The following is a 144,179-nucleotide window of genomic DNA, read 5'->3' as shown; positions in this document are numbered from 1 at the left end:
ATCCACTCATTCTTCAATATGTAAGACATATTTTAACTTTACAGAAACATAGTCACTGGATGTTGTCATCAGTGATGTCATCAGTGATGTCATTTGAGATGTCATCAGTGATGTCATCAGTGATGTCACTGACCATGTCATGAATGATGTAATATGTGACATCATCAGCAGTGGATTGCGGGTGCGCAATATATAGTTAGTGCAACTAACTATATATGGAATTTCAATGGTTTTGTGTGAGTAAAATAAGGTTTTTTAAATGCTAATTCCTAACTATATATGGTCTATAACCTATGGTTTTTTCAGTGAATATATATATATATATATATATATAAAAAAAATATATATTACCTACTGGCGGTCGCCAGTAGGTATATATAGTTAGGATTTTTTCTCTATGGGTTTTTTGAAAATTCTATGTCCAATAACTTTGGCGTTTGTGGACGGAATCGGCTGAAATTTTCAGGAAAATGGCACATTTTGTTTCTGAGCAGCCCTTGAAAATTTGGGGGGGGTTCGTCCAGTGGGGGCCGAGAAAAAAGGGGGGTCCCAAAACGTGTTTTTAACATTGAGTTTTCCATAGGGCGGTTGGCCTCACTTTTAGCCCGAACGGCTGAATGGATTTGCACGAAACTTGGCAAAATTGTAGGGACTGGTAGCCCGATGTGCCTTTTGTAGGTCTCAATATATGTGCTCCAGTGGATTTTGAGAAATTAACGTTTAAAAAAAGATATATATCTGTAACAGCGGACCGGTTAGCGCTCTGGTTCGCGGACTTTTCGCGCAACGGAGCTTTGTGAAGCGAAGCTGATTGGTTCTCCGGCGTCTGTCAACATTCCAAACAGTCCGTAGCGGCCGCCATCTTGTCTCTCGGTAGGATCGAGAGACAAGAGGAGGTCAAAACAAAGGGGGAAATAACTATAAGGGGGCATAGTAGATCCTCGCTGACCCCCTAGGTTTGATGTGGAGGTTTTAAAAGGGCCCCGCGAGGCAAAAAAAAAACAAAATAATAATAATCGAACGGCTGAATGGATTTGCACGAAACTTGGCAAAATATTAGGGACTGGTAGCCCGATGTGCCTTTGCTAGGTCTCAATATATGTGCTCCAGTGGATTTTGAGAAATTAACGTTGAAAAAAAGATATATATCTGTAACAGCGCTCCGCTTCGCGTACTTTTCGCGTTACGGAGCTTTGCGAAGCTGATTGGTTCTCCGGCGTCTGTCAACATTCCAAACAGTCCGTAGCGGCCGCCATCTTGTCCCTCGGTAGGATTGAGAGACAAGAGGAGGCCAAAGCGAAGGGGGAAATGACCATAAGGGGGCATAGTAGATCCTTCCTGACCTCTTAGGTTTGATGTACCATTTTGCCAAGTTTGGTGTAATTCCGTTCAGCCATTCAGGCTGTAGACGTATGTAAATGTCCTATGGAAAATTGCATGGGGAAAACACATTTGAAAGTGTTGAAATTTAGAACCAATTAAAATGTTACTTTGGTTTTGTATTTGTGTGTGATGAAAGTTAATTGGTTATGTATATATGTCAAATGAGAGGAAACCACAGCCATTTTGTGATACTACTGTCTGAGGTACATTTGTGAGGAATTTTTGGTGGTGAATTTCTGGTGTTTGATTTACACAGTACTAACACTTCTGCTACTTTTAAAAAGGTGAGTTGTTAATTTGTATGGGGAACTATGTTGTACACTTGAAGATAATTTGAAAAATGTTTTCTGTTATTTATTTGCAGTCCTTCTGTTATACTAAATACTTGATAAAGTTAGTTTTATATTATGTATTACTAAAGACGATAAATGAAAGTGATTATTTTTTTCTGCAATTTACAGCAAGCAATTTCAAAATAAAATGGCTCACAATGAAGAGACCGTGGCAATTTCTTTTGAATTGTCCAACACATTGATTGAAATTGAGAGCACCAATAATGAAATATTGTCACAAGGAGGACATGACTTGTATGATTCCATTAGATTGATTGAAATGGACAGCACCAAGAATGAAATATTGTCACAAGGAGATGACTTGAATGATTCCACTACATTGATTGAAATTGAGAGCACCAATAATGAAATATTGTCACAAGGAGGAGATGGCTTGTATGATTCCATTAGATTGATTGAAATGGACAGCACCAATAATGAAATATTGTCACAAGGAGGAGATGACTTGAATGATTCCACTACATTGATTGAAATTGAGAGCACCAATAATGAAATATTGTCACGAGGAGATGACTTGAATGATTCCACTACATTGATTGAAATTGACAGCACCAATAATGAAATATTGTCAGAAGGAGGAGATGACTTGAATGATTTTTTTGATCAATCTCTTGATGGCGAATTTATCGAGTGTTTGGAGACCATAGAGTTACAAGAATCATCATTGGAGACTTTTAATGAGGACATTGCTGATGAGGACATGTTACTAGTTCTTTCAAATTTAGAAAATTCTGAAGAATAAATTTATATTTAGAAATCAAAAATTGTTTGAGACATTATTCATTTTTATTTTTAATTTATGAGGTTGTAGCGAAGTGATTGTAGTATAAAATGAGACTTATAGTATAGAGTGCAACATTTTTATGTTACATGGTAAGTTTACTCATATTTACTTCCCTTCTGCCACTATATTATCTCCAATGTGTATTTGACATGTCTTCTTCATCTCCGGCCTCCTTTCTCTCACTGTGTGTCTCCGATGCATCTTATAGCTGCTATTTTGTGTAATTACAGAAGAGAGTAAAATAAAATAGTTCGGAACGTGAAAAGGGGGCAAAGTAGAGTACTCCTCACCCCCTAGGCCTTTTTAGGCGGTCCCAAAAGGATCAGTTTCTGCTTTCCTGAGAGATTATGGTATGAGTTCCATATACCACAATAACTTGCATTACAACATGCAAGATATCTATCTCCTATTACCAACTTTTGGAGATATTCGCGCTAAGCGCGAATATCTCCAAAAAGTAACACCTGCCCTGAGCAGTTCTTAGCCATGTTATCCAATGGGAGGTGGATAACATGGCTAAGAGTATTAGCTCGGTAATGCATGAATATCGCTGAGTTTTTAGCGATATTCATGCATTGCGGCCGTTTATTATCGCATTTGCGATAAACCTTGATAATAGTAAGGTTTATCTTTGATAATTTCTGACGATGCTTAGTGGTAAAAAATTGGTTGGTAAGCATCGTTAGCGATAAATATCGCTTAACTTTGGTAATATGCCCCAACGTCTGTTAACGTTCGATTCGAAGGAAATGAGGAAGTGTTGAAAAACATTGTCTGCGCCATCTTGCCTTTTTTGAAATGCCACACTTTTGTCGTGCACGGCAGCCATTTTAGATGTCTTGACCAGACCCACTCTCTGCACGCTGTCGATTCGTAGCATGGCTCCTCACCCTCGTAAGCATCTCCCCCAGGCACTGGTCACCACCGCTCTCTGTCTTATGCATGGGCAATAAACCTTCCCCCATCTGCGCTGCTCTTCCCTGAGAATCACACTCTGTGCCCGCCCGACACCTCCCTTTCGCCCTATTCACTACCGCACCCTCTGACACTCCTCTTCCTCTGTGTCCGATTGTCCAGGCTATCAGCTAGCCCTGCAGATGTAGTTTATGGCTCCAGCTGTAAAGATTCACCCCTCTTCAAAGGAGTTATAGTAGATCAAGGCCCACACCCGATGAGATCCGTCACACCACACGTGTTCCTACTATCTGAAAACCATCCTGTATTGTGATTGGTGAGGGGACCGAGCCTGAAGCGGAAGATTCTAGGAATGACTCTTTGTACATCAAAGTTTTTACAATTATGTGTCACATTAAAAATATATAGCACTCCAACAAAGTAGTAGGAATATAAAACTTTAATAACATATAAATATATACAACAAAACAAAAACAGTAAAAACATTTAAACAACGAAGAGACCGTGGCAATTTCTTTTGAATTCCTGATGAGGACATGTTACTAGTTCTTTCAAATTATGAAAATTCAGAAGATGTTGCCTGGGGGTGGGTCGTCAGTAGCAGTCTGTTGTGCGAATAGTTCCAAGGCAGCAGAACGCGCTGAAATCTAGATGGCACGAAAGTGATGTCTAGTAAGTTGCCGCCCAGCAAATAACGGCGTGGGGCGCCGCGGGGGTGAGTGAGTCCAGTAGGCACCACAGCTATTCTTACCGGCATTGCAGAATTACTGCTGGGGACAATGCCTGTGCTGTAGCAGGGTCACAGCAGAAACAAAAAGGATTCTGTTGAAGATGTTGTTGGTTTTCAATTTGAAAACAGTTCTGGTGTCAACTGCTATGCTAATGTAGTGGTTAATGTTTTGTTTTCTCTAGAAAATGTAAAAGAGGGGGAGGCAGTCCAAAGTTCCGTTAAAAGGGCAAAGGAAAGGATCGGTGGTTTGAACTATCAGTCAAAAAGGGGAGGGGGTGCAATAATTTTTCCTACCGGGTCACACTGTGCTTTCACCGGAAGTGAGGTCTGCAGGATTGTAGTAATTCAAAGTGAGGCTGGCGCCAGCATGGGAGCGCCGACGTCCCGCGGATACAGTTTCGTCACTCCACGGGCGATCATGGCAGTCATTCCCCATCGGGGGTCGGAGACTGCCGCGGCTCCTCTAGAATCTTCAAGGTCGTGGAGGACTACGGTGGTGGAGTCAACCAGTGACCGGGCCATTTCTTTATGTTGGGCCCGCTCTTGCCAGGTCGACCGCCATTTTGAGAGTTCGGCAGCTACCGGCGATCGCGGGGTCACATGAGCGGACGGGCTCCACCCTGCCGGGCGAGACGTTGCAGCATGGCCACAGTGGAAGAACCGTTATCTAGGTCGTTCCGAAACTGTGCAGCACTGTAGTTGTTAGGATGCCACCGCCTGGAGCGCTGAGGGTGCAGCTGGGAAGCCTCCACCTGGGGAGGCGGGAGAGGCCTGTTCGCACCGTCTCTCCCTCCCAGTGCACCCCACGGCGTCTCGCTTGAGATTTGTTATGGCCGGACCAGGCGATGAGGACGAGGGGGGGGTCGGAGGCATGTGCAAGACATCCCCCTCCAGTGTTGTCGCAGCCATTATAAAAGAAAGAAGTGTCCCGTCCGTCTTCGGGCCGGGCTTCCGGTGGATGTCGGCCGGACGCCCCTGGCTCTGGCCCCATGAACGGGTTTCTTGGTTTATCGGCTGCAGCCGGATCCCGTCGGCCTCGGCCCCCCGACTGTTGGTGGTCGGACCGGAAGAGCATGTGGCGGGACTACCTGCAACTCTCAAGGGCCACCGCGGCCGGACTGGGAGAGAGAGGGGAGGGTCGAGGAGACATTCCCCCCCCCTGCAACTGTTCAGCGTTGTAAAGGCAATCCCCTGGCCGGGTCCCGCTGGTCTCGGCCTCTCCTCCGGCTACACCCTACGTTAGGATCTCCTGGCCGAGGCGTGGCAGCAGGACCTGCCTTATATGGGCTGCTCCCGGCTGGGCGTAGCCGGAACCCTGCCCCACCTTGGAAGTTTCCAGAGTGGGGGTGGATGTTCTACTGATTTGCATTTTGCCTAGTCTATCGATTTTTTTGGCGTGGCAGGCGGTGGGACAGCGAGGGGTGATTTGGTTTCTCTTACTGTTTTTCTGGTCTCTCACCACTGGCATATTTTAACGTTTTCTTGTTTCTAGGACATTAATAGGTTTTATCATTACGTTATGTTATCGTTTCTTTGTTCGTTGTTTAATAAAAGTTCATGTTCATCAGTGGCCTACTGATTTTCGTTTTCCTATTTTTTTCTTTCCAGGTTGTTTCATGGTAAAGTTTCTGTTAACAGGATACAGTGATCACTTCGTTATTATTGCATATGTCCTTTTCACTAGGGGTGCTCTCTGGTCGGGCCAGATGACGTATCTCTAGTAAATGGTCCGGGTGAAAAAGGTGCATCAATCAGTGGGGAGTAGATAGGCATGACAGATTACAACGGGGGAGAAAGGTCCGCATTACATACCCTTTCACTACTTGCAAAGATTTTCCTACGTTTATTTGCAAACAGGGAATACCTCCAAAAAGAACTAATTCCCAAACAGTCAATGTTCGGACAATCAATCAATCAATGAGGAATGAAATAGGTACGACGTGTTAAAGGCTTGCGTTACCTACCCTTCACTATCTGCAAAGGGAGATAGAATATTCCTATTCTTCCTCGTTTGCAGGTAGAGAAGATCGTTAAGAGAATTAACTTCGAACAATTCAATGCTCGATTGAAACAATCAACAAGGGGTACTGTGAACACAAATGAACGCCGCTTATATACATACGCATTGCTATTTTCAACAGGTTGTTCCTAATGTTTCTATTTTAGCGAGGTCAAAAGAGATCCCATTAGTGGCCTACTGATTTTGCTCGATTCCTTTTGTTTTTTTACACGATTTTTCGCTATCTGCAAAGAGTAAACAGAGTATTGCGACTCTGTGCTTGTTTGTAAATAGAGAATGAACCAAAGAGAACAATCAATCAAATGGAGAGAGAAGCAGGCACGACGGATTACAAAGGGGGAAAGGGCTGCGTTAACTACCCTTCACTATCTGCAAAGAGAGAGTACTCCTAATAGAAATGAGGGGTGGGGGGCAGCAATCAAAGCAGATCAGTGTGCATAAACACGAAAAAAAAAATTCTTACCACGTACTTGACATTCGACAGCTTATGATATTTGCTATTAAAAAACCATTGAAATTCACTGAAAAAACCATAGGTTATAGACCATATATAGTTAGGAATTAGCATTTACAAAACCTTGAAAATTCACTGAAAAAACCATAGGTTATAGACCATATATAGTTAGGAATTAGCATTTAAAAAACCTTATTTTACTCACACAAAACCATTGAAATTCCATATATAGTTAGTTGCACTAACTATATATTGCGCACCCGCAATCCACTGCTGATGATGTCACATATTACATCATTCATGACATGGTCAGTGACATCACTGATGACATCACTGATGACATCTCAAATGACATCACTGATGACATCACTGATGACATCTCATTTGACATCAATGACCACATCACTGATGATATCATTCATGTGACAATACAATGCATCTCCTCACATTTTAATATAACCTCTGTTTCACCCAGTGTTAAAAACAGAGTATAATTTTTGAAACCATTGACACACCAATACTAGTTACTACATACGTACTCACTGATTCCTACGTCTACACACACATTCACTCATTCACCCATACAATCATTCATACATACAATCACTCATGTTTACAACACAATCATATGCACTCATACACCTATACAGACACTCACACTCTGCCACTCATCCATGGAGTTACTCACACACCTAGTCAGTCCTGTAAAGAATCAATCACACTTCCATTTTCTACTCTATACAGTTAAACATAGAGCACCTTACGTTTTCAACCATATACTAACACATACTTACTCTCTTATACAATCATTGATACAAGTACACATTGATCTGTACAGAGTCACACACCTCCCAGCCAGCCACACACACACTCAGTCTCCCATGCAAATACTTGGGCAATCAATCAATAACCCATATAGTTACTCATATAGCTACTGATCAACACATGCAGCAGTTTACAGAACAACAGACATAATGATGCACAAATTAAGACAGTTTAGTCACTAACCCATGCACTCAGTGAGACACATTTAATCACTCACTCATACATTCAGTCATGCACCTACTAAATCCTTCGTCCAGACACTTATACATCCACTCATTCTTCAATATGTAAGACATATTTTAACTTTACAGAAACATAGTCACTGGATGTTGTCATCAGTGATGTCATCAGTGATGTCATTTGAGATGTCATCAGTGATGTCATCAGTGATGTCACTGACCATGTCATGAATGATGTAATATGTGACATCATCAGCAGTGGATTGCGGGTGCGCAATATATAGTTAGTGCAACTAACTATATATGGAATTTCAATGGTTTTGTGTGAGTAAAATAAGGTTTTTTAAATGCTAATTCCTAACTATATATGGTCTATAACCTATGGTTTTTTCAGTGAATATATATATATATCCAATTACCACTCCAGTGCTTCGATCCACCCCAAAAAGAAAAATACGGACTTCAGAATAAAGAAAGAATAACTTCCTCACTGCTGGCTGCAGTGACTTTTATTTAACCAGGTGCGAAATGTTGTCAGGCAGGATGACGTGTTTCAGCTAACGTGTAGCCTTGCTCACATACCTTGACTGCTCAAACAACTACATTTAAATACATTGGTGTAAGTGATCACGTGCTAGTTGAAACTACACATACAATAAAAAGTGAAGACATACTGCGTATATAAAACTATATATATATAAAACTGCAACAATCCTCCAAACAACCACTCCAGGACAAATGAAGGAGACGGACCACAAGGAACCAGGCAGGAAGGTATTTAATGTTTCCCCCTCTGCTGCGACGCGTTTCGAGCACAGCCGTGCTCTTGCTCACACAAAGTTTAGCAGCAATGTGGTATTTTTTATATTCTTACAAACTGCCCGCCCACAGTGCACATGATCATCTGATATTTTTAAGCATAGACATAAAAGACATACTAGTGCAATTTGCCTCTTGTTTTCTCAGTGCAGTGAATAAAAATATTATTGTTCACTCGTCATACATTATTATAAATATGTAAACATAGACTTTCGTAATCGGCTTGAATGCCTCATTGCAATAACTCCATATTAGATTAAAAAATCCTTGTGCAAAAATCCGCAATAAATCGACCAATACACGACATTCCAAATTGTATAAACACCTTAAAATATGTACATATTTGCTTGTTACTAAAAAAAAAACATAAATATAATTTATATCGTAAAACCATAAATATATACATTTCTGTAAAATTGTATAAGCAAATCCTCATAGCTTTCTGACTCTTCATATGAGTCTATACATATTTCAAAAGTGCAATATATCCGAAAACCATAATCCCTTGGAGTTACAGCCTATTCTATAAATTGAGAGTCATTATCACTGCATGAATGCAATACGCTACACACTGTTAGAACATAATGGAGGCTGCTTAAACTGCGTGTGAATTATAAAGTGCTTAAAGTGTGGTGCAATACTAAATCCTAAAAAATACCCAATAAATAATCTTTCTATTAAAATTCATTTAGCGGTGTAGGAGGATAGTTATTTTATTTACATTGTTCTGTATATTCAATTATTCATTCTTTTCGATTTGATTTTACTGGAAACACTTGATTTTATTGTGCTCAATCCTGGCTCTAATCTATACTTTTACTGGAGTTCTATTAACAATGATGCAGATCTTCTGTATTATTTAACCCATTGAGATTCTTACTGTCTAACTCAAATATCATTTGAGTTTCTAATCTTCTCAACAGTTTTTCCCTGTCTCCCCCTCTGCGCAGTGGTTCTACTGCATTAATCACAAAATAGGATAGACAGTTTAAATCATTGTTATGTGTTGTTCTAAAATGTCTCGCCACCGGATATGCTGCGTCATTATTGACGATTGCCCTGAGATGCTGCAATATTCTGACATGCACCTGCAGCTTCGTGCTACTCACGTAGCGAAGGCCAGAGGTGCATGCCAGAACATATACAGCATACTCAGTGCGGCATCCGTAACTTCCTTTGATGGCTACACTCCTATCTGAAAATGGGGTAGTATAATGAGTCGTATTTACGCCAAATCTGCATGCTCTACATGATGAACATTTGTAGAACCCCATCCTCTGTATGAACCTTGTTCCGTCTGTTCTAATTTCTGGGCTCGATCTAACTAATTCATTCCTCATAGATCTTGCTCGCCTGAAAGTGATTGATGGTGACTCTGGTAATCTACTAGCAAATACACCGTCAGTTAAGACGATAGGCCAATTCTTTTTGACGATGGCTTTAATTTTCCTTCTTGCTTGCTAAATGTGGTCATAAGCCAAGGACTTTCATTGCCATTGCTAACCACTATCTCTTTCGGGGTCAATAGTGAATCCCGTGAGCGTTCCTCAGTTTTAGCCCAAGCTCTGGAAAGGGTAGTTTTGGAATACCTTCTATCACTAAATCTGTCCATCATTTCCTTTGCACAGCTCTTATAATTTTCTTGGCTGCTACAAATGCATTTCAGTCTTAGTAGCTCACCTACAGGAATACTTTCGATTAGATGACGGGGATGACTACTGCTGGCATGCAAGATGTTGTTGCCAGCAGTCTTCTTTCTGAATAAAGTTGTTTCTAAATTATTGTCAGTGACTGTAACACGCACATCCAAAAATTCAACAGTAGATACACTAATATTTGATGTAAAATGTAGATTGCATGAATTTACATTTAAACTTTCTACAAACTCTTCTGCACTTTTTACATCCCCCTCCCATATTGCAAAAACGTCATCAATGAAGCGAAGCCAATATTTCACTTTGTTTCTGTTATGAGTGCCCTTTAGCACCTGTTTCTCCCACCAGCCTACGTGCAAGCACGCGTAGCTGGGGGAGAAACAGGATCCCATTGCTACTCCTCGCTCCTGCTTCCAATATTCTTTATTGAACAAGAAATAGTTTTTGTTCAGACACCAAGTGGTCAATTCACTGATCATCTTATTGTGACTATAATATTCACATGATTTGGTACCTAAGAAATAATTGACCGCACGTAGGCCTGCCTCATGTTCAATACTTGTGTAAAGCGATTCAATGTCTATATATATATATATATATGTATATATATATATATATATAGCCACACCATCCAACCAATTTGGTCGAGAAAAAACGGCAAGCACTCCGGTGTAAAGATGTTTCAAAGTCTATTTATTTTCCAAACCCCCTTCACCCCCGACAGACGCGTTTCGCAAGTAAGCTTCGTCAGTGTCAGTTTGTGCAAACATACTATTGCCATTTTAAACCCACCGCACTTATTCATTTCATCAACATAGAATATGGTAAAATCTATGGAGGTGGCGGCCATCTTGTAGTGTAGTATTACAAAGATTCTTCATTGGTTACAACAGCAAAAATAAAGTGCTCTAGTGCAGTATTAAAATCGTTGACAACAACAAACATTACATAATTATTATGCACACTCTGTTCCTATATATATTTTTCATAATACTGTATCAATTACTATCTGTACATTTTTAGATTATGTGTATCTGGATTAACGTGACTCATTATGTAGGGGTGATGGAGCAAGGATTCGCACGTTACGCGCCTTGCTTGAATTCATGAACCTCAAATAATGTAACAAAGTAATCCAACCTGTTTGTCTTACTAATTTCCCCGTTATTCTGACATTTTGGGTGTCCCAGTGAAGCTTGCCTATGTGTTTACTAACATTAATATGCTTGCCACTGAAAATGGCCGCTGCTTGGCGGGGTTTCTTCTGCGCATGCGTTAGTCACACTCACGTGACGTGACGTACTCGCAGTTCTGGTGGGAAATGTTTGCTCATGCGCAATACAGCTAAAATGGCCGCTTTGTCTCCTCATATGCTCTGTGCTTGCAAAGCTGCTTTTGCAAAGTTGTTTGTTCCGCATTTACCCTAACGCTATAGATATTATAAAGTAAGGGGTATAGAGTAGCTATTCATGGTATACAGTGTATTCATTTATTTCTGTGTTTTAATTGGTTTTCGCTTACTTTTCATGTACCACGTTCTTGAGGGTTTGAGAGACACTCATGAATCCATCTTGAAAATCTCTACTGCGCATGTCACCCTGGCAGAGGGAAGACAACCTTGAACAGTGGAACTCAGCCAGCTGGCAGCCACAGTCAAGATGCTCCTGAGAAAGTGACCTGCGACCCAGCAGGATGGAGCCGGACTGTACTGCAAAAGTTACATTTGTATAAATGTCATTGTATTCTGTAGAGTATCTCATGGGAACCCCAAATTCAAATAGGCGGTTCCAGAGTATGTAAATGTGAGCTTGTAGAAGTGAAATATGATTGGTGTGTTGACCTATCCTACTTGGGGACCAATCGAAATTGGGGATTCTGACACTTGCAACATTTTAAAGGGTGGTACACTGACCCGAAAACAGTATAACTAGCCTAGGTTTAGCTAGAGAAATTGTCCGACTTGTCCGAATAGCTGACCTGTCACTGACCCAACGCACTCAATAGGTGACTTGATACAGAGGGCTGCGGAGCACTCTGTCCGAAATTTCCATAGACTCAAGGGTTTTGTTAAAGAAACCTTAAATGCTGGCGGAGCACTTTGCTGGAGAAATCGATAACCCAATCAGGGTTCTGGCCGATAGCTGCAGAGAGGGTGGAGCGCAGGCGTTTCTTCCAAACTGCGGGTGCTGGTCTTATCCTGGTGGTCCTGTCCTGATCCTAATCTGGGTTTCCTGTCCTGTTCTGGGGTGTCCATTCTGCACCTGCTGTCCTGCTGATGACGGGTTTCCTTTGGGGTCCCTCCTGTTCTTAACTGACCTGTGGCCAGGGTTGGTCTTCACACCATTCTAGGTAAATATAGTGCTGAAACTCTATACTGCACCTTCTATTTTTCTGTCTTTTGCTTCAATAAAGACATATCTTTGCATATATTGACTTTCCATGCTTTTTTCGCAAACCACTGAATGAAAAGCTCATACGTTATTGTCGTTATTCTAGTATGTTCCATTTTCTACCCATCCCTTGAGTACACTTCCTTTCCAGGTCATAATATACTGATGTTCTTTGTTTCACCCATCTTTTAGTTAATTCAAGTAGTTGTACTAGTTTATCAGTACGGTCCATTTTCACCTTACCTGTAGTTCCTCTTTATCGGGAAATATTTTACTGTGAAGTTTCTAGTATGATCTTTATTCTTCCCCGTCCTTTAGTCTGAAAATTTGCCTAGCAGTTTCCTCATTCTCATCCTCACTGTTGACTCATAAATGATCAGCTTAATATATTTCTTTTTTGGATACGTGCTCTTTGTAATTCTGGTTATCGATTGCTTGCTCGTTGTAAATCTGATGTTTTCTGAGCTTGATGAATTTTAGATAAAGGTTTTCAAACTTCCTGAGTTTGTGGTTATTATAGTACAAATAGAATATATAAAGTATAAGTATTTTGGTATCTGCCTTTTTCTTCACAGCTAGCTCCCTGATTCATCGTGGTCATTAGGTACCCATGACGGTGGATTGGTAAGTCGGGTACAATAGAAATATATAGGAAGGAACTGGGTTACTGGTAGTAGAGTGTATGGTCACCCGATTAATAAAATGGTGAATTTAAATATATGGGTGACCTGCGCGCTCTATCCGTATTTTTCTGGTAGCCAGAGGATGGTTAGGGACTAGTTAAGATATGGTTAAGGACTAGTTAAAGTTGGGTAGATAGGTAGATAGGTTGGATGCTGCTAAAAAGTTATTGCTGCTAATTGTGAAAAATGTTGCTGCTAAACGTATTTGCAAATGTTTTTTTTGCTTTGAAAAATTATGAAATCTTTTAAATTGTTTTTCTTGCTGTTATATTGATACATCTACTAACCCAGTCGTTAATAAATCGTTATATGTTGTTTGGAATCCCCAGGGAATTGAATAGCGAGTGAAGAGACTCCACTGCGCTTTGAGGTCACTGGCTAGAGGAAAATTGGTGCAGGTTAGGCAGAACTGGAAGCACTAATTAGGGTTTTTCTGAAATGTATGTTTGAATAAATGATAGCATCGAGTTCGCTAAATGAAACTTCGGTTGTGATATAACCTAGTAAGGGTCACCCAAGAAAGGAGTAGTAGGTTCATCGGAGTTTGAGTGATAGCAAAGGGGTTCGCTGGTGAAACTTTAGACTTAGTATATATCCCGAAAAGAAGTGGATGAGTCAAAGAAGTAGCAGGTCTTTAATGCTTGAGTGAAGGGTAGGCAGAAGAGTTTGACTCGTAGTAATTGAAAAGTAAATGGAAGTAGTTTACTTGCAGTGAAAGTATCTTTCCTTTCTAGACACTCGAGTACAGTGGCGAATGTTTCTATGTTATAAATTAAATAACGCACTTGCACTTTGAGAAAGAAATAAAAGTTTCTGTTACCTTGTAAAGGAGGGAGTCAGTAGCGGAGCTGCTCTGACGTCATTCTGTGCTGCGCTGGTATTGGTCGAAACAGCGGGTGTGTAGCGAAGCTAGTATTGTAAAGGAGGGGTGAGTGCCGAAGCATGAGAACCTGTCTCGCGAAAGGCCGCGCACCCATTGGTCGAGATTATTTGAAACTGTGCATTTGATTGGTTGTCCGAAAATAAAAGCCGCATTTGGATTGGGAGTGATTTGTAAACAAAGTCGCTCGCAGAAATCGTATGTGGCACACGTATAGACCAGTGACTAGGCCTGATCCACGACATTTAGGGTTTGAAAACGATCAGTGGAAAGGGCATAACACTAGCATTATGTACGGAAATAAGAGAAAATTGTCCCTTGTAAATAAAGTGAATAATTTTTTCAAAAGGGACAAACCTATCAAAACTAGAGAAGGTGTTATCATACCGCCACCTAATACCCCCGCATCTTTCATGATGTTTGATAAAGGGTACCACTCGTGTGTATGGTTGGAAAATTGGGCGGAGTACACAAAGGACGACGGAATTTTGGCTTTTCCGTTGGAAGGTACTTTTAATGGCAGAATCCTTTTTAATTTGAGAACACGAATGAATGATTTACATCCCAGACCTAGATTAACGCAGTACGAAGCATTAGAGGAATGGGAGATCGAGGCTTTTGAGAGAGATAAGCCCCGAATGGATAACGGGTTAACAAAATTGTATCCGAAATTAAAGCAAGAGACCCGAGATAAAAAGATGAAACAGTGGAGACAGAATATGATTGTAAAAGGACTGTATCCAATGATGGCAATGGGTGGTCCTGCGGGAGAGAAAAAGACAGAAAAGACCAAGCATTGGGTGTCCAGTGGGGATTCAGATGATGATTTATTGGATGACATGTTTATGAAAAATCTGCCTCCTTATAATGAAGGGCCCAGATCGTCTAGTGTAGGGGATACTTCCCAACGACCCCCGTGTCAGGAAGGGAATAGATCTGTAAACGCAAGAGACAGCTGTCAAATACCTCCTTATAATGAAGGCCTAGGACCCATAGGTGCCAGAGACACCTGTCTAAGACCTCCATTTAGTGGAGAAACAAGATATTCAGGAGAAAGAGACTTTTGTCCAAGACCTCCTTATGAGGAAGGACCGAGATCCTTAAACACAGGAAGCCTGTTCCCAAAACCTAATTATGGTGAAGGACCAAGTATGACGCATCCAACTGCCCCAACATTGAGTCCGCAAATAGTACCTGAAATAAGCCTGGAAAGAATGCTGCAGGAAAAAGAGCAAGAGGCTCTAGCCAAACAAAGAACCGAAATAATTCAGAAACTCTCCCAGCTAAATACAAGCCCCGAAGTCTTGACAATCCCAGTAACTATTGGACCAGTTGTTCCTTTGTATGGGGATAGACAAGGGAGTCCAAAGGCCCCAATTATTACCCCAACTGTAGTGCAGCCAAGAAAAGAGCCCTTAATTGTAGATGATCAGACGAGTGAGTGTGAATCTGAAGCTTCTTTAATGGATTTGCCGATTAGGAACTCAGGAAGGAGTTTGCAGAAGAGACATAATCCTTTCAATACGAGAGAGATTCAAATGGAATCGACTTCAGGTACCAAGAGTGTCACACTGGTGACTCCTGAAGAGATTGAGAGATGGAGTCGAGAATTAGAGAGACAAACTCCTCAGACCAAACCATTAGATATTTACAAATTGAGAATTGAAATGCAAGAACTGACGGCCGTAAATGTGGGGTTAGATAGATTAAATACCTATTCAGAGGAAGAGCTGCGGTTTATCTGCAAGAGTCTTACCCGTAATACCAAAGTGCTCCATGAGAAATTAACAGACACTGCAGCTAGTATGGGAATAGATATTTCGAAATCAAAGCCATTACAAAAACCCTATAGAGCTGATTTCTCAGACAAAGATCTGGAAAATATGAATGTGTCGGGAAAAAAGGTGCAGATCAAAGAATTGTTGACCGTGTTGCAAAAATGGGGAGAAGTAGAAAAGTGGAAAGCCAGGTGGGCAAAGAAAAAGGAAGAGGTTAGGTCCAAACAGACGACTTCTGAGTTTGTTTTAAAAGAAGCAGACAAGCCAGAACAGTTATACCCCATGCGAGAAGTGCCAGGTGGGAAGTATGTGCACGTTCCATGGTCCCGACAGGATATTGTGTCCTTTACAAATGATTTCCCTAAATTTCGAGAGAAGCCTGTAGATTGGTACCGACAGGTTGAGAGGTTCGTGAAAGTACAAAAATGCCTGTGGAAAGATCTGGATGGGTTTTTTGACATAGTTGTTCCAGTAGATTTGTGGACAGATTGTAAAATTGCCATTGGTTGGCCTAGTGAGGAATACCCGAGGGATCCTATTTCAGGAGCACCTTCTGATGAGGTAATGAAAAAATACCAGCAAGTAATGTTACACTTGAAGGGAAAAGTGCCTGCAAAGGAAACTGATTGGACCAGAATAGATAGAACTACACAGGAAAGAGATGAGACTGTGCATTCCTTTTATGAAAGACTGTTACAGGTGTTTAAAACATACAGCGGTATAGATAACATCGAGATGAAGGATATGACCCACTTCATTTACAGGTTTGTAAATGGTTTAAGACCTGAAATTTGCCAGTGGATCAAAGACAATAAAATCTGTTGGCAGTCAAAGAAGATTGATGAGGTCTTACGGTACGCAAAGTACTGTGAAGATGAGATGGCTGATAAGCGAAAGGCTCTGAAAGAAAAGGTCATGTGGGCACAAGTAAAACTAGCGGAACAGCAGGAAAAGCAATTGGGTAAAATGAATAAGAATTCCCAAAATTAAGGTTCTGGGGGTGGAGGGAAGCCCAGAGTAAAAATGAGTCGAGAGGAAGCCAAAAAGAAATTCCCCTGTCACCAGTGCGGAGAAATAGGGCACTGGAGAGACGAGTGTTCAAACGCACAGAATAATAACCCTCAAAACCCTGATTTAAATCCACAGACGCAGAATGAAAAACCAAGAAAGACCCAGCAACAGGTAAAGGCGAGTCAGTTGCCTCGTGCACCTAAACCGAATTATAAGGGAAAGACACCGCAAGGTGAAGACATAGAAATTTGGGGAGGAAGGGAGGATAGAAATGCAGCAACTTCACAATTTCTGTTGAATGACACTTTCCTCTGCGATGAACCTTACTGACGGGGCCTGAGGGGGGAGGACGAGGAGTGCGTACTTGGCGCCTCCTTGCCGGTAGACCAGTCAGGGCCATACATTGAAGAAAAGGTTGAAGGCAATGATGTCACCTTTCTGTTGGACACTGGTGCTACCCGTTGTACTGTGAGAACAGCAGACGTTCCAAACCTACCCCTCTCGGGAGAAGCAATCCAAGTAGTGGGTGTGTCTAATCAATTGATTAGTACCCCAGTTACTGAGCCCATGGAGATTACAATAGGGAATTTTAAAGAAATGCATAGATTTGTTGTCTGTGATACCAGTTCTGTAAATTTATTAGGACGCGATTTATTGTGTAAAATGAACTGCACTATCTTTTGCACACCAAAAGGCGTCGAAATTCAAACCCCAGACGAAGATGGAATATACAAATTAATGTTAATCAGACCTGACTCAGAAATTAAACGACTGACTATACAAGACTTACCTGAAGAACTCCAACAGACGGTGAAACCAGAAGTATGGGATTTTACTGGAAAAGATATAGGGCTAATGGCAAATGTTGATCCAATTAAAATAGCCATGAAAGAAAATGCAGTTTACCCCAATACCAAGCCTTACAAAATGAGTACAGAAGTGAGAGCAGGAGTTGCCATTGAGATAAAAAGATTGCTAGAAGCGAACATCATACAAGAAGTGATGAGTAGCCCATGTAACTCACCCATAATTGGAATCAAGAAACCTAGTGGTAAGTACAGAGTAGTGCAGGACCTGAGAAAGGTAAACAAAATTGTTGTTCCATGCTGCCCTATTGTTCCGAACCCAGCAGTGATTCTTTATCAGATTCCCTGGAATGCTGAGTGGTTCACCGTGATTGACCTATGTCACGCATTCTTTTCGATCCCATTGCATCCAGAGAGCAAATTTCTTTTCTCATTTGCCTTCGACAGTCACGTGTTCGTTTGGAATCGCGTCCCTCAGGGGTACACAGAAAGCCCCTCAATATTTTATCAGATTCTGAAAAAGTGCCTTGAATCTGTAGTCTTACCCGGAAATTCAGTTTTGGTGCAATATATAGACGACCTCTTGGTGGCGTCTAAAAATCAGAAAGACTGTGTTGTTGACACCATTGCCTTACTGAACCATCTAGGTGAAGGAGGACATAAAGTATCACCTGACAAACTACAGTTCTGTACCAAATCAGTAAAATATCTGGGGCACCAGATAGAGAAAGGTATCAGGAAAGTTACTTCAGAAAGAATTAGGATAATTCGAAACATGCAGTTACCCAATACTCAGAAAGAAGTCAGAATGTTCCTTGGAGTCGTAGGTTATTGCAGGCAATGGATTGTGGGATTTGCAGTCCTAGCAAAACCATTAATCAAAATGACAAAGAAAGGAGCAAAAGACCCAGTTGAATGGGACGAGGAAAGCCTGACAGCATTTACAAAATTACGAGAATGTCTGTGTACAGCTCCAGCATTGGGAATGCCGGATTATTCGAAGGAATTTGCACTGTTTTGTGATACACGAGATAATTGTGCACTGTCAGTCCTAACCCAAGAGCATGGTCTGACTAGACGTCCAGTAGCATATTTTTCTGCTACCTTGGATCCAGTGGCTGCTGGATTGCCCGGATGTCTGAAAGCAGTAGCTGCAACTTGCATGAGTCTAGAACAGAGTGAATCCATCGTTATGGGACATCCTGTAACTGTGTATGTTCCACATGCAGTTGTAATTTTACTGACCAGAACTAAAACTCAGTATCTTACCCCTAGTCGGCTGACTAAATATGAAAGAATTCTTGTAGGTGCTGCGAATGTGGTCATTACGTAGGTGTAACATATTAAATCCAGCTACCCTATTACCAAACTCACTAATTGCAGAAGCAGAGGGAGAGGTCGAGCATGACTGCATTGACCTGACTGAGTTCAGTACTAAACCACGCCCAGATATCAAGGAAATGCCCCTGCCTGTAGAAGATTATGAGCTGTTTGTAGATGGCTCATGTCTGAGACACGAACTTGTAGGCCTAAGTGCTGCTTATGCTGTAGTCACGGTATCACGCACTATAGAAGCATCTTGTCTATTTGGAGTAAAGTCTGCACAAGTAGCCGAATTGGTTGCATTGGCAAGAGCCTGTAAAATTGGGAAAAATAAAAGAGTAACCGTATATACTGACAGTCAGTGCTTTTTCCCTGTCCCCACCACGTTCTGATCTTGTGATTTGGTCTATGCAGTAATATCTGAGTAAATCCCTGTTGCTTTTGTGAAATTGAGCAAAATGACGGGCTACCGGATAGGTCTTATCGTTGTTCGCGATAGCCCACATGTGTTCCAGGATTCTCAGCTTCGTGGGTTTGATGGTACTGCCTATGTACCGTTTGTTACATGGGCACTCCAGACAGTATACTGTAAACTCTGAGTTACAGTTCAGATGTTTCGTGATCACCCTGTTAGGTTCATCACCTCCAGATCTTCCTGGGTATTCTTTTACTTTCTTGCTATACTTGCAAGCTTTGCAGCGCAAGCACGGGAAAAAGCCTGTGATCCTATTGGTAAATGTAAATGTAAATGTAGCCGTACTTGTAAAGCGCACTGATACTCCTGAGTGTCCTGGCGCTGTACTCATACCGCTAGGGAACCCTTCCTGGTTTTTCCCCGTGAAATGTCCACTCCTGGGCATCCCCAGGGTGCAACCAGGCATCCCTAGCGCTGTAGGGGGCCATTGTGGAGACTAAGCAAGCTATTGCCCAGAGTTGCAGCGTGGGACCCATGCTTAGAGTAGGCACCGAGGCGAGAAATCAGGTCCGAGGAATTATGAGCCCAAGATCCGCCGAGACCAGCCAAGGCAGGAATTGAACCCTGGTCCCGGGCCAGACCTCTGCATCAGGGTCTGCCGCTCTAACCATTGAGCCACACTTCTCCACCGCCGGGGTTATAGTTGAAGGGGAGAAGTGACTGTGAATCAGGTGGTCTGATACTGACTGGCATCTTCGATAGGTAATCATGGGTCTATCAGAAAGATGTCTTTCCAAAAAAAAATAACAAAATAAAATATATATATATATATATATATATATATATATATATATATATATATATATATATATATATATATATATATATATATATATATATATATATATATATTTGCCACACGTTTTGTTCGCAGAGCAGGACACAGGTAAGGGCGGTCAAGGCGCTGGGGGCGAACACCTCCATTGAGTGCTGCCACTTTGCCCGAATAAAACCAGCACCTTGAACCCTGATGCCTGGTCGGCGTGCTTCTTTCCATCAGGTTAAGAAGGAGTGTGTTTATATATATATATATATATATATATATATATATGTGTGTAATTCAGTCTTGTATTGTCATGATAATACTTGTGCTTTCAATATTGCCAGCACTGCTAGAATTTTGCCCTCACACAGAGAATGGGATAGCTTTCTTCTGGAGAACTTTAAAATAAAGCAACATATACCCAGAGACTGAGAAGCAAACGTGCAAAGATTTCAAGAGAAGGAGGCAGAAAATTGCTGGGCTTTCTTTACCACTGGTGGCACCCGGTGCAACAATCAGTTTTGGCACCCCCCCATGATCTCCTCCTCGGATCCCTGACTACCACAGGGCAAAGTGCCATTTAACTCCCAATAGCTCTTCTCTCACTTACATTTCATTTGTTTGGTTATTATTTTTTGGTCCTCAAAAGTAAAACGCATATATCCGTAATCAGTGCAGCAGTCAAATTTGCCATATCGCAAGAACAGCAATAATGTCAGCGGATGTGTTGCGGAACAGGGAGGAGGCGGCCAAAACATTGTTTGTCCATAACCCGCTGGGGGTTCTACAATTCCAAGACAGGCTGCAAGCGTTGAGGCAAATCCTACCATAAGGGACATGTACAGGAAGTTGGAGAAATTGATGAAAAGAGAACAGGCGAAGTGGTGGGAAAATAAATCCTTGAGCTGATATCTGCAAGTAGGCCGAGTTCTGAGGGGGCTATGCATAACTCTGGCACCCAGCTATGAAACTCCGGATCCGGCCATGTTGACGGAATGGGCGGAAACAAATCTAGAGTCCTACAGTAAACTTATGGCCATTCTGGTAAAATATGCGGAGAGTGACGCATTAAAATTCAAGCAGAAATAGAACAGCTGGAAATAGAGATTACCAGAACAGAGAAAAATGACCAAATGGATAAAATGAGTGCAGACATAATGACTAGGCTGGGCAAAGATGAGGACATTATTAAAAAACGCAAAGCCTTCAAATTCGAGAGCGATCGGATTGATTATCTCAATGGGCAAATATTTACTTTTGCTAAAAAAATATGAGAATGTAAAGGCGCAACCAAGGAAAACTCGCCAAGACCTTACAGAAGAAACTGATGTGAGCTCTGCAGCAGAAAGTGATCGAGATAATGAGACAGCTGGGGCCCAAACAGCTGGGTTTACAAAACTTTCCTTGGCACAAGAAGTGAGCTGTCTGTGCCAAGACCGCCGGGACACCTTAAGACCCCGAATTCCAGCAAGTGGCAGGATGGGCAACAAAGCGCCAATCGCAAACGTAACGAAAGGCGGAAATGCCACAAAAGAAAAATCAGACAATGAGAAAAGACCACAAAGAGGCTGCTGGAAAACAAAATCGCAATCAAGCACAAGCTTGTGCCCCAGCTCAATAATTAACCTCACGGACGTAAAACTCACCAAGAATGATGAGACAATCCTAGGCTTAGGATTAACGTGTTGCCCACCTTGTAATTTCAACTACGCTGACACCAGGATGGATGCATACAGATTTGTGAGGAAATTAAAACTGAATACATTTTTTCTACTGCAACCAAATAGAAAAAACCAAACAGAAACACCAAGTAGTTCTTCAGTGTTAGATGCAGGAGACCGGACGGATTTTGATGAAATCTGGTCATTACAGAGGGAATCAGAAACAGCAATAGATATCTCTATGACATCTTCAAGGGAAGATCAAGGAATATGCAGAACTCCCTTTAAACCCAAATCCGTTTTCCAGCCAGTGATGACCCATGACAATCTGGATGTATATCAGGAATTAATTACTAGGGATTTGAAGAAACTGTATATTGCCACGAATAGGAAACATGCCGCAATCAATAAGAAGAATCAAAGTTATAAGAACTTAATCAAAAAACTTGAATCTAACAAAAATATAGTTGTTAGACAGGCAGATAAAGGCGGAAACATTGTCTTGTGGCCTCGCCAAATGTACATAAGTGAACCAGAAACACAACTACAGGATTCCTTATGTTACAGAAAAAGCAATCTGTTAGCCATAAAAACTGCGTGGCTGGATCAAAACTCAAAATTGATGGCATGGAGGAGTGGCAATCTCATTTCCAATGAAGAATTTTGTTTCCTCAAAAAAGAGCATCCTGTTATACCTACATTTTACCTGATACCCAAAATTCACAAAAATGTGGACATGCCTCCCGGTGGTCCAATCATTTCAGCTATCAACAGTTCCACTGAGAACATTTCGAAATATATAGACTATTTTCTGCAGGACTGGGTTAAGGAATTGTGTTCCTATGTACAACATATCTCTGATTTTATTCGTAAATTGAATAATGTTGTTTGGAATCCTGATTGCCTTTTAATAACATTAGATTATCTTCACAATATACCTCTATAAAACATTGCGATGGTGTGAAAGCAGTACAGCATTATTTAAACAAACATGCAATGAATTTTTCATCACACAATAAAATGCTGATATCAATGATACAGATCTGTCTAGAACAGAACTACTTCCTGTTCCATAATCAGGTATATCAACAAATCAGGGGGGTGGCTATGAGGGCCTGCTTTTCCCCCAGTTTTGCATGTTTACACATGGGAATGTGGGAGGAGCAGGTCCTCATGGTTAAATACCAAGCCACTATGCGAGATCATGCACCCATTTACCTGAGATAAATAGACGATCTATTCATGATCTGGCAGGGATCTAAAGAGGATGCACAACGGTATGTGGAGAGATTAAATAACAACAATTTAAATCTAAAATTTACCTCCACCATTGATGCCAAGTCAGTCTGCTTTCTTGACACAGAGGTTTATGTGGAAAATACAGGTCTGGCTACAAGATTACATAGAAAGCCAACTGCAGGAAACACCGTACTGCATGTGGTCAGTCAACATCCATACCACCTAATAAGCAGCATTCCCTTTGGGGAGATGCTGAGCATTAGGAGGGTATGTAGTTCAGATCTGGAATGCCAGAGGGCTCAAGAAGAAAGTAAAATAAGTTTCTTGGCTAGGGGATACTCGGAGGAGGTCCTCAGAAGAGCAATAGACCGTTCGAGAGCAGTATCAAGAGATCAAGCTTTAACCTCTAAACTTAAATCAGTGAGGATAGCCACGAACGAGTCTGCAACACAGCCAAGAGTTATTTTAACATACAACAAACAACATAAAGAGATCAGAAAGATTTTCTATAAAAATTGGAACCTAGTGGCAGGGGATCCTGTGATAGGGGGGTTAGTAACTAAAAAACCAGAGCTAACCTTTAGGAAATCTCCATCAATGGCAGACAAGCTAGTCAGCAACTGCCCAGAGGTATCAGTACCTAGCACTTGGATGGCATTGAGTAAGGGGTTTAAGATTTTTTTTTGGTTGCAAGGCAGAAAACACAGAGGGTCTGCCAAATTAATTATAAGGCTACACTGTCAGACCGAGTTGTCAAAATCTTGGGGTGAGTAAATCACATTGAGCCAGTGTTCTAGAAAGAGTTGAAAAAACGTGTATAGGAAAGAACACGTTTTTTCACCTCTTTCTAGAACACTGGCTCAATGTGATTTACTCACCCCGAGATTTTGACAACTCGGTCTGACAGTGTAGCCATAAAATTAATTTGGCAGACCCTCTGTGTTTTCTGTGTTATACACTTAGAATGTAGCTGGGGATAATAACCAGGTACGGGTCTATAAACCATATATCCCTCGGACCCTCCTTAAAATGTTTTGTTGTTGAATATTGCTTGCAAGGCATGCAGACATGGCTGCAACAAAACCCTTTACTTGGTTCCATTCAAAGATACACCTGTACCCATAAGGAAGAGACTTACCTGCAATTATGCAGTCTATGTGCTGCAGTGTCGGTGTGGGTTGCGGTATGTAGGGAGTACCCGACTGCCCGCCCACAAACGGATACTGCAGCACATTAGGGCCATCACTGGAAAAGACCAAGCATATCCTGTGGCCCGTCACTTCGAAAATGTACACGGTAGTGATCCTAAACACTTGCAATATTTTTTTAATTGATACCATAATGCCATTAAAACGAGGAAATAGGGAAGCACAACTACGCCTCCTAGAAACCAGATACATATTGGAACTCGACAGTAAGAACCCAGGAGGTCTCAATGCTAGTGAAGATCTTTTTACTTGTATATAGTTTCCAATTCAATAAGCTTTTATAATGAAATCAGATCTGTGTTTGTATATAAAATCAGCGTTTCCCCATTTCAGCATTATGACATAGGTTTGTGGCCTGTCGAGGAAAGTAGAAAACAATGAATAATAAGATAACATCTGTAAAGTAGCTGATCTTTTACCCCACTTTTAATATTTGCACATATTTCACTTTAAAGCTGAATTTTGCACGTACATAGCACTGTGTTCTGACACAATAAAATGAAGTATATAGTTTACATAGTGATTGAATTGATGAATCCAACAAAAGAGAGAAACCCACTTGGGTAGCATTTGCACTTTATTCTGTGTTGAGAAATTTCCAAGACAGAGAAAAACTAAAATGAATTTATACTATTAAGTATGTAATCATTTTTTGAAGCATAACTTGCACATATTTATTATTACTGTTTACTGATTTCATAATGGTTACACATTGATTTTAGATACTGTGTCTTTTATTTAAATCGAAATTGTACCATTGTAGAAGTATGCCTTCAGTTTCTATGGATTCTTTGTATTCAGTGTGGCCATTAATCCCCGGACTTTTTTTTAACTATAAGTACCCTCTCCAGTGTCTAGCAACATATCATGTGATCAAGCCTCTGGACAGAGGTGAAATGCGTCATGGCGGACATGCTGGGTGATCTATTGCACTAATAAAGCACTGAATTTTGGCACCAGAGACGGGTTGGATACGCGCTGGCGTTTGGCGAGTACTTCTTTAATATATATATATATATATATATATATATATATATATATATGTAACTTCAACCGGTCACTGTGCAACAAAGCCTCATGCACGCTCACCAGTACGCAGACAACGATAAAAACGTCCAAGCCAGTCTTCAGGTTATGACTCTTTAATCATATATAAAGTGCAGGGGTGCAAAAATCGTCGAACAGACGCGTTTCGGGCGTGAACGCCCTTGCTCACTGTTAGCGGGGGATTGGACTCATATACACTTAAATAGCACATAGTGAATTTGAAAAAGAGCGCCCAATGCAAAATAAGGTACATCAACATAGATGAAGGACTAAAGTCAAAACTCCATACAATATAAACACCATCTGTGGGGGCCATTTTGGAATGGAAAAACATATCACATATATAACTATACAAATATAGATTCATACTATGTATGGTTCAGCATTTGCTGTAAATCATTTTATAGAGTACAAATACTTGTGATGAACACATGTGGTCAAAATAGATTTTGCCTTTATACTTAAGGTGCAAAAATGCTGTATTTTCATTAAATTATAAATACTTCATATATAGCTATTGAATAAATATCTGTGCAACTACATGGTGGTAATTAACCTGATCAAAAAATGGATCGTAAAAAACACATGCACTCCTAATTTTTTTGAGAAATGCCATAGTAGGTAATTTGTGGTCACATGTATCCAAATACAGATTCTAAGAAAAACAGCCCCAATGATAATGGAGTGTAACATGACCAACAAAAATATGGTAAATGCGCGAGATATACAAATCAAAATATATCATAAGAACATATTTGTACACACATATATCGTGCTGATGTATAGTCCATTGTTTATGAAAATCATAAACAAATCAAAAAAATATAATATACAGTGAAGGAGTGAGTTTGGTGAACGTGACCAAAAATAAAAATAAAAAATAAAAAATAAAATCAAAATTCACATTGAATAACAATGGTGACATTAAAATCTTAGTCTTAAGATGTTACTTCACATCTTAATTTGCAGCAATATCAGACAAAGTGGAATAGACATTTGATGAACTTGATAACGCATGGCCGCTGCCACCGGCCTATGTACATTTTGTGTTACTTGATTCTCTGCGGGATAAGGTAAAAGTTGGAAATATGACGAAGGGTCATGTAGTTTACAAAGATCACAAAATTAGTTGATTGTTAGTTCACATGAAATGACAAATAATAATTAACGACCTAATGCCCACAATAGCAGGGAGACATATATATATATATGTGTGTAATTCAGTCTTGTATTGTCATGATAATACTTGTGCTTTCAATATTGTCAGCACTGCTAGAATTTTGCCCTCACACAGAGGATGGGAACTCCTTAGTAGTTTATTTTTGGAGAACTTTAAAATAATGCAACTGGGGGGAGGTAGATGTCAAAGCTGTCATCCCTATCCCCTGGTCGGACCACTCCCTGGTGCCCTTTGTGGTGCGAATCCCGGCCAGTAGAGCATCGGAAAAGATATCCCTCAACTATCTTAGCCGCAAGTGGACTAAATTTTCGCTAGTAACATTTAATGTGGCACTTACATCGGGAGGGGGGCCGGGGGGGGGAGGATGTGGAAACAGCCAGTAACAATTTGACCAAACGCATTTTGGAGGCACTGGACTGCACGGCCCCACTCTGCCGGAAGAAGGCGGGCTGCCGTACTCAGAGAACGGCCCCGAGGTACAACGACGAGGTGCGGGCAGCAAAGGCAGAGTGCAAACGCTCAGAGAGGCAGTGGCGGGTAGCCTTTAGGGCCCAGGTTAAACAAGAATACTTAGTAAAGAGGCGCATTTACCATGGGAAGATTAGGAAGGCTAAAGCAACCTACTATGCTGATAAAATCAGGGAGGCAGAGAACTCCGCGAAAGAATTATTCCTGATTTACAAGACTCTTTCGGCTGGAAAGTCCGCCATTGCACCCGGGGACTGCTCGGTGGATTCTTGCAATCGTATCGCGGATTTCTTCGCGGAAAAAGTCTCTAAAATATACTCCTCCTTCCCTAGCCAGATCATGGCAGGATCCGAGTTCGTTGAATCTCCCAGGGAAATCGAGGGTTTACCTGTGCTGGCCAATTTCATTACTCCTCCTCCAGAAATACTGATACAGATCTGTAGGTTGGTAAAATCGGGCTCTCCCAGGGACCCGATATCCCCTAAACGCTTGGCCGACAGCCTACCGCTTTTGGAGCCCTACATTAGGCATCTATTAGTTGTCTCTTTCAGGACCCATACTGTTCCCAAAGACCGGAAACAGGCGGTAGTGCTCCCCTTGCAAAAGAAGCCAAACATTAGCTTCGAAAAACTGGAACATTTTCGCCCAATCTCCCTGTTACCCTACATGGCCAAAGTGGTGGAGAAGGCCGTGAATATGCAGTTAATGGAGTTTGTGGAGGAGGCAAGTCTCCTTCACGATACCCAGTTTGGATTCCGACCCGACACTCTATGGAGTCGGCCCTAGTTAGGGCAGTTGAGACCGTGAGGCAGGAGGTGGATGAGGGCAAAACAATGGCCTTGATCCTGTTAGATCTCAGCGCAGCATTCGACACTGTAGCCCATCCCACCTTGCTACAGTGTCTGAACAAAGGTGGGATCTCTGGTGCTGCGCTGAAGTGGATCCAGTCTTTTCTGACTGATAGAGGCTTTCAGGTCAGGCAGGGAGACTACTATTCGAGAGTGGTTAATCTGGGTCAGGGCGTGCCCCAGGGGTCGTCCCAGAGCCCGACTCTTTTTAACCTGTATGTCTCCCCAGTGGGTACCATAGTAGAGAGCCATGGGCTCCGCATAGTGTCGTATGCCGACGACACGCAGCTGGCCATCTCCCTATCGTGCGCGCCCGGTCTTGCTGCAGAGAGATTTAGAGTCTGTATGCAGGAGTTGGCAGCCTGGATGTCTGCCAACTGCCTTAAATTAAACGGCAGCAAGACGGAGGTGCTCGTGGTGGGGGGAGGTCCATCGGTGTGGTCGTCGGCGTGGTGGCCACCCTGTCTGGGGATGACACCTACACCGTGTCAAGAAGCCAAATATCTTGGGGTTTGGCTGGATGCTGACCTCACATTCGGACCCCAGATCAGCCGAGCCGTGGGGTTATGCTTCGGTGTCCTAAAAAGCCTGCGGAAGATCCTGGATTTGCTTCCGGTGGAGGCCCGTAGGACGCTGGTGCATGCCCTGGTAACGGCGCGACTGGACTACGGCAATCTGCTATATCTGGGGGCGACGAGAAAGAACATTGGTCGTCTCCAGGTGTTGCAGAATGCCGCGCCCACCTGGTCTTGAGATTACCATGAAGGTCGGCATCGGGGAGAGCGCTCCAGGCACTTCATTGGCTCCCTGTGAGAAGCAGGATTGAGTATAAGGCATTATGTATATGCCACCGCATTTTGTACGGCAAGGCGCCTATACCACTGCGGGACCTGATTTCTCGCTATGAGCCAGCTTGTGCCCTGCGCTCCACAGGTGCAGGGCTAGTGAAAGTCCCCAAAGTAAGAAGGGCTCGGATGGGGGGCAGGTCCTTCCGGTATCTGGCAGCCAAAGGCTGGAACGGTCTGCCGTCGGAGCTGCGCCAGGAACCATCCGAATCCAGATTCAGGGGGAAACTTAAAACCCATCTCTTTATCCGCTAGACTTGCACTGCTTCCGGCCACTTGACTCTGTCACTTCCACTTGTCACAGCGCGGGGACACGCCGGTGCGCGTAACCAGGCGCTCTACGAATCTCCCTATTATTATTATTATATACCCAGAGACTGAGATGCAAACTTGCAAATGGGCAACTTAGTCCGGAAGCAAAGATTTCAAGAGAAGGAGGCAGAAAATGGCTGGGCTTTCTTTACCACTGGTGGCCCAGTTTTGGCACCCCCCCCCCCCCCCTGATCTCCTCCTCGGATCCCTGCCTACCACTGGGCAAAGTGCCATTTAACTCCCAATAGCTCTTCTCTCACTTACATTTCATTTGTTTTAAGGCACTGGTAAAGGATGCCTTTACTAATACCCAAACCAACCATTTTTACCAGCATTATGAATAAATAATGAAAGACTGGGGAAGAATGTCCTAAACTATTATATGCAATTTGCCTGTAGCTCATTGATCAATAACAAAAAGGAGCCTAGAGGGAAAAGGGATCCAGGGTTGCCCTCCACTCATAAACTATCAATACACCAATAACCCTGTACCTTGGGCAAACACACATGTAAATCTATGTATCTATGTATGTATACTTCTTTTTCAGCATGAAATATTTACTATCTATTTTCTCTGCTGCACCAAGACCCTCTTTCTTATTCAATCCTACATGTGAATATTTACTATTTTTTGCCCTTTCTAAAATGAAAAAACTTTTTCAATCGACAGACAAAACAGAACTAAATGCATGTCTGAAAAACAGTTATTGAGTACATCAATAGTGGTGAAAAAATGTATAAGGGACAAAATGACCCCTCATGGGCGCACCATCATCGGGTAACTGGTAGGTACTCACCAGATAAAGCCTCTTTTCTCATCATAGGCGGTCATTCATTGTCCCAGAAAAGAAAAAGAAAGTGTCCAAAATAAAAAAGAATTGTGTGAAGTGTAGTAGAGAGATAAACAATCCCCCTCTACTTGAGGAGGAGATATTCATGCTGAAAAAGAAGTATACATACATAGATACTTAGATTTACATGTGTGTTTAACCAAGGTACAGGGTTATTGTTGTATTGATTGTAGCTCATTGATGACAGTTCGTAAGAGTCACTGTTCTATATTAGGGATGTATCTTATGTACTGCGATAACACAAAGATTTCTGTGACAATAACAATAGTGGACTCGGCTATCAATTCAAAATTCAAAATACAAATTTGTGATCTGCAATGTACGTGTTATTTGCAGCAGGCATAATAACCCTCTAGTCTGCTTTATGCCACTAGACACAACTCCGATCTCTCTCTCTAGCTAACAAGAACATTAATTACACAACATTGACATTTTTATTGCTGCCTGAAAGCTGGATGCACAAGGAACTCTACAGGATGCAGATTCCTAGTCTTGTATTCCAGTGACAGACTCATACAGGACCAGGAATCCAGTCCGGGCTTGCAATCTTGCCCCAGATCAGAGCAGTGCCAGACAGCAGAGCGGAGTGGAGTGGAGAGGAGTGGAGTGAAGCAGAGCCTGCCTGTGGAGCCAGCTACAGCACCAAGAGACGCCGTGAAAACCGAGAAAGGCAACACGGTGAGCCCGTGATCCTGCAACCTCACTCCTGCCCCCCCCCGCCCTCCACCTGGGAAATTGGCAGAGGTGCGGGAAGCAGCGGGAGCCGCGAAAACGGGAGCGAAAATCAGAGCCGCAAAAACCGGCAGAAAAACCGAGGCGAGGCCGGCGGAGCAGGTGGTACCAGTGGGATCCCGAGGCCTGGGATAACTCAGCAATTTCACGTCCCTTGGGCCCTCCCCCAGCCTCATACAGCCTCCTCACAGCCACCTACAGTCACCTACCGCACACAGTGGCAGTGCCGCCCGACTACCTGTTGCTGTCGCTGTTGACCTGCCCTGCTGCTTCTGCTGTGGTGGTCGGTAGCCCCGTGGCAAACCCACTGCAGGGAGCAGAGACAGTGGGCAGAGAAACACCAGAGAAACAGAGACACAGTAGCTGCAGGAGCAGCAAGAGCAGCAAGCAGCAAGTCCCCAAGTCCCCAACAAAGAAGGAGCTGGCCACCCTAGGGCTGCAAGACAAGCAAGGACAAGCAAGCACCAGGATCGGACTATAGGATTATCACTCCCATCTGCATTTTACTCCCTCTCATTTTCCGTGCCGTTCAACACCAGGGGCACAGGGGCACAAGGAGCCACAAGGGGCCATCAAGCTACAAAAATGACAAAATTACAAACTGCAAAGCCTCACAGACACAAAAGAGGGGAGGCTACGGAATTGAGAGGTGAGCCAGATACTTTCTTCTCCTCCTCCCTCTCTTACTCCTACTCCCTTCCCGCTCGACCAACATAACTGACACAACTTTTAAGATTGAGAGCTCACATCTTCAGACTAGCACACCCACTGCAGTAGTTCCCCATATTGCCCAGTACTGTACACCTTATCCTTTAGGTTGTTGATCAGAGCAGAGCCGGACCGAGTTCGTGACTCAGACAGACCGGCGCCCGCGGAGGAGCCACGCACGCAGCCCTCTATGCACTACTAACCACGCGAAATCTCCCCCCCCCCTTCCTTCCCTTCTGCCCCTCTGTCGCGAGGGTGACGGAGATGGAGACGTAGCACGGGAGCACGGGAAGACCGTGGGGGGAGAGCCATGAGCTGCGCGATGTGACTGGCGATCACAAACCTTTCACGCCGAATCACCGCCCCGTACCGAGCAGCTCCGTGGCAAGGCGGGAAGCAATGAGGGGGAGTCGCGGCAACAAGAGAAGCATTGAGGCGCCGCCAGAACCGCCCAGGCTGTAACAGGCTGAATCAGGCTGAATCAGGGTAAGAGAGGGAGAAGTAGGGCGGTGAGGGGCTCCCGCCCACCGCACCCTGGTCACTGCTCACTGTTCTTGGCTCTCCCCGCCCCCCACTCACCTATAAGGCGAGGAAGGCTGCCCAACAGACCAGGCAACCAACAACCAGGGAGGCGGGCAGCCCCCAACAACCCCCAACCATCAACTATCTTTTGTGATCTACTCATCAAAATAAAGATCTTTTAAAACTCAAAGAGAAAAAGAAAGTCAAAGGTGGCCCACCGAAGGCAATACAGAGGATCCAATAGTTATTCCAACTTTGCCTAAACTGCTTAAAATTCTGCTTAAATCTCGGCCAGCAGCCCCCAACCGTCTCCAGCAATCAACCCAAAATTGTCGGAATTGCAATCAGTATCACTGTTAAAAATCCCCAATCCATTGCCAACTGGGAGGAGGCGCAAAGTTGAAATACACTTCAACACTCAGGAAGCCATCAGGGGAAAGCCAGCAAAGGAAGTAAAGGACGAATCACCCGAGACCCGAGACCCGACAATTCTCCTAATCTGATCCACCTACCCCACCACACAGGGTGCCAAGCCGATAATGAGGTCTGGTAGGGTGAGGCGAGTCACAACTTCCACTAGCAATACCAGAAAAGGGAAAACAAGGAACCCTAAGGTTCCAAACGAGCCGTTGGAAATTAACACCCACTCCGGCCACCCCGACCACCTCGACTGGACGGGAGAACGCATCCCGCGCGGCCATCGCCGCTAACTCAGGAACGCCGGGTATCCTGTTAGTAGACTTAGTTCAAGATTCAAGAGAGGTAGGAAAAGAGACTATCTGGAAGAAATCTGCGCCCCAGGGGAAAAAATTACTTCAACCTAAAATATATTCCAAATTTTCCTTTATTAAAGACGCAGGTGCGCTACTCAACACCCGCAACCAATTGAATCTCCCCTCCCCGCTGCATCCTCAGCTACCAGAAGGGGCATCCGGTTACCTTTCAGCCTCATTGGCGACACTCGATACAGATACCGGCATGTTCACCCTATTAACTGAACTAGGGGAGAGAAGAAACAACTACTTAAAAACACCGACCAAATCAAACATAGAGTCCTTAAAAGGCGCAACGGAACCATTGACATTCACTACACCCCCCCCATAACTAACTTCGAAAAAACAACAGAGGGCGCCCCAAAAGAGGCGCTGCCAGGCGACGAAACTACGCATTCTTCAGCTCTACTAGCTTTACCCGCTCTACCAGCTCCCCAGTCTAACCAAGTAAATGAAATGGAATTACCAGCAGATCCAGCTGGGCTGCCATTAGAGCCTAAAATCATAGTACTTCATCGCCAGCATAAAAGCCCCTCCCCCCGAGTTATGGGATTTCCTGTTTCTTCTCCTGCAGTTTCAGATGTGTTTCATTTTACAGGTCACCGACCCCTCCATCTGAAGATAAAACTAACACAACGGAAGCCAGAGAGTCAATTTCACTACAACAATTGAAATCCTATCCCTCCAACTCTACTGATTGCAACCAAGAACCCAACAAATCCAATAAACATAATTACGAACAGGAGCGTAAAGACCACCAGAAAGACACTGCCTTTACACTGTCGACAGAGAATCACTTACCCAATCGAAAAAGGTTCAAATTACAAACTCTCAAAGTCCACTACGGAGGAACCTCACCCCGAAGCACCCCTACTTAAGCACCTCCCTATAACGACCAACATGGAGGGCGACCCAGACGACATGATTGCAGGAAGCACCCATCTTGCTTCCCTCACAAAGGAAGAATGGGAAAATCTTGTCACTACCTACACATCCGAGGAAAAGAAGGAGGTGGCCCCACAAGGACTGGGAACTCCCTCAAAAAAGGCCGATGCAAACACTCCGCCAAGGAATATGGACTTCACTTCTAAACACCATGCAACTTTCCAGTAAAGCTCTGGAATATCACTCAGACAAAATGGATATCCAGTTTAACATCCTCAACTGCCTTGCGCTACACGTTACCAGCATTGACAGCAAGCTTTCAGACATGAATAATTTTATTGAAAGGGCCCAACGGGACGCAACTATCCTTCCACCAAGCTGAACCTGCCATCTAATCATGGAAAAAATCGCCACGTTACCCACAGTGATGAGTGACCTCCTCACCGACCTGAAATCCATTGGCTCTAGTATGAAGCCCGAGTTCGATAGCGCGAACATCAGCATTAGAGGACCAGTAGCCAATAGCCAAACCGTCTCCGAAACAAGGATACATAAAGGGCCGCAAGATTCAGTCACTCAAGATCTCAATCCACCTACCACCTGTAACTCTCTTAGCCTCAGCAAAGGTCAAGGGGAAAGTCCAAAGGACGAGGCATCACACCCTATGGTCCAAACTCCCTACGAGGCTGGCCAATATCCGGAAACCGGAACGAAAACTTCCCACACAGCATCCAACTCATTTCCTTTAAAACCCCTAAGGAATGTTGAGGTAAAGTATCCGGAATCAGCTGCAGCAACCATCAGCCACCCAACTACGTATGAAGCTACAACTTTAGAAGGCAAAGCTGAGCAGAAAAAAGGACAATCCTCCAAGAAGCGAAGTAAACAAAGGAGGAAAGGGAGGTACAAGAACTCACCTATCAAATCATACTTTCAGATTGTACCAAACACCCAGAATGTGCTTCTGCGGGAGACAAAAGAATCCTGCACGCCGAAAAACCAACAGCCGGACCAAGGCCCAACTACCACCCAGACATCAGGAAGCCAAGCACGAGTTGGAGTCGATTCCCCTAAGGACCTCAATCAAAACCTAATAAATCCTCAGGATAAAGCGACTTGCAGCAAAATATCTAGCTCAAACGGAAGTGATGACACAAAAAGGAATAGACCTCCACCAGTATGTGATACTACTCAACATCAATACACAACTGCGCAACTAAATTCAGTAGCAATAACTGAAGCAAACCGAACCACCATCACCGATATAGATCGTCAACTTCATCACAGGGAGCGAACTTACGGAATCGAAAATAAAACAGAAAAAACCCAAACGAATGTCCAGACTGAAGAACTAGGCTACACACTCCTAGGCAGCAGCAACCTAGCTAACCAAGGTCAACAAGCAACCCCACAAATAACTCTGTTCGTCCCAGAATACAAGTCCAAAGGCAGAAGGGACATCTTAAATCGTGGTAACATCCTCCAAATTCTAAAAGGAATCAGAAGCTTGACCGGGATTAAAACCCACGACCTGCTGTCTGTAGAATTTGAAACTTTCAAGCATCTCTCGGACCAAGAGGCTACTAAGACCGAATGGGCAAGTTCGGAGCTAGTAGAAAGAATTCTCAGTGAAGATGCACAACTAGAGGCATGGGGGATTCGAGTGTATCAGCATCGACCAGTCGGGTACCCGACCCCACTGCTCCAATACCAACTTGACTCCAATAAGAGACCATTAAGTAGTTCGACTGAACGAAATCAAAGCAACACATTTCTCAAGGGGGCCCGCAGCACCTCGGTCACAGGCCCGATGGTCCCAGCCTCACAGCTAGGAGGGGCAGGAGGCTAGAGGAAACCCATCCCCCAACCGACTGGTCTTGGATATCCAAAACAATAAATTTCAGAACTGATAATCCATGACCGAACCTTGAACAGGGAAACAAGGAAAGAAACCTAAAACTCTGCTCATGGAACATCAACAGCCTCGGGACGAAAATCAACAACCCCTTACTACTGTTATATTTTCAAAATTTTCATCTAGTTCTACAGGAAACCTGGCAGGAGGACCCCTCACATCTCCAAGGCTACAAAACCTACCACCTCCCTGCAGCTCGACAATCGAACTATGGCCACCACAAAGGAGGACTAACCGCCTACGCCTCGATTGCAGCCATAACCGCAGGGAAAGAATACACAACAAAAAACATTACATCCCTTGAAATAATGGCAATCCAATTCGAAATGCGGGGCCAAAGTAACCAGCAACACATAACTCTGGTAAACATTTATATCCACCCCGAGGGCAAGAGGACCGGTGCAAAGCAGTAACGGAGGACGAAAGCTCGAACTATATCCTTAAAGGAGACTTCAACATGTTCCTAGGAAAGGTAACAGGAGACCGCAACCTAGACGACGATAAACATCGAGCATGGGGTATCGTCTCCCAGGATAACTACAAGTGGGGCAAACCAACAAAAATCTCAAAAAGATCTGCACAGAGAACTGGAAAGTCTCTCAATGGTAGCACTAAATGACCGTATGTCAGGGGACGGACCTCAAGCCTCAACTTTCCACAGAAACGCGGTCAACACCGCAATCGACAATACCTTCGTCGCCCTCCCACTTCTTGGCTTAGTAAAAGATTTCAGGCTTGGGGTGTCCGATTACAGTGACCATCAGCCCCAAGAACTCACTCTAGGTATCCAGGGCACTGCCACAACATACGCAACCTCCGAACCCTGTCGGACCACGAGATACCAACATGGGAGAATCCGTTGTAAAATACGCGGCCCGGAAAAGCTATCAGCTGCTGCAAAAACAACCTGGGAAGAAATCAAACTCACCGAAGGAAGCACCGTCCACGCATGGGACATTTTTACCAAAGCTCTGGGCCAACCTACCCCACCTGTTGTCACCCAACCAGTACAAAAAGTGCCTCAGCCAGAACAAAGCATCTGGGCAGGAACAAGCCAGTGCACCCACTTGTCATCAAGCGAGCATGCCGAATTAAGACAACTAAAGGGCGACATAAACAGAGCAATTCGCTCTATTCCCCAAAACAGCGCAACTGCCGGCACCATAAATGCACTAAGAAAACTACGAACACGGTAAAAGAAAATCATCTGGCGCGCAAAAAAGGAATACAAAGAATCACTCTGGGCTAAACTACTTCATGACTCCAAAAATAAACAACAGCGCCAGATTCTGGCAAACGGTCAAGAGCATCGAAAATCCATCGGCACCCAGGATCAACTCATACATACCGGAGGACGTTTGGACAACCTGTTATGTTATGTTATGTTATGTTATGATTTTATTTATATAGCGCACGGCTACTCAACAAGAGTGTCCCGGCGCTTTCAGAGGGCGGCTCAGCAGTTAAAAAAACATAACAGAGAACAGACAAAAAAAACAAAAAGTGAGGTGAAAAGAAAAATAGCCTAAAGATTAAAAAGCCAGGTCTTCGGGTTTTTCCTGAACAGGAGCAGGCTCGGAATGCTGCATAGAGCAAGGGGCAAAGAGTTCCACAACTGGGGGGCCTTAAAGCTGAAAGAACGACCCCCGATGCGAGCCTTCCTCACACGGGGCACCACGGCAAGGAACAAAGATTCCGACCGCAAGGAGCGGGCCGGACGGTAGAAGGCCAGTCTGCGCTGCAGATACTTAGCACCGGAGCCAGAAAGTGCCTTATGCACCAACGTCAGCGTTTTAAACATTATGCGCTTTCGGATAGGGAGCCAGTGAAGTGACTGTAGCACCCCCGATGTTCTTGCCCGCCTAGGAAGGCCGTAGATGGCGCGAGCCGCAGAGTTCTGCGCCACCTGCAGCCTTTGGATCAGATACTCTGGAAGCCCTAAATAGAGAGCATTAGCGTAGTCCAGTCTAGATCCTATAAGAGCTTGGACAATGATCTTCCTATGCTCCTCTGTGAGCAGGGGTAGGAACTTCCGGAGCATCTTAAGGATGCCAAAGCAGGTGCCCGTCAGACCAAGAATGTGCGATCTGAACGTGAGGTCATTATCGACCTTGACACCAAGATTTTTGGCAGCCACAGACGGCTGGGCGGGGGGGCACATGTCAGCCGGCCACCAATCACGCCATTCCGGTTCCGACGCGCACCCAAAAAGCAGAACCTCTGATTTACTAGAGTTGGCCTTAAGACCATTCTGCTGAAACCAGCCAAAGACCCTCTTCAGACAACCCTGAATGCTCTCCCCGTCGAATGATTGATCTTTCCTGCAGGTGAAGAGAAGCTGCGTGTCGTCCGCATAGGACAAGATCTGGGCCCCCGAGGCCTCCACGAGTTCCGCCAGAGGGGTCATAAAGATGTTAAAAAGGGTCGGGCTCAACACAGAGTCCTGTGGGACCCCGACTCCCAGTGGCGGCATCTCAGCGGAGCTCGAAGTAGCCCAGACCGTTTGTCGACGGTCCTCCAAAAATGAGGTGAACCATTGGAACACCGTCCCCCTCAGACCGATGTCATAGAGTCTGGAGAGTAAAGCCTCATGGGGGACGGTGTCAAAGGCCGCCGACAAGTCCAACATGACAAGCACAGCCTTCCCCCCTGCATCCAGAGTCTCGCGGATGACCTCTGACACCTCGAGGAGTGCCGTCTCTGTACTCAGATTAGGCCGAAAGCCGGATTGCGAGGGATGCAGGAGATCATTGGACTCGAGGAAACCCGAGAGCACACCATGCACGTGCTTCTCCGTGAGCTTCGCAAGAGCCGGCAGAAGAGAGATTGGCCGATAATTGGCCAGAACCCCGGGATCCAATCCCGGCTTTTTGAGGAGGGGGATCACCATCGCCCTTTTCCAGGACAGAGGGAGCCGCCCTTCTCTCAAAGATGAATTCAGGAGAGGATTCACCAGGGGGTTGAACAGCGGCGCCATCCTGGCCAAAAATTTGGCCGGGCAGGGATCGAGTGGCGACCCAGACTTGAGCGTGGCCAACAGTGCAAGGGAAGCATCTGGGGAGACCGACGGAAACTCCACCAGAAATACATCTGGCGTAGCCGATGGAATACGTCCCCCCCCAATGCCGCCAACCCCATCCGCAGACTCCACAGAAAAGGAGGCCTGGATCATTCTGATTTTATCAGTGAAAAACCTAGCCAGGTCACTGACCCAGGTCTCAGATGGAACAGCTTGCTGAAGATTCGACCTGGGGGCAGTGAACTCCCTAACCACGGTAAAAATCTCCTTGCAGGAGTTGGCGGCCGCCTCGATCCTCCTGGCGAAATACTCTTTTTTTGCGCACAGAATGTTATGATGGTACGCTTTAACCGCCAACCGATAGGTGCGTCTGGCCTCCGCGTCGTACTGAGAGCGCCACGCCCTCTCCGCAACCTTGCACAAGCTGCGTTCAGTACGCAGCGCCCCGGTATACCACGGCGCAGACTGTCGCTCACCCCCTGATCGAAGAGCTCTTGCAGGGGCCAGGTCATCCAACCTCTCTAGCAGCCATGCTTGCAGAGTCTCCGTGTCCCGGTCCAAGTCACCCACGATAGGACAGGGATGGTCAGCAAATACCTGCTCAAGCAGATCCGGCGTGACTCTATGTAACCCCCTCGAAGCGGGTCCAGAATGGATCGGAGCGCTGCCAGATGGCAGATCACTCCCTTGAATGGAAAATCTGGCCAGTCTATGATCTGACCAAAGTACAGGGAGGAGTTCTATATTCACCAGGGGAACAGAGGAGAACACCTGATCTAATGTATGCCCTTGCTCATGAGTCGAGCCCGACAACGAAGGAGCGAGACCCAAAGGAGTGATAATGTCAAACAATTTATTTGAATTCGCGTCTCCCACAGTGTCCAGATGAAAATTAAAATCACCCGCCAGCAGGCAATGCTGAGCAGACAAGGCCAGTCTGGGTAGAATCTCCTGGAGATCCTCAAAGAAAGAGCCCGCCGACCCAGGAGGCCTATAAACCAGCAGGCCCTTCAAGGCTTGGTGAGGGGACAGCCTGATGGCAAAGGCAAGGGACTCAGAACCTGCTATCGTCTCCGTAGGGAGGATAGATCACGGGGCGCTTTTCTTGACCACCACCGCCACTCCACCACCTCTTCCCTTGGCTCTATCCTGACGGAAGATGTTGTAATCCGGAGGGATAGCCGCCAAGATGTCCGGGTTGGACGATTCCCCCAACCAGGTTTCGGTCAGAAGTAGGCATAAAGGTTTCTCCCTGACCAAAAGGTCGTAAATGTCGAGGGCATGTCTACCTAATGAACGAGTGTTCAGCAAAAGGCACAGATGGTTCACCTGCCCCTCGACAGACCGCTGGACGGGGGAAGGTCCAAAGGTAGGGGACCAGCCGCAAGCAGGGCAGCGATGCTTACCCCTATGTCGGCCAGGAAACACCGATCGGCACGCGCAAGAATAGGATTGCAGGGAGCGTAGAATCATTGACGAGTAGTGAATCATACTGCTCGCCAGGCCTATCTGCAACACTACTTTAACGCAGGCCCCCAAAGCAACTTGCAAAAACCAGCTGAGTTCTATGCTGATCTATCTCGGCCCCCCCTTTATAGGAATAATCTACCACCTAGTTCCACCCTAAAAACGATTGAGGACAGAATACAGCACAGCCACCAAGAGGGTGCCCCCGGGCCAAACGGCTTGCCTCCATTGTTATACAAATAAGATCGAAAGTATTGGTCTGGCACATTACTAAAGCTCTTTGGCAGCATTACTACAACAGAAACAATCCCAGAATTGTGGAAAGGCTCAATCCTCACGCCTATCTATAAAAAAGGCTGTAAAAGTGATCCAAAAAACGACAGGCTCATCGCCCTCATTGACATCGAGGCCAAGTACTAAGCGGGACTTATTCTAGCCGACCTCCGGGAATGGGCAAGGGAAAAGGCCCTAATTCCAATTAACCAAACAGGCTTCCAGGAAAACCTGGGATCCACCACAAACATCCTGGCTCTTTCCCTTTAAGCCGATTCCACAAAAGCCGCAAGAAAACCATTATTTGTCTGTTTCATCGATTACAAAGCTGCCTTTGACAGCATAGATCGAGGAAAGCTATGGTCAAAGCTAGTACGATGGGAAATACCTCCCCACCTCCTGAATCAACTCATCCTACTACATTCCGATACATGGGTCCAAATAAAACTGGGGAGTGGTACAATCGTATCCAGGCGGATCCCAACCTCCAGAGGCTTAAAGCAGGGCTGCGTTTTGGCTCCTACTCTATTTAACCTCTTCGCTGCTGATCTTTCAACTGACCTAGATAATTGTAACCATCATGCACCAAACCTGGGAGGCCTCCCTCTCTCAAATTTACAGTACGCCGATGACCTGATCTTAATCAGCCAAACCCCAGTCAGCTTACAACACCTGCTCCATACTACGAACAACCACGCCTTAAAAAACGGGTTAGAAATCAACTTACAAAAGTCAAAAATAATGGTGCTAAACCAGCGCAACCCAAAAAAGCGACTGAAATGGCAGCTGGGCGAGAGAGAACTGGAAGTCGTCCACGACTATAAATATCTAGGAATTATCTTTGATAAGAATGGGACAGATGACCAACAAAAAGAGGTGATTCAGAGACGAGGAACCATCTTATCACCCTGAAAAATCTTAAAAGCAAAATAGCAGGACCAAACCTGCTCCCGCTGCTTGAAGTGCTTCGCGCAAAGCTGCTGCCCACGCTCACATACGGCAGCGAAGCCTTGCGAGGGTTGGACGAAGAAACCCTCAACAAAACGGTTGCTAAAGCTTTAAGAAAAATCTTCAAGCTCCCTAAATACACCTCCCCAGCCCAACTACGTCTCGAATTAGGAATAGTAAACCAGAGAATAAGCAGGAAGGCCGCGTATGTAAAAAGCTGGTATAAAATAAAGAGTGCAGAGGTGGGCTCGCTGAACTCATTCCTATGGAAGGAAATATCAAGGAAACATACCTCACCGGCCAAAGACTACCTCCAATCAGGGATCAGCCTGCTAGCCCAGGAGAATATTTGGGAGTCAGGACTCCCATTCAAGAACGTAAAAGACCTGGTGAATAAGTCAGTTCAGTTCAAAACACTTTATTCGGTTTACTAGTGCAAAACCATAAAAATTCATAAACAAAATACATTACAGACTTTCCGATAAAATACATAATACAAGATACACCAAATAAAATACATATTAATTCATAACATTTGGCTCCAACTATTTCACAATAAGGATAGCATCAATCTGGGGGTTACTAATTCAATTCTAGGTGTCCAAACATTTCCTGTACTTCATTGCACTTTTTAAGAAACCGGTCACATGAGGTATACAATCAGGTTTTAGCAGTTGTAAATAAAATAATGCAGGACGAATTTGTACAAAATTCAGCCTTTTTAAAATAGGTTTTAGATAAAAAGCCCTTGGGAATTCATAGTATTTACAATAAAACGTGAAGTGCAGCAAGTCCTGTGGAGACAAATTGTCGCAGCCACAGGGTGCCAACACCTTTCCTTTATGACACACACGTGGGACTGCTAATAACAAATGAAACAAATTAAACCTAAACCTGATTAATAAAAAACGCTCATAGGCTGGTAGTGGCCAAAGTAAGTAAGGTTCCACTTCAGGCGAGGTTTTGAGCTCAAGTGTAGACGCACATTGGGCTTCAACAGATCCTTTTCCTCCCTTTCCAATGTTTTGCGTATGGCGAAGGATTGTTTGATGTACGCTATGTCTTTACTAGTGATTCCTTCTGGTTTTAAAAACAAATCGACGCGACCCTCCCTACTAAAACTAGTTTTAAGATAATTCATCCAAGGAATTTTGGTCATACAATCTAGGCTTAAGGTCTCTTTTAGGAGGCTATGGGTGAGACCAAGGTGTTTATTAAGCCAACATTGTATCCAAAAAGTGAGGGGTCGCAGGGACAGGATATCACTAGTAAAAGGTGTGCCCGTCTCTTCATGCACAGACATGTTCGGGGTCCCCTGAGGTACACACAAAAGCTGCTTAAGGAATTTATTTTCGACCACCTGGAGACACTCTAAGTTGCAGTATCCCCATAGATCACTCCCATAGCTGGCTATTGAGATACTCTTTGCACGGTAGACCTTCAGCATAGCCGCCACTGGTCTGTTGCCCATTCTTGCGGCAAAACTGAAAAGCGCAGCATTAGCCCTAGTAACTTCTCCTCTTTTCTTTTTCAAGAGTGTGGCCCAATTTAGCTGATGATCTAGGAGAACACCCAGATAGGAGAAGGATGTACATGTAGGCACCTTGATACCATCAACCTTAAAGGTATACTGTTTTTTTGCTTTTTCCCCACCTGCATTACATAGGATTTTGAGTTGTTTATGGACAGGTCTCGCCTGGCCATTAACCCGTGAAAGGCTTCAAGTAAGGTTTGTAGCCCTTTCGGAGTGCGGGCTAAGAGAACAGCGTTGTCCACGTATAGCAGGACGGGCAGTCCTCGTCGTCCCACATAGGGATAGTCAGCCCCTGTCTCAACCAATAGTTCTTCAAGGTAATTTATATAAAGATTAAAAAGAAAGGGGGCCAGTATGCACCCCTGCCTGACCCCCCTACTAGTTCTAAAATGTCTTGTCACCTTAAGATCTATGGTGTATCTTACATTTGCCTTAGTATCTTTATGTAGATCTTTTAGGAAGCTCACCAGATATTGCTCAACCCCCATGGCCTCCATGGACTGCCACAACTTTCCTCGGTTGACGCAGTCAAATGCCGAGGAAAGGTCCATGAAGGCCATGTAGATGGTCCCCGGGCGTGAAAGGGTGTACTTACCCAAGATCAGATAGAGATTTAGGCATTGGGCCATAGTTGAATGCCCTGTACGGAACCCATACTGAATATCAGATATAATCTCTTTCTCCTCCGCCCATGTAGTCAAACTCTTTAATATAACACCCCCTAAGACTTTAACAATAGAATCAATCAGGGAGATGGGCCTATAGTTTAAAGTACAGTTTCGATCATTCTTCCTAAATACGGGTACTATAGTTGATACTCCCAGGAGGGTGGGCAGCCCTTTTTCGCTGCGGCATTTCCCACCGCTGTGAAAATAGGAGCCCAAAAAAGAGGGTCAGATTTAAATAGATCGGGGGAATACAATCAGGACCTGGTGCCTTCTTATTTGAAAGGGTATTAATTCCCTCCATCAATTCCATTTCTGAAAACACCATAACGTCCGGCCCCATCTTCTCTTTTGACTGGGTTAGTTGGATAACTGTATCCTGAAAGATTATGGAAAAGTGGGAAACCCACTCTTTCTCCGTGATGTTAGACCCTACTTCTTTCGCCCCTGATGTTAATAACGGTGAACTGTTAATTGTGGATCAAAATCTTGAGCTGCTTGCTAGGGTCGAAGGGTCTAGGAGCTCCCTCCAGAGTGCACTTTTCAGCTCCATTTTCCTTTTAGCCAGGATTTTTTTATAATTTAGCCGAGATGTGCTAATCACGGATCTATTCTGGGGAGTTAATTTAAGGGCCATCTTTAAGTCTCTAGCTGCTTTAGAACAGTTATGGCAAAACCATTCAGGTTCTCCAGATCGAGTTTTCCCACCCGGAGCATGCAACATCTCTCCTACCTTGGAGGCAATACTATCAAAGGCTTTAAGGACTCCTACATCCGAGGGTTCATCACTAAGGCAGCTTTGAAATTTGGCTGCGCACTCTTTCTTAAGTCTACCAAGGAAGAGAGACGGTATAACCTGATTCCACTTAATGCGCCGCCCTCCACTAATGGGTTGCAACATGTTACCTCCGAAGACTTTATCCTTTTTTTTCAAAAAATTCCCTTCTAGTGACACACAGACTGGGTTATGATCGCTGTGTGCGCTTGGTATTACACAAAAGCCCATAACGAGGGTTATAATAGTTCTAGAAACAAGAATAAAATCTATAAAGGTTCCATGACTTCTACCTTTGAAAGTGGGTTCCATTTGTGTATTTAACGGTGGAGCAATACTCATAGTAAACATCAGGTCATGCTCATCTAACATGAGGTTCAATGCATTTCCCCGTTTTGTGTGCTCAAAGTGTAACCCCGCTATCGTGGGGCAACCCATGGTCGCTAAAGTATTTAACATGCGGTCGCCGCAAGGGTGCACATTAAAGTCACCTGCAAGTAGCAGGTTCTTTCTAGTTGGACCACGACACCGATTAATAAAATTGTGCAGTTCGGTGATCCTACATCCCTCGCCCTTGTTACTTACGTTATAGAAATTTACCACACACAGGCTGCTGTCGTCTTTCCCCAATATAATAGCCTGAATGTTTCTATTACCGGAGGAAAAGACCCTTATGCTACTTCTTATAGCCAGGGCGGTGAAAATAACCAAACCTCCTGATGCACGGACGCTGTTTGAGCTTATTGCTGATACATAAAATGATCTATACCCCTCCAAAAATATATTGCAGTTTGTAGCCCATGTCTCTTGGAGACAAATGATGGAGTATTGGCTTACAAACTGCACCCATAAGGGGTCAGAGACATTTCCCGACAGTCCCGCAATGTTCCATTAGAGGACATTGTATTCTGGATTAGCCTCTTTTATCACGGGAATGGGCTTTCGGGGTGGATCAGGCTTTGTTGAACCAAGAATGTTTTCCTCACGTGAGCCTTGTTCTACTACTAGATCCATAATATCTGGGCTCATCTCTAGATTGTCAGGAACTTTCCCAGAACTATCTGGTAGTGGGGGGTGTACGGGCAAAGGGTTAAATCCGTTAGGGGGGGAATATGTAGTAGAATTACCACAAAGTTAGTCGCAGTCATTAAGGCCCGAGAGGACTTTATATCTGTTTGAAACCTCCGGACACGGGAAGTATCCTGATCCGCCCCTCAAATGAGCTCCAATGGGCCTCGGGGTTATTATATCCCACCCCTCTGGTTCTCTATAGTAAGGTATCTTATTAACATACCTCCTATTCCTGTTGTTAAGGCCACCCAGCGGCCCCGACCTATAGAAATACCCGAGAGGTAGAATTTCTAGGCCCTTTCCTCCCTGTGGAGTGCCTCCCTCTGCTTCCCTTAATATCCTTTCCACTGGTCCGGGCTATTGAAGTTTATCACTATACAATCTCCATCCCTGGATTTTCTGGAGCGTTCCGACCATGCTACTCTCCGGCCATGATTATGTTATGCCCTACCGTTTGACCTTCTACTGTATTACGGGAACAATTACTAGTGGGGTACTTTGTGGTGGTAGATCTAGTATGGTGCGGCTACCCTCATCTTGGGCTAACTTGTTATTTTGTGCAATTCCCTTAGTCCGTGGAGATGGTTGTGTTCCCTCTCCCTGATAGGTCACTTGGGACCCCGTAAGACTGCTACTTCCCTCCACAACCTGGGCTCTGTCCTTTGTGTCCACAGGTCTAAGATCCCCATTAGTCAAAGACCCTCTCTCTATAGACGTAACAGGTTGTCTGGCGTTGGGTATAGGTGGTTGGTTGGAATCAGTCCGCTTACTTGTGTATGTAGATTGTCCCCCACTTCTCTTGCTATCTATTAGCGAGTGTAACAATTGTGTGTTGTCTAGTGTGGCTTGTTGTAACTTGCCCAAGTTTTCATAGATTATTTTTAATCTCTCAATTAGGGGGAGCATTAGGGACTTTACAATCTGTTCCACCTGCCCGATTAATCCTCCATCTCCCTGTACGGTCATTGGCAATCGTTTCGGTAGCTGATGAGGGTCAGAATTAGATGAAAGGGAAATACTATTGAATATATCAGAGACGGGGACTTGTGTAGGATTACAGGGGGCTGGTCGATTACCCGCTTTATTCACGATTTTAGCAATTTTAGAGCGTTTACCTATCTGTCCGCCCCCTTACCACTTCCTTTTCCTTGTTTGTTTGGTGCTTATGGTGACCTTATCTACAGTGGGACGTGCATCAGTCTTCGTGGGGTGTGTATTAGAATGCCCGCTTTCCTCATGAGTGGTATTACCGTCCTGTGAGCTATTCCCCAAGCTGATGATACTTTGTCTGTTAGGCCCTATACTAGTCTCTGGGTCAACAAGACACTGACTTACTCGTTTTTCTGGGGTAATACAGTTTTCAATTGTGCCTAGTGAGGAGCGTTTAGAACTAAGGGATTCTATTGAAAGCCGTTTTTCGGTGATTGCTATCTCCCGTTCGAGGACAGCTGCTGCCCTAGTGATAAAGTTATCCAACAGTCCGGTAATGCTTCCCCCGATGGGATTTGACATTGGTTTTACCCCTTTACATAGTCGCGTGGACATGATTATAAAGAGGGAATTGTCCTTAATTAAACAAATGAGGGAAGCTTAAAGTGCACAAAAAGTCTTGGTCACCTGATTTTATAGTCCAATTGATGTTCCAAGGCTTAGGGGGATGGCCCAGCCCGGCCTCCTCCGGCCTCTGACGGCCTTGGACGGTCCCGCCCTTGTCCCGGGCTTCTCCCGGCGCATCCCGTGCGCGATCCCGCGACGCGGGGAGATGACCTCGTATTTATGCGCCTCCTGGCGCTGGATTCCCGTTGGCTGCTTCCGGCCGCTAAGGCTCCCGGGACTTGTAGTCCCTGTCACGGTCCCCCCCCACTGCGGCCGCGCTCTGATGGAAAAGAGCTGCAGCGGCAGGGGAAGACCGGTTGCGATGGTGTGGGGTAGCGGGCGTGGATGGCAGGCAGGTGGCAACAGGCGGGCTGCTGACAGTGGCCCCGACAGTCCCAGGTACGCTGTAAGGTGCACAGATTTGTATTAGGCCCCCAAGTCAACAAAGCTCGTCTCCACGGCAAATGATAAAGAATGTCTAAATTAGAGGGCCCTGGTTCGTGATACAAAGCTATCCGAAATGCTCACCAACCGTACTTCGGTACCAGCTTTTCCGGGCCATTAAAGGAAGGCTTCTTGGCACTGAGGATGGAGATCCATCCTGTCAAACCACATTTGCCCCCCTAGAAACGTACATTCACATCTATACAATGCAGACTATGCGGTGAAACTAAAGAAGATATGCTGCATCTCCTATGCATATGTAAGTTCCTAGACCGGGAGAGGAGAGAACTGTTAAAACCGCATATAAATGAAATGCATATCCGGACGTGCAGACAGGCAGTGAAGGCGTGCTTTAGCGGGGCCAACGTTAAATTAACCTGCAGCTTCGTCCACTACATGAAAACAGCCCAAATAAAGCTTCTCGCCGCAGTCTGAGCACAGTTGCGCACATCCAAGCTCTCTTATCCGGCAACTCTCTTTGACTCCCACTACGCCCCGACCCTGAGGCAGTCATCCACGACCACACAATAGACTATTGGATTTACGGACACTGGCGTCACCCCCAGACGGGGACTCACCCTTATTTCTTCCTTAAATTTTATACCTTCATCGCAAACAAACTGTATGTATTTTAACCAGAAAATCGTTCGATTTTAATGAAATCCATCACGTTGTTTTTTAAGACACAATATGAAAATATGGCACATATGTGTATCCTTTTATACATTTTATATTGATCCGTGGACTGCTAAGATTTTAATTAATCAAGCAATAAACTTACTAACTTATCCTCTACAGGATGTGTTTTGAGATCGTACATGATTGCTAAGCACAGCCCCCCCCCCCGAGGTCAGTACCCAGTGCGGCCACCCCAGTCGCAATGCCCTAACACCAGCCCCGGAAATTTGGTAGATAAAAATCATGCTAGGCAGCATATTTTGGTTCCTCACAAATGAATGTATTGCATCGTTTACATCCCCAGAGATGGTCCAATCTGGACAAATAAAGACTATAAATTTAAAAATAGGCTCCAGGAACAATGATCCCTCTATTTCTTTTCCTCTGTGTGCGGCAGTGTAGGGTCTCTTTGTGCTGCAGCCATGGATCTGTGGGCCAGGAACCAGGCCGCGCTTGTGTGCAGGGCCAAATATCACTCCAAACTTTTGCTTTAAAAAACTGAAAAGACGGTGCATTTCCACACATACAACCCACGTTAAGGGGCTTAAGGCAGATTTGCAATTTGGATACACACGCCATGGCATGAATTGGTTACACAGGCAAGTACACTTTAGGTTTAGAAAAGCACAAGATTCCAACGGCTGAGGGCCCATAGACTGCCTGAAGTACATGCAGCTGAAAATGCCATTATAACGGAATGGTCAGAATGAAATTGGGGGAGAAGAAATTAGATGAGCGATGGGGAGAAGCTGCAAGCTGACAGGGCTAACTGACATACTTTAGTTAGACCCTTCCAGGACTTAGTGCAATCTCATAATATCACACATACCCAACAGTGGAGACATGCTCTACTGGTGCACCCAATACATGGAAAACTGGATCCATGACCTATCTACATACCACAGTCCCCAATTCTTCAATATCTACTCACCTGGAAAGAATATGGTGGGACAGATTCTGGCTTATATTCAACTGTAATTGCTAAGATCTTCTTGCAACCCACCCTCAAAAGCACTTAATATTTGGAGGGAAGTGCAATTACAGACACAATTCTTTGAGGGGGATTCAGAGGAGCCATTAGAAGAACGAGATTGAGGATTAAGGGAGGCCCGAAAGATAGTTATTTTAAGATACCACATCAATGGAAGTGGACCCCCAAAAGACTCTATGCCTTCTTCTAATCCAACCCTTTTTTCTCTCCTTTTCTCTTTCATGTATCTTGCTTCTCCTTTTGTCTCTCTCTCCTCCCATTGCTCCGCTTGTCCTCTTCTTTTTGCTCTTCTCTTCTTCTGTCCTCACCTCTCGTTTCCTTACTTGTTTTTTTCTCTTTTCCTACTTTTCCTTCCTTTTTTCTAGTTTTCCCTAAAACCTTCAATCACACATGTGATCTTTGTTTCTATCATCGCCTTGTCTCATTCCTCTCCCCTTATTCCATTTATCTCTCCCTCCATTTTGTCCTTCTAACTCTCCTGTCCATTAGCCTTTACCTCCCTTTCAACTCTCCTAGAGGCCCTGTCTTTCCCTATCACGACTTTCCTTTTTTGTGCCTACCTCTCTCTCTTTCCTCACTGTTGTTTCCTTTCTTGCTCCTGGACAGTTGCTACAACAAGATTAAACTGGTTTTAGTTAGCATTAGTTTGGACAAAGAAAATAATCTTTTGGGCAACATTACCCAGATGAGTGCCAATAATACTACAAAAACAAACCAAAAATAAAAATATTTGACAAAATAAAACTATCAGTCAAAAACAGCACGTTTGATATTTTTCATCCATAAATGGCAAATTTAATATAAAGTGATGTGTTTAAAAAATGTGTTTTTACAATTAAAAATGGTGTTTCAAATCTTTCTGCAATGAGCAAAATACATTCTTGTTCATTAAAAAACGATTGGTTGCTTTTCTAACCTTTTTTTTAGTAAAGCGCAGCGCTTAATTTGTGCCGTTGGTTTCTGGCGCTTAGCACCGGCACTTATTTCTCAGGGCTAGGTCTATTGACTTATGTGCACCAATCTTTCCAGATACATTTTCTTTGCCTGTACAAGTTGCACAGAAAGTACAGCTGTGTGTTATATTAATTCTGCACGTAGATGAGAGCTTCTGGCAATGAAGAGGGAGGGGGGTCACAGGTTGGGTGCTTCTGCAGATGCAGAACAAGCAGATTTAAAAGCTTATCCTTTAAATGTAGGTGGGGCTCAACAATAGACCTATTGAAACACAGACTCCTCTACTTACAGAAACATCCAATGCATTCTAGAAAACATGCACATTTACACCATTCGTGCATTCTTCCTTTAATACAACCCTTTAAATAATATTCCTCTGTCTAATGCCTGCAGGAGATGCAGTCCCTCAGTACATCACATAGGCAGTACAGGCCACCGGGCAGATTTACAGACACGGAACCCAAACACGAGATTTGATAGTTTAAAATGGTAGTGATTGTGTATATTATTTTATAGCAGCTAGACCTTATTTCATTAACCTTATAAATGTGCATATCGCTCTATATGAAACATTGACTTGGTAATAAGGGCTCAGAATTAGTACCTCTTTATTTCACTGTAGCTCACGTGACTTCTAATTCAGTCATGTTCATGTCATTCATGTCATTCACTGTGACCACGGGCCGGGCTGTACAATTAACCTCATGTAACCCATTTCAGGATGAATTGAGTCTCACTTATAGACCGTACCCCCCCTCACAGACAACACCTTCTGTAGACACAGTCCACAATGTTGTTATCCTTGCTCATACAGCTTTTTGCACAGGGACTGGAGCCTCGCTGTCTGTGCAGCCATGTACACAGGACAGCCGGAGAGGAGACAGTTTAGCACAGCAGGATATCTGTGTACACCTCTTCACCTGGGCACGCGCGAGAGGTGCCCTGCAGTCTATGTCGGGAAGCACAGGGTTCCACACGATGTACTAAGCAGCCCCTACCCAGACAGCTCTCCACAGGAACAGGTGCTCCCTTGAGCTATAAAGACAGGTCTATGCAGGCACACTACTCTAGCACAGCACAGAAGGGATGCCTGCGGTCAGTGCCCGGGAGCACAGGGTCCTACATTACAAAGCACGCAGCCACAGTTCCCTACAGGAGTCGCACTGAGCTATACATCCATATCTATGCAGCCACATACACAGTAAAGGCTGAAGAAGTGCTTCATTTGATCTCGTGATTGCAGGGGTTTTCCACTAGCATTAATTTTTTGGACTTATTTTTTTACATTTCATATTTTGAACAAGATCAGGAGATAGAAAGACAGAATAGGGGAGGAGACCAATTTCTGAGTACTTGTGAGCCCCGGCACTTATTATTTAACAAATTAAGCACTGGTAAAGCGCGGTGCAGGGAAGACTGTGGGCTTTTGTTTAAGTATTTTTGTTAATCACATCCCCTTGTATAACACACGAAACACAGGGGGTCTAACAGCCAAATTGAGAGGCTACACTGTCGATACTGAGTCAACAAGATCTCAAAATATCTTTATCGCACACACATGATAGGACTGATCATTGAGTCTAATTTGACGGAAACCCTTTACAATCTGTTGTGGATTAATCAGCCATTTTACGAATAATCGATGATGTACCGGTCTCCTCTATGCATGTAGTGTTAGCCTTTTTTCCTTCTTTATCCTTATTAATACGTTATGTGTGTGTGATAAAGATATTTTGAGATCTTGTTGACTCAGTATCGACAGTGTAGCCTCTCAATTTGGCTGTTAGACCCCCTGTGTTTCGTGTGTTATACATTCAGTTGGTGCTGGGGATAAAATCAGGTGTGGGTCTTTAAAATATATATCCCTTGGACCCTATTGTAAATGGTTTTGTTTAATCCAATCACATCCCCTTCACAAGCTGAGATTAACATGAATACTTAAACAAAAGTTCACAGTCTTACCTGCACCGTGCTTTACTAACAAAAGAGTAGAGCAAGTTTAAAAACACAGTGTGTACTTACACGCTGTGTTTTTAGACTTGCTCTACTCTTTTGTTAGTAAAGCACAGTGCGGGGAAGACTATGGGCTTTTGTTTAAGTATTCATGTTAATCACAGCTCGTGAAGGGGCTGCAATTAACACGAATACTTAAACAAAAGCCCACAGTCTTCCTGACACAGCGCCGCACCACAAACATACAGCAAGTGCCCCAAGCCAGCCTTACCTGCACTCCTGCTGGCAAAACCTCAACAAGGAAGTGCTTTTAGTGCCGCTCGCTTTTTAAAGCGGCAGCGCAAATTCTCTCTCGGGATGTCCTGTGTGCGCGTGCTCCACATACGGGAGTGCGCACTCACAGGCAGAGAGGTGCACGCATGCGCACCTTATTGGGAACAGTGTCCAGGAGAGGTGTCAACATAATTAGCTGCATGTATAAGTTTCAGATGAGAAATTACTGTGCGGAAGAAGAAACCAAGGGACATGTTACAGAGGTCACAAGTGTTTCTAGGTGCCTCTCACTGGTTGTCCAATGGGTTAGCACTGTTCTGCATTTAGGAACCTGCCTTGGGACATGGAATATATTTCTCGGCAGAGAGGCTGGCAGTGTGCTGGAGCAGAAGGCGCTTCTGGGGGTACAATCAGCCTTTGTATGCATCTACATTCAATGCAGTGTACTCTCCCCCTTTATGTATCGATTGTGGCTCTGAAAGGAGTTGTAATTGTTGTCATGCTGCACAAACACTAATCATGTATTTTTATCTGCTAGCGGAGGGAAGGTGTTGTGTCCTCCCCAGCCAGCTCAGGAGCATGCAGGTTAATTAAACACACAGGAACTGCTATCAAGCATTCCATTATTCCTCAGCATTCACTCACAAACTGCGCATTACATCATACTTCACATAAACCACACCCTAAAACCTCCCTGCAGATCACTTGTTTCTTCTCCAGAGTCCGCCCAGAACCACGAGGGCTCTAGATCACATAACAATGATATACTACATCTCTCCCTTTGTTAAATGAAAAGTGGCAGACATCAGTAAAATCAAATTTTCTCAATTAGTTGATGAGGCGCTTGCACTTTTCTGCTGGCTGGGGTGATCTCGGATGATCGAGGTCCACCCTGATCAGGAAGGGGCAGCATAGGCTCAGGCGCTTGAGTTGGCACTGCTCTTAGGGTTGCCTCACGCCTGGTTTCAGAACTTGACAAGTGTCTGTGTAGGTGTTTAAAATGTGATGTGCCTTGAGTAATGGATTGTCCAGAACAATGTTCTGTTCTCTATATGTACCTTGCACGCCACAACCTGTAATCGATCATCGCCAAAAGGAGTGTCAGTTTTTCATCTTCGTCTCTGCATAACCAGTACCCAGTCTCCTTTGTTAAAGGTTGCCTCCTGGGCATGGCAACGTCAATCTGCATTCGTTTTCATTTTCCTCTATTGAGTCGCATTGGTGTCTTGAACCTTGTCAGCATTCACTGGTCGATCTAGGGTCCATTAATGTTGTTTTGTTCCAGTGGCTCTCACAAATAGCAAGGCGGCTGAACTCTCAACAGTAGTGGAGTGCTGAGTTGATTGATAGGCCCAGAGGGCCTGGCACAGAGCTTGGTTCACATTGATTCCCATTATGGACGATTGTTTAGTGACCCTCTTGAGGCTGCCCTTGAATGGTTCAACTATACCACTGGCCTGGGGCCAGAGGGGTGTGCTTTTTTGGTGTTTGACATTGAGTCTGACAAGAAATTCGTTCAACTTTTTGCTGTTAAAGGGTGGGCTGTTATCAGATTCAAGGATTTCGGGGAAGCCCCACAATGCAAAGATGTCATCAAGCCATTCTGGGACTTTGTCATGGGTTTTCAAAGATAGGTCTTCCACCAAAGGAAAACTTGAAGATTTGTCAAGGACTACCATTAGATGGTGTCAATTTCATAAAGACCCAAAAAAGAAAACTGCAACCCTCTCCCAAGCATGATCAGAAAGATTAGACACTGTCACTGGGTGCCACCCTGGGGGACAAGCAATTGCAAATGTGGTCCGCTTTCTGTTCCTTCTTGTCTTGCTCATCTAACTAAGGGAACCACACTTGATCTCTTCAGGCTCTTTTGGTGGCTACGATACCACAATGTCCTTCATAGGCCTGCTCGATGACCTGCTGTCTCAGGCTTCCAGATATGACAATTCTCGAGCCTCACAGTATTATACCTTCTTGGGTGGGTGCCAACTCATCCTGTATATGTTTGAACTTTTGAAATTTAACATCAACGTCAAGGGGCCTGTTACTTCTCCTCCAGGATTGCATAGTGATAAGTTGTTTGATTAAGGGAATGTCCTTATTTGCATTGGTAGAAGCAATGATTTGTTCCACAAAGTCGCTGATGTGCTGGATCTCACAATAAAGTTGATATATGCTTCAGCATTCCTTGAGGTCAAACTCCGATGAGATAGCGGCACTCATGAAAAGTAGTCTGCCAGGTTGTGAACCTTCCCCGGTTTGTGCACAATCTCATATTCATAATTTTGCAGTTTTAACACTCACCTCTTGATGTGAGAGGGTGTCTTAGCTCACGGGTTTCCAAAACTGTAAGCAGTGCCTGGTAATCCGTGAGGACTGTGAATTGTTTTCTGTAGAGAAATACATAAAAATGTTTGCAGGCCCACACAACAGCCAGACTCTCTTTCTCCAGCTGAGAGTAAGCACGTTCTGAATCAGACAGGCTTCAACAGGCATAGGCCACAATGTGTCTCTGAATATTTGGATGGCGATTGTGTTGAGCAAGGATTGCCCCTAGCCCTACCGTACTCCCATCAACCGTTATCTCATTATGTAACTTGGGGTCAAAATATGCCATTTCTGTTGTATTCTTAATCGCATGTTTAATGTCTTTGAAACTCTTGTCACATTCTGGGGGCCACTGGAATGGTATGTTTGGCTTTGTCAAGTCTCTTGGGGCACTCACTATAGCAAAGTTACAAAGGTATCTTGAGCAATAACTGGCCATGTATAAAAAAGATTGCCGCATTGCAACATCTTGGGGTGGAGGGCAAGTGGATGACAGTGCTTCCACCTTGTCCTCTAGCTCGAGTTGATGGTATCCTTTGTTCAGGTGAAGACAGAAAAACACTTTGGGCCAGATGTATGAACACATTTTCCCATAGACACAAAATGGGTAAAACCCTTTGACACATCTGGCCTTTTGTCTCCGTTCAATTGCACGATCATGTCTGTGATGTGTGGACTTGTGTGTTGTTATAGAAGAAATGAAAAATGAAAACACAGGACAACAACAGAGAGTGTCACACAGCTGTATGTGGTGAAAGAGCAGCGGAGGCCCAATAGCTTGTGCTGATGAGAAAGGGTGAAGGGTTTACTTGAGAACAGAGTGCATGACCTGTAAGGTTGTAGTTAAAGGGACCTCTGTGTTTGACAACCTTGAATGAATTAGTGGCACCAGCACATATTCTGTTTTAATAGATTGCTAAATGATTAGACAATATGAGCAGGAGATTGAATTATCCAAGAACACACAGAATCTGATAAGAGGTCTTAGGAGCACAATGATAAATCCCACACGCAAATACATATGCATTCAACTCAGATACACATGCATTCAGGAGTAGAAGAATACTTAGTTTATTAAGCATTATTAGAACTGCAATAAAGGATATGTAGAAAATGTGTAAAAGTTTAGGGTCACAGGATACTTCATGTTTTGTAACCAATGTGTAACTTTTAATTAACTTAATGTTTTAATCTTTTGTAACAACAATTGTCTGACTGTGTAATAAAATAGCTGCCTATGAAGCAGCAGATTTAGGGCTAGCTGTTTACTTGTGTGAAGATGGTTGCTCTCCCTGCCACGGCAGTTAAGAGCTGTTTTTATTATATTTATTTATATAGCTCTGGCTAGACCCGTAGGTATCAAAGTGCTTTACACAAGGTCAGCAAAGTTACAACAATAATAACAATTACACGTTACATAAAATATATGAGACACATTAACGGGAGAGGAGAGACAAGTAGAAAGGGAAGGGGAGAGGGGGAGTGAGAAGGGAGAGGACGAGGGGGAAGACGGAATAAGAGACAAAGGTAAAGTCAGCCCAAAGCCTGAATGATGTAGGTGATGGCCAGGGAGGTAGTCCAAGGCCAGTCTCCCCTATAGCTCTCAAAGAAGCTCCAACGAGTATCGGTCAGAAAGGTGGATAGAAAGGAGACAAGGCAAAAGCAGAACAGCAGAAATACGATGAGGGGGAGGGTGTGTGAGACAGGGAGAAGGGGAGAAACTGTGCCCAAGGTCTGACTGGGCAGGTGACGGTCAGGGGGTAAACCAAGTCTGATCTCCTCATTAGCTGAACAGAGAAGCTCCACAGGGTGTCTGACACAATGCTGGGACTCCGTTGTCAGGATAGAGGTTATGTGTACTCAGGGATTGTCATAGTAGCGTGGGGGAACCATGGTCCGAAAGAATTCTAGACGTCCTCTTGAGGTCAGGCACAGTCCTGGAAGGGTTGAGCAAGTAAAAGTTCAGCAAGGGGGACAAAGTCACCATTGTCCGCCTTGTTGGGGTCAGGCATCCTGGAATCCTTTCCATGTTTTTACATTGCCAAGAGGACTCTGTCCCTTTTCTTTGCTTTAAGCTAACTTAGTGTCGCTCCCTCTCACTGGCTTTGCTTACCTTACGCATATCAACACAAATGCACACTGCTTCCGTACAGTCCTTTTTTGGTACTACAACTATGGGCAAAACCTATGGTGTGGGGCCTGTGAAGCTTTTGATGACGTCATGTTTCAAGAGTGCTTCTATCTCTTTTTCTGCAGCTTCTTGTGGATAAAAATCAACTTTCTAGTGTCGCTAAGCAACGGGGTGAATGTCTTCATTAACATGAAGCTGTACTTTCATTTTCTTGAGTTTTCCAAGGCCGTGAAACAATGACGAGAATCAGCCTGTGATTGCAGACTGAGCACAGAGATTGTGGTTGAGGGATATCAACCCTATGTCAGCAGCGGTGGCAAAACTGAGCAAGCAGTCACTCTATGACGTTCCTTGTAGAACATTATTGGTGGCATCCACCGATGTCTTTTTGAGTCTCATTGTTGCCTTGAAAAACCCTTGGCTTTGTAGTGGCTCAGAAGCGGCCCGTGTATAAACCTTTGTGCCTCACGGAGTGAGGCGAGGCCCAGGGGATAGATAGGCTGTTACATTTTTCCAGTGGCATGTTGTTAATCGACAAGCCACCGTCTATGATGAAAGTTATTTGGCGATCTTCACTTTCCATGTGATTTTGAGGCTGTGTCCAAATGAGGTTTATTGCTTTGTTTGGTGAGCTATATTTTAACTGTGATCTTCTTTACAGGCAGCTAAACCTAGATGTACACGTGGTTCTTTGGTAGATATCATCAGCGCACAGTCATCTTCTTCGCCGATACTTGATAGTGATATTGAAGAACCTTTGTACGATGAGCTTGATCTTCCCTGGCTTCTTCTTGTCATAGCTGATATTGCTTTTTGGTCTAAGGGGCTTGGCGATAATGCTTCTGGAACTTTTTCACATTCATTTTTTTTGCCATTGTGATGCTCTTGAGCTTTCCTTAGCGTGACACCAGGTTATGAAATGGTTCTATTTCCCACAACCTTTGCAGGCTTGTCCCATGGCTGGACATTTACCATCATGGGGAAAGGAAAATCGACATCAGAAGCATAGCTTTTTTTTTCTTGAAGACATCAACTTACGTGTATCTTGCTTATGCTTGTGCTTGCTTTTCACTGTCAATGGCAGTTTATTGTGTGCTATTGCTGCTTCCATGTCAGCATCTGTTGGTCAGCTCATTCTTCTGCTCTCACATCGGTCAGCATTTTTTCTAGACTGTGTGTCTCTCTCGGCATGCTCCTTCTAAACGAATCAGAAATGCAGCCATCAATGACTCTGAGATGTATGACTTCTTTGTCAGTAAAGTTGCAGCACTTGCAATGTTTAATGAGTTTATCAAGTCTTTCAACAAACTCATCCATTGTTTCAGCAACATGTTGTCATGCTAGGTTGAAGATATATCTTTCATAGTCAGAATTCGGTATTGGATTGCACTTGGCCTCCAATGCTTCCTTTGCCCTTTGGTACGATTTTACATCAGTCTGTGAGACTTTCTTTGGCACTTCTTTCACTCCATCACCTGCAAGGGTTTTCAAATACTTCATGATCTTCTTGTCATCTTCTTTCTCTAGTGCAACTGTGAAGTCATCGAAGGTTTGGATTCATGCAGAACTTCTGCCTCCAATGTTCAGTTTCTTAGAAGTGTTGAAAAGCAGTGGTGGCCTCAGGAACTCAGCTGCAGTGTATTTTGTGCTCCCTTCTCCCAACATTTTGTTGGCAAGCGCTGTTCAGACGATAGAAGTGCAGCTTCGCACCCAATGACAATTTCTGCAAGCACTGGCCTTGTGCTTGAGCCTCGGATGCAGAATATTTCAATCGCCCTCGACATTGAGTGAGTTCTCTGTTTCTCGTACCTTACTGCTGTTATCTTTTGCTTTATCTGCATAATCATTCTTTATTTGGTGCCGGGGCAGCGTCTCTGTCGACCACCTTGCTGGCAGTTTTGGTGGACGTTTCGAATATGCTCCTTTGTAGGGCCTTTGATTTCTTCTGCGGTCATGTATATGCTGGAGCAGGGCTTTGACTCCACATGTGTAGGTCGCAGACCGCCCTGCAGTGATTCTGGGTGCATGTGACATGCATGAGCAGTTTGCTGTATCATTGCAAACTATCAGGAAGAGCAGTCTTCTCTTCTTGGGCATATATCCCATCCTCATCACCAGTTGTAGGGTCTTCCCCAGCCGAAGATCATTCAGATGAATTACAGCACACAGGAACTGATATCAAGCATTACTTTATTCCTCAGCATACACTCACACACTGCACGTTACATCATGCTTGACATTAACCACACCCTAACACCGCCCAGATATTACGTGTTTCCTCTCCAGAGTTCGCTCAGAACCACAAGGGTCCTAGAGTGTGATGGAGCGTAAAAGTTTAATGACGGTTGCCTCTATCAATTCTCACCATTAAATGAGATTTATGGAAATAATTTTTGAGAAAAATTTCTAAAACGGTTGAAAATGTAAAACATAAGATTTTCTACTGCATCGCAAAAGCATGCAGAAACGTTTTGAAACGTGGAAATGTGAAACAATATGAATAAAAAGAGACAAAAGGTTTATTTGCTTATGCAATGTAATCATGTGTCTGAGAATCTAAATATAGTTAATCTAGAAAATGTGCTGCTGATGACTTCTAAATGTGATAAATAAAATTAATGCTTACATGATGAACACTCGAAAATGGTTAAAATGCCTAGTTTACGAATGCTTGATAACATGAAGGTTTGCGGTTTTACTTTAGCATTGTGTGATATAAAAGTGACACTCATATTAATTAGTCTAAAAACCAACAACATGTGAAATATTTTTTTAGTAGTACCTAATATTGACGTAACTTTAAAGGAAGAATAATGAGTTAACTGAGAAAACTAATTTATTCATATTAATGTGTGTTTTATATTAATCATAACGTGATAATGATTCAGAAGGTTTTCATGTAGGCCTCAAATGCTTCTTTTATCCTTGTTCGAAAAGCAGAATCTTGCTGAAGATGGAAAGAGATGGAAATATAAAGTTATTAAATTTGATGATTTTGCAAAAGGATTACTTTATTCCTCCGTATTTCTTATTGAGGTTTTGATCACACCATTAGCAGCCCACTGTGGACAACCAATGGAAACTATATGGAGTGATTCAAAGGATACTTTGTGGGAGTAAATCCAGAACCTTTGGAAGTATATTTGCCTCCTAGGAGGAGGAGTCAGGGGCTGGTTGTCTTTTTCAATTTCCCTGCCTAGCATGCTGTCGGACTGAACTCTGAAATTCCTTTCGATGCCAACTTTCCGAAGTGACTCAAACCTGTACGTTGCCGGCTGGTAAAGTGTGCAGGTATAACATTTCTGCTGAAGAGTTTATGGACTCTTACCTGTTACTCATTGAGCTTTAACTCTGCATATTTGGTTTGTTTTACCCAAATGCTGAAACTCGATTTTCCTATGTTTCTCTCTCTGTCTCTCTCTCTCACTTATTTCCCTAGGTAACCAAAAATGTTTTTTTGTTGAATCTGTATGACATTGTGTGACTAATTGTACTAAAGGATTCTGTTGGATTTGGATTTTTTTTCAGGGTCATCCAGAACTTTTTGCCTTCCTCCTGTATTTTTTCTGACCTGTTGTTGGTGGTTTTTGACTCTGGGCACCTTGTCACTGCAGTTCAGTGCTAAAGTGCATGTGCTCTTTATGGTAAACTTGGTAAGATTGGTCTACACCTGTTTGGCATATTTAATTTACCTATCAGTCCCTTGTACAGCGGTATCCCATATACCCAGGCCCAGTTAATTAAATGCTACTGGCGGGCCTGCAGCGCTGCTTGCACCACCCAAAAGTAGCCTTTCAAACCTGTCTCAGGCCTCTGCCACTGCTGGGCCTCCACGCGCAGTTTACTGCCACTGTGACATGGCACATAAAGTGGTTGCAACATCTGTGACTCCCCTTTTACTACATATCAGTCGCCCCTAAGGTGGTCCCTAGCTAATCCTATGGGCAGGGTGCGGTGTAGGTAAAAGGTAGGACATGTGCCTTAACTGTGTGGCATGTCCTGGTAGTGGCAAACAGCCTATTTGGATTCTCACTGCTGTGAGGCTGCCCTCTCATAGGGATGCTTTGGGGATTCCCTGATATGTACTTCAGTGGTAATTCCTGACATGGAGGGGTAGTGTGATCAATTTTGGTATGTCTGAAATAGCAGTGATAAATCCTGCTTTTTGGTAAGAGCAGATTTATTAGTACTATTTTAGAAATGCCACTTTTAGAAGTGTCCATTTCTGTGTTCTATGTGTCTTTGTGCCTGCCTGGTGTGTATTGACCATCTGGTTGAGACTGACAGGAGAGAGGGGAGGTGCATTCACACCAGCCAGTCCCTGGGGGATCGCGGTGTGTCCTGCCCTGCCCTGCCCGGGTGACTCAGCACTAGGCTGAATAGACCTTGGCTATTTTTATAGTAGGGGGAGGGGTTTCCCCTGGCACCTGAAAAGGCCAGGTTTGCATTTGGAGGGGTGGGAGGAGTCGCACCTGCACCTGAATAGGGCAGTGCCTGCCTTCCACAATGATGGTTCCGCCCCCTGTGGGGTGTCTTGAGCAAGGGCTCACACTTTGAATTGAGGTTGTTGTGCACTATAATTATATTTTTTAAATGCGCCCAGAGCTGGTTTGAACTGGGCTCAGAGCCCTGTGCCAGGGGGAAGAACAAATAAATATGCACTATATGTACTGGGGCTGTGACCTCATGTGAGTTGATCTGACTGGAATTGGAGAAGACACTGCATGGGACCAGAGGATTGCTGTGCTGTCAGGGATTCACCATAGTGAATTTGCTTGATGCACTGCCCTGTGGCCTGCTGAGCTACTAGAAAGGTTGCAACTTTGTTCACTCACTTCTGTGTGCTGGCCTGCAACCTGCTCCCTACAAAATGTGGGCCCCAGTGATCTCCTGGGATCTGTGGCTTGCCCGGTCCCATTATCCTAGTGCATGGTGAGTGTTTCGTTTTTGCTTTGTGTAAGCAGTCAGCATGTGCGGAGCACTCTGCCGCTGCCTTCTGAATACTGTGAGCCAAGCGCTTCAGTTGTTGTCCTGAAACATGCCCCATGTAGCGGATGTGGTTCTGGAAGGACACTGCTCTTCCTTTAAACTCTTTATGCTGGGCTTCAGAGTGCAGTGTCCACACAACAGAAGCCCAGAGACAGTGCTTCTAACTTTATCTTCCGGAGCCCAAGGAGTAGGCTCAATCCTCCCCCTATGGCGGGCGCGGAGGGTGTTTCTGTCATGAGGAGGACCAAAGATTGAAGGACCGACGAAGAAGACGCTCCGTACTCTGTGGCCATGAGAAGCTGCTGGACGTCAGGTAGAGTCTAAGACTGGTGGTGGGCGGGGCCCACTGCCACGAGAAGAGCCAGGCCAATGGAGACTTTGCTCGGTAGAGAAAGGCCAACCCCTCTTCCCCAGCAAGGGAGGTCCGACCGCTCAGAGTGAGCTGGAAGCGTGGAGGCGAGCAAAGAGCCTCATGAACGCGGAGGAGACCAGAGAGGCTGCACGAAGCAGAGTGGACTCGACTGAGAGTTCCCTCTGGGTCCTACTGCAGCAGCCCTTCACCAGTCAGAGGAGGAGTGGGAGAGGAGAGCTGAGGTGTCACAGCACCCTCCCTCTCTGTGCCAGTGCTGACCTACGCATTCAAGTATTTTCTAAACCCGCCCGCAGTCGTGGTGGTGAAGGGTTCAGCATTTCTGACATTGTTGCAGCTACGCCGTATGGTCGCAGGCAGCTGCACCCTTATCGGATGTTCGGGGTATTTTTTTTCTTGGCATTCCAGGGCGATCCCAGTAGGGGCCCTGAATTTAAAACTTGCCACCGAGAAGGAGCTGCGCCGGACCTTAGTGCTAGGTTGGGGCGAAACCTCTGTCGAAGGCCTCTGTGCTCCATGCTGTAGGTGGAAAATTACTGTATCATGGGCAGTGGGCTGTTATGCCCTAATGTGCTTATGCTTTGAATACCACATTGCCAGTGACATTTCTCCGGTATGTGTGCACTCTACAGTTAGATGCTACAGTGCACTACAGATTATGTTCATACCTAATACCTGATGCGGTTACAAGGGTGGGCTCTCCGCAAGTGTTATGTACAGTATTGGTGATCTGCCTATGCCTAAGGTGGGCATGATGTAATTAGATGATATGCGTTCTACTGCAAGTGTTTACTAAGGTGCACTGCTGACTAGATAAATGCATGTTGTGCTAAGTGCGATTTTACCAGTAGCTACTGGTCAGACTAAATGTACGGCTTGTGACAGTGGCCCGATTAGCGTAGTGATTTATGTAAATCCCTGTGACGTCATGACAAGTGCCTAGTGGCACAGTGATATATGTGATTATGTTCTAATGTGTTTTTTATGGATAACACAAAGGCTATTTTTATATACCCTTGTGTGGAGTTTCTTTTGTGGTGTGCCTAGTATGTCGCTGCTGTGTGAATGTGTTGCACAAACGCTTTACACATTGCCTCTTGGATAAGCCTGACTGCTCTGCCAAGCTACCAAGGGGGTGAGCAGGGGTTATCTTCAGCGTGTAACTCCCTTGTCCTGACTCGAGTGGTGGTTTCTGCCTGGCTTAGGTACATACCCTAGCCAACCAGACACCCCTATTTCTAACAGATTATTATTAAACCTGATTATAAAATGTGATTTACGTGTTATGTTATGTTATGAGTTTTATATAACGCACAGCTGCCCCAGCAAAGGGGCATCTAGCACTGACAGCAGGAATTAGGAGGCTACTAGCAGAATGCCAGGCATAGAGCAGAGGGGAAAAGGTGCGTTTTAATAGCCTTACGGAATGCCAGGTAGTTATTCATGCTGCGGATGTGCATAGGAAGAGAGTATCAGAGTTTAGCTGCCAGGGTGCAGAAAGAGCGCCCACCAGCACGCACCCTCCTCACCCGGGGAACAACCGCCAGATGCTGACCTATAGAGCAAAGTTAGCGAGTGGGTGCATAAGGTGAGAGCAGGTTGGCCAGGATACCTGGAGAGGAGAGATTCATAATTTTGAAGACAATGCAGAGGTACTTGAACTCGACGCACCTAGCCACCGGTAACCAGTGTAGTTGGCGGATGGCGTTAGTCTTAGAGCAAGTTCTAGGAAGGCCAAGGAGAGTTCTAGCAGCCACATTTTGAACCCTCTGCAGTCGCAGGATTTCTGTCTTGTTTGTCCTCAGGTAAAGAGAGATGGCATAGTCCAGTCTAGACATAATGGAGGCCTGGATGATAACTTGCCGAACGGATGGATCAAAGAAACACAGCAGTGGTTTGAGCCTCTGCAGTAGTCCAAAGCAGGTGCCTGCCACTTTTTTGGTTTGGACCTGAAAACTGAGTCCACCCAGACACCCAGATTTTTAACCACCTGTTTGGGGGTGGGTGCACATCATAGGGTTGCATGCCACCAGTGCTTGCTCCACAGCTTTGAGTCACTCCCTACGTACAGAACCTCAGACTTGTTGGTGTTAAGCTGGAGGCAGTTGACAGTCATCCACTCAGCAACAGCTGAAAGATCACTCCAAAACTTGTGAGCATCCTGCTTGGAATCGTCAGAGAGTGCTACTAGCAACTGAGTATCATCAGCATATGATACTACTGTAAGACCTCTGCTCCTGGCCACAGCTGCTAATGGTTGGACATACAGGTTGAATAGCGTTGGGCTCAACGCTGAGCCCTGTGGCGCCCCTTGTTTGATAGCATGAATCAGGAAGGCAAAGGGGGGGGGGGGTCACCTGGAAGGTTCTCTCAGAAATAAAAGAGGCAAATCAATCCAGGGAAGCGCCCTCGATGCCAGCCTCCTCCAACCGCTGCAGCAGGATCTGGTGGGAGACCATGTCAAACGTGGCACTAAGATCTAATAAAATCAGCGCCGAAGTGCATTTAGCATCTACTGCTACCCTCAGATGTTCGGGCACAGCTAGGAGAGCAGACTCTGTGCTGTAGCCCGGGCAGAAGCCATTTTGAGAGAGGTCTAATGTGCTGTTATTTTCAAGGAATCCTGTCAAAAGGGAATTAATGTAGCCCTCAGAGATCATGGACACCCACGGCAAGAGAGATATGGGGCAAAAGTTCTCCGGTTTGGCGATGTCCAACATGTTTTTTTTTAGCAGAGGGACCACCCTCGCTTGCTTCCAAGCCCTAGGGACGACCGCCATGGACAGGGACATGTTGATCACCTGACACAGGGGTGTAAGGAGCACAGGCAGAGATTTCATAAATTGTTCCGGCTTAAGATGGTCTGCATGAGAGCCCGATTTAACTCTGCTGCATAACATGCGCAGCTCATCCTGGGAGATCGACGTGAAGGCAGCAAGAGTGTTGGTAGAAAGGAGTCTAAGAACCGGACCTGGACACATCAGAGATGGAGGAAAGGTCCTATAAATGTTCTCTACCTTCTTAATAAAGAAGGTAGCAAGATCCTTACATTGCTGATCCGATGAAATCAAAGGAGCTGTAGATGCCCCCATTGATTTAAGATCTTTAAGTATAGAAAAAATACTTTTAGCAGGATTATTACTACTCCTGATTTCGTCCACAGAATTAGCTGCCCGTTCCGTCTGGATAGCCCTGTGATAGTTCTTGATGGCTGCCTGATAGCACCCCTTCAAGACCGGGTCGTAATTCCGTCTCCATGCCTGCCCCAACCTTTTGCATGCTTTATGCATAATAGCGAGCTTGTCATTAAATCAAGGACTGGATTTAGTATTACGGTTCTAAGACCACTTAGCAGGAATAAGTGTATCCAGAGGCCGAAGAATCCAGTCAGATAGAGTTTTGTCAGCTGCATCAGGATCATCAGGCATGCTGAGGGTGTTCAAAGAGAGGAGGGCATGAAATTTATCAATATTTAATTTGTACCAGGGACGCTTAAAAGAGGACTTCTGAAACACCCTCCGAGAGTGCTCTACCCCCGAAAGTGTCATGGGTATCAGATAATGATCGGATCAGCACATCGGAATAGGAGTGTTAACTGTGAGGGTGGGGAGGTTAGAAAAAACTGGGTCAAGCAAGTGACCAGTGGAATGGGTGTGGCCTAGAACCAATTGAGTCATCTGACAGGCCGGGAGGTCTGCTAGGAAGTTACCCGTTTCCAAGTCATGAGGGCTGTCTAGATGCAGGTTCAAGTCACCAATAACGCTGAAATTGGCAGCTCTCACAGCCAAGTAGCTGACTGCATCAATGAGTGCTGCCCTAAACTCTTTCAATGGCCCTGGCGGGTGGTAGACCAGTAACCCGGACATGGTATAGCCAGCACGAAAAGAGATCCCGAAAAGCATGCACTCACAGCCAACCAAAGCCTCTTTGACAAAGGTGCATTTGTAGCAGGATTTAAAAATAACTGCAATGCCGCCCCCCCTCGACTCTCTGTTAAGAGTCGCAATGCTGAAGCCCTGGGAAAGCTGTTCTTTACCATTCAAATTGAGGCTTTGATAATTGGTTTACATGAACAAACTTTATTGTATTTGAATCATTCTTGATGCGAACTTTCCTGTCGTAAGTCTTATCATTATAGTGTCTACAGAAATGGTAGTTTGTTGTTAGGATGTATTTGGCATTTTCTTATTCCAGGTCACAAATATAGAAAATTGCCTCACTATCTCTGAATATCCAAGTCCCTGTTAGCTTACATAAAAGATCCATTGGAGGACTGTAAGTAGTTTAGTTATATGTAATGGTGCCAGAGACAAAAATAGTTTGTGATGAAACATATGTGATTATAAGTGAAAGTTTTTTGCCCAAGCTTGCTGCTGCATCAACTGCATAACATCAATATGCTACAGAAGGGAGTTATTTATTGAATGCTGGCAGTTCATACACCCTGAAACATCTTTTGCTGAGAGGGAGCAGCAATCGTGGAAAGTCAGAGAGGGAAATAATAGTACTTCAAATCATAAGGGGAGCAGCTGATGGACACGGATTAAAGTGAATCAATCTGTGCTTGGCCCCTGCTCCACAGAAATCATAGGACATTAAGTTTCACATGCTCTGGCCAATTGAGGAGGCTGCAAAGAAGAGTGACGTGAAACCTAGCAAATGATAAGCAGTGGGACAGGGGGGATCCCAAGCCCTTTTCATATTCAAGAGTGTGTCGCAAGCGAGACCCATGTGCTAGTACATGCTCTTGGAGGTCAAGTCAAGTCAAAAAACACTTTATTCGATTAATAAAAATCATAAAAGTATACTATACAATAATAATAGATAATGCCAAGATTACATCAATACAATAAAACAGTTTAAAAATAGATTTCACATAAAAACGTCAATTCATTGTTATTTTGGTAAAATCACATACTTATGGCACCATTATATTATTTTCGCCAGTCTAATCTTCCTGCTGCGAATGGATACTACAAGAAATTTAGCAACACCAAACATAATCACTGGGAATTCCATTAGTTGCAGGTAAAGTAGTGCTGGCTTAATTTGTAAGTATCCCTTATCTTTTAAAAGTGGGAGAATAAACTTTTTTCTACCTACGTTATAGAAGGAATAGAAGAATAAAAAGTGCATTGTGTCTTGGGGTGAGTGGCCGTCACATTTACAAGGCACCGCTTCCTCAGGCCTACAACACCCCTTAGGATCAGACAAGAATAAATGGATTTGGTTAAATCGAAATTTTGTTATCAACCATCGATGAAATGGGACCGTTATGATACTGAGGTACGGTTGAATAGATAGAGACAAAATTAGTAGGAAATGGGCCCTGACGGTAGGTTTGTTTAGTTGCACATGTTCCCGCTCCTGCTCTCTAAGTTTCTTAAAATTAATCTTAACCCAGTTGATATCAGCTTTTAACAGCCCTTCCGGGTTAGTAAAAATCTCCGGGCATCCCAAATCCATAGCGGTTATCTTAATGAAAGACAACCACTGGATTTCCTTTGATTTCTCCAATTTCATGCAATCTCTTAAAATCTCATGATTCAGGGTGAGTTTAGGGTTCAGCCATGTTTTTATCCATAATAAAATAGGGGCTAAGCTTATAATGTCTGAAATATAGCCCATCCCTAACTCTTGATGGACCGAAAAGGTAGCTGTTGATTGGGGAAGAGCTAGGAGGGCACGGAGGAATTTATTTTCCTCAGTCTGAATAGGCTTAGGTTGTTTGTAACCCCATATGCCAGCCCCATATCTTGCAATAGAAATAGACTTAGCTTTGTAAATGGATAAAATTGCTTCACACGGTTTCCCCCCTAACCGTTTAGCAAAACGTAGGATCGCGGCAGAGGACCTTCTAACCGCATTAACTTTGGTGGTAAGTTGTGGGCCCCAGGTACCTCTGTCGTCGAACACAACTCCCAGGTACGTAAAAACGTTCACCCTGGAGATCGCACAATCGTTACAAAGGAAGGTTTTGGTGCTATGTTTACTAGAGCCCAGTGTCATAACGTGTGATTTGCCGTTATTAATGACTAGATCCAGAGATTTCATGAATTCTCCAAAGGAGTTTAACAGTCTTTGTAGGCCAAGAGGTGTCCGTGCCAGTAAAACGGCATCGTCCGCGTATAGGAGTACAGGGATGGACGTTCCTCCCATACGCGGAATATCAAGGGATGCCTTTACCAATGAGTCTTCCAAGGAATTAATATATAAGGTAAAGAGCATAGGGGCCAGGATGCACCCTTGGCGCACCCCTCTGCCAGACTTGAACCTGGCCGTGCATTTCCCCTCCTGTGTCATTCTTATTGTCACGTACAGGTCCCTGTGGAGCTCAGCCAGGAAATACACCAGTGAACAGTCCAACCCCAGGTCCATAGTATGGTCCACAACGTTGACCTATTAACTAGGTCAAAGGCTGTGGACAAGTCCAAGAAACCCAGGTAGATTGAACCTTTGGCTGCCACCGTGTATTTGTTTATAATTAAGTGTAAATTGAGGCACTGGTCCTCCGTGCCTCTACCAGCTCGAAAACCATATTGGGCGTTTGATAAGATGTCATTCTCTACAACCCAGTCCGTTATTTTCGCCAATATAACTTCCCCAAAATTTTGATGGAGGAATCTAGTAGGGATATTGGCCTATAGCATCTGGGGTCCCCCCTTTGGCCCTTTTTAAACACAGGAATGATGGTTGAGCAGGACCAAGTTGCTGGGGACCTTGATACAACTGATGTATTGAAGACGTTCGTAAGTATTTTGGCCCAGTATTTAGGGTTGATCTTATATAGATCGGAGGGCACACCATCTGGGCCAGGGGCCTTGTGGCCAGCAGTTCCCTCTATCGCCTTGTCAACCTCCTCATTTGTAAAGGACAATGGTAGCCATGTCGAATTAATCGGAGGGACCGCAAAGGTTTCGATCTCCAAATTGCTCCCATAGATTGCCTCAAAATGATTTAACCAATCCCTTTCAGAGATATTAATTTCTAAAACGCCATTCTCGGCACCTGAAAATAGCGGATTGTTGACTATTGCCCAAAATTTGGAGCTATCTCTTATAGTAGCCTTATCCGTCAGTGCGGCCCAGTCATCCCTTTTGATTTCGTTTTTGCGGGCCTGTACTGTGGATTTATAAGCTTTCCTCAGCTGCATAACTTGCAGTTTGTCCCGGGGAATCTTTTTGAGAGCCCGTATAAGCAAGTTATGTGCTCTGGAGCAGTTTCGATCGAACCAGCCCTTACCAGGAGTTATTTTGGGCCGGGTTTTCACTGTACGTTCATTGGCCACTTGGAGACAGATTGTCTCATAAGAGGCAATAACGTCCCCCCCCCCGACTTAAGGGGTCCGAGCATGCATTAAGTTCAGCACCCACTTTCGAGCTAATGGTGTTAAAAAATGTGTCTGGAATTACTTTATTCCACTTTAATCTCCTCCCTTGGTTCTTACGTTTAACCTCGATTACAGCTTTAGTAGCAGTCTGTTTATTAAAAAGGGAGATACTATGATCGAGCTCCAGGACCACAGGATTATGGTCACTGTACGTGGAAGGGACGGCATTATAGAACGTTACAAAGCCTAAAAGGACCGGAGATATAAATATGTAATCTATAATAGATTCACTCTCTTTGGCTCTATATGTCACCACCCGGTCATTCCTTTTAAAAAACCCAGGTTCATACAGATCCATAGTTGGCAGGAGATCCTCCAGAGCTTCCCCCTTTAAGGTATGTTCAAAGTGTTGGGGGGATGAGTTAGGAGGGCCTTCCTCATCATCATACTGACAGTTTAAATGACACAAATGGACATTAAAATCTCCCATCAAAATATAATAAACAAAAGTGGTTTGACTTTCCATATATGATTTTACAAATTTTACCAATGAGAGGAGGTGCTCATTTGGGCTCTCACCTACCATGGAATTATAAAAATTAATGAGTAATTGTATTGTTAGTCATACTAACTTCAACTATCTGGTAGTTGGGAGAGGTGGATTCTAACATTTTTGCTGAGCCTTCTAAGTTTACCGACACCAGAAGCATCAATCCTCCTCTGTCTCTACATGCCGACGAGCGTCAGGCAGGGACAAAGTATGATGTGTAATCAGTGACCCAAAACTTACACTCCCTGTCCCAGGTCTCTTGAAGGGCTAAAATGTCATACTGCTTCACGAAATTTACCCAGACCTCAACATCCCTTTTTGTACGTAGCCCTGAGATGTTCCAGCTTAATACTTTAACCGTCTCCCTCAACCCTTCTTTGTTCTTAGAGGTAATTGGAGGCAACTTAGTCGAGCCATCCAGTCAATCTAACTCTTCCAACTGGGACAAAGGGGAGAATCTGTTTTGAAGGATCAGCACCTCCCAAGACTGCCTATTAGACATAATAGGGGGTTTAGGTAATAACCCCGGTTTATGGGTTATCCAGCTGGGGAGATGATCTCTGGCCGATTGTACTGGGATATTGGGGATGTGCCAATTCGTGTCTCTCCTACTCCAGACTTGTTGTACTTTCTGCTGCCCGTGGCTAATATTGGGACCAGGATAAAAAAAAAACAACGGGAGTGCTCTTATGCCCCCTTCTTCAGTATTTAAATATGAGGCATCCCAAAACAAACGTGATGCCTCTGTAGGGTTATTAAAATTTACAATGAGGCATTCTCCCTTCAGATATTTTTTTGTATGACCCGGCAATCCCACCCGTCTACCCATAATGATGCTAGAGGAGATCGGTTTGTCACCTGTACAGTTGTCATTACACCAATTTTTAATAAATGCTATCAGGGAATCTGAGGTTTCTACCTCACCCTCCCCCAGAGGGGGGACGTTCACCAGTATAGCAACTAAGGGGGAGGCTTCGGGGGGAAGATTAATGGTGGGATGGTAGACCTGGACTGTTTCCGTCATGATAGCCCTCCCAACCTTCGTTGCCCTAGTATGGCAGGTGGGGCTCCTAGGGGCTGGGCCCAAGAGCGGACCCTTGGTGCCATTCCCTCCCTTGGGCAAAAGCGAATTACAATGGGGAATAGCAGGGAATTGGCCCTTAATAGAAGATGTCAAAGTACTTTTCTCCCCCCTCACATATTCTCGCCCCTTTGGAACCCCAGTTAGTCACTTGGGAGGACTTTCAGTCAGAGTCTTGGGTTGATCATTGGCTGACAAGAAAGTATTAAGGCGCTCACATTTTTTTAAGATCCCTGCTACACATTCATTCAGGGTGTCAATAATATCTTTGGCAATCAGTGTCAATGCGGATTCAAGTTTCTCAGAGAAAATGTTCTCCACCATATCTTTAATAGTTCCTTCAAGGTGGGCCAGTAATTTTGGACCTTTTTCCACTCGGGTAATGCACCTCCGCTTCGTTTTTTTAGGAAGTCTCTTGACATGTTTTTTGACAGGCATATCCTGTATGGATTCACTCAGGGTTTCAGAGTTGGCACAAGTTTCAGGGGCAGGGCTCAATGGTATAATAGGGTCAGATGGAATAGAAATATTTGGGGGCTTGATTACGACCAACGGCTCCAATGGCACCTGTCTGGAAGATATATTACCATTAGGCATCAGGACCTGTGGTGATGTTTTGTTGATATCCAAACCTAGTTCGCGTTCAGTGTTTTCTATTTCCTTGTTGAGAACCCCTACGGCGGAGGTCAAGTAGGAGATTATGCTGGCAGATTTACATGGAATTTTAGCATTTGCTCCCACCATTCAAGGATACTTGGAGTTTCCGCTTACCCATGTTGGTTTGAACACCTTAGCGGGGAGGCCCGTCCCGTCCCTTGCCGTCCCTGGACGGCCACAGACAGCCCGCCCTTTGCCCGGGCTTCGCCCGGCGCCGTCCGCGTGCGTCCGCGACACGGAGGATGCTGCCGCAGTATAGCGCCTCCGGGCGCGCAAAACCAGGAAGTGGGCGGTGCTGGTCGGTGTCGTTGAGCTTGCTGGGAGCTGTAGTTCCCCCCCACAGCGGCCGTGCAGGGTGACAAGCAACGGCGGCGGGAGGAACAAACAGCGTCAGGGCCCCAGGAACGAGTGAAGAGAGGTATGTCTGCCTCGACCCTGCCTCGGCCCCGATTGTGTCAGCGGAGGTCCCCGCTCCTCAGTGGGAGCTGCCGCAGTATAAGCGCCTCTGGGCGCGCAAAACCAGGAAGTGGGCGGTGCTGGTCGGTGTCGCTGAGCTTGCTGGGAGCTGTAGTTCCCCCCCACAGCGGCCGTGCAGGGTGACAAGCAACGTCGGCGGGAGAAACAAACAGCATCAGGGCCCCAGGAGCGAGTGAAGAGAGGTAGGTCTGCCTCGACCCTGCCTCGGCCCCGATTGTGTCAGCGGAGGTCTCCGCTCCTCAGTGGGAGCTGCCGCAGTATAAGCGCCTTCGGGCGCGCAAAACTAGGAAGTGGGCGTTGCTGGTCGGTGTCGCTGAGCTTGCTGGGAGCTGTAGTTCCCCCCCACAGCAGCCGTGCAGGGTGACAAGCAACGGCGGCGGGAGGAACAAACAGCGTCAGGGCCCCAGGAGCGAGTGAAGAGAGGTAGGTCTGCCTCGACCCTGCCTCGGCCCCGATTGTGTCAACGGAGGTGAAACCCTAAAAAGGCAAGCCAAGGCAGGCTGCTATTCAGGTATTAAACAACAGAGGTCCTGACATCCACTCCTTGCTGTGAGAACACATTCATGTATAGTTGATATTTTTTTCTGCATCCCCAAAATCTCACGGATTTGTAATTCATAGTATTTCATTGGTTAGCAGTAGTTCACCAGTGTACGCGTGGGTGAGTTTGGTGGAAAACCATCAAATCAGTTACCATGTGAAATTTCTCCCGCGAATGGATTTCCCCATGTTTTGCCTGACTAATCCACGCACAGCCTTTCATTTCTACGTTTCACCTAAGCAGCTCCATATGTAAAAGGTCAGGAGCAGATCAAGACCAGACCAGTTACACAGAAAATAAACACTAGGATACAAATGGACCCTGTAGATGGGTTTCCATTCTGGATAATAATTATCCATGAACATGAGTAGCAGTTAAGTCCCATAAAATGAATAGCAAATATTTAGTGTAACTTTAAGCACACTTTGGGGACTCCAACCAGAAGCTTGTGAGCTACTGTAGCTGTCCAGCTACCTCTTAGTAGCTCACCTGTGTGCAGCCAAGCCTATTACATCAGTAAGCTTTTGCTTGGTTGAATTATTAAACATATAAAAGAATTTAAATTATATAACACTAATAATATTAGTAACTCTCAATGTGTTTCATTGAACATTAGTAGCTCTCAGTACAGAAAAGATTGGAGACCCCTTCAAACGGTGCTGAGGAACACCATGTACACTGTGTTTTAACTATCTATCTAATAGGATATGTTCCTATAGGTGCTGTTCTTTTCTGAGCAAGCCAAGCATATAGCTGCAGTGTCTGAAAAATATATTTTAAAGCTTAGTGTCACTGTCGTTTATTTTACAATAAATGGATAAGCGTGTTTTTACTCAGCTGAACTGTGCCTACAATACGTCCATTAGTTTAAATCAAGTTGCGCCTGCACCGTTATTATTTCTAAGGCGCTAATTTATGGTTTTCCTTCTGTGTGACTGCCATGGCCACTCCATTATGATCACGGCGTCTGGCGCGCGAGTGTATCTCTTTACATTCAATCTGTGAGAGGTCAATAGCTATCAATTAAGCAATGTGCACTTCACTTGACACCGGTGGACATGGTGAGCATTATCATTTAAACAATCAATATCTTCACTGTGTTCCCTGTCTCTGAAATGTAACGCACTAACATTTATCGTTTGAGGGTGTTAAGAGAGTAAACGACTCGTAATGGACAACCGCGTGTTATTAGGCCGTAATAAAATCAACGCACTCTGGTGGCATGACATGATGACAGCAAAAACCCAAAGGTTGAAATACGGGTAAAAGTTACCAGACCTCATGAGAAATCATTATGGATTATAATAATACACACTACTGAGCCTGTGTCTTTTATTTCACTTCTAAACACAATTTGAGGATTCTTAAACAGGTAACTGTAAAGAATGGCTTTCGATTCAGAAAATAACGTTTGTTAATTAAAAGAAAATCTGTGTTTTTTATGATCTACATTGTAACCATTCGGTTCCTTAGACCCTTCTGGGATTTTTATAACAAATCAAGGCACTTTACTTGGTGATTCACAAATATTCACTGAAATCCGATTTTCACACATAATTTGTGTGAAATATAGTTTTATCAGTAAAACTGTGTTAATACCCATTATTACCTTTTGAGGAAACGAACGTTGCTTAAAAGATTTTGTTTGGGTCAGGACAGTGTATATCTGGACACAGAGTGTGACTTGTGCCAAGGTCCCTGGATCATGCCCCAAACATGCAGCATACAGCCTTGGGTGATTCGCATTAGCAGAATCTGGACACAATACAATGCTTAATTTGAACCGGTGGTTGCCGTTGGGGGTCACCAAAATTCATTTTAGGGGACTGACATTTATTTTTCTTCTTCAAACATTTACCAAGAGCAAGAAAGGCAAGCATCTGCAATGCAGCAGGTCTCGCATTTAAGCGGGTTTAAGCTATTGGCATTGTAAATTACAATGCCTTTTATTTTAGTTTTTTTAGAACATAAATAAAAGGCATTGTCATTTACAATGCCAATAGCTTAAACTCGCGTATATGCAGACCTATTGCATTGCAAATGCTTGTGTAAGTTTAAAACTGAGCGCGGCGGCGCTTTACGGACACCGTGCTCGGTTTCTTTTTTTTATTCTAACTTTTACACTGAGCTCGGTGTACTTGAAGCGGGCGCCTGGCTCAGTGTTAAAATTAAAAGAAAAATAACGAAACAGCGCCGCGCTAGCTTTAAAGTAAAAAACAAGCAGAGCACGGTGTCCCTGAAGCGGGCATTGCGCTCAATATGAAAGTTAAATATAAATAAATAAATAAACTGTGCGCTGTGTCCCTAAAGCGGGCAACGCACTCAGGATACAAATACAAAAAAATAGCATCCACCATTGTCCCCATAAGTGCCCATAAACAAAATAGTGCTGACCCCCTAGATAAAGCGGTAACAAATGGCGATAAGGCGGTAACAGGAGGGACTAACAGGCTTCATAATGAATCGGAAGGCAGCATTTACCAAGGACAATGACACCAGCCAATGAAAAATATGGGAGGAGAGGGGGCGAGGCTTCAACAGCATACTCTATTACATCATGCCTCGCAGAGCAAGTAGCGCATGCGCGCTGCCGCTAGGCTCGACCTAAAAAACAAAAGAAGCCAAATGACGGAAAAAGTGTCTTAAAGGGAGACTGCTGAAACCTGCAAGAATGAGATAAAATGGCAGGGAGTGTCTAGCAGTACATTCAAGAGGCATGGGGTGGATTCTAGGCTGTGTAGCCTTGGTATTTGGCTTGCCAACACTGAGCTGCAACGGTCGTGGGATGCAGAGAGGAGCTTTCGGCACCCGCACTCATTTTACAAATTGGGCACTGGCACAATGCATGGCATCTGGGCATGCCCTGAACTCAGCCCCCCTGCCCACAATACTTACAGTACATGCTTCTTGGGCAAATTATGATCTTAAAGGTAAGCAAAACCAGGGTAAACAAACAGAAGAAAAGAGGTTGCTTATAGCTCTGCTCCTCTCTGCAGTATAACAAATGTGCTTTTCTGATTCCTGTGTTGTATGTGTTTGTGGTACAAATGTAACTGTTACCTCTGCCACCTGTCAAGTGCCTGCGATTTACGTTGGGCAAGTGCAAGGGTTTTGTGTTGGAGAAGAGGAAGGTTTTGTGGCAATATGACCAAACACTATCAAAGATGAGAGCACTGATGTCAGGACCAAGAAACTGCACTTTTCATTTACAAAGGAAAGGTGGCCCTGCCAGACCCATCTAAATCTCTGGGTGGATGTGTATTAGCAGATCAAAGAAGGTTGTGTAGAGTTGAGTTAGAGTACAATACAACACAGTTATCACAGTTGCAACACAAATTTGAATGTTCAATCAAGGATGTTAGTTTTTGTAAAGATACAACTGTAATACTATCAAAATATGAATATAGGTACAGATAAAATAGAATGCAAGCATTAAAAATATTCATAAATCACGAGCCACATTACCCAGCTCCAAGGGACATCTTAAGGATTTTAGGGGCCATGGGCCAAACATATTTTGGGGGCCCTTTGTTCCAAACAGTATAGAATTTATGATCCAACTTCAGCTCTGTCATGCCCTCTTTGGCCAGGTTACTGACGGTGCACAGGCACACTTGTCCAAATTCTAAATATGTTAACATCTAACATTCAGGGATAGTGATGTGTGTTTTCAGTATTGTAACACAGCACAGCTCACTAACATCACTGCACATAATCTCTGTGACACCCTCCTATTTCTCATATGTGAGGTCCCGTTTGGATCTAAACGAAACTTTTTATATATATTGCATGAAACATAAACGCATTTCTCTGCGAAATGTCTGTAATAGACTCTTGCACATCACAAATTGATAAAAGCAAAAACGTTATTTGAAATAATCTGTTCAAGAATTATTCAGGGTCATCAGCTAAAGACTCTTTGCAGGACAGAGCTGGTTCCAAGGGGGCTCCCTCAACGGTTGGGGCCCTGGGCCGAATACCACTTTGGCCATGCCTTAAAACCCAAGTAGTAATTTTCATATCTCATACGGAACATGGAACAAGGGCATCAAATACAAATCTTGGCAAGAGCCAAGGGTGTTGCAAGCCAACAACATGCATTCACACATCATGCAAGAGAGCAAGACATGCGGACAGCACCACCATGACATTCTTCACTCAAGCCAAATTAGGCTTAACCCTCTAACAGTAACCACTAACTTCAGGACATTGCCATAATATATTCAGTAAGCCACAGACTTGTCCACCTGATCTCCAACACCCACACATGAAGTAATGGACCAGATCTATGAAAGCTAAGTGGTGTCTAGTTCCACCGTGTAGTATCTTCAAATGTAAAAACTGTAGTCAAGCCTTTCTAAGCAAGCCATCATGCACGGAGAACAATTAAGAACATTCACCCATGTATATTCCCATCACAAATTTGTCTTACAGCTAGATCTGAGAACCCTCCTGTATAGGTACAGAGTAATGACTAACATGCCAAACATATCATTTAGATAGTTCCACCCAACTTCCCCAATATTTCAGTATAATATAGTAGGAGCGATATTGAAAGGGGAGGTCTGACGTTCCATGATTTACTCCTTAAAGAGTGTACTATCTGAATATTTTGCCACTGCTGGTGCCTCCATCAAGTAGAATCTGGAAAGACCTCAGGGAGTCTCGTCATATCAAATTGTCTATTTTGGAGTCACCAGCCAAGACCTACTTGTCCTCATCAGCAGAAGTGACACCTGCTGGACTTGGCCCTGTCTGCAGGGTCATTGTAAGAAAACAGGGGTTTTTACTGATGTCCTCCCACTTTTTGTCCCCATTTGGACAACAAGATGCAGGTTTCGACTCTGACAGTGCTCCGAAGCCTGCTAATCAGGCTCCAGTGTTAGTGCTCTTTCCCTAAAACGGTTATGTGTGGATTGGCACTCCCAATTGACAGAGACTTTACTCCTCATAAGTCCCTAGTTATGGTACCAGGGATACCCAGGGCATAGGTGGTTAAGGGATCCCAAGGGCTGCAGGCAGAATGGTTTTGTGCCAGAGTGACCCAAGCAAACTACAGACAGCAGGCCTCCCACTGAAGGCTACAGAAGCAGTGGCAACTGCTCGAACTGGACTGTGCCCTCACCACGTGTGACACAGTCAAGTGCACCGCTTTTACTATATGTCATTCACCCCTAGAGTAGGCCTCCTGTGCCCAGGAGGCAGGGTGCAGTATATTAAAAGTGTAGAAATGTAAGTGCAAGCTTATATGTCACAATAATGTTGTTACCATTAAAGTACAATGTAAGTGATAGGTGGTCCGTAGGAGAACATGGGACTTGCACCCGGGCAGACCTAGGTTGCTAGCTTCATTATGGTATCACCTAAGTATGTCAAGTTTGGTGTCATACAATGTGCCTTCTCTCCCCTGACATGGATTTGATGTCCAGGGAAGGCAGGCATGCACCCAGGTTGCACCATGTGAGGGTACCCACCTGGTTCCCCCAGCTTCACTGCGCTCTAGCTGACCAGCCATGTTTTTCTGCACCTGCTGCCACCAAGACAGGGTTCTGACCTTCCAGAGAGTGTTAACACTCCCAGGAATCAGAAGCAAAGGCTGGGCAGGAAGGAGGTCACACCTCCCTCCTTCCCAGCAGGCTAGTGAAGTGACACATCAAAGCGGTGAGCTTCAAAGGTGCATTCACCCCTGATATGCATCTGCGCTTTCCCCTTGAGAAGGACACAATCCTCCCCTTGCCTCAGGTATGCTTGCACCCAGGCAAGGTGGGAAATTAGATATGCAGAAAGTGTATACCCCCAGGAATGCTGGCCACACCTCTAGGGTGGGCAGCCTGGTCTGTACACCTAAAATTGAATTCTGCCTTCTTTAGGAGGGCAGAAATTGGAGTTTCTGAGTAGAAAAGGTGATCTACACCATGGGATGTAGGCACCTCAGGGGTGAATAACTGCAGAGACTAGCTGCCCATTTGCTAGTTGCTACAACATCGTTAAGTCGCCTAAATCTGGGATTTAAGGGATCCCCTGACACTAGAACCTCAGATCTGAACAATTTACTTCAAAGAAGGACAACAGGACTTATACCTTCAGCACAAAGCAAAAGAGGGATACTTTGTCCCTGAGGCAACAGACTTGGAACTGAGTGAACGACCCATGTCCTTGGCTAAAACTCAACACCTCCAAAGAGAGGGGCCCTTGTGGAAGCCAGAACACCCTCAGTCTCTCCTGGACTAGTGGCTCTAGTCCCCTGCAAACTTCAAGTTAAAACACTCAATGTATCCAAAGAATCGTTGGTCATTGGCTCTTCCAAGGGTTCGTCCAAATCCAGTTGGTCCAATGCATTATGGGAGCTGTACTCTCACCTGTCCAAAAGATTTAGGATGCTACGTTATTCCCCTAGACCCAGTGAAGTTCCCAAAGCTTTTCGGTGTACTTGCCATTGCCAAGGTTTGTTTGTCACCAATCCGGTAACTGACCCCACACTCGACACTGAATCTACAGGGAAAACCGTGCAATCATCATCCGATGTCAGCAGCTGTGTACCTGTTGTGTTTTTGCATTTTTTTTCTTGCAGCACTGTGTAAGTGGTAAAAACAGCAACACCAGCGGCTCCCATTTAATGCAGCCAGAATAACTCTGCACCTGGACTCCACAAGCTAGGTAAAATTGATCTGACTGTTGGGGCCTGGTCCTAGGGCCTGCATTACCCTTATCCCTATAAGGGTGCCAAGTAACTCGACTTTCAAGTGACTGATTGTCACTAGTGGATTTTGCCATTGACCGTACATACCAACGTTTTTTGACCCATGGCTCCCTTTACCTATTCGCGCAGTGTTGCGGTTCCCCATTATGTTACCTCTTTTTGGCAGGCAGGGCGATGTAGGCTGGGCCTTTAGAGTACTTCAATTTCTCTCCCTTAAAATAATTGGTATGAAGCAGAGGAAGGTATTAGAATCATAGATATAACAAAATAAAAATATAACAGTTGTTTAATAGAAAACTTTAACAGGATTAACAACTGAGCAATAACTAGAGGAGCTAAATCACATGCAACATAGCACTTAATATTTTTAATCTGTCCAGGACAACCAGTTCCACAAATCGTGGAACATGCTGTCCAGAAGAGAATTAAAGATCACATGAATATACCAGTATAGAAAGACTGTCCCTGCACCAGACCCATTCACCCTCTATCTCTGTTTAAGCTCTCTGGGCTGATTTAATATTACTTTCGAAGCTTGCAGCTTGGCGTCATTCCCAAACACTAAAGGCCCGATAATGAATTTGGCTGTGTGGTGCCGGGCCTGCCCCGCCCCCACACTGCCAAACCTGGGGAAACATCCTTTACAACGCAATTTTTACCACGCAGTGCCTTTACGACGCAACATTTACAACGCAAACCATTGCGCTGGGGGGCGCTCTAGGATAGGGAATAAGTTTAATTTACTATCCAACACCTTCCCTAGTGTCCACGGGGACTGGAGTGGGAATAGTAAATTAAACTATTCACTATCCAGCACCCCAAAACGCTATGCGTTGTAAAGGTTTTCGTTGTAAAAACCGCGTTGTAAAGGCATGCGTGGTAAAAGCATGCTTTGTAATGTCATACATCCCCAAACCTGTGGTGAGGCCGCCCGCCAGATTAGGAGTTGGCTTTTTTAGACATTCCCACGGTGGTGCCTCCAAAAATGGGCACCGAAATGGGAACGTCAAGAATAATTCCTGCACGAATGGACTGAAATTTCCATGCTGTGCAGGAACTGGTGTGCATGCACACACTGGGAAGCACATGTTGTGCTCCCCTGTGTGCATTCACATGGTGCAGAGGCAAAGGGGGCCCTGTAGCGCCCTCTGTGTTTCATCTCTACCAGGGTTTTCATGGATGAGGAACGGCCATGAAAACCCTGGTGGAGAGGAAACTCCTAAGATGCTTGGTTGGAATGCAGTGGTCTCGCCAAGCATATTGATGTCCTACACCGCCGCAACACCACCAGGGAACGGTGCTTCCCTGGCAGCTGCGGAGTGGCTGTGGCGGTCCCAACACCCAACTCATAATAGGGCGGTGGGGAGACTGCCACCACCACTCCCCGCAAGTCTGGCAGTCCGTGGTCCACCAGACTTGTAATGGAGGCCTAAATCTGCAAAAACTAAAGCCTTAAACAAGCCACACAGTTCCTGGTTAAATATATGAAGGAATACAATATAAACTGTTTGACTCCGAAAAAATGGAGCGAGATAAAAAATATAAATGTATTGAATGAACTTGTCACAAGTAAATGTTGTATTGTTCCAGTGTATAATTATATTTAACTATTTGTCCCAAGTTGTACTTATCTGTTTGTATGCAACCTTAAACCTTGATTGTGAAAACTGCAATACTAACAAGGAGTAATGATTCCTGGGGTGTGGTGGCTGTGCTTGATATTTTCCTTTTTCTCTTCCTCTCCTCTTTTGCACGCTTCTCTCCTGACCTGAGAGGAAACGCTGCCTTTTGAAGAAGAACCGAAAACCTGTATACCTTGTAAAATGTCCCAAGCAGCTTGTGGTTTCTGCACCTTGTGAAACTTTTCCACAAATGTGTGCCATAGCCTCAGAGCTGTCACTTGCATGTGTATAAATATAATAGTCACATTCTAATATTGCCCAAGTAGTTTCATTGTCATTAACAACGGTAAAAAAACAATTATAAACCACAGAGGGACGATTTTTCGAAGGCTGCAGTGTACTATCATGGCTGGTGGAGTGGGCAGCTGAGAGAACTGTGCCTCTGAGGAGGGAGCCACTTTAGCTCTGCAGAAGCTGGGGGTTGAAGCGGCCCTGCGCTGGACACAACTGCCCCGCATAGTTCAGCTGCCTTTAGCTTGGGAGTATATATTAACTACTGTTTATGATGGCAAAATTATGAGATGATCTTATCAGAGGTTGATTTTCATCTTGGTATGAAGCGTGCTTTATTGGACCAGCTGCTGCAATTGATTTATCTTTGTAGTTATGTGTTTTTTTTAAAATTTTTGTAAAGAACCAAGAAATCTCTCACAAAAGTGGATACATTGTGGGTTGTGTGTAAAAGGATATTGTTCCTTCCTCCCTCAGATATTGACAATGAAGACTCTTCACGGGTTGAAATTCATGAGTTCACCCAGCCACAGTGAAATGGGCAAAAGGGAGCAGGCTGACTTGAAAGATCGGGGTACGCTGCATCAAGAAAATGCCCCAGCTTCTCTGTTGGCCAGTCTGATTTGTCCTTAGGATTAGGCTGTCTCCTGTCTCCATAACAAAGGGCTGCATACTCCCTGTAGTTAGTCTGGAGCCAGGGCAGTGAAGGCAGGATGTCTAGGGACTTCAAAGGTAAACCGCTAGAAGCTTCTTCCTCACTTCAATGCCACAATTGTGTATAAATACGGGACCTCAGGCCACAACTCTTCAGTACATTTCTGGACCAGTGGATACTCTGCCAGGAAGAAGGATGACTGTGCAGCTACAATGACTACCAATCCGCTGGACTGATGATCTAAAAGAACTGCTCACCTGCTGTGCTGACCTGCTGCCTGCTGGCCTCTTGCCTGAGGAAGAACTGGACCAGCAACTTCGTCTTGAACAAATAACCCCAGAGTGACCTCAAAGGGCTAGTCTGCTGGCCTCCTGATCTGAGCCTCAGGGACATAAAAGGCTCCCCAACCAGCTCCTGGACCCAGCTGCAGTGAGTTTCTGACCCCAAAGCGATTGTCCTCAGGTCTCAGACCTTTGATGTGGCATGGGGGCTCTTAAAATCAAGTTTTGTGTTTTTAGCAACAATGAATGAGCCAGTTTACACCGAAATTCAGTCCAAGCTGCTGCTGGCCCATCTCTCTGCACATCAAGCATTGATCACACGCAAAGGACTACCGATGTGAAGCACCAGCCCACCTGTCTGCAATGCCCGTCTGCTCTTCTTGGGATGCTGACCACCACCTGCGACGCTCTCTTTGCTCTCCACGACCCTCTCTAATGCTAACAGGACCCTAGGCATGAAACTTGAGAAGGTAACACTTCAGCTGGACTAATCTGAGACTGTATAAAACTGGAACTCCATCACGGTTGGTCTGAACATTTGACTTGGAACCGGTACAGTGTGACTAGATAGCTATGGTTCACACTTTATGCTTTTTTGCCCTACATTACAGTTTATTCTTTAAAAAAACATAACTTGGGTTCTACTTTTCGGATCTTTGTCATTTTAGTCTTATTTTACTTGTTACATTCTGTTCTATTTTTCTAGTCTTGTGTGAGATATTCTTGTGTGATGTTTTCACTTTTCTTACTGTTGGAAGTGTTGCAAAAATACTTTACACATTGGCTCTACGTTAAGCATGACTGCTCTGTGCAAAGCTACCAGGGGTTTGAGCACAGGTTAATTTCGGGTTGCTTGTGCCTTACTCTGACAAGAACTGGGGTTGCTACTTGACTAGGGCTCACACCCCAGTCAACCAGAAACCCATTTTCTTACAGCACCTGTAGCTGCCTTGTTCTAAATTGGTGCTAAAGCTTGGAGCGAAGGATCACGTTTTACCTAAATTTGTGCCTCCTTCCAGCTAGAAACGTTACCCAAAATTATTGGGTTGTTTCTCAATCAACATCCAATCTAAAAAAAAATTGTATCCTACCTCCCTTTGCTCTAACTGAACCTAGAGGAGGTAATCTGTAAAAATCACTTTCAGAGGGCCATGGGACAAGCAGGAGTTACTGGACCAAATGTGTAGGTTGAGGCATTTTACCCTTTATGTTACAGGCCCAACCTACTATGGGTCCTGCATAACTGGGCATAGTACCACACCTTTCAGCACTTGACTATCCGTGGTAGCGTGGGTAAATCAGTCCAAGGGACTTCGAAGGGAAGTAGGTCTGTGGCACCAACACTAACTTACCACTGCCTCTTAAGGTAGTTGCTCTACCAACATGCTAGGAGGCATCCCAGTGTCCCTCAGTCACACTCTCGTGAGGCTGGGTAATCCCCATTCAATACTGGACAGGACTCGCAGATGCAGTCCTTGATAATAGTCCAAGTTCGGCTTTATGAGTCCTGTTCACATGTGTTACATGCTAAGTTTGTACAAGTCCCTAAACAATCTTACCCTGCCCGATTGCAACCAGCTAGTTCAGGAGGACTGGGCGCATCTCTGATGGCTTCAGCCTGCTAATGCTGAGGGTCCATGACCTCTTGCAGGCTTTTCTTGAGGATGCATTGGGCCTCCTTTAAACTCCTAACCACCCACATCTGTCAGACGACTTTCTCCATGGTGTCTCGCAATCAGAGCTTGCTCCTCACAGTAGAATGGGCATGACGGGATGTGCCAATGGCCCTTCCTCCCTGCTGGGCTCCGCCTGCCACACGGGGATCTCTGGCTAGCTCTGCACACAGGTGTTGGCCTTACTTCACTTTGGCCACCTCCTGGTATGTGGATGTTGGTTACCAGTTCTGCACAAGGACAAGAAGCCTTACTGCACAGTGACCCCCACCTGTTTACAGGGCTCACTGACTGGTGCTGTAGCAATGGTCCTACCTGGACTGGACATCTCACACAATGGCATCCACTCATCAGGATTCCCACTGGGCCTCGTTCCCTCCAAGGACCTTCATTCTTCTCACAGCGTCAGATGGTCTTGATGAGCATATGGCTAGTGCTACAGGCTCAGGGCACCGCTTGACTTCCTGGGTTATGGCCCCTCACCCAGCAGGGAGACCAGCAGACCTTGGTCCCTAGTCCCGGTTCCAGCAAGTAGAAGTTATGATGATCTTCTCGCTTGGTGAACAGTGCTGTCGAACAATGTGAGCCTCATGCTCCCGCCTCTGTAGCACAAATCCAGACACACATGTGATTTAGTGTCTAATCCATTGAATGTGGAGTTGTGGGTGTCAGCTCCTCTGAAGTGCTCTCTCCGCCATACTGTCCTTTGTCAAAGGGACAACATGTCCCAGCAGGAGTGGTTCTAGTTCTGAATGGCCTAGAACACAGGCCTAGGGCTTAACCAGGGATCATACATGACTATCAGCATCCACAGTTTGAAACTGTGGACCAGATAATCATGAAAGAGGGCTCTACTGTGTCGACTGTGTCAGTTTCACATCTCTCTGACAACGAGCACAGGCCTCACTGACTGGTAACTCTCCCTGGAATCAGGAAAACCTTGGATGTGCACAGAGAATGTATTACTCCCATTATTCCAGTATTTTCCGCCCATATCTCTCAGGAATGTCAGCAATCCATGCCTCCTGTCTAGGGGGTTGCAGTCCTCACCTCTGCTAGCCTTTCTAGGCCCAGTGTTTCCAAAATAGAAACGACAGGTCTCCTTCCCATGTACCGTACACAGACATAGAAGTGCATACCAGCACAGACATGCAAGCATCATCCACTATCTAGAGCAGTAACAGGTGACAGGTGGGCTAGTTGGCCCCTTAGGACCCTCAGCAGTGAAGGGGACTTAATTCCCCAACCAAGAGCGCACCAGGAGGTGCGTTTGCAGAGTGGTGGAGAAAGTGTGTGTGGCCTGCTATTAGAACTCAGAAATCTTGCTGTGTGGGACTTACTGGAGGTAATAGAAGGGGTAGTTGCCCCCAAGGACGTCCTTAGGGGCCAACTAACTCTCCTGTTACATCCAGTAAGTCCCACACAGCTGGATTGCTTAGAGGTCTTCGGAGACCACACACCCCTGCACCACTCTGCAAGCACGCCTCCTGGTGTACTACTGGTTGGGGGATGACGTCCACTTGACTCCAGAGGGACCTTGGGGGCCAAGAAGCCCTCCTGGTACCTCCTGTAAGTCCTAGGCAACGGAATTCCTGAGAGCTGGTTGGAGGACAAGCCCCCTTTCTGCACCACTTTGCAAATGTGACTGCGAGTTAAAAAACCTTAGAAATTCGCAAAACAATCTAAGGTTACAGGGACAGATACATTCACACAGCCAGTCGCTCATACATACATTCACTAAGACACCTAATCACTCACTTATACAGTCAGTCGCACACCCACTCGGTCATCCAAACAGTCACTCAAACACCCACTGATTCACCAATACACTTAGGTATATATATTTAACACTCATAAGCTTTTTAAAAACACTCACAGACACTGGATGATGTTATCAGTGATGTATCAGTGATGTCATTTGAGATGTCATGAGTGATGTTACTGACCATGTCATCAGTGATGTAATATGTGAGGTCATAAGCAGTGCATTGCGGAGGCGCAAATGATAGCTAACTCAGCTAACTAACGGCTGACTTGCTCAGGTTTTGTACGAGTGCAATGTCAGCCTAACTATAACGTCCCTTTAACCTTTGTTTTTTTCAGTGAATATATATATATATATATATATATATATATATATATATATATTACCTACTGGCGACCGCCAGTAGGTAGTTATAGTTAGGATAGTTTTCCATAGGAAATCCGCAACATTCTATTGGGAATAACTTTGGCGCCGAATGAGGGATCTGCCTGTAAATTTCCTTAACTTTGCCTTGCTGCGCTCCGCTCCTTCCCTGAAAGTTTCGGGGGGATCCGTCAAGCGGGGGCCGAGATAAAAGGGGGGTCCCAAAACGTGTTTTCCCCATGTTAATTTCAATAGTGCGGTTGGACTCACTTTTAGCCCGAACGGCTGAATGGATTTCCACCAAACTTGGCAAAATTGTAGGGACTGGTACCCTGATGTGCCTTTGCTATGTCTCAAGATATATGCTCCAGTGGTTTTTACGAAAATTAACTTTGAAAAAATATATATTGGGCTACATTGAGCTATATATATGTTGGAGCCCAAATGTAGCCCAATGTAGCCCAATGTAGCCCAAAGATGGCCACCAGAGACAAAAAAAAACCAAATGTAGCCCAAATATCAGCCAGATGTAGCCCAACTATAGCCCAATGACATAATGTCCCAGAGTGTTCTAAAGAAGAACTAGAGCGCTAACAGTCTAACTTATTACAAAAGTATGGCACACCTGAAGTCATCTTGATTGGAATAAAGTGTTAACACTTAAAACATTTAATTTGCAGAGGAACAAAATGAGGGGGTTCATTTTGCCAAAGAAATTATGATTAGTGCTGAAGAAAGAAAAATTAGGGCACATTTTGAGTGACTTCTCAAATCCTCTTATATTTAATTAAAAAAATTCTGATATGCAGTCTCCCAAGATGGCCACCAGAGACAAAAGAGCCCAAATGTAGCTCAAATATCAGCAAGATGTAGCCCAACTATAGCCCAATGACAGAATGTCCCAGAGTGTTCTAAAGAACAACTAGAACGCTAACAGTCTTACTTATGACAAAAGTATGGCACACCTGAAGTCATCTTGATTGGAATAAAGTGGTAACACTTAATACATTTAATTTGAAAAGGAACAAAAGGAGGGGTTTCATTTTGCCATAGAAATTGTATATATATATATATATATATATATATATATATATTCACTGAAAAAACCATAGGTTACACACCAGTTATAGATAGGAATTAGCATTTAAAAAACCTTTTAAATTCACTGAAAAAACCATAGGTTTCACACCAGTTATAGTTAGCTGGAAATTTTACTCGCATAAAACCATTGAAATTCCCACGTTATGGTTAGTTGGACTCACTATAACTTGCACGTCTGCAATGCACTGCTGATGACGTCACATATTACATCACTCATGCATATATTCAAATATTTAAACATTACTCGCTAATATATGTATTCACTAAGATACACTTAATAAGCCAGTTAACCAATCAAATTTTTTTTTTTAAACACTGTCATGAGTGATGTAATATGTGACGTCATCAGCAGTGCATTGCAGACGTGCAAGTTATAGTGAGTCCAACTAACTATAACGTGGGAATTTCAATGGTTTTATGCGAGTAAAATTTCCAGCTAACTATAACTGGTGTGAAACCTATGGTTTTTTCAGTGAATATATATATATATATATATACCCCTTCAGGCATAGAGTGACACACAAATTATGCAAAAAAAGAAGCACTCACACAAATGCATTTCAGCACCTAGCTTTTCTCATTGCTTTTCATCACAGCATCAGAAGTGTGCATTAAAGGTCAAAGCAAGCAAACACACGCTGACATGGCAGCCAGTGAACCTGGTATTTAGACCAAGAACTTTGAAAGTCCTTTGTTGCTGGCTATGTTTTTGAAGAGCTTCAATGAAATCAACTTGGATGTAATTTAAACATGTCCTGAGTTCAGCAGTTTGGGTGACACTCAGAGCATGAATTTATTTACTGTCAGAACCACCACTGTGAAGATGGAAATATTTTCCTGTCAACCTTATCGCCATTTTACAAAGAAGAAATACTTTACTTTCCTCGCCAAAATTGTAAAGTCATTTAAATTGACAATAATTCTTTAAAAAATTATTGCGTGCCTTTGATTAAATGATGGACCATTTATGTTGGATATTTATGAACAATCAAGGACATTTTCACAATACGTTGCATTCAAATGTAATAACTTTATTGACTTTACAATTCTGGCAAAGAAAGTAAAGTATTTCTTCTATTTTCTCTGTTGAACCAGCATTTAAAGAATGTGTAAAATGGCGATAAGTTTGGATTGATAAGGCTGTTTCATCAGCCGAAACGCGTCTCACAGAATTTGATTGCATTTCCGTGTTAACTGCTTTCAAGGCATGAATGGCATCTGATCTTCGAGTGCGGGCTTTCGTCGATTGAAAGGAAGGTGTTTGTATATTTCACAGACGTATGCAGTGACGTCTGTTACCTGCACCATCTGTGTTCTGGCAGCAAGCTGCAGTAGTTTGGCTGTTTTATGACGACTTGCCCCCCAACCTGGAGACAAGATTGGAGTGCAGCTCCCTGAATGAGTACAGAAGTCGAGAGCAGGGCACCATTGTGGTGAGGGTCAGTGACAAGCATTCTTTTGACCGGTTTCTGCATGGAATTGAGGAAAAAAATATTTACACATTTGATCTGGTAATGTCGCTCTGCTCACATTGAGTTTAAGGAGCATGAGACTGTTCCTGCGCCATGTATATTTAAATTGACAATAATTCCTTGAAAAATGGTGACAACTTATTATGTACCTACGATTGAAAGATAAACCATTTATGTGGAATATTTATGAACAATCAAGGACATTTGCACAATACTTTGCGTTGAAATGTAATAACTTTATTGACTTTACAATTTTTGTGAGGAAAGTAAAGTATTTCTTTTATTTCCTCTGTTGAACCAGCATTTAAAGAGCGTGTAAAATGGCGATAAGTTTGGATTGATAAAGGCTGAAACGCGTTTCACAGAATTTATAGCCATCTTCGATGCTGTTTGAAGAATAAAACAATTGGATTGCATTTCTGTGTTGGCTGCTTTTAAGGCATGAATGGCATCTGATCTTCGAACACGAGCTTTTATTCGATTTAAAGGAAGGTGTTTATATATATATATATATATATATATATATATATATATATTCACTGAAAAAACCATAGGTTATAGACCATATATAGTTAGGAATTAGCATTTACAAAACCTTAAAAATTCACTGACAAAAACCATAGGTTATACACCATATATAGTTAGGAATTAGCATTTAAAAAACCTTATTTTACTCACACAAAACCAATGAAATTCCATATATAGTTAGTTGTACTAACTATATATCACGCACCCGCAATCCACTGCTGATGATGTCACATATTACATCATTCATGACATGGTCAGTGACATCACTGATGACATCACTGATGACATCTCGCGTAATACGTCATATTACGTGCTACGTTCGCGTACCCGGAAGCGCAGCGGTACGCGAACCGGAAGCGATCCGCGGCGCGGCGCCGACCGCGTAACGTAAACATAGCAGGTCATGTGACTCGGTAATAACACTTTTCATTGGTTCATTTCACTTTTGGTTTCCTAATGATGTAATACAAGGTCATGTGATCTAAAATGGACACTTTTCATTGGTTTAGAACTTTTGTTTTTCCCAAATGATGAAAACCCCTCCTTCTTTCATCACTCTGACTTTCATCTTGGTGAGAGAAAGACCCTTTATTGAGACTTTGAGATGGCTTCATTAGTAGCTTCAGCTGGTGCTAGCCCACCACCTCCACCAAATCCAAGAAAGAGAGGACCACCTGCAGAAGTAATTTTGCAAGAAGAGGAAGAACAGGAAGAGGAGGAAGAGGAGGAAGAGCATGAGTTTTTGCCAGAGGAGCCCAGGAGGTACAATCGAAAGGAGAATTACATCTGGCAATTCTACAGAATTCCTGAGGGGCAAAAGAAAGTGAATGCACGTTACGTGTTTTGCCGCATATGCGGTGATAGATTGTCAAGGGGCACTGATAAAAAATACAGTTATGGCAATCATACTATGCATCGGCATATGAGTAGGTGGCACCCAAATAATTATAGTGCTGCCCAGCTACGTGACGAACAACAAAATCCCCTCCCAATGGCAAGAAGATCGGTGGTTCCAGAGGTGTCGGGACCAGAGGCGAGGGAGATGATCGCAAACATCCAAATGTTGTTTGGGCACGTAAAGCAAGTGTGCGTGGAATGTGGCACTTTCATCTGCTACAGAGAAAGTAGCATCACTTTGATTTTGCGAGCAATTCAAAATCATATTAATGTTTGTACGAAACGCACCAAAAAATAAATTCTTTTTTTTTTTTTTGCTCCTGTTGAGCCCTTTATAATGGATCGTTTTTGTTTCCCCCCCCCCCCCAAAAAAACCAAAAAAAATTTAAAAACGTTCAGAAAATACAAAAAAAGTAAAAAAATGTTCAAAAAATACTAAAAAAAATATAAAACAACAAAAACATTAAAAAAAGTTCTTTTCAGAACTAACTCCCCATTATAAAAAAATTGGTAGAATATTTGGAACTCTGCCAACCTCTATTTCTCTTAGTTCGCTCCCGGAGCGCTACCCGGTACGCGTACCGGAAGCTAACCAAAAAAAATATTTTTTAAAAAAAAGAACAGTAAGTATAAGGTAAGCAAACAGACAGTTATGTTAAAAGAAAGACAGCTCTAGGGAGTAAACTAAGGATACTGTTACCTACAATCCACTGCTGATGATGTCACATATTACATCATTCATGACATGGTCAGTAACATCAACAGCAGTGGATTGTAGGTAACAGTATCCTTAGTTTACTCCCTATAGCTGTCTTTCTTTTAACATAACTGTCTATTTCCTTCCCTTATAGTTACTGTTCTTTTTTAAAAAACATTTTTTTGATCAGTCATAAACAGTGACATTAATAGAAACAGAGAGAGTGAACAAGAGTGAAGAACTATGGTCCTCCTCAGCCACCCTCAGAAAACCAAGGGGGTCAAGATACATCTACCGTGCCCCCTTCTACCCATTCTGAACATTATTTGCCCTCCATCTTGTATCTTGATTCGACCGAAACACAAAATGGTGGACTGCCATAACGCTGCTGGTTTGCGAACCGGGCAACTTCCCGGGAAGCGGTCCAAAAAAAAAAAAGTTGGGAAAGTAATTCACAGACACTAAGAGTAATAGAGATGGAGTGAGTGAACAAGACTGAGGAACTATGAGAACAGAGGGACTGAGAAAAAGAGTGGAAGGAGTTGAGTAAATAGGTAATAGAGAAAGGAATGAGGAAAGTAGCAAAGGCAGGAAACTGAGGATTAAAGAAGTGAAGCAGTGGATCTAATAGTAGGTGAATGTGATAGAAATGTAACGAAAAGAGTACAACTATTTACCTTGTAATTGCCGTTAAATTAATCACATTTTATTTCTATACTTTCAATCTGTGAAAGAGAGAACCAACATTTGAAAAAAATTAAAATATGTATTTAAAAATTACAAAAGACAAGGGAAAATATTGAAGGACAAATAGTTTTTCAACAACTTTGACACTGACAGAAGCTTCTGCTTCTCCAGGTCCTCTACACAATCCTAAAGATATACATTTTAAACTAACAGTATCTTGATGCAGATGAAGTGAGGCCTATCTTAAAACATGGTGCATCTTTTGCATTGCTCTTGTTTCAGAAAAGTGTCGCTTCAGTATGCCAATAACATGTCTCCTATCCAGAGATTTGTTTGAGGTGAGGCCTACTCAGAGTTCAAGATGAGATTTACACTTGTTGAAGTGTACAGAGGAGATAATATCTGTGAAAGTCTACTAATGAAGTGAGTCATGTCCACTGCACTCTTCAACAAAGTAGAAACCTCCTATGTTTCCCTGGACAGACCTAAACTTGATCTGCACAATGTGATTCGTAATGATAGGAAACACAGGTGATGTAATTGAAATATGTGCAATTTATTTTGCTCATTTCACAATCACATCACTTGTGTTTCCTTTGCTTAGGTATCTCATTGTGCAGATGTAGTCCAGCATATGAAAGAATACGTAGAAGTGCAGCACTGCATACAATAAATTTAACACTTACAGAAAACTCACCTTCTCCATGCCTCCTACACAGTTCTACATATACATCATAAATGCAAACAGTACAGAATTAATTATACATGTTAAATGGTTTATTTTTGCTGTTCTCAGAATGTATCAAAATTCACTAAAAACAGTGACTTGAAGGTATTCATCATGTAACAGCGGGGAAAAAAAAACACAATCAAAATGATTGTGTTTAAAAAACCCATACAACATCAGAAATTAAAATTCAGAACTCCTTAAAGTTAACTTACTTTCCATGACGTCCAAGGATGTCCTATGAACAGCTTACACTCTTTTGTGCTGTTATTACTTTCAGCCCGCCACTTTCTGAAAGAAAACCTCCATCGTTTTTAAAAACACGTTACATGCAATAAATGACTTCTTGCTCTCTACCACTATTTTCCACAAGGCCAAATCTAGTCAGAGATATTTATAACTCTTGGATTTCTTGTAAGCCAATCCCATCATTTGGCATTTCCGCAACTTTCAGAATTAAAATGTTGAAGATCATTTTCACAATCCTGGAATAGTAATATCTTCCCCTTCTTGCTCAGTCATGTTCTACATTTCCTATGACACTGATACTGCTTAATATGAAGCAGACTTACACTACCTCTATGAGTACTACAATTATTTAATTCTCTACATCACTTTTAATCACAAAGCAATGTAAAACAGTAGACAGCATTGCAGACTTACATTCCCTCTACTCCATGTTTTGATTGGCTGCTTCAATTAGCTTATGAAAAGAAACAGTTTTTCTGAACTCATTTAAAGTGCACATACATCTCCATGATGTCCAATCCTATGATTAGAAGTTATGTCTCTGAACTACACTTATCCTCAAGGCCAAATTGTGTAGGAGCCATTAGAACTTCTTGAAATTCCACAGATCATATCCCGAGATTATTTTCCTAAAATTTTGGTTTTAAAAACACCAGGTAAGAGTTTTTAAGGTCATACGGCAATTTTTTTTTTAAAATTAAAACAGAATCATTGCAGAATGACCAGCCATTTCTAGACTTTAAATAAGCTGTGTAATGTCCTGATGATATTGAAGGGCCGTCATGATATATAATTGCTGTAGTTACAAAAGTCCTTCCTGATATTGACAACTGCGAAGCTACAAATTTTTTTATTAAAGTTGTCAATTTTGTTCCATCAGGCCTACATCGTTGGAACATTAAAATGACGTACTGGCCATATGTTCGTATAAATAATGTGGACATCATTTCAGATTTACATTGGCTACACTCCATGTTGTGATTAGCAGCTTTTACTAGCTTATTAAAGGAGACTGATTTACTGTCTGGCAAAGTTAAATATATAAATCTTTCTGAGTCTACACTAGTAGTACTTGATACCATACAGTTCTCGCAGTCATGCTGCCATTGATAAGAAAGCCCAAACAGCTGATCTACATCTACACCTTCAGCATGTAATACATCAAGCATATACATTAAAAACTCCTGACAATCTTGCTGAATATTTTGAGAGAATTGTGTTTGGCCTGAACATCTATCTAACAGATTTCTAATTTCAGACACACTTTCTATGTTTCTTCTATCAGTGGTACATTTCTCTAACACAGAATTTAACAAACTGCAAAGTCTTTGATCAGAATTGACCACAATCTCTTCTTTTACATTTTTTAGAGAAAACAAAACATTAATTACTACATTAGCATAGCAGTTGACACCAGAACTGTTTTCAAACTGAAAACCAACAACATCTTCAACAGAATCCTCTTTGTTTCTGCTTGTAATTTTAGGTTCATTCACTTTTTGTCTTTTTGCTACAACCTCCCCAGTATTGTTCTCATTTCTTCGTTTCCGGCCTACCAGACGTTTCTCAAACAAAGGAAACTGAGGCAAATGTGGCGCATACTCTCTTCTTAACCTATTGTATTCCTTAACACAATCTAGATCTGCACAAATGTTTCTGACATCACACTCAATCAAGTACAATCCCGATAAAGTTCTAACTCGTGACAATGCCACATATGCCATACCCTCCTTGAACACAGAACTGCCAATATTCACCAATGCAGTGTCTACACTTAAACCTTGCGATTTATGAATTGTCACCGCATATGCCAAGCAAACAGGGAACTGCTTACGGCGAACATATAAGTCTTTTACAAGCAAAAATCTAGCAGAACAACGAGCAATTAGCTGTACTTCCTCAATGCCATCAAATTTAATTTTTAAAAATTCAATTCCATCTCTATTTCTGTATTTCACAAAATCAACAACATTACCCATTGATCCATTTACCAGACCTCTTTCAACATGTAAATTCCTTCTTAAAATTATACGGCAGTTCAAGCACACATTCAGAGTCTTTTCAAAACCTGCAGTTTTAGATATACTCTTCTCTAATGAATCCAATTTTGTTTTCAGATTCTCAGACAAAATAATTGTTGATCCCATATGCTCTACTCTATCAATAGCTTCCACTTTCACAATCTCTTGCTTTTCTAAATGCAACATTTTGTTGTTAAATTTGGCACATTCTGCAAGAGTTGGCATCAAACATATTCCAGATTTCTTATCAGTAATTTTCTGAAAAATATTCTCAGGCACAACATCTTGTTCTGGATATAAATTTGACAGTAATCGTGCATGTAAAGCTTCTTTCCCATGCTCGGTCACTTTTCCAATTCTAACATCTTGTAGAATAGTCTTGTAAACTTCATCCTTTGCCTGACGCATATTTTCATGCAGTTCAGCATAATTGAAGTTTAACCATATATTGACGTTGCCAATGCTGCCTAGGCACTTCCTGGTATCTTCATGCGTGAGCATTTTGAACACAGGTTGCCCTTTCACTGGTGTCAGCTGCAGAAGATCTCCGAAAACAATGATGTGTTTGCCACCAAATAACACATCATACTCTGTTTTGAGAACTTCTTGCATCCTCAAATGCACAAAGGCAAGCATGACATTGGAAACCATGCTTACTTCGTCAATGATAAGAAGTTTCATTTTCCTCAAGATTCTTGAAACTTCAAAACAAGCATCTCCAGATAGCTTGTGATATTCTAATTTGTTGTCATGCTCCACTGGCAGCATCAGTAAACGATGTAAAGTAATCCCTTTAATATTATGTGCTGCCAGTCCAGTTGGAGCAGTGACAACACAAGACAGCGATGACTCTGTCCTTTCCTGCAAATAGCATGAAATTGCTTTAATGAGGAAACTTTTTCCAGTTCCCGCTTCTCCACTCACGTACAGTCGGACAGGCTTCAACGACGTACATGAGCACTCTTTCTTATCATGACTTAATCCATGATCAATTTGCATGGTAACTTCGTCATATATTTTCCTCTGCTCAACGTTGAGTTGCCTTTCCAACTCTTCTAAGTTAACCGCATCCTCTTGAGCATGTGCCATGGCTCTTTCCACCTCATTCATAGCAGTGGCAGCTTCATTTTCAATAAGAGGTCCTCCTAGTGGATCCTGACTCAATGAAGCAGAACTCTGACTGTCCTGAGAACTGTCTCTGGCAATCTCGGCTGCAATCGTTGCTTCCTGCTCAATTTCCGCATTCAACATTTCTACATATTTGGGAAAAGCAGGACATTCTATGGTCTCCTTGGCGGCATTGAAAGAGTCTTCGTAACAGAGGAAATCTCCAAGCAGTTCCTCTTCTGCACGCCAAGGCTTGAAAAGTTGCAAAAGTGCTAAATAGAAAAACTCCTTTTTTTCAGGAGATTCGCCACTCAATTTTCGATGGTTTATCAAGTGGCATTTTCTTTGCTTGACCAGACATCCCTCACTTCCTATTACAGCATACACTCCTTTCTCAGTATCTTCTTTGATGTTCCTCTTGAACATGTAATTTTGCAGAACCTCATACAGACAAACATTCTCTAGGTGACTGCTTCGATTTGGATAATATGTATCCAACATGTTTGTCTTCAAAATGTCGGTACTGTTTGGCTCCTTTTCCGCCAAATACTCAATTTCCCGCACAGGTTTGAAAACTCGATTACGCGTTGCAGCAAGACCAAGACTCGCCCAAACGATACTCCTGGACTTGGCATAGAGACTTGCTGAAGACAACCGGTCAGAACATTCGTACGCTCCGATTTCTCGATGCGACAACATCTTCAGACTGAAACTGTACAACTTCTTGCTGAGGCTCTTTTCATGGGAAATGTCCTCCCACATATCCTTCAATTCTGTCTTCTCTTTTTTGGTGATGTAAGACGTCACATACCGAGCCACAGCCATACAGTTATCAGCCACAAACTGTATATCCATGTTAGCATTCCACATGGACAAAATCACCGGGTTGTAGTCGTTGATGTACTTGGACTCTTCGTTCCTCTTCAAATTGTAAGTGTTTTTAGGTGATTTCTTCATCACATTATGTCGCAGCGAAGACATCAAACTGTTTACTCTTCCTTTAGAAATCACCGGTCGTGGAAAGCCGAAACGACATTTGGTGTAGAGCTTGTCTTTGTTTCGGAATTTACGACGGCAGTACTTTCCACATCGATGGCTTTGGAAACGCAGAACTTTTTCTCTTAGGCTTTTCTTCTCCTTTGCGTTTGGAACAGCACACGTAGAATACTGTTGGATGAAACTCATCACTGAGTCTTCTGGATCCGTTCCAAATTTAGGTGCATCCTTGATCCACAGCAACATATGTATATGAGGAGCACCTCTTGCTTGGTACTCCTTTCTCCAGAAGAAATCCAACACCTCTCCAAGAGGTGGATTCTTCTTATTCATGATGAAAGACATCATAGCTTCAAATCTATGATTGAAGTACCTACATACATTGACTGGATCCAAAGAGCACAGTTCTCCGGGTGTCTTGAATTCGATGTTTTCTACGTTAGCATTTGCCTCTCGTAGAAATTGAAGTAAGTCTTCCCAGCCATACTCGGCACAACTCAGAGTGAGGAACCATGTGGGAGTACCTAAGTTCCTCAGCATACATTTTAAATCACCATGACGACGGTACCAGTACTCATTAGTACCACGCTGACACGCCATGAGATTAATCAGGTGAGAATCCAAAATACTATCTTGGACATTCACTTTATCCATAAAATCACTTGCCGAGATGTTTTGCATGTGTATACCACTTTTCAAGATGTGGTTCACTGCATATGACAGTCCAGACAGATCGCTTTCAAACAGGAGATGAAACAAATAAGGAATGCATTGTCGAAACCTAGCATCTCCTGCATACAATCGCAAAGTCCGGTATTCAGAAGCAGGAATTTGATGAGGTCGCTCATCATATCTTCCTCCCTGACCTGTTGGAAAAAGCTGTGGGAAACACCGAGCTTCTAAACTTTCCTCCCAAACACTAATGGGACTCCCTTTGGCTTGTTTCATTTGAAACAACTCAATAGCATTCCCCATGACTTCCTTTGAATGCAAAGGATGAACACTATAATGTTCATATATTTCCTCACTAGTAGAGGGTTCTACTTTCTCAATTTGACCAGCACACAAATCGCTATCCTCTTCCTCACTTACTTCCTCTTCTGCAACATATACATTCTTATAGTATTTATTATTTTTTTTCAAATACAATGTTGCCTTTTTAACTTTCCTAACATCTACTAAATCTTGCCATATTTTCTTATTCTTTGTCGGAACCCCATTAACTAAGATAACCAGAGGTTCCTCTTCCACTTTTTCTACTCCAATTGTGTTAATGTTTTTCTTGAAATCTAGAGGCAAATAAACAACTCTTCCCTTTAATCCTCTCTGTAAATCTGATGGAGGCAATTTCCCTGTCTTTGGCTCCATTCTTACAATAGCCTGAAAGGGATGGATACTTTGAATCAAAATAGATTCATAAGTATTTAAGTCCTTCAATTCAGAAGGAATCTCAACCAATTCCAGATTATTATGAACTGCTCTAGCAGGCATCTGGTTTTGTTTTAATTTGTTACAACAATAAGTACACACACGTTGATCCAATCCCAAATCAAAACAATTTTCTACCATCAAGTATGTTGCAAAATCCTTCCATTCACTATTATTTTCCCTTTCACTTTTTGCATATAAATCCACTAACTTAGTCTGATTCTTATAATAAGTGCGTCTACAACACACACAAGTGAAATTAGGCCTCTCACTTGATTTCATGTCAAACGTCGCAATTTCCCTCTGGAAATTATCTGTACTGGAAACATGTACACTATCTTCCAAATGACCCTCTACTTCTTGCTCAATTTCAACATTCTCCTCTTTACTTCCAAAGTAACAAAACTCAATTTCTTCACATATATTCTTCACATCTATTTCAGAACCATGCAAAAGAGCAGCGCATAATTGTTTCAGCATAATTGCTGGACTCTTAGCATAATACAACAGTCTAACTAACTTCCTCACTTTGTTATGATGCACTGCTAGCATCCTGAAATGATGAAAAACACTCTGGCATACTCTCCTGGAAAGACAAGCCAGTGAATGACCATGCAAACCTGTCACTTCTCTCACTCTGCAAGGATCTAATTCTTGCAACAACCTTATTTTCTGCTTCAAACTTTTCTTGTTAAATGTCCGTACAAAATCACAAAGCAAATTGATGGAATCCTGTCGCACACTGCAAATACTACTACACTTCCAGGTGTACACAGGACCCTTAGCACGTCTTCCTAAAACCTCATTACCTAACAACTCTTCTGCCTCTGTTGTCACAAGTTTTTCTTTTTCAACTGGACAACCATCTTTCACTTCATAAGCACGACCACTGATGTCAACTGCATGCACCAAATCATTATCCTGGAAATAACTCTCTTCATTAAAAAATGCCTCACAGCTTGAACTATGTATCCATTCTCCAGAAAAAACTTCACAAAAATTACTACGATTAACTATTCTCTTCCATCTACTATTTCTTTTGAAATCAAAAATTGCCTTGTTTAGCTTCCTAATTCTATTGATTATCAAAATAAATAACTTACGTTTAATTTCAAAAGCCTGATCAATAACTTTCTCAACTTTTTTTTTCTCCTATAAAAAACTAATTTCTGTTGACCTTTCTTAATATTTTTTAACAAATTGCCAATTATCCTGTTACGGAACATTCGTTTACGAATCTCCCTAAACTGTTGTTTCCTTCTACTATCATGCACAGATTTATCTCTTGCTCTAGCAGTAACATTTTCATTTGTCCTTTTCTTTCCATTTGATTTACTTCTCATGTTATGGATTGAAACATTTTCTGTACTAATATTTTTTTTATTAGAAATATTTCTTATGAAATATTTAGAGCTCTTACCCGGTGCTTTCTTCATGGCTTGAGAAATCTTTTTGTTAGAGGACTGCTGCGTTTTTTTTTTCTCCTGCTGTCTTTGACGTTTTGCAGCCTTTATCTCTCTTATTTTTGTAGGCATATTGAAATCTTGAAATGATCTGCAGTTGAATCTGAGGAAAAATATAATAAAAAATGTTATTAAACATTATTATCAAACAGTAAATCAGTAATAGTGATCAAAAACATAACACACTACTTGACATTTTAATTTGAAGATTTTTTAGTCATTGCCATTTTTACAATACAGAAATACCAGAAAAGAAATGACATTTATATTTATGTTACCTATGCTATTTTATATGTGAATCTGATCTAATTTTATGAGCATATTTTAATATTTTATTGAAGACACTACACATAACCTGTTTTTGAAGGTGTCTTTATTTTTAAATTAAACGGTTTACCTTTTTACTTTTTATTGATTATAAATTTTAAAAATAAATGTTTATAATTCCAAAGGCTCAAGCAGGTCAGCTTCCCATCCTATATCATATAATTCGGACAAATCTGCATCCTCATCACGCTCTTCTTCATCCTCAGGATTTAAATCATCCAATGGATCAACATCCACTGATGTTTCAATTACAAGTTCAATGATGAGGTCAAAATCAACTGATTGCAGATTGTCGCTCATGTTGAGGTTGTCTTTATCTTTAAAGAAAGATAACAACAATGAGATGTTGCAGAGTAAGAGACAAATCTCACAGATTATAATAGTAAAATTATTTAACAAGAGTAACATTTTGCAGCTATTATTTAGCCATGTCCAGCGATGCTGAGCAGGTGAAGCCTATGTCTAATTTTTCACTGAACAGGACTCATCTGTTCTTAACCTTGGATAAGCCTCAACGACTCTGTGTCCCCTGCACATACTCAAATGTTAAAGTGCAGATTTATATTAAATGGCACATCCCCAGGCATGCACCAGTTAATGTGCACCACTGCTTTACCACCCATGGTGTGCCGCATTTACAATCAGATAGGAGAAAGCTGCTTCAAAACCCTGCGCCTGCTTGAAGCTGGCATAGGTCTTGACGCAGCATTGTATAGATGGGGCACCCCTGAGCCTTGCTGGAGCTGCATCGCACTTACGATACAACTCCAGCAATGCGCCACCTTTACGGCACAGATGCGTCACGCATCTGTGCCGTTTTTGCCCCATGCTGCGCCGCATTGTAAATGCAGCACAACATGGGTGGCGGAACAGTGGCGCAGGATGACTGTCACATCCCTGGTGATGCGCCACTCATCATAAATCTATCCCTAAGCTTCTTATCTTGTTACAGATGAACTGCCATATGTATCATCAAAATATTTTACATATTATAAATAGCAAATTTTAAGGAATAAATAGCGATTCTTTACTATTCCTAATTTGCAATGAGCAAATTGCTAATTGCAAATTACCCATTCATTTCCATAGGCTAGGAGGCTCATAGGAATTAATGTTGCAAGTTGTGATTAGCAATTAGCTCATCACAAAATAGGATTTTTTTCAAGCGTGCAGGGGTATCTCAAGAACACCCTGCTGCACCCCTGAAAAAGAAATTTGGGAGCACATGGCACACCTACATGCCCTAATGGCATGTATGGGCGTCATATGGGACCTTTTTTTTTTTTTTTTTTTTTTTTAAATGCTTTTTGAAAAGAATTCGCAAATTACCACAAACTAGAAGTTGGTGGTAGTTTCCAAATCCTTAATATCATTTTTTACATATTTTTTTTTGATACATTGCATTTAAGGAATCACAAATTTTGAATTATTGACATTTTAAGTAATTTCCACATGTGCAGTGTTTTCAAAATATAATTTGAAAATCGTTTTTGGGGAAAAGTAATGGTTTGCAAATTTATGACAAGGACATAATGGTGTATGCTTCTCTATAAGGCATTTCAGTATCTCTAATGTCATTTTTCCCATATTACATTATAAGACCTTTCCCCATGAAGCACATTCCTTGTAAATATGCTCCCACCTGTGCATTGCAAATTTAGATTTTGACTGTTTCAGACACATAGCCATGTTGAAAGTGACCCAAAAAAATTGCAAACGTTTTAAAAAAAAACATTCATGTGTCTTAATGACATTTTAAGTCATTTCCCCATGGACAATGTTTTCTAAGTGGCACAAAAGAGGTATACACCTATCATAAATCTGTCCCTAGCATTATAAATGATTAAATCAGGATGACAATAAGATGTGGCCTATCCAGAGGTTTGTTTAAGGTGAGGCCTACTCAGGATTGCAGATTAAAGTTACGCTTGATGAAGAATACAGAGGAGATAATTTATTGTAAAGGCCTACCAATGAAGTAAGTGATTTCTACTTCATTGCACCAGTCATCATAAATGTATCCATAAGCTTCTTATCTTGTTAGACATCAACCGCCATATGTATCATATAACTATTTTGCATTTCCAAAAAAGCGAATTTTAAGGAATAAATAGCGATTCTTTACCATTCCAAATTTGTTTGAGAAAATTGCTAATTGCAAATTACCCATTCATTTCCATGGGCTAGGAGGCTCATATAAATGAAGGTGCAATTTGCGATTAACAATTTGCTCATCACAAATTAGGAATTTATTCCAAAGGTGCAGGGGTGTCTCAAGAACACCCTGCTGCAACTCTGAAAAAGAAATTTGGGGGCATATGGCGATCATAAATTTTAACAACATTCCTTTACCTCAAAAACGATTTTCAAATCATAACTTCAAAACACTACACATGGGAAAATTACTTAAATTGTCCTTAAGACACATAAAAGCGTTTTTTGATTGGCTTTCCTGCATGGTAGGGTCACTTTTAACATGGCTATGTAACATAAACATTCAAAATCAAAATTTTCCATGTACAGGTGGGAGCATATTTACAAGCAATTTGCGCCACAAAGAAAGGTCTGACATTAAAATGGGAAAAATAACATCAGGGACAGTCAATTGCCTTATAAAGAACCATACACCATTATGTCCTTCTCATGAATTTAAAAACAATTCCTTTTTCCCAAAAACGATTTTCAAATCATAATTTCAAAAAACTGCACATGAGAAAATGACTTAAAATGTCATTGAAACACATGAAAGCGTTTTTTGATTGGCTTTCCTGCATGGTTGGTTCACTTTTATCATGGCTATGTAACACAAACATTGATAATTAAAATTTTCATGCACATGTAAGAGCATATTTACAAGCAATTTGCGCCACAGAGAAAGGTCTTACACTAAAATGAGAAAAATAACATCAGGAACAGTCAATTGCCTTATAAAGAACCATACACCATTATGTCCTTGTCATGATTTTATAAACAATTCCTTTTCCCCAAAAACGATTTTAAAATCATAATTTCTAAACACTGCACATGGGAAAATGACTTAAAATGTCATTAAAACACATGAAAGCGTTTTTTGATTGCCTTCCCAGCATGGTTTGGTCACTTTTAACATGGCTATTTAACACAAACATTCAAAATCTAAATTTTCCATGCACATGTGAGAGCATATTTACAAGCAATTTGCGCCACAGAGAAAGGTCTTACACTAAAATGAGAAAAATAACATCAAGGACAGTCAATTGCCTTATAAAGAACCATACACCATTATATCCTTGTCATGAATTTAAAAACAATTCCTTTTCCACAAAAACGATTTTCAAATCATAATTTCTAAACACTGCACATCAGAAAATGACTTAAAATGTCATTAAAACACATGAAATCATTTTTTGATTGGCTTTCCAGCATGGTTGCGTCACTTTTAACATGGCTATGTAACACAAACATTCAAAATCAAAATTTTCCATGCACATGTGAGAGCATATTTACAAGCAATTTGCGCCACATAAATCATAATTTTCTCCTTAAAGCACACTATTCTCTATCTAAAGTAAAGAAATATTTTCTCACCTTAGCAAATACTTTGAGTTTGAAAACAGTCTAAGAAACACACCAATTTGTCTTCAGCAGAGCAAAAGGTATGCACTCCAGAGTCTGCAGCTATCAAAAGCACAGAAATGGTGTAATTCTTCACACATATTTCTCATGTCACCCAATCAAAACTCTTCCCTCACTTTTTTTCAAATGAAAACCCTTCCCCCTCTGCCCTTTCTGCCTATTTTCCATAGCAACCACCTCTTGGAGAAACTCTGGTGTTTGCAAATTCACACAACAATGTTGCAATTGAACTCTGAACTCTCAGTGCACCTGCATATCCAGTGCTTTCTTTCATTTAATGATTTTTTATTGACCACTCAAAATACATCTTTCAAACAACACATCTGTACACCCTAACTTTCTGTTTTCATCAATCAAAATCCACCAATCACTGTTACTACTTCATGAACACAGAAACTCCACAGTTTTTTTCATTTCAAACTCACATTTTTTCAACTGCCATTTCATTGCCACACTTCATCTGACTGCAGGAGAACCTTCTCTCACCATGTTTTCTGTCTGGATTGTTGGTCATAGTTATATTCACTGGGCTCAAAGGTACGTTGAAAGCAGGAATTTACCTAACCTCAATTTACAAGATGTGGAAATTAAGTGGTTTGGCCACAGAGGATTAAAATGTCACCAATTGATACCATTGGTGAAAACCTTTATGCATTTGCCAAAACCTGACCTGTTAATTGTGCACTGTGGAGGTAATGACTTGGGCACTTTGACTGGTGTAGGTCTGGAAATGCTTTTAAAGGACACCTTTGAGCAATTAATGGCACTTTTTCCTCAGACTGCCTTGGTATATTCAAATATATGCCAAAGACAGAAATGGAGGTGGTCAAACCAATTTTGTCCACAAATTGAGAAGTCGAGGAAGCATGTAAACAAATCTGTTTCAGCTTACATGAGAGACCATGGAATGGGCTCCCTGTACAACAATAACTTGCGTTACTACATGCAAGATATCTACAGAGGAGATGGAGTTCACTTCTCAGATGAGGGCAACAGAGTTTTCACTCTGAATTTAAAAATGTGCATTGGTACCTACTTATAAGTACCAAAATGTACCATAAACCCAAAAGCTCTTCTCAGAGCTACCCTACATCTAATCACTCACAATTATTATTTTACTCTAACTTTTTTCACTAATTTTCAACAAAGTACACTCCCTGGGGCGCTACCCGGTACGCGTACCGGGAGCTAACCTCGCGAAATTTTTTAAAAAAATGTTTTTTTTTCGCACATATAAACCTCCTCAGCCACCCTCAGAAAACCTAGGGGGTCAAGATAAGTCTACCGTGCCCCCTTCTACCCATTCTGAACATTATTTGCCCTCCATCTTGTATCTTAATTCGACCGAAACACAAAATGGTGGACTCCCGGAACGCTTAAGGTACGCGAACCGGGGCGCTCAACGGTTCGCGTACCGGGTCGCTCCCTGGGAAAAAAAGGTGGGAAAGTAGTTCACAGAAAAGCCACTGGAGACAATTTCACCAAATATAGATTAGCTCATACTACATACCAATCCCTACCATTTTCACAAATTTGATTGGAATTCCATTTAGCCATTTAGCCTGTAGACCTCTCTAAATACCGTGAGGTAAATTACTTCACAAAACACATCTGAAATGTTGGAATTGACAACCAATTAAAATGTTACTTTCATTTTCTACTTTTTTTACCTCACATTTGATTGGTTATGTACCCGAATATATATAAAGGAAGAGAAGGAAACACAGCCATTTTGACTACTACTTCCTGGTGTACATTTCAATAGGATTTTCATTAATAACTTCAACTTCTTTTTAAAGGTAAGTTGTTATTTTTAAAACTGAAGTATATTGTGCACTTTAAGTTAATATGGCAAACTTTTTCTGTTAGTTATATACTATCCCTCTGTAGTACTTATAAATTTAGATACACTTTTTTATATTCCTACTTCCACTCTGATACTATACACTGCCCAAAGATAAATTCTCTGTTAAAAACTGCCTATCTAAAATTAATCCCAACAGTGCCCTACCTCTACTAATATATATTTTTTTTATGCAAATTTCAGGAAAAATGGAAAGTGAACAAAACATTTCATTTGAAATTGTCCTTCCAGAGTCCAACACAGAAATCATTGATCCAAATGAGATTGAATTTATGGATGAAACTTGGGACCAAGAACTACTGCAATGTGTACAAGCAGTAGATAACCTCCTTGCAAATGAGGACATTTTACAACCTCAGAGACTACAATCTATATTCCATGATTATTATGAAATTTCTGACAATGAAATGTTAGAAAGTTTAATAAATTATGAAACACAATAAAAAAAGCTTTAAAAAAAAATAAATAAATAATAATCAACAAAACCAACAATCAATTAACATACAGCATTTGAAAAGTCTATCATTCATTTTTCATTGTGATACGCTCCCCAGAACGCTTCCCGGTTCGCGTACCGGGCGCTAACCACGAAAAAAAACAAAAAAAAATTATTTTTTTTTGCTTAGCGGGGCCCCTTTAAAGCCTCCACATCAAACCTAGGGGGTCAGGGAGGATCTACTATGCCCCCTTATGGTCATTTCCCCCTTTGTTTTGTCCTCCTCTTGTCACTCGATCCTACCGAGAGACAAGATGGCGGCCGCTCCGGACTGTTTAGAATGTTGACAGACACCGGAGAGCCAATCAACTTCGCTACGCGAAGTTCCGTTACGCGTCAAGTACGCGTACCGGGGCGCTGCCTGGTCCGCGCTTACAGATATATATCTTTTTTTGAACGTTATTTTCTCAAAATCCACTGCAGCACATATATTGAGACCTACAAAAGGCACATCGGGCTACCAGTCCCTACAATTTTGCCAAGTTTCGTGCAAATCCATTCAGCCGTTCGGGCTAAAAGTGAGGCTAACCGCCCTATGGAAAACTCAATGTTAAAAACACGTTTTGGGACCCCCCTTTTTTCTCGGCCCCCCCTGGACCAACTCCCCCCAAATTTCCAGTGGCTGCTCAGAAACAAAATGTTCCATTTTGCTGAAAATTTCAGCCAATTCCGTCCACAAACGCCAAAGTTATTAGACATAGAATTTTCAAAAAACCCATAGAGAAAAAATCCTAACTATATATACCTACTGGCGACCGCCAGTAGGTAATATATGTATATATATATATATATATATATATATATATATATATATATATATATATATATATATATATTACCTACTGGCGATAGCCAGTAGGTATATATAGTCAGGATTGTTTTCCATAGGGAAATCGCAACATTCTATTGGGAATAACTTTGGCGATGGTTGAGGAATCTTCATGAAATTTTCCTTTCCTGAAAGTTTGGGGGGGATCCGTCAAGCGGGGGCCGAGGTAAAAGGGGGGTCCCAAAACGTGTTTTCCCCATGTTAATTTCCATAGGGCGGTTGGACTCACTTTTAGCCCGAACGGCTGAATGTTTTTCCACCAAACTTGGCAAAATTGTAGGGACTGGTAGCCCGATGTGCCTTTGCTTTGTCTCAAGATATATGCTCCAGTGGTTTTTACGAAAATTAACTTTGAAAAAATATATATTGGGCTACATTGGGCTATATATATGTTAGAGCCCAAATGTAGCCCAATGTAGCCCAATGTAGCCCATCAGTGATGTCATTTGAGATGTCATCAGTGATGTCACTGACCATGTCATGAATGATCCTATATGTGACATCATCAGCAGTGGATTGCGGGTGCCCCAAATATAGTTAGTACAACTAACTATATAGGAGCAATTTCAATGGTTTTGTATGAGTAAAATGTCCAGCTAACTATAACACCACTAAAACTTATAGTTTTTTAGTGAATTTCAAAGGTTTTTTAAAAGCTAATTCCTAACTATATAACTCCTGAAACCTATGGTTTTTTCAGTGAATTTCAAAGGTTTTTTTAAATGCTAATTCCTAACTATATAAGGCCTGAAACCTATGTTTTTTTCAGTGAATATATATATATATATATATATATATATATGTGTGTGTGTGTGTGTGTGTGTGTGTGTGTGCAACACAGCAAGTTCCATTAAGATGATGACAATCCTGATAAAATATGCTGAACTCGAAAGAATAGAACTGTCAGACCAAATTAAATCAATCAATCAACAATTCAGCAGAAAGGAAATAAGGAAAAAACATCACAAATCAGAACGGAGATGAAGCAAAGAATGATTAAACATGAGGAGGGAGTCAAACAAACGTAAAGCAAAAAAACTCCACAGAGACAAGATGGAATATCTAAGGGGTCACATATTCACCTTTGCAAAGCGCTTTGACATCATGAAAAGACAACGCCAAAGTGAAGGAAACCAACTTGGAAAGGAAGTCTCACTCAGTGACTTCATCTCAGACACAGGCACTGAATCAGAAGGTGACCGAGCAGGGTGGAACCCAGAAGACAAACCAAGCACTTCACTACAAAGGGAATTCTGTTTTTATGTGTGTGGACAGAAGAAGTCCATCAGGGAAATTTAAGCACAGATCGCAAATCTCAAACAAGAAGAGGAAAGCAAACAATTAAGGAAAGAAATTGAGAAAAATCTGGATAAACATGAGAGTGAAGTGGAGCAATGAAATCAAAGAAAATTTAGAAGGGATGAAGTAGATTATGAAACCGGGGCAATCTTATCCTTTGCAAGGAGGTTTGAGGTGCTTAGACAACAACTGGGGAAAACAGTGAGAACTCAAGCAACCAATATCACAACCAGCGAATCTGAATCACATCTAAGTGAGGAGGAAAGGACAATACGAACAGGACATACTTCTTTTTTAGAAGAAATGAAGCTCATGTATATTTATCAAAGAATGCCAAGAGCCTAGGGAAGGACACAGGGCCGAGGGAGAGGTAGGGGCCGGGATTGTCCATCAGGTTCAAGAGAAGAAGAAAGACGTGAAGAGGGAGCGGAACAAACAAAAGGATATCCGCTACGCAACCGCTTGAAAAATTAATGAAAACCCGGATAAGGAGTCAGAAACAGAATCTGATAATCAATCTGTCAGATTACAAACTGAGCTCCCATGAACAAAATGTACTGAATAAAGGACTGAATTATATAAGTTTGTGAGAAAACTGAAGCTAGCAAAATTTTTCAGCAAGACAGAGTACACTGAAACAAAGAAGAAACAGATAACATCTAAGGCGAGTAAGTCCATGGCATGTAATCTTATGATTGAAGACCTATCTATCCTAAAAGTAGCACATGAGCTCATGTTAAATAATGAGGAAGGCAATATAACAGCATCACAAGACCTAGAAGATTTGAATATGAGTACAAGTATAAAACCACAAAGTGGCTTCAAACCAAAATCAAAATCTTGCCCCATGCTAAGTCTGGGCAATAGGATTGATGTGTTTCATGACCTAGTAGTCAATGAACTGGAATCAATGAAGAAAGCAAATAATAACAACAAGAAGGAAAATCTGTCAAAGTTGTAAAGACAAGCTTTGGAAGATCTCATGAAGAATGAAAACATAATCATAAAGCCGGCGGACAAAGGGGAAAATGTAGTCATTCAAAATAAAACAGACTACATAAAAGAAGCCCTTAGACAACTTGATGAAGAGAAGAACTATGATTAATTCACATTTAATCCCATCAACAATTTGACCTTGGGCTTAGAATCGAGAATCAAGAAGTGGCACATTGATGGATTACTGACTGATGAGGAAGCAACATTTTTCAATAATGAAAGCCCAGTGATGCCCACAATGTATTTTTTCCACATGGCCTGAATGGGGATGAGGAACTGTATATTCACTTATAAAAACCTGAAAATGAAAGATGAAGATGGAAGCCAGTATGGATCGATAAAAAAGAAAATTAAGCAAAACGCAACACGGTCCGCAGTGAAAAAATACAAAGAATTAGGATGCAAAACTAAAAAGGCACTTAGCCATAAAAAAAATCATCGTTCGTCAACAGGCTGCAAAATGAAGAGACTAAATAAAAGGCACGAGCCATCGCATATATAAAAAATAGGATAAGAAGAACTTGCGACAACTTGACAATTCAAAAGTGTATATCAATACATACAAATTGGAGCAGAGAATATGTACCCAAAGAGAGAAAACCAACCACATGCAAATGAGAATTGGTCAATAAAGTATTGATCGGAGAATTGTTGAAAGCGGTGTCCGCAAAATTCACTTAGCATGAAACGTAAGGAAGTAATCCCCGTGGTAAAATGGATTGAAATCTGTACTTAAACGGACATAAACACGTTCACACTGCAGCAGTGCGCGTGATAGGAAGTCTCAAAAAAGCATTGATTAACAAAAGGGTAAAAAAACAGTGCTTACTACAAGCGTTGAGACCGGGAAAAAAGAAGAAAAAAGACGTAATCAAGGAATCCTGCTGACCAAGTGCCTTACTAAAAGTGAAAGAAAAACACAGAATGAGAACAAACCATGTAAAAGAACCATGGCATAAAATAGTACCAGTATGTAGATATTGAACATTACATTTCCCATAATGCCCCCTAATCGGCATGAATGGGTAAAAACTGTAAATAGTAACATAAAAAATGGACTCACATACTGTGAGCAAGACCTTGAGTAGGTTGAAACGCGTTGGTGGTGGTTAGATGGTGATTAATGGCACTTTTTGCAATTAAACTTGCATAACTACGATTCCATTGGAGTGCGGTGATTTCCTTACTGGAAGTAATTTTGATGGTCATATTGGATACGAAGACTGGCCAGCCCTCGACACCGGCACCCACTATGAAAAGTGCACTTTTCTTGGGGCTATTTGTTGCTGGATATATATATTTGAGCAACACAGCAAGTTCCATTCAGATGATGACAATCCTGATAAAATATGCTGAACTGGAAAGAATAGAACTGTCAGTCTGGATTATTTAAGGGGTCAAATATTCACCCTTGCAAAGCGCTTTGACACCAAGCGAAGACAACGCCAAAGTGAAATAAACCAACTTAGAAAGGAAGTCTTACTCAGTGACTTCAGCTCAGACACAGGCACTGAATCAGAAGGCGACAGAGGACTGTGGAACCCAGGAGACAAACCAAGCACTTCACTACAAGAGGAATTCAATGTATTGTGTGTGTACAAGAGAACAAATGACCGACCAAAGAATCAATTCCAGCAAAAGGGAAGAGGAGAGGAAGCAGTGGCGAGGCGGAGAAGGCAAATGAAACAGAATCAATGGGAAGCATGACACACAGCCACAAGAAATAGAACCGGGACAGAGAACGGTAATAAATCTCACTTCAATAGAACATACTAAAGCAGATGAAAGAATACTTTCCCTGGACCTTTCCTTCTGCCCAGTTTCGGGTTTTGATTATGCACAAACCAGAATAGATTTATTTAAATATATCCAAAAACTTAAACTGAGGAAATTAGTTAAATCAAAACCTGAAACCAGACAATTAAGGCTAACAGAGGAATCCGATGTTGGAAACTTGCAAGTTCAGGATGCACAAGTTTTGGGAACTTTACTGACCTTAGATAGTTCCATTGCAGAAGTAACTACAAACAATGAGATGGAAATCCTAAAAGGGGCAGGCATCAATATAAGTGAGGGAGGGACACAATCCAGATTTATCCCCCCGAACACTACTGATGGTATAGATTTATTTTCAGATTTGATGGCTGCAGAGTTAAAAAGAATTTAAATGAAAATATATGTAAAGACTAGAAAGGCTAAAAAACAGGAGAAACAATTCAGATAGGTGATCAGCAAGTGGAACAACAAAAATAAATGTGTGGTGAGATTATCTGATAAAGGGGGCAATGTAGTCCTCTGGGCCCCAAAAAATTATATGCAGGAAGCGTATGCACAACTACATGATCGAGATAGTATGCTAAAATATCAAGGATAGAATATGAGAAGGTAGTTCAGAAATTTTACAAAGCAATTGCTTGAATGGAGAGAGGATAACTTGTTAAGTTGGGATGAATGGAAATTTCTGAAAAAATAGAACCCCAAAATACCAATGTTTTACTTAATTCCGAAAATCCATAAAAATAAAACCAAACCGCCAGGGAGACCAATAGTAGCTGCTATAGTTAGCCTGCTAGAGAATACCTCCATATATGTTGACAGCTTTTTACAGCCACTTGTTAGCAATCTCCCGTCGCACATTAAGGATACAACGGAGTTCCTTAAATTGATGTTTGATGTAAAATGGGAGGATGACATGTATATGATAACATTGGATGTAACCTCGTTATACACGAGCATTTGACACAGAGATGGCCTGAAGGCAACACAACATTTTTAGTGAGCTAGGGCTAATAAATACTGCAGACCAGACATAACGTCATGATTCTGAAAACAATGGAATGGTGTCTGCAATACAATATCCTTTGGTTTAATGATAAACTGTATAAACAACTACAGGGGATTCCATGGGCACCTGCTTCGCCCCCAGCTTTGCTAACCTGCATATGGGCTGGTGGGAGGAGCAGGTGCTACATGGATGTGACCTGCAGGACTTGACGGAACCCCCAGTGATGTGGGTCCCTTTGATTGATGATGTGTTTGCACTGTGGAAGGGGAGTGAAGTCTCTGCTAAGGCATTTATAGAGAGAATACATTGTAACAGTTTAAATTTGAACTTTACTAGTGACATAAGTAGCAAAGAAATACATTTCATAGATGTACAGATCGCAGTGCAGGATTCAAAATTGATTACAAATGTGTACAGAAAACCCACAGCAGGCAACAGTATTCTGCATGCCAAAAGCTTCCATCCACATACATTAAAACAAAGTATTACCTATGGAGAATTATTAAGAGCAAAAAGAATTTGCAGCAAGGTAGATACCAATAACCAGGCACAGAAAAACATAGCTGTGAAACTACAACAGAGAGAATACACAAAACAAGCTCTAGAGGATGCAAGGCAAAAGGTTTCAGAGATAAAGAGGGAGGATATAATCTTTTCAGAAGAGGTACCTTCAACATACAGTAAGGAAGAGAAATAAAAAACTAGATTCATAACAATGTACAATGAGAAACACATCCTACTTAGGAAGGCATTAACTAAACATTGGCACCTAATACAAAATGATCCTATCATAGGGAAGGATTTCTCACGAAGGCCACAAGTCACATTCAGGAAGGCCTCTGACATGCAAAACAGAGTATGCAGTGTACACCTTGAAGTGCCCATGCTCCAAATACTATGTAGGCAGCACTATATTGCCAGTCCATAAACGGATTTTGCAGCATCTAAGATCAATAAAAAAACAATGACCCCAGCTATCCCGTATCTCGACATTTCCATAAAACCCATGAGGGAGACCATAAACTACTCAAATACAGTGGCATAGACAGCGTGCCTAAAGGGAATAGAGATGGTGACAGAGAGAAAAAGCTCAGAAGACTAGAATCAAGGTACATTCTTGAGATAGACATTATAGAACCGATAGGATTGAACATTGACGATGAGCTCTATGTACACCTCTAAAGATTAAACCTGTTGCTAGCTCCATGGTCATGTAAAGTTTTAAATTGTAATGTCTATGAAGTAGTGAACTATTGTTTTGTGTTAGTTTCTCTCGGAATAAGCGTTTTAATAACATTGTTGGTTGTATATTTGTTCACAGGAGGAACAACAGTAGAGTTGCATTACTGGGGCACCAAGATAGGAGTCTTCTACGCTAGTTGAGAGCTGCAAGAAAGAATCACAAGACGATACAGCAGCAAGTAAATACGTATAACAGGGTAAACATAATGAGCCCACGGGGCAGAATTATACCAAATATTGAATAGATATTTATTCAAATGGTTTTTGAATTTACATATGGAGTGTGAATTTTGGACCCAACAATGAAACTATAAAGTAAAATTGTTTGCGTATATAAAATGAAATGAAAGAAAGTATTTACTAAGTATTGTGAAATATTGATATTTTTTTATATTTATAATTTGTGATTAATTTAGTTATATGCACAGTATAGTTAGCGTTGTACTATGAACCCAGAACAATGTAAGAAGGAAATAGAAGAAAAATTAGTGTTTGCATAGAGAAATTTGAAATGACATATTGTATTTTATGACTGCGATAGCATAAACAAGACTCCAATATGGCTGCCACGGACAAATTTATTGAATGTAGTCCTTCGTTAATGTTTACCAACTTTATTTTTCTGATTGTAACACCAAAGTATAAAAAAAGTTTGAGAAATCATGGTTGGTGACGTGAACAAGGTGCTTTGAAAGCTTTGTAACGCGTTTGTGCCTCTGCTTGAATAAATAAGCATTTGAAAACTTAAAACTTACACCGGAGTGCTGTGGGATCCTTTCAACAAAGTGTGTGGAACTGATATATTATATATATATATATATATATATATATATATATATATATATATATATATATATATATATATATATATTGAAAGAATTATGAAATTCAGCCGTTATAGTTAGCTGAGTTAACTATAACCTATGTCCCCTCAATGCACTGCTTATGACCTCTCATATTGTATCACTCATGACATGGTCAGTTGCCACCCAAACACCCATACCAACCCTAAAATGACCCTTGCCAGCCAAAAACCCATGTCCACCCTAAACCTTAGCAATTCCCTTACCACGCAAAACCCATACTCACCATAAAAGCTGAAATTACCCTTGCCTCCCAAAAACACACCCATCCTAAAAGCTAAATTTACCCTTGCCACCCACAAATCCATACCCATCGCAAACCCTAAAGTTACCCTTGCCAGCCAAAAATCCACACCCACCATAAACCCTAAAATTACCTTAACCACCCAAAAAACCCATACCCACCCAAAATCCTAAAATTAACATTGCCACCCAAAATCCCATACCCACCCTAAACCTTAAAGATTCCTTTAGCACTCAAACCCCCTTTCTCACTCTAAACCCTAAAACTACCCTTTTCACCCAAAAACTGATACCTATCCTAAAAGCCTAAAATTAGTCTTGCCAGCCAGAAACCCACACCTACCCTAAATGATGAAATTACCCTTTCCAGCAAAAAAAACATACCCGCCCTAAACCCTAAAATTTCCCTTACCACCCAAAAAACAATACCCAACATAAACCCTAAAATTTCTCTTGACATCTAAAAACCATACCCACCCTAAGCCCTAAAATTACCCTTACCACTCAAAAACCAATACCCACCCTGAACCCAAAAATTACCCTTGACACCTAAATCCTATACCCACCCAAAACCCTAAAATGATCCTTGCCAACTAAAAACGCATACTCACCCTAAACCCTAAATTCATTCTTGTCACCCAAACAACCATACCTACTCTCAACCCTAGAGTTACCATTGCCAACCAAAAACCTAAACCCACTCTGATCCCTAAAATTACCATTGCAACCCAAAAAACCATACCCACCCTAAACCCTAAAATGTATCTTCCCACTAAAAAACTCATTCCCCTAAACCCTAAAATGATCCTTGCCACCCAAAAATCCATACCCACCCTAAAACCTAAAATTTCCCTTACCACCCAAAAACCTATACCGACCCTAAACCCTAAAATTGCTCCTGGCACCCAGAACCCCAAAGCCACCCTAAACCCTGAAATTACCCTTGCCACCCAAACTCCCATACCCAGCCTAAACCCTAAAATTACCCTTGCCACCCAAAACCGCTTACCCACTCTGAACCCTAAATTACCCTTGCCACCCTAAACCCTAAAAATGCCCACTCTAAACCCTTTTAAATAAAACCTTTCCATAATATATACACATATTTAAATGCTTAATATTTACCTAGTTCTTACTTTAAAAATGCAACCAATACCAAAACTAAACCCTAAAAATGCCCACCCTAAACCCTTTCTAAAAAACATTTGCCCTGATTAATTTTGAACATAAAACTGGTATCCTGCCACTACCATTGCTGTGTCAATTAACTACTGGTAAGAGCAGTAACTCTCTACCATCATGAGGGTACCTCTTGGTGCATCCCTCTCGGCCCAACGATACCGCATTACCATGAGAGAGGCCTAGGTCATGGCGCACACGTATGATTTGGGTTCTCACATGACCAGAAATCTTTTCCGGGGTTCCAGATAGCCATGCAGTTGAGTCACTTAGGGCAGGGGTTCACTTCTGTCCCCATGCAGAAGGTTTTTCTGTCCCAACAGTATCCAAATGCACCAATACAAATGGTATGTCATATGATATAGTTACAGGCACGATAACCATAGACCCCCGATTCTGAATGTGCAGGAAGTTAGTTTCACAAACAACAACGTCTCAACAGGTAATATTTGTAGGCAATTATGTAAAGTGTAAACATCAAATACAGCTGAAACAAGGAGACATCAATAATTTATATAAATTGTATAGAGCGGTCTATATTTTGAAAATAATTAATACAATTGGTCTATCATCACTATTTACATTGTATGTAGGTATAACCCGAACATTCGTGTGCATGTTATTGCTCGTGCAGGAAGTGAACAATGCAAGTGACATGTGGAAAAGTGTACAAAACAGCAAAAATGGGGCAAGAAGTATAATTTAAAAAATGATTGCAAAACATGAATATTTTAAGACAACACAAAGTAATCAACCAGTTACAGGAACCAATAAACACCTGAGATTGCATTGAGTTTTCGACGGCATTTCAACTTTGTAAGTAATTCAGGTCATCATCAGGACCAGGTAACAGAAAATTCTGTTGGTGGTGCACAAAGAGTGAGTTAAAGGGGATAAAATTAGAATATCGGGAATCAGGTGGAAAAACAATCCAATTAAGGAGGACTAGCAGTGGGGTTAAAAGGTTTGTTAAGTGTGAGTTACCTGTAGTAGAGTAAGGAAATAGTCCACGAAAATAAGTAGTTCAAATATTGCACCCAGAAAACAGTGTGCAAAAAATCCAAGATGAATGGTACCTTTAGGGATGCATTCCCGGTCTGGTGTGCACTGAAGGAAGCTGTAAAGTAACAAGAGGGATGATTCAGCAGAGTATGCTAAAAGAGTGTTTTAGCAAAGGCCAGCGTGAGGTGAAAAACCTAGTAGGACAAACCCGTCTAACAAGTCGAGTCTTAGATACCGTCAAAGTGAATATGTCAATTGTAGACGGCCGGGGTGATGGCAAAAAATGATTAGGCTGTACTGTCCCAGTATAAAGGCAAATTGGCGTAAGTAGTAGAGTAAGAGCATGTTGAGTAAGATCATGCCCGTATAGTTGAAACAAGACAAGGTGAAGTGTCCGGGAAATTTAAATAGTGCCTTATTATATTGCAAGAATCCTTTGTACCGGGAAGACTCATGGGGTGTAGAATCGCTGAGTGACAGTTAAGCAGTGAAAAACTCTTATCGTGCTCATACCATGCAAAGCCAGTGTCACGTTGCGGGCGTACGTGTCGCGGTAGTTCGGTTATCCGGATGGAGGTATTGACTGTAAAGAGGGGGTAGGTCAGCAATGAATCATAGGTTTAGGCATTGGGACCTGGACTGAATGAATGTTGGTAAAACCAGGAAGATCGCTTACCATGTTTAAGCAATGTGAATCCGGCGTTGGAGAGAAGTCATCCGGGTTGCAGAAATTCAATTATCCTGACATGGTGACTGTAAGAAAAAGGGGGGATAATATCTTCTTGATAAGATGAATAGTACAATTGCCACGTTCAATACTTTTGAACAGGACTGTTGTAAACGTATCTAGGACCCTATTTAATTATTCCCGATGTATGCCCTTATGTGGTTATATCAAATTATACCCTTATAAAGGCATAAGAATCATACCCATATTAAGTCATAGCCAATGCAGTCCAAATACGGCAAGGCTACTCCCATAGACTCCTAGAAAGCACAACGCGTTCTTAAACAAACCAAGCCTCCAGCAGCCCGGGAATTCCCCCTGCTTCTGTATTGATTTGTCCTAGAACTCCTGGAGTCCTGAAAGAACTGCGAGTTCTTAGTGACATCTTATGTCCAACCTTACGTCAAACTCGGCACCTTCCAGGTATAAATATACCAGCATCTGCCCTAGCAAAACACACAGTGGTTTGGAGCAGATCGATTATCTACTTGCCCAACGCCCTGCTGAAGCGAGTGCCGAAGGAAGCCGACCCTCCCATTGACGCACTGAGAGAGACGCTGTCTTTTCTCCTGCCGAGAAATCCAGCTCCAGTGTTTCCCTTTCACCCTTGCGGGTTACTGGGAGATCGAGTCCTGAGAGAGAGATACAAGACCTCCTTCATTCTATAAACCAAGGTACGGAGCTGATTAGACCCTTAGAGAATTCTTGATTTAAATTCTTGGCAGTAACTATCTTAACTCAAAATACATCTCACTTACTCCTTCCCAGGTACTAGGCTTAGGTTAGGTACACCGGGGTAGGCGTATCTTAGAAGCACCAGTTGAGTACGTTTAGTCAACTTTTATCATTGTATGTATTTTATCTATTTTAAGTACTGTATGGCTTAGAAACCATTCCATGCTTTTACAGTATTATTTTATAATACTCCTTTTACTGTACGCATTTTTACTTTATGACAAGTATTGCAATTGTAGCAATTCACTTCTCTTGCATGAGAAAGAAGACTGTTCAATAAATAACCTATCTTATTGAAAACGCCCGTCTCTCTGTTTCTCTGCACTTCTGGTGAAACTAAGCATGCACGATTGACTGAGTGAAATAGCCATCTATTGTTTCCGCGAATCTGGAGATATACTCCTTGTTCTAGGGGAGCAAAGTTGTCATGTTTATGCGGTTGTCAGAAACGAATCCCTTCTTGTGAATTCGAGAAAGCTTCTAGTGACCTCTGAGCTGCCTGGCATTCCTAATTAAGTCTAACATATTCAATAGAGACCTAGTTGACCCAAGTCCTACGTCTAAACTATCGTTTATGTTATTCCAATGCGCAGAGCCCATTGGGAATATAGGAACGACACTACAGGACAAAGAAAAGACTTATCCCTAGCTACGAGACAAATTCCATACCACTTCTTATCAACCACCATGAACATGAAATTGGGGAAGATATAGGAATAATCAAGCAATAACATTTTCAGATCCCTCAAAAACATCTGTTGAGGATGCAGATTCAGGAGAGGTATCTAGGTCAGATAGAAATCAGAATAGACCACCTCCACAACTTCTTCCCACAAATTTGTTAGGAGGGAACCGCAAACGCAGCGGAGGCAGAATTAGATCCAATTAGCAGTACCAGTACTCAGGTAAAAACCAGACCCAACACAGGTCTTAGCAATGGGAGCCTCCCCAGTAACTGCAACCAACATAATACCAGAACTTAGTACTGAAATGATCCATATTTTTAATCTATCCATACATGTTTTGTCTTCTCAGGAAATCTCTCTCTTGAGCAAGGGTCTATATTTTGTCCCTACTGACCGTGGTATTTTTATGATCTTCAGGAGGACCTGCTGTGGATTTTTAGATGCAATAGATTAAACCAATTCTTTTCAAATACATCATCCAGGGACTATTCTATTCAATCATCTTTCCATCAATCATCTACATTCTTCCCACCAGCCGCTTCTATGTCCCCTGAAGTGCTGACCTATGAGCGAATAGTACTACATTAAATCATGGAAACCAAACATCAATTCAAGTTTGTCCCTTACAGTCTCACCCTTGTAGAGAAACAGGTACTACACAATCTCAAGGAAAATTCCAGCACTGTGATAAAACCAGCTGATATAGGTGGTGGTATTGTAACCATGGATATTGACAAATATGACATGGAAATATTGAGGCAACTATCCAACAATGGCCATTACCGTACACTCCCCTCTGACCCACTACCCAACATCAGTACCCAAATACAAATGATCACAAACCAGGCTGGAGTTCAGGAAATCATAACGGAAAAAGAACATTCTTTCCTCAAAACCCCCCACCCCGCACTCCACTCATCTATGTATTACCTAAAATACACAAGGATGCCATCAACCCCCCTGGACCGACCTATATCTCAGGTTGTGGCTCCATTTTGGAGTCATTGGGTACATACATAGATTCCATCATTGAGGAATTTGTTCCCTCTACTGACACATTCATATGAGACAGTACTGATCTCTTTGATTTAATTAATAGAGGTTAGACCTTTTAACACCAACACTGATATGATGGTAGGCTTGGACATTGAGTCATTATACACAAACATTCCACATGACTATGGTTTACAGATCATTAAAAATATTCTGAATGCGCGACTCAAACCCACCCAAATCCCTAGTGAATTTGTGACTGATTTACTTAAGATTGCTCTCAGCAATAATTATTTTTTGTGTAAAGACACCTTCTACTTGCAGGTTAAAGGCGTTTCCGTGGGGGCATTTTTTGCACCCAACTTTGCCATCCTGTTCTGTACACAACCTAGAAATGGCTCATATACTCATGCCAAATAGGGTTCGGGAACAGATATATTGATGACATTCTTCTTCTTTGGCAGGGTACGAACAACAACCTGTTAACCTTCTTTCAATGGCTTAACACCTGCCAACCCACCTTAAGTTTACCTCGGATTCTGGGAAAAATTATCAACTTTTTTTGGATCTCACTCCTCATACTGAAGATGGTAAAAAGGGTACTTTACTGTTCCGAAAACCTACAGAAGAAATACACTTTTATAGTCTCCTGTTATCATCCATGTGGGCTTCACAATGGCCTTCTATACGGACAGTTTCTCTGTATTCGGAGAAACTGTAAATGGAAAAAGATTCTTTCCGGTAGGCAGCAATACTATCAAAAAACTCAGCCAACGTGGCTATCCACGCCACCTGATTTCTTGGGCATGCAAACACACCTGGTACCGCCATAGAGATATTCTTATGATAGCCAGACAAAAGCGGGAGAAGACACGCGTGACATTTGTCTCAACTTTCAATCCCTCAAGCAATAAAGTAAACTAAATCATCACAAAATAATTGGTACCTCTTACGTACACAAATCTCTGCTCGACAACCCCCCTCTTTTCATACAAAAGAGGCAGCAATCAAGCAGACCACTTGTTACATACAATCACATGGCCCAATAAAACCAACAATACTGATTCTGTCACTTCAGAGTGGGGCCTTTCTACGGTACTCGGACACTTCAGATACCAGAACTGCGTGGTATGCACACTCACACTAAATACATAGGAATTCAAAGTAAGGGACCACACATACCAATTGAAGCAATTCACTAACTGTCACACAATGAATATGATCTACACTATACGTTGCTCTTGTGACTGGTTGTAAATAGGGAACACCACCTAGATGGTGAAACAACATATTATACAACACAAGAGCCACATTAAATGCAAATTAGAAAATGGCCCTCTGGTCTCAAACTACATTGAACACAATCCTTCCAAAATTGACATGGTAAGGCAAGCAAATGACCAGCCTACCCTGCCTCCACACGGAGGACATCTACAACAACTCCTAAAAAGATGTTAATGCAGGTGGATAACACACTGCAACTCAGTCAATCATGGATTAAACACCCAGGACGAATGGAATGGAACCATCCATGTCTAGAGGCAATAACCTTTTCGACCAGTATGGTTACTTATCATGTATCCCATTGCGATGACTTTTATACCTGTTTAACCCATTCACATATTGGTTCATGCACTAGAACCTCTCTGTATTCCCTGGCAATGACTTCAGTTCCTTGTTAATGCACTTACATTTTGGTACACATGTTGAATGATGACCCACAGTTAACCTTGATTGTCGCATGCTTTGTTAAATACATGGCCACAGTACTGGATATTGTAACTTGATTTTCTTGTCCGTTTAATTGATTCATTCATACGATGAACTTGTAACCCTCCTATGTATTCAACAATGTCTTTTTGCCGCACCAATTTAGTGGTTATACGATAATGCCTATTTTCCTTCATACATGGATGCCTTTATTCACACTAATATTGTTATTTTGATTATATTGTATTCTCTACGATGTGATATACTCCTAGATATTCAAAGGGTCAATGAGCATGTAACATAATATCTATTTATTCTACCCATATATGTTTTCCGGCCTACTATCATTTTTATTTGTATTTTTTATTTTTAACAGAGTTTTATATAGCAAAAACTTTGACCCATTATCGGGTATCAAAGCGCTTTACATAGCACCAGTTGCGATACATGAGGACACATTAATTTTTGTTAGGCACAAGGAGATTAAGTGATTTGAATAACAGGATGTCCAGCGTCATTGCCAAGACTCGAAATGGTTCCCCAGAATCGAGGTTGATCCGTCCTAGCCATTAGGCCTACTCCTCTCCCTTTTCTATCCCCATGGGACACCATCCACTGCCCTCCCTCCAATAAGACATTCTGTTCTAGTGTTTTTACCTGGGTTCACATTTAAACCTTAATTAACCTGCAAAACACCTTTGCTTGACTCACATGCACATCCACGCCGGCCAGGCAGCAATTAGGAGGGCTCTCGCATTACCTCCTCGTCCTGTCTTCCTCGCCACAGTAATTACCCATGAGCCTCCGGCTCCCACAGAAAACTCCAAGCTTAAATTACGCTCTAGTCTCCCTCTCCCTCCATCAAGATGGCCCCCAGTGGTTCAAGCCAATCCCATAAAGGGACACAGAACACACAGCACAACCTGTTTCTTTTTTCTGCACTACTCCGAGTGCTGTCTCCCTGTAAAGGTGAGTGGGGCTGGGGTCTTGTTTAGCAGCCCTTGGGTCCTGTGGTATTACGTTGGGGGATGTATTGTTTGACTGCATTGTTGTGTTCCTGTTGCTTCGTTAATTTTTGTTTATTTTTTATTAAGCTTTTATTCCCCCGCGTTTGCCTTGATACCCTCCGTGTCCTGCTTTAGCGGACTTTGGAGGCGTTTCTGTTTTCACGGTCGCTTTGGACCTCGTTCTCTGTGGGGGCGCCTTAAGTCCTGCTGTGCGGGGCCGTTTTGGTGTCCTTTTTTTTCTCCTGGTCACGCGTCCTGCTCGTGGCGCAGCCAGGGGCGGTTGCCGGTGTGGCGGTTTGCTCCGCGTAGTTGGTGCTTACCTGCGACCGTCTCCGGGGCTCATTGCAACGCGCCTTCGCTTTCCGGTGTTTTTGAACACTCGCCGGTCTGCGTTGTTGGGGGCGTGTGAGCGTGAGACTTCTGGATGCTTTATTGCTTTTGTGGCATGACGTGTGGGGTTTTTCATGGTTGCTTGGCAACCTCGGACCTTTATTTTTCGGACAGGTGGTTCTGACTTTCACCTGTTTTTCTTCGCTGGTTTCTTGTGTTTCAAGCTGTCATGGAGAATGGTCCCTCGATGGGGCTTCTGGGTCGGGGGTCGTGATTCCATCTATGGTGTTATTGCAGCAGATGATAATTTCTGCTGTGGCTGCTGCTTTACAGGGTCAGGTCCCTGTTCCTCCTGTGACACCGGCTCGAGTTGATGGGACTGATGCTGCTGACTCTGACAATGAGGAGAATATTGATGTCAGGGGTCGATTTGTGCAAGGTGCCGACCTGAAGGAGGTGCTGGGACACATTCGCAAGAACTTGGTATTTCCTGAGTCTGTTGTTCCTATGGATGACGACTTGTTTGCACAGTATCCGTATCCTGAGCCTGATTCTTTGACTTTGCATTCTTCTGTTTTGAAAGTTTTGGAGACTGAATGGAAGGATGTGGACAAGGGTGCTTTTCCGCGTTTTCTGGGTAAAAGGTACCCACTGCTGGATTTTGCCTTGAAATACCCTTCTTCGGTGAAGGTTGATTCCTTGATAGGCAGCATGTCTTCTCGTGGGACTGTTGTGTCTGAGGATTCTTCTCCTGCTGACCCAATTGACAGGAACGTTGATGGTGCGATGAAGCGCACTTATGCGGCTGCGAATTTGTCTATCAGGGCTGCTGCCTATTCTTCCTACACGATCCAGTCTTTACTCAAGGACTTTCAGTCTGTTGCTGAATTGTTGGATCAGGGGGAAGATGTTTCTTCGACTCTTGCGATGATGGAGCAGAAGGTTCGCCTCCTCTCGGATGTTTCTTTTGACTCTTTGGGGGCAGCGGCTTCAGCGGCTGGGTCTTCGGTCGCGGCGAGGCGTCAGTTGTGGCTTCGATCCTGGAAGGCAGATGCTGCGCAGAAGTCTCTCCTGATGAAAATACCTTTTTCGAGTGTTAAACTGTTTGGTCCTCCTTTGGATGACATGGTGAAGAAGACGGCAGAGGACCATAAGCTCCTTGCCCCGGAGCGTACTGGTAGATTCCGTGCCTTTGGTTCCCAGCGGGCCTTTGGTAATTCTCGGACGGGCCGGGCTGGTCAGCCCTTTCGTGGAAGGGTGCGTGGCCGGGGTGCTCTTTCCTTTGACAAGTCCTGGTTCTCCGGTGCCTCTGCCTCCTCTGCTCCCGCTTCCAAGTCCTGACTGGATCGTTCCTGGTGTAGGTCCGGTTGGGGGTCGTCTCATTTGCTTCATGGACTCTTGGCGAGAGACTGTGTCGGATCGGTGGGTGCTTCAGGTGGTGTCCGAGGACGTGCGTCTTGGATTTTCCCAGGCTCCCCCAAACTGTTTCAGATCCACTCCATGTCCCAGAGACGCTATCAAGCGGGTGGCTCTTTTGAAAGGTATAGAGTCCCTGGTTCTGAAGAAGGCCGTGATTCCCGTGCCTCCAGATCAATTGAGGTTGGGTGTCTATTCCATCATTTTTCTGGTGACAAAACCACAGGGGATCTCAGACCGGTGATGGATTTAAAATGGGTGAACACGTTCATTCCTCATGTGAAATTCAAAATGGTGTCCCTCCAGAGTATTCTTCCTCTGATTTCTCGGGGCGATTATCTGGCTTCCATTGACTTGAAAGATGCATATCTACATGTTCCAGTCCACCCAGACTCTCAGAAGTTTCTTCGTTTCTGCTTCATGGGTCGTCACTTTCAGTTCCAGGTACTGCCTTTGGCCTCTGCTCCTCGCCCAGGATTTTTACTAAGATTCTGGCTCCTCTTGTTGGTCATTTACATAGGGAGGGCATTTGTGTTTTTCCTTATCTGGATGATATTTTGATTTCTGCTTCTTCTCTTTCTAAGGCGGAGTCCCATGTGAAGAGGGTGTGTCATGTCCTGAAGCATCACGGATTCCTGATCAATGTTCCAAAGTCCTCTCTGGTTCCTGCTCAGGAATTGACTTTCATTGGGGCTCTGTTCCGGACTCAGTTGGGGATAGTATTCCTTCCACCTGCTCGTGTTCTGTCCCTGATGTCTGCTGGCGGTCCCTGTTGTTGGGCCCCTCTCATCCTGTGAGCCTTTGGTTGCGGGTTCAGGGGCTGATGTCGGCTTCCTTGTTGACCGTACCATGGGCTCGCCTCCACATGTATCCTGTGGTTTCCCAAATTTTGTTGCATTGGGACCCCTGTTCCCTCTATATGGGTGCTTTGATCCCTGGGTCCGGGGAGGTTCGGTTGGTACTGGATTGGTGGTTCGACGTGGATCATCTGTCCATGGGGCTTCCGTTCCTGATTGTTCCCTCCCGGGTTCTCACTACAGATGCCAGCCTGCTGGGGTGGGGTGCTACTCTGGGGGATTCTACGACTTAGGGGGTTTGGCCTCGTCGGTGTTGTCTTGTTCTTCGAATTACAAGGAGCTCAAGGCCGTCCTTTTGGGTCTGTTGACCTTTTCGGATCTACTTCAGGGTCACCATGTGCAAGTCCGGACGGACAATCAGGTGGTGATGTCCTATATCAACCATCAAGGGGGGTGCAGGGTTCAATCTCTCAGTTGCCTCGGCCGTCGGATTTGTTGTTGGGCGGAGGTACACTTAGAGTCCCTGTCTGCTGTTTACCTGCCGGGTCGAGAGAACTCTGTGGCAGATTGCCTGGGCCGTGTATTTCCATCGGTGGGGTCTTTGTCCCTGTCTCCCTTGATGTTCAGGACGTTGCGGAGGATGTTTGGGTCTCCGATTGTGGACCTCTTTGCTTCCCAGTGCAATGCCAAGAACCGCTGCTTTTGCACGATTATGCCTTGCCGGGATGCTTGGAGGGTGGACGCCCTGTCGTTCCTGTGGCCGAGAGGCCTGTTATATGCCTTTCCTCCAATTCCCCTGATTCCAAAGGTCTTGCAGAAGATCAAGAGGGAGGGGTCGTTCGTCCTTCTGGTTGCTCCGGGGTGGTGCCGTCGTCCTTGGTATCCCCTGTTGCTGGAACTGGTTGTATCTCCGGGCTGGACGTTACCGTTCGTACCTTATCCTCTGTTGGGTCCTCTTCTGCCTCTGCCTGTGTTCCGATCCCTGGGTCTGCGGGCCTGGCTCTTGAGAGGGGATCGCTGATGCGTGCGGGTTGTTCTCTTGCGGTTGCTGGCGTCATTCATCTCGGAGGCCTTCTACTCTTAAGTTCTACGCTAAGCATTGGGATAACTTTGCCTCTTGGTGTGTGTGTCACGTGCTGTCGGTGGATTCTTTGGACCCTGCTCGAATTCTGGATTTTTTGAATGATGATTTCCTTCTGGGCTTGGACATTTCCACTCTCAGGGCTCAATGGGCCGCCATTCGGGCATTTCATGTCCTGCCTTTGGTTCAGATTTCTCCTTTGGTGGCTCGGCTTTTTAAGTTGCTTTCTTTGCAACGTCCCCGTCCTATCTTCTGTTCTCCTCCTTGGGACCTTCCTCTGGTATTGCGTTCCTTGCAGTCGGCTCCTTTCGAGCCTTTGGAGTCATGGGACCTGAAGTTCTTGACACTCAAAGTGGTGTTTCTTGTGGCTATTGCATCCGCCAGGCGTATTGGTGAGCTGGGTGCCTTCCTGCGGTCTGCTCCGTTTTTGGTCATTTTATCTGATCGTGTGTTTTTGCGCCCTCATCCTACATTTATTCCTTAGGTGGATTCTTTTTTTCACCGTTCTTCTGAAGTGGTTCTTCCGGTTCTTTGTCCTGATCCTTTCTCGGCTGAGGATTGCCTTCTCCACCTGTTGGATGTGCGTCGTGCATTGTTGGTTTATTTATCCCTCACTTCTTCCTTTTGTAAGGTTGACAATTTATTTGTCAATTTTGGTTTGTCTCGTCAGGGCCTGAAGCCCTCCCTGTCCACTGTCAGTCGTTGGATTAAGGAGACCATTCTGTTGGCTTATGGTTCTGTTCCTGACCTTCCCCCTCTTCCTGTTCAGGGCCGGTCCACCAGATCTGTTTCTGTCTCATGGGCCGCTTTTAAGGGAGTGTCCATGGAGGATGTTTGCCGGGCTGCCACTTGGTCGTCCCCGCATACTTTCATGTCCCATTATCGTCTTCAGTTTGGGGGTGGGGGTTCTGTTTCCTTTGCCTCTTCTGTCCTGTCGGCTTGGATTCCTTGAGGTGTATGTTTCTGTGGCAATTTTGTACCTCTTGTGATTAAAACATGTTTCTCTGCATGATTTCTGTGGAGTGTTTTCCTTGCATGAAGCTGATTGCTTTGGTATCGGCTCATGGGTAATTACTGTGACGAGGAAGACAGGACGAGGAGGTAATGCCCCGGTTACTTACCGGTAATCTTCATTACTCCGAGTCCATGTCTTCTTCGCCACAGTATAGTTTCCCTTCCCTCCCGGCCCTGGTGGTGGCTTCATGTCTGCGGCTTGGTTTTTCAGGTCGTGCTGTGTGTTCTGTGTCCCTTTATGGGATTGGCTGGAGCCACTGGGGGCCATCTTGGTGGAGGGAGAGGGAGACTAGAGCGTAATTTAAGCTTGGAGTTTTCTGTGGGAGCCGGAGGCTCATGGGTAATTACTGTGGCGAGGAAGACAGGACGAGGAGGTAATGCGAGAGCCCTCCTAATTGCTGCCTGGCCGGCGTGGATGTGCATGTGAGTCAAGCAAAGGTGTTTTGCAGGTTAATTAAGGTTTAAATGTGAACCCAGGGTAATTACTGTGGCGAGGAAGACATGGACTCGGAGTAATGAAGATTACCGGTAAGTAACCAGGGCATTCACTGACGTGCCCTCGCCGACCCCAGACGCATGCTGGATTCGTCCTAGAGGTAAGGAAACATACCTGCCTTGCAAACACCTCTCTAATACTTTCCCAACCCCGGGTGACTCCGCTTATCTCCCCCTCCAATTTTTTTTTTCACAGTCACTACAAGAGGATAATTGAATTTCCGCAGTCCAGAGGTCTTCTCTCCGATGCCGGATTCGCATTGCTTGAACATGGTAAGCAATCTTCCTAGTTTTACCAACATTAATTTAGTCCAAGTCAATCGATCAATCTTTATTTATATTCAGTTTCTTGCACAAAAACAATAAAAGCACACCCAATGAATGTAAATAAGTACTTCCTCAAATAAAATCATATCAATTAAAATAATAACCAAGACTGTGTATAAAGGACAAGATACAATGAGCACCGGTCTCACACGAGCAAAACCGGATAAGAAAAAATAACTTAAATAAAATCATCTAATCTCACCCAATATCAACATTTAGTGAACAAGTAAAATGCGCAAAACAATTGTAAAGTACATTGTGCCATGGATAGTGTGTTAATAATGCGCTGATTAATCACAACTAGATCTAAGCCTGACCGCCGATTTAAAAAAGCTAAGCACATAAAAAACTGTACTGCCCGTGAGCATTATTAAAAAAATGGAAGTTGGACGCACTAACCTGAAATATGCCTTTTTCAAAATCGGAATGATAAAGGACTTCCTAGGTAGGCCATAAAAGCTGCGAAACATCAAAAAATGAAGTGTGTCCTTTGGAGACTTACTGCAGTAGCCACAGGGACGAAAGCCTCTGCCCCTTGCTTTGCCCCCTTGGGTGGGCGAGGAGGAGATGGAAAATTTAAAACTGGAGCCTGGTCAGTAAAAAGCCAACGTAAGAATTCACAAACCCTAATAAATATAGTTCAATCATCTGCGTCGTTCTTAACATAATAAAACAATGTACACTAGGCTTCAAAAGCTCCTTATCATCCCCAGCTGCTAACTGCTGTCTAAAAAAGGACTCCTTGATACCAACCAGGTCCTTCTTGTTGCTCGATTCAGGATTAAAAAAAGACCTGCTCTTCCGAGGTCCACAAAGCACTTCCTGATATATTTGAGCCACATTTGGATAAAGGGCCATACTGTCCTTTAGGATCAATTTATTTAGTAAAGTCCCCTTACTGGTCTAGATTTTTAACCTTAATGAAAGGGGGCGAAAAGCCAACATATCAGTAAGAGAGACCATGCCAAGCTCTTCATGTACAATTAAGGTGGAGATACCCTGAGTTACAGCTAGGAGCCGTCTCAAAAAGGTGTTTTCAGCAATTTGAAGGTCATTAAGGTCAATATAGCCCCAGATTTCACTACTGTACAACACTTTTGTGATGCACTTGGCCCCTTAGAGCTGCAACATTGCCGCAACCGGTCTTTAGCCTATTCTGTAGGCAAAGTTAAACATAACCACATTTGCCCAAATAAGGTCACTTTTCTTACAAGTTTTTAAGGTCCCCCAATTCAACTTGGCATCCAGCAGGATCCCCAGATAGTAGTAAAAACACGTCCTAGGGACTGGGGTAGCCCACATCCCAATGCCTATACCTATGATTCATTGCTTAATATCCCCCTTTACAGTCAATACCTCCCTCTAGATAATCGAATAACCCGGCCATGATGACGACCTGAATTACATGCAGGTTGACATGCCGTCGACCACTCAGTGAAATCTTGGGCATTTATTGGTTTCTATAACTTGTTGATTACTTTGTGGTTTCTTAAAACTTTGGTGTCTTGCAACCATTTTCTGAACTATACTTCTTGTGCCATTTTCGCGGTTTTGTACACTTTTCCACGTGTCACTTGCACTGTTTACTTCCTGCACAAGCACTGACGTTCACACGAATGGTACACCTACAAACACCGTAAATAGTGCTGATACACCAATTGTATTCATTATTTTCTAAATATCAACCGCTCCATACAATTTATATAAACTATTGATGTCTCCTTGTTTTCTTCAGCTCTAATTGATGTTTAAACTTTACATACTTGCCTACAAATATTACCTGTTAAAACATTGTTGTTTGTTACACTTTAATTACCAAAGTCTTGTCACATGACCCATGGGGACATTGTCGTCTTCTCTAAATTAGCATGAGTACGCTGCAGATAGCACGCTGCTTTGTGCATGTCACTACATTGCTTTATTTTTGCAAATGCTTTGTTGGTCCTTTTCATATGAGAACCGATTGCTGTGTTCACTCTACAGGTTCCTGGAATTTAGTCTGAACATTGTGAACAAAGGTCAATAAACAATGCCCCTTGTTATTGTGTTATGGTCAGGCCCTAGCATCTAGACAAAACATACCAATGCAGCTGTTGTTTGGGATATCATACTTTGGTCTTATTAGACTGCATGGATAGGGGGCACACACTTGGAGAGGGACCATTCTAGGGAGAAGAGTGAGACAGTACTTATGATGTAGATCTACCATCTATAGGCTAAGGTATGGGGTCTGCAGGCAAAGCCCAGAGATCTTCTAATATTTAATAATACTGCTTCTAAGCAGGGGGAGGGAGGTTAGGCTATACTGTCTTTTCATGATGGCATCTCCTTTCATGATTTATGGACTAGCTGCTATGCTTACCGTATTTGTATTATGCATTTTTCTGCTGCTTGTTACACTTATACTGCATGTTAGAGCATGTTAGTTAAATAAATATGTTAAACTGGTTCGTGTCTCTGTCAGATGTCATTGTGGACAAGAATGAGAGTACAAGTGGAAGGGTGTGTCTTGCAACCACGATTCCTGAGAGATTGTGGAGTTTTGTGTTCTGGGTTGTCTAATCATTTGCTTCTCTGTGAGTGAGTAGGAGAGCAAGTGAGACACTATAGCTAGTCAGTCCTGGGCTCATGGGTACTAAGGTGGTAGGAGGGCTCAGTCCTTATGCACTAAGGTCCCATAGTCCTATGCATAGTTCTGTGTTTGTGCAGAAACCCCGCAACATTGCGCCACCAAGATTTGGTCTGGTACTTATTCACAAGACCCCTGAGTAGCACTTGTGCTTGTCAACGATACCCTCTCACCTGTTCCCGGAGACATTCATGGTGGGAGGGCTTACCCTCCTATATTTGTATGGTACACCTATTTCTATACGTTTTTCAAGCTTGAAATTTAAAATGTTTACTGACTCAATTTTGCGCTACCATTTTTATTTGTTATTTTTACATTTCACCCATGGCACAAACGGTCGCTATTGCGACACATAGCGGCGCAAAGCTCAAGGCTTACTCAACTGAACACACAGTACACAATGCGGGGGCAAGTATTATTTTCGAGGTTGAGGCAGATCCCGCATACCGTTATGAGTTTTTTTTTCTTGGGTTACATTTCCCACGGTAAATGAGAATGATAGCCTGTTTCACGCTTTCACAGTCGCTGCTCCACCCGCAGCATATTGTCCTTATGCATTGCTTGAAGTTCTGTTGACGTCCTGCGAGCATACCTTTTGGTTTAATGGCGCCCTTCCTCACCCTGTCTCTTTTGTTCAAATGGGCCAATTGTCTATCGATGGGGACACTTGGCCTGTTTTGGCTGGTTTTACACTGCATCCCAATTATCTCAATGTTACAATAGTGGAGCTATGGGTACTTTATCTTCATTAACGAGTCATACAGTTTGTCTCAGGCACTTCAGGGGCTCCGGCTGGAGCTGCTCCTCCGGCACCAGGTCAGGCCAGAGGGCTTGTGATTAGTCCCGTCATGATTTACTCGGTGATGGGAAAAGGTGTTCATTTTGGTTTGCACAGAAAATTGAGCAGCTTGAGGCTGAATTTCCACACACATCTCCTGTTGAGAAGCACAGGATCCTTACAATGAGTATGTCTAGTGGTCTGATTCCTCCTTTAGAGGACTGCACCACCTGGAGGGCGGTGTTTGCTTCGTTGTATACACTGTGCTTTGGAACCCCCTCCATGAGCGTTTTGCTGAGCGTTCTGAAAAAGGTACAGGATGAACACGAGGCTGGCCCAGCCCTGGACTCGGGGATGAAATTAGTAGGCATGTTCCCTATTGTCTCAGATATGATTTTGGCCAAAATTAGAGGTGAATCAGTTTGCTTGCAGGTGCGCCAAAGCCTGGCGGCGGTGGCGGACGCTGATTGGGAGCGACAGTTGCCGATCATTATTACAGACATTTATACATCTTTGGGTCGCAATAGTTTAGGAGTTTGACCATTTACTAAGGCACAAGGTAAATTACCTTCTGAAAAGGAGGGACGTCCAGTCTTTCCTAAAAAGGCTTGAAATAAAAATGCGTGGGAGCAACAAAAGAAGCCTGGTTCACGTGCTGGCTCGCCACCACCTAATGCTTCTGAAAGTAGATACAATTTGCACATCCGCTCTAATATTAAGACGCCAGAAAGGTTTTAGGTTCCTGATCCTCGTTCTCCTCGTTACTTTCAGGAATTGTTGAATTAACAGTTCAGCGGAAGAGGGTGACAGAATCGCAAACAAGGTGAATCTACACAGACGAGATGTGACCTGCATTGCCAATTCGACGTAAAAGTCAAGCGGGAGGAACCACCTCAATATCGAGCCCCATTTCAGAAGAAAAAAGTTGCCGCTTTTACAGAAAAGTATGCCTCAGATGGTGAGAACCCTTCTCCGTGACAGGATTTGGGTAGTAACTCTCCTCAACAGGGCAGCAGAGGATACCATAGTGCGGCAGACACTCCACTAGAGTCTGGAGGCGAAATTAACGGACACTTTCATTACCGTGGAACCAGCTGATACTATAGATGCTCCTCCATTTAGGCTTTATGAAGTTAGCCTCCAAATTGAAGGTGATATTATGCGCAATGTTAAAGCAGTCTTTTGGAACAATCTTACATCTTCGTATGATATATTGTTGGAGGAGGTTGATTGGCCTCCCCCCTTTGTCCCTGCTTCCTCTAGAGGGGAGGATGTGATTCTCCCATGTTTTACGCAATATGTGCTAGATGTCACTAAACATGCTTATGCTTTGGAGAGGGCCTTAACCCTTGATCCTGTGTTATATCACAATCAAGCAGGTTGGGACAGAGATTCCCCGATGCATGTAATTCTTTTGCATTCTACACCACAGCCCCAACCCCAATATCCAATTAAACGTATGCTAAAGCATCTATAGGTGACATTTTGAATCAATTGGAATATAAGGGTGTGATTGAACACTCTGTTTCATCAATGAATAATCCTCTTTTTCCAATATTGAAACCGCATGGTTCATATCATATAGTTTTGGACTACAGGCATTTGAACAGTCATAGCACTGCATTAGTTAATAACGGTGTTCAAAAGAAATATAAAACAACCTTGGATATTTCCAATGGATTTTTCAGTGACACTTTGGCTCCTGAAAGCTGTGACATGACTGCATTCAGCACTTTAGGCAATCAAAGATGACATGCGAGATTGCCTATTGGAATAGCCCAGATGTGTTTGTGACACACAATGTGTTGATTTTGCATGAGACTGAAGCCTTCTTGTACATCAATGACATTTACTTGGAGGATGATTATTTAAATTTGCATTTTATGCGTGTGGACCGCATTATCTCCCACTTTGCTTATTTAGGTTACAAAATCAATTTTCGTGAATAGCATATAGCCTTCTTGGCTCTACTTTTCCTTGGTTATGAACTCAATAACTAATGTGGGGTTCCCCTACCCACTTTTTGGAGAAATGTGCTCAATTGCAACGTCTATAAACCCTTAAAAAATTGCAATCTTTGCTGGGTTTTTTAAACTTCGGCACAGCTTACATTCCTGATTATGTCCAGCATATCAAACCGCTTTATGCATTGATACAACCCTCTTTTTCATCTTCCTGTTGGCTTCCGGAACATACCGCAGTACTTAGGTCTTTGCAGTTTGTCCTGCTTGCAACCCAGTTTTTGTTAACGAGAGACAATACGACAAATTTGATAATAAAGATTGTACCGAGAGCATTAGGATTCACTTACGTGAATTTCAATGAAGGGAACATAGTTCCCATCTATACTACTATTATAAAGAGAGAGCTGAAACCTTTGAGGCAGGTAAGTTCAAGTAGTACAGCACCAATCACAACACCCAATAGAGCATTGTAAAGGGGAGTTGCAGCAGATGGACATAGGTTATACAGTAGCCCAACATATACTTTGTAAAGGGAAAAAACATTGTGGGGCAAAGTTGTCCATAGGAGTGACACCAGCTCAGAGGTGGGCGTGTGAAAAGCTATTATACAGCGTGCGAATCGCGTTTTGGGCGTGTCGTTTAGCATTGTGGGCGTATGCGGTCTGATACTCACGCCTGCAGCATCAGCGTCAGGATAGCATTCTATCACGTCGCGAATAGTGTTTTGGGTGCGTCGTTTAGCGTTGTGGGCGTGTGCGGTCTGATACTCACGCCTGCAGCATTGGCGTCAGGATAGCGTTCTATCACGTTAGGGCGTCGGCGGGAACGGACACTGACGCGGTGTGTGGCCTGTAAGTGCCCGGACAAGGTCGGGACGGGCGGGAGCGGACACTGACGCGCTGTGTGGCTTGTAAGTACCCAGACAACGTCGGGACGGGCTGCTAGTTGCTTATAAATTGCATTTCTATACTCAGAATTGTGTTTTTCTTAAACAGAAAAAATTTGACAGCAGTAGATATGGCGATTCTAAAGGAATGCTCTCTGGCTCAGGAAAAATGCATTTTCATAGTTTCGCCGGTGCCCGCTTTGGAAGCAGTCACAAAGGCTAGTGTTCTGAATTCTAAGGCTTTACAGCCTCATTGGATACAATGGGCAAGTTAATTGACGGCTGATGTCATGTCAATTTTATCTTTGATCCCTCTTTGCAGACACAAGAGTTTTTGTAATATGAGTATGTTCATCCTCCTCCTTTATCATTGTTCCCTCCTGATCAGTACAAATGCATTATTTACACTGATGGGTCTGCACAGCCAGCCATTGGTTCTAAGCATGCTTATTCTGCCGCTTGAGCAATTGTGGCAGGCCGATAGTAGATCGGGGATTGCACAGCGCAATTGGGCGAGTTATGTGCTTTGGTTTTAGCTCTTGAGTTTGCTGATCTTGAAGTCCTTACGCTTGTAATGTGCGATTCCTTTTACTGTGTACAATCCTTCAATGAATGCTTTGGGTTTGAGTGACCACTCTTAAGCAACGTTTTCCGCTCACACATGTTATACATATGTTAGGCCATCAGCGTGTGGGAGCACATGCAGTTGGTAATTCCTTGTCTGATGAGGATGCTACATCTGCAGTAGCCACATGTTCAGTAGCAGCCGTTACTATATCTTTGACTAAAATTGATGATGACATTCTGGTGGCTATGGCAGCTACAAAGGAGGGAATGCAGTTTCCCCATGGGTTCCCTTCTCATAACTCATATCACTTAACCTTCGATCAAATTCCATTTGTAACTATACCATCGGTTGGGGATCTGCTGATTCCCAACGAGGACGGCAGACTTTCTTTGATCATTGCTGCACATGAAAGCATGGCTTCTGCCCATGCTGGAGTAACAGCGACTATTTCGCTTTTACAGCAGCATTTGTGGTGGCATGGCTTATACTAGCAAATGCTTAAATATGTGCTTTCTTGTTACATTTGTCAACAGATTAAACCTTCTACTGTTTCACGCCCACCTCCTACTAAACTGTACATATCAAATCAACCGTTTGGTTGTATCTATATTGATCACTGTGGTCCTTTATCATCTGACACTGCTTTTAAACACATTTTAGTCGCAATGTATTCATGCACTAGATTCCTTTGGGTTCAGCCGCAACACAGTGCTGACGCTCAAACTGTTATAAAAGATTTGCGTGTCTTTGTAGGGAAATTTGCCTGTGGCACCTTCCATTCAGACCAAGGTCCGGCTTTTGCCTCTAAGGCTTACTGTGATGTGATGAAGTTTTTGGGAGTGCAGGTGCAATTTTCGTCTCCATATCGGCCTGAGTGCAATTCTGTTTTGGAGCGGATGAACCACGACTTAAAGCAATCTTTGACAGCTAGAGTATTAGTTACTGGTAGGAGCTGGCAAGCTCATCTTTATGGAGTTTAACGTGCACTTAATAATCTCCCAAGAAGATTTCTGGATGTGCGGACCCCATCAGAAAACCTCTTTGGCATTAAAATGTTTGTGCCAGACCTTGATGGTCTAGATGTTGTGGCAGCGGCCGCTATGTTTGACGTAGATAACCATTGTGCTGTTACAGGATCTTCAAAAGACACATGACACACTGACGAAAGATCATTTGCCCTCAACCACAGATGCAGCAGTGCTGATTCCATTTTCTGGCTGGCTTCTTAAAGTTGGAGATTTGGTCTGAGAGAGGGTGGAGAACAAAAAAGAACTTGGTCCATTGTACCGTGCACCACTCCCAGTCCTTAGTTTGAAGTGCATCTGTACTGTGATTTTACCTCCGCTACCTGGTCGCAAGGAGAACCGCTTCATTTCTATTGAACATGTAAAGGTACACCATATGGCCGATAATCAATGGGATGCCTACAAGCATTCTGCGCTGGAATGTTTCACTTCATCCAATGACTTCTGTTTCCCCAACAACTTCCCAACAAATGGAGGGGGAGATGGAGTCTTCGATTGGTTTGTTGCTTTATATCTTCTACATCTACAACTGTGGAAAATGAGCATGCCTCCCCACCCGTCAAAATTATAATTGGCATTCCTGAAAATACAATTCATTCACCTTCCAATGAAGAACAGCCCCCGTTGTTTCAACTAGGTTCCAGTGGTTAAAACATGGACCGAGATAACTTTTCTTCAGATACATCCTCGTTTTCTTCGTCTGTGGCAAAGCCCCCTACACGGATTTCTGTATTAATTTCCTGGGTAAAGAGAACTTATCTGGTCCCGCCATGGACACACATCTGGATTGGGCTGACGATGATGTTCCTATTCATGAGGATTGGTTTTGTGACTGTTTTTTTCCTATTGATCAATAGCCATTACTTACCTGAACGCTTTGCTGTAGACTTGGTTGGCTGAGTTTTGGCCCCCCACACTTCGTCTCATAAAATGAAAAGAGATCAAACCCTAGTTAATATTTCAGCATTCCCAATTGTTGATGGTATCGTTTGAGATATGGTACCATTTGATGTCTATGGTTCTACAGAAACTTTGCAAATTCCATACGTGTTCCAAGTTTCTTTAGGTGATGTTGTGTCACCTGGAAAGCACTCCGATGATTGGGATGTCAATGCTGTTTAATCACTGTTTTGGGATTTGAAATATTATACTGCTTTTGATACTGAATATCTGTATTTATATTCTTCAAATTATGCTGATTTATTCTGTTACCAACATTATAACCATCATTTTTTACACAAAACTAATACTCAGAGACCACATTTTAAATATACACAATGGGAGAGGTGCCCGACACCATAGCAGGGAAGTTCCATGACTCAGAAAAGTACATTTGTATATTTTACTGGCTACAATCTATTTGACCCAGTATCCTATTTTTACAGATTGAATATTTCTTCCCGCACCAATTTCATGATGACCCACACTGAATTGGTCTATTACTCTTCCTTCATAACTGATTTGTCCCTGAAAGGTTATGATTACTGAAAGGACATGGTTGATTCAAACTCTATGTGGAGCACTGAATCTTTGAATTGTGCATGTTTGATACCACCTCAGCTAATGCTTTCAAATCAGATGGTCGAGTAAACTACATGTTTTGGTTTGGCCACTGCTAAAAATTTAAATACAGCGTCCATTCCATCTTTGGCTGCCTGTGACACGTGGCAGACACATACAAACTACACAATTGAAGAATTTATTGTTATGTTCCAAAAAGGTACTCTTAACTTTTCCACTATTGGCCCTTTGGGTTGGTCACTGTGGCCCACGAACACTAATGCTTGTCAGTTACGCTTTACTAATACCACGAAAAGGTTTATGCAAATTAGACCTGATTCTCGGTTTTTCCATTCCCATACTGTTACCACGTATTCAGTTGGTAAATTGTGTCAACAAGGGTTGGAACATTCCACATTGCCATCTGTGAAAGAACATCTTTCTCTTTGTCAGGTGACCTTGATATTGCTGACTTCCTCTTAGGTCCAAAATCCCCTTGTACTAAACGTTTTGTTTGGGCAGCTTATAATGAATTTTGAGAGCTGTCCCAGATGGAAGCCTCAGTACGCTTACGACAAATAGATCAAGATAATCTGAAAAATGTTCTTGCTATAGTTGATTACAGTATTAACATTCTGTCTTCTCGTATATATACTTGAGATAATATTGTATCATCTGTAATTGACATTGTTCAGAATGAAGTGTCTGTTTTGTATCATGAACAAAATCAGTTGCATTCTGTTATGCAATTTGGTTGGACCTTGCAAACACTTAAGAGTGGGAAGCTACAGTGGGATTACCTCAATACTTCTGACCTATTTTTACTGCTCAATTTCACGGATAAACAAAAACCTATGTCAATGAAGGTCGCAACATACATAATATTACACATTAAAAAACTAGAACAGTTAACATTTTCAGTAGCAGAAACTGATTTGGCTGTGTGGCTAATACATGGGGTTATTTCATTGCCCATCTCACTATTCCTGTTCATGGCATGCATGAAACATTATCCTGTGGGTAGGTATGAGTCCCTTGGGAGTAGCTATATTCATGAATTATGTTCCTTGCCTTTCGTGTTTCGTTGTCAAGGAGTGGATAAGGAGGTCTTTCTTACAGGGGAGGATTGTGATCCTACGGTAGGACACTCCCTGGTCTGTAAACGAGTAAAACTTTACGGTGCCTGCAATGTTTTGGCCCTGAATTTGGCTTGTTTTTTAAAAGGGACCCCAATCCCAGCTATTATTCCCACACTGACTCTGCTTTCTAATGGCAGTTATCTTATCCTAAATAACCACAACTGCTGCAGCTTACGGGCAGGCATCCTGTATATGGTACATGTTACATGTTGCAGCAATGTTCTCTTTCCACCCCCACACAGGATTGTAGATAGTTCAATGTGGCCTTCCATTCCAACTTTGAAACCGGATTTCAATAGACTAAGCAGACTCAAAGCGCTATTGTTTCAACAAGAAGTGGCTCTCACAACAGCTCGTGTGACCTTCGAATTGCAGGTGGCGAGAACATCAAGATAGATTCAGACCCTGCTAAACACTAATCTCCCCCAACATTTTGGAGAATTAATTCACCAAATATTTTAATGCGTCTGATACAGAGGGCCTAGCCCACGTTTTTAAACTTGTGGGATCCGGCCTTGTCACCTCCTTTCAGACTATTTTTGGAGTAATCCCAGCTTTTTATCCATTCTATTTTTTCTCGCACCTTTCCATGGGTTTCCCCTGCTGCTCCTTTTGGTTTGCGGGGCACTTGTACTTCTACTGCTTCTCCCTAATGGTTGCTCGACCTGTGGTGCTGCCAAGCCGGGCCCAGTTTCAGCTGTACCGTGATCTGATGCAGCAGATTTTTGGTTTGATGCCATTGGAAGCTCTTAACATCGACTATTGGCTGACCTTCCCTTATGCCTACTTCAGCTGCATGCAACCTGTGTTCTACATTGCCTCCGCAGCCCTTGTCAATGGGCCCTGAATGTCTGCCTCTCCAATCCAACACACGCTGCCCTGGATTATAAACTGTTGATACATCCGTTGATGTCCCATGACCACGATTGTTCCGTGGGTGTGCGCTTTGTGTACAATCCTCCACATGGGCCAACGGCAGGCTTGAGTACCTGTGCTCGTGCACAGAGCCTCTTGGATCAAAGCTTCATTAAAGTCAACGCAGGTTGCCCTGGCTTTCTTGTAACTGCCTCTGGATATGAGGAGCATGTTTGCTCGCTCGAGTTGCTTAACTGGATGGCATACCTTCTTAATATTGAAGTTTCTGACACCTTGTTGGTGCTTATAGCATTCCACTTTTCCCACAAACGTTTTGGTCCAGATGTTGTACTGTGAATGGATAACCGATTTTCGTTTTTTCTGTTACACTGGGCTCTATTACAACTTTTAGATTTATTTTTGACTTTTCAGTAGACACTTTGTCTCTGCTTACCTCTGACTTCTGTTTTAACCCGGAGCTACCAACCTGACCAAGGAGAGGGTGTCACATGGCCCATGGGGCATTGTTGTCTTCTCTAAGTTAGCATGAGCACACTGCAGACATTAGGCTGCTTTGCACACTTTACTACATGGCAATATTTTTGCAAATGCTTTGCTCGTCCTTTTCACATGAGAACCGATTGCTGTACCTGGGATTTAGTCTGAACATTGTGAACAAGGTCGATAAACAATGTCCCTTGTTATTCTATTCTAGTCAGGCCCTAGAACCTAGACAAAACATACCAATGCAGCTGTTGCTTGTGAAATCGTACTTTGGTCTTTTTGGGATACATGGAGGGGGGCACACACTTGTAGAGGGACATTTCCAGGGAGAAGAGCAAGACAGCACCTTTGATGTAGATCTGCCATCCATAGTCTAAGGAATATGGGCTGCAGGCAAAGCCTAGGGATCTTTTAATATATAATAATAATGCTTCTAAGCAAGGGGAGGGAGGTTAGACTATACTGTCTTTTCATGATGACATCTCTTTTCATGATTTATGGACTAGCTGCTATGCTGACCGTATTTGCATTATGCATTTTTCTGCTTGTTGCGGCACGTATACTCCATGATCTTATTGTGGACAAGAACGAGAGTGTGAGCGAAAGGGTGTGAATTGCAAACGCGATTCCTTAGAGATTCAGGAGTTTTGTGTTCTGAGGTGTCTAATCACTTGTTTCTCTGTGAGTGAGAAGGACAGCAAGTGAGTCACTATAACTAGTTGGTCCTGGGCTCATGGGTACTAAGGTGGAAGGATGACTCAGTCCCTATGCACTAAGGTCCCAGAATCCTATGCATAGTTCTGTATTTTTGCAGAATCCCTGCATCAGTCTCAACTGGGTTTATGGGTTATCACCTGTGTTTTTTTCTGTAAAGTTAGTCTCAGACATGCTTTTTTGCCCTATGCAAAATATTTATGTCTGCATACATCTAGGCCAATACTAATTTAGATACCAAGAGGTAGAATGCTCAGTGTATAATTTAATCTATGAGCCACAACCATTATGCCCTCTCCAACATGGATAGCTGAAACTGTGACCACCTCTCAAAATTCTATCAAATTTCACTTATTAAGGGCCTTTGGTTGTCTTCAATCACATTTTCTATTCCACCATTAAATCAAATACCTAGGTACTTCATCTCCTGGAGCATCCATCTAATAGGAAATCCTCCAACACTCTCACTTGTCGTAATCTTAGATACAGGGTTTGCTTTGCATTTCTCTCAATTTATCTTATAGCCCAAGAACTGGTAAAATGCACCCTTCAAAGAAACCAGTGCAGGGTACAGCTGGTTCAGTGACAGTCATGGTGATCATCTACATATAGGAAAGGCTTGAGAGGTGTAGCACGTCATAATAACTTTATTGAATGTTCTCTTTTTATCTAATAGCTGTTGCTAATGGTTCAAGTGCCATTATGAACAGCAGGGTGGGGAATAAAGGACACCCCTGGTATATGCTCCTATTGATTGCCACCATGTGGGACTGAAATCCTCTGCAGTTTATGCAGGCGTGGGAGCTTGAAAAAAACTACTTGACCTTTGCAGTAAAGTGTGAACATAGGTAAAACCTTTCTATCATCCTGAGCAGGTAGCCCATTCCACATGGTCAAACCCATTTTCTGCATCAAACAAAAGCGCTGAGTACTACTTCCAATTTTGTCTTTGTTATCCCACAATAAGTGAAAAGGAGTCTTAGGTGGATTCTCAGTTATCTCCCTTGGATAAAGCCCACTTGTGAATGGTGAATGAGAGATTACATACCCTTAATCAACCTCACTGCAAGTATCCTGAATAGACTTTTAATGTTTAGGTAGAGAAGGGAGACGGGAGTCTCATTCCCACGTTCCAGAGAATCATTCTCCTCTTTCAGCAGTAGTCTGGCAATAGTTTTATTAGAGATTAAGCCCAATGTACCTGTGGTATCCAAACACCTCAAGAAGCATGGGGGCCAATTGATCATTGCCTAAGTTATAAAATTCCCCAGGGAAGCCACCCTAACCAGTGGATTTGCAAACGGACAGGGCTGAAATAATTTTTTTTTACCTACCTTCAAAGTAATACTGGGTGAGCTAGTATTTGTACATTGATCTGCCACTCTTATTTAACCAATCCATCAGATCAGTGTACGCTTTAGAATATTATCAAGCCCTCTGCCACCACCCTAGGCCTAACGGCGTTATTTCAAGAGCAGCTCTGCTTTATGCTGCCAAGACATGTCCGTGTGGCATCTCCGGGGGTCCACAGAGGATCTCCTTTAACATCAGCACTGCCATAGGCCAGCATTTAGCTTTCCCGTCTGTATTCCCACTGCTGCACAGGCCGCAAGTGGCTGTAGCCACCTCCAGGAAACCACACCTCCTGACCGTTGGCCCAGCTCTCCTGCATTCGCACCATGCAGATGATGCAGTGCCCTCCAGGAGGCCGCATATGAGTCTTTGTCATTGGACACCGCATCACCTACCTGGCGCAACCTGTTCCTATTTTCGCTAAAACTGCTGCCTGTTTGCTGGGACAGAGGGAGCTTCACTGCTGGGGTCCGCGCAACTGAGGCACACAAAACACCGCGGCATCCACATAGGAGTGGGAGACCGCATCACCTACCTGGCGCAACCTGTTCCTATTTTCGCTAAAACTGCTGCCTGTTTGCTGGGACAGAGGGAGCTTCACTGCTGGGGTCCGCGCTACTGAGAGCGCCGCTGCCTTGACCTGCTGGTCCCCCCCGCCGCCGCTCATCACATCGGACGCGGCCGCCGAGCGGGGGGACTACAGGCCCCACAATTCCTGGCTGGGCTAGCTCCGCCCATCTACGCCCTTTCACCAGCCCTGAGGCACACAAAACACCGCGGCTTCCACATAGGAGTGGGAGACCGCATCACCTACCTGGCGCAACCTGTTCCTATTTTCGCTAAAACTGCTGCCTGTTTGCTGGGACAGAGGGAGCTTCACTGCTGGGGTCAGCGCTACTGAGAGCGCCGCTGCCTTGACCTGCTGGTCCCCCCTGCCGTCGCTCATCACATCGGACGTGGCCGCCAAACGGGGGACTACAGGCTCCACAATTCCTGGCTGGGCTAGCTCCGCCCATCAACGCCCTTTCACCCACCCGGAGGCACACAAAACACCGCGGCTTCCTCCACGTCGCGGGACGCGCGCAGGCAGCGCCGGGCTAAGCCCGGGACAAGGGCGGGCCCTCTGTGGCCCAAAGAGGCCGGGTCGGGCCAAATTATTGACATCTACACCCCGGGAAAACCAGCACCCCTACAAACTACAATTCCGACCTGGGCTGCAACTATCTGTATGTTTTAACATCATACATTTCCCTGTTCGCCTCGATTACCACATCACTGTGCAATTTCGTAGTATAGGTGACCTAGCACATTAGTACATCAGCGTCCAGGAACAATGTCTCCAAAGGGCGCAAAGGCAGATAAGGGTAGGACATCCCTAGAGGGAGGGTCGCTAAGGGGTACGATTGAGCAGTATCTTACAAAAGCTGCTTCGGCGCTTGGGCAGGAGATTGAAATGGCTGAGCGCCATCTATCTACAGAGCTCCAGAATAGACGCTCCTCGCTAGGGCCAATCCAATCAGCCACAACCCCTAACTTGAATAGTAGGAAGAAAACACCTGCTAACAGTGACATCAGTATCCCCTTTATTTTTTGCAACGCTACCACACTATCGGAGACTAGTACACCTCATAGTAATAGGAATTCCAGCATAGACCCCTCACTAGAAATTATCCCTGAGGAATCCTTGATACTTCATCCCTTAATGTCTGATCCAAAGAATAATTTGCAACCCATACCCCCACCATCAACCAATATGCCCACATTAAAGAGAAAGAGGGGGGGGGAAATACCCACAAGGTCAGGCGGGCAAAATGACCTAATATCGCCCGGAACCCCCCAATGACGAGGAAGATAGGAACTGAGAACACAATTCCAGCTCAGATACCGGCTCACCCCTCCCCACATCAAGATCTAATAGGGAACATAGAGCTCCTGGTAAGATCCTTATTATTACCCCTTGTGGAAAGAACTAAAAGGCTAGCAACTCAGCTGGAGTCCTTAGAAGTAGCTATCACCTCAAATACAACTCTATTAAAAGGTTTGCTAGCAGATAATAGAAAGAAATCTGGAATAGACAACCCAAGTGTAGGGGATAATATCCCTAAACCGACACCTTTAAGTAAAGGGAATAAAATTGCAAAACTAACACCCCAGGTATCGGAAAAAACACAGGCCCCTTCTAAGACTAACACCGACCTACAAACATCTAAAACATCTAGGGAGAAGGATTCCGAAGCACCCCCAAGTAACACAGCAGACATGGGTGGAGAAAGTAGTGGGAGGATGTTAGATCCCAGGAATTCCAAAGGCTCGAATGTACAGATTGACTTGCCCCCAGAAGCCGTCCCATACGTGGCAATATTGACAAGGGTCCCAGAATTGAAACCAGGGATAAAGGAAGGGTACACTGACCTAAAAAACAAAGTGACTTACTGGTTAACGAATAATAGACTACTACCTCCCAACGTCAATGGGGAAATCATAAATGTGAGAAGGCTTGGGTGGGTAGGTCAGAGGCCTAAAGACACTCAGGGAGATGCAATAATCATTAATTTCAGGGACCGAAGTGTCATTTCGTACCTAAATGATTGGTACCAGGAGTCTGAGACCGGAGGAGAGGGGATAAGGATACATGACTTGAGCTATTTTTATCCTAGGTCACTAATACCCCGGCAACCAAGGATAAGCAAGCCACATTATCACAACACCTTGGGAGGGACAGTTTTTAATATCCAAACTTCAAATAGATTTACCCCCTTTGCAGGGTTGGATGAGGTTGATTGACTCACCAACGCACCACCTATGGCCCTAAGTGGAATAAGAGTAGCGAATACACTGAACGTTCCTATGAGCTCACTATTATCTAGTTCACACCTAACAAGCAGCAGGACCCTTACTGAGTTGAAGGGCATTCCAGAAGAGGAAACTATCGTTCAGGCCTCCATAATTGATACTGAACCAAATAGGA

This window comes from Lissotriton helveticus, chromosome 5_1, assembly GCF_964261635.1.
Source record: "Lissotriton helveticus chromosome 5_1, aLisHel1.1, whole genome shotgun sequence".
Lineage (NCBI taxonomy): Eukaryota > Metazoa > Chordata > Amphibia > Caudata > Salamandridae > Lissotriton > Lissotriton helveticus.
The sequence above is the reverse complement of the archived record's forward strand: the minus strand, read 5'-3'. Positions refer to the sequence as shown.